At 37.5% G+C, this 131,768-nt stretch overlaps 1 long non-coding RNA gene and 2 pseudogenes across 2 annotated transcripts; 1 reads left to right on the plus strand and 2 right to left on the minus strand.

Annotated features, from left to right (window-relative positions):
- Positions 1-429: 429 nt before the first annotated feature.
- LOC149749792 (uncharacterized) lies at positions 430-72,650 on the minus strand. 2 transcript variants are annotated; one of them, XR_016392513.1, is made up of 5 exons: positions 71,735-72,650; positions 67,609-70,278; positions 65,848-65,923; positions 65,333-65,454; positions 430-11,726 (listed from the first exon to the last, which is right to left on the minus strand). It is a non-coding gene; the product is annotated as an uncharacterized LOC149749792 (long non-coding RNA). The 2 variants fall into 2 exon arrangements; XR_016392514.1 differs by having other exon boundaries at positions 65,848-66,258; positions 70,091-70,278; positions 71,735-72,641.
- LOC149749793 (calmodulin pseudogene) lies at positions 33,105-49,891 on the minus strand (annotated as a pseudogene).
- Positions 72,651-87,813: 15,163 nt separating the features above from the next.
- Positions 87,814-96,181, plus strand: LOC149749794 (calmodulin pseudogene; annotated as a pseudogene).
- The last annotated feature ends 35,587 nt before the right edge of the window (positions 96,182-131,768 follow it).

The raw sequence follows: 131,768 nt of genomic DNA on the forward strand, positions 1-131,768 counted from the left end.
TTACATTTCCTTTACAGTGAAAAACCTTCCCGTGCCTGGGGCTGGTGGTGGGAATGGCGATAAACTGGAAATGGGCATGAGAGATCTTATTAGGGTAATAAAAATATTCTAAAACTGATTCATGTTGATGGTTGTATAATTTGGTAGTTACTAAAAATGACTAAATTGTATCCTTGAAATTAGTGGATTTTATAAGTAAAATTCATCTCAGCAAAGCTGTTTGAATAAGATAAACAAAGTAACTATAAAAAATCATTCCCACAAAGAAAATTCTAGGTCCAGATGGCATTCCTTGGTGAATGTGATCAACAATCTAAGGAAAAATGTCAATCTTACAGAGACTCGTTCAGAAAATAGGGGAGAAGGAAGCAGAAATGGTGAAAATTTCACAAAACATATATTTTACAAAGAACTTGTACATAAGGAAGGTTATATACTACACACACACACAGAAAAAATATATGTTCACTAAAGAAGATACACAAAAGGCAGTAGGCACATGAAGAGATGTTCAGCACCATTAGTTTTCAGGGATAAGCAAATTAAAACCAAAATGAGATCCCACTACCTATTACAAAGGTTAAAATGAAAAAGACTGACCATTGTGAGTGTTAGAAAGGATACAGCAGAACTAGTACTTTTATACACTGCTGGTCAGAATGCAAAATGGTGCAACCACTTTAGAAAAGTCTTTCTCAGTCTCTCATAAAGGTAAACATACACTTACCATTCAACCCAACATTTCCACTTCTACCCAAGGAAAGAACAATCCACAGGTATTTCTGTATAAATGTTTATAGTGGTGTTATTCAAAATAACTATAAAATGGAAACAACACAAATGCCCATCAAAAGGATAAATACAAGTGGTATATCCATACAATGGAATACTACTCAGCTATAAAAGGGAACAACTACTATACACTAAACAGATATATCTCAAAAATGTTATAGGAAGTAAAGGAAGAAAGACAAAAGACAGTGTATGCAATATGACATCTTTTATATGAAATTCTAGAAAAGTCAAAGTTAATATGTAGTGAGAGCAGATCAGCCTGGGTCTGAGAATAGGGGATGGATTGAGTAAACAGGGGTATAAGGTACCTTTCCAGGGTGATGAAAATGTTATATATCTAATTTGTGGTGGTTTTTAGTATATAAAGTTTTATGCTTAGTTTATATTTTATAAGCTCATCAATCATATATTTAATATGCATATACTTTTGTTTATGTAAACTATACCACAATAAAGTTTATATATAAGGTTAAGATCCAATTATCTGGGCAAATTTTTCAACTCATCCATTTTTATTATCTATAAACTGAAGAGTTTTTTTTTTTTTGTGGCTCTCTGAGATTTAACATTTCTTTCAGCTCTAATTATATGCCATGATTTTTATATAAGTTTTGATAAAATAACTTGCATGATGCCGCCTCATGAACTTTTACACTTATATTTATGTTGCTTCTTGTAAAACATTATTTCCCTATAAATCCAACAGTGATTAATATTATAATTAATACTTTAAAAAAGGAATTGATAAAAGTGCTTTAGAAACCTCTTTCGAATACTGATAATGTCTTACTTAGGATGTTAAGACCATACCTGTCTTGCTCCTACTTCAGGTCCACTCTTAGAAATCTCTGAATATAAAATGCGGTGGTATCCCATGATATTATCCACAATAGTCTTCTCTAAGCCAGATTTGTCACAGCCATGTCAGCCTTCTTCACATCCTGTCACACTTTAGCAGTTATAAAGATTGGTTCCTTGTGATTTTTCGTTAAGTCTCCCTTTCTGAGGCTTGTTCATCCTGGTGTTCTTACCTATAGGACAAGGTTTCAAGTCCATGGGATGGTAAGTCTGCATTACCTAGTTATTCCAGTCAGGAAAGATATATGGAGAGATGGCCAGTCTATAAAAGGTAACCTGATAGAGTCAAACATAGTTAAGAATCTGGTTATTTATTTCGAGAGCAGCTCAAAATTGTGATATGTCTGCTAAGAGTTGGGGCACTTCTGACTCAATCATAACTGAAAGGATTCTTTAGGGACTCTATGAAATCAAAAGATTAAATTAAGACAAGTTAAAACAACTTTAGAAGGCTGACAGAAATGTTCTACATCTTGAAAGGGATAGTGGTTACATGGGTAAATATATCTGTCAAAAGTCATGGATTCACACACTTAAAATGTGTGCATGTTCTCTGTATGAACATAACTTGAAAAGGTTAACAGCCATTTTACAAGAGTAACTTTACAATGGAGAAACACGTCAAACACTACCTCAGCCAGGTGATCAAGGTTAATATCAACAATGATAAGCCACATTGATAGTATACACCCTTGATGTTATGTGATAAAATTGGCACTTTACCTCTGTGATCTCCTCCCCCAAACCCATAACCCCATTATAATTGTGAGGAAAACATCAGAGAAATCCCAGTTGGGAGACATTCTACAAAACACCTGGCCAGTACTTCGCAAAAGGGCCAATGTCATCAAGAACAAGGAAAGCCTGAGAAACTGTCACAGTTAAGAGGAGCCTAAGGAGACATGATGACTAAACATAATGTGATATCCTGGATGGGATCCTGTAACAGAAAAAATACACTAAGTGAAAACTAAGGAAATATGAATAAAGTATGAACTTTAGTTAATAATAATGTATCAATATTGTCATTAATTGTGACAAATTAATATAAGGTGCTAATAATAAGGGAAAGTGGGTGTGGGGATATCAGAACTCTCTGTACTATCTTTGCACCTTCTTTGTAAATATGAAGCTCTTCTCCTAAAACAAAAGATTATTAAAATCATTCTCAATGAAAGACAAGAATATAAAATACAAGGGAGCTCAAACATATCCATGAAGGAGGCAGTGTTCATGTTATATAATTTATTGTCAAAATCTGAACATGTTTTGAAGTAGAAGGGGATGCAATTAATAATTGTATCAGGACAAGAGGCATAAACTGAGATGTATGGTCCCCCTAAGTACAAAGTCATATTAAATATCCAAGCTCTTGTTTCACACTTCCTGTGTCTCAATCCAAACTCTACCACTTGCTAATTAAGTAAATTATTTCACCTCACTGAGCATTATTTGCAATTTGAGAAAGAGAGTAATACTTACCTTGTAAAATTTGGGAGAATTAAATGAGATGATCAAATTAAAGAGCTTACTTAGCAAATGCCTGGCACATAATCAGTACTCAATAAATGGTAGATGACAATTTGTGTATATTTGGACATTAGCGAATTTTGCTAAAGCATGCCTGCATAATTACACTGAATCCTCTACACTAATGTATCCTCTTGTTTTTCACCCTAACCAACAGTAGTCATACAAATACTTACTCTTTAATAGTTAGCTCAGATGTGACATGACAACTTCTAGGTCCCACCCAGGATGTGTTAGGAGACTGAATGTCATCTAGAATAATGATGATGAAGGTTATCATCATAACCATCATCATCATAAATGATACTGACTACATAGCTTCTTTTCCTTTCAGTAGCTCTCACTTCACCTTATCTTGGTGGGTCTGTCAGTATCATGGTCCCAGCACCCAGCTGCAGAAGTGGTACATGGACAAGGCTGAGGCACATCCTCTTAGATACAGAGATTGCTCCAGAAATGGGCCTAAGACTAAAGCAGAGTCAATAAATGTCATGTGAGGAAAAGAGGTAACTTTACCTTTGGAGTCATGACCTCTAATGACATTAACCCAGATCTGCTAATTGTCTTCTTTGCAACAATGTGGAAAGACAACTCAGAAGCAAACAAAATTAAGAGGTAGAGAAGGAGATAGAATTCAGGTGCCATGGTTTGAACTCCTGAGTCCAGCTGTGCATGCACTCAGGAGTTCAAACCAGGAGACCAGCTGTGCATGGACTCAGGAGTTCAAACCTGAATGCAACCTCATGCAAATTTTTTTCCTACTTAAGCTAGTTTGAATTCCTTTTTCTGTCACTTACAATTGAAGAAGCCATAAGTAATAGAGTGAATTGTCTGTCTCACTCTGCACTTGCCTACAATAGCTTTTATACTATTCATGGTTTCTTGAATTTTTTTTCCCCTCCCTGGACTTACATCTTGGATAAAGACTGAAGTTCAGAGACTTGGTGTTTAACAACTTGGAAGCCTTCCCTCTTGGTTGATAATTTGTAAATGTTGGCTGAATAAATGAATTATACAGTTCTTACACAGGTGAACTCAATTACTGGTCCTCCATCATTAGAATTTGCAAACAGTATGTGAATAGAAGGACACACTCTCTGGTTTGATTCTGGACATTTTCCTCCTCCATTATCGTCTCTATTTCAATCTGTTATGAGGTCATTTTTCTCTGATGCCTTGCTTCTCCTTGAAGAACAGGTTTTTGTGAGATAGCTCACACATACTCTTTATTTGTTCATTATTCCTGCATTAAAGTTCAAGGGGCTTTTCTTGTTGTTTCGTGTTAGTCTTTCATCTGTATAGCTGTCATTTTATTTCTATGCATTTGCAATTCCTTGCTCACATTTGCTCAATGGGAATATTCTCCATACTCAGCAGACCTCTTTCAATTGTAAGTGATGCAAACCTAACACAAACTAGATGAAGCAAAAAAAAAAAAAAAAAAAGGTTACTTTGTTGACTCATGTAGCTGGATGTCCAAGGGGCAACCTGAGCTTCAGATACAGCTGGATCCAGGTGATTAAAGAGTCTTGAGGTGCTTTATCGTTCAGGGTCTGTTTGCCTTTGTATCTTTTTGCTTGGTGGCTTAGTTCTCTCCTGTTGTGGCTAGGCTCTTTGCATTGACAGGTAAGATAATCACTGTCCCAGCTACTTTATAAAATCATTACAGGTCAAAATGCTAAAGTAATAGTTACCTCTATGCCAATGACCATAGAACAAGTACAGAAAATAGCATGAAAGTAATCTAGTTGGGCAAAGCTGAGTCATGCTTTACACCAGGAAGTGATCAGACACTGTGGCTGAGAGACTCAAGAGAACTATGTGGGTGATAGAGGAACAATTCCACACTGGGATTAATAGCTGTTCACTAATACAAAGTAAAAAAAAACAACAAAAAAACAAAAAATAATTCCCTTTTATTGTAACTAGGGAAAGCTAGTCCTCAAGATAGCCCTTTCTTCATGACTTTTTCCGTCTTTCATTCTAAGACACATCTGGACATCAAAGTGGCAAGCTTAAAATCCCCATCACCATCACCATACTCTACTCTAGAGTCTGACTGCCTTGTCCAGCCATCAAAGACAAATATTTAACTCTTTTGGCCTATTACATGTAGGGTCACATAATACAAAAAGTTAACAAGAACTGAGTTCAATTAAATTAGAATATTAAATATTTTTGTGGACTCTCCACACGCACCAAGCACATAGTCAACACTCATGCAGCCCACTTCACCTGCTTGCATTAAGGCTTGACTCCCACACCTGCCTCACTTCTTACAGCCACGACTGTTTTCCTTAGAATTTCTAAAATATCACAATGGACTGCTTAAAATCTTGGAACAAGTGTCTACTCACAATAGCTAACATATGGTAAGATTATCTTCAGTTTGGTGTCTCAGTTTGGATCTAGACTGTACATTATTTAGATCAATCGTTCTCAACCGGGGGTAGTATTGTCTCTGGTGGATATCTGGCATTCTCTGAGACATTTCTGATTATCATGACTGAGTAAAAGACTGTCATATCTCCATGTATCTGGTGGGTTGAGGCCAAGGATGCTGCTAAACATTATACAATGCATAGGACAGCAAACAACAAAAAAATGTGTCACTCCAAAGTTTTAGTGCTGAGGTTGAGAAACCCTGATCGAGATGAATACATTTTGGGGAAATTTTTATTTTATTATTTAAATTCTTTATCACATACAGTATGAAGAATATAAACAGGTGAAGAAATAATTATTTGAAGGAAAAATGCAGTAGGCAAGAATAATTATTGATGATTTTAATTCACTTTATAACTCTTTTCTTTCATTCTTTCTATTTTTTTTTTAAGCCATCATGTCCTATTATGGAATTCCAATTGGGTTCTTAGATCTTTAATAGAACAAAAACATGAAATAAAAATCAAAAAGCACTAAAACACAAGAAACCATGTTCCTAGTTCCCATTGTATCTTTTAGTAGAGTTATGACTTGGGAAAATCATTTAATCCCTTAAAAACTAATTTTCCAACTTTTCAATATGAAATATTTATGTTAAATTATTGTTTTAAAATAAAATGTTAATCTACTAAAGAAAAACACAATGTAAAAAGAAACCCAAAGAAATGCTATGAGGGGAGAAAACCAAGGAACCAAAAACCCTAATTTAGCTTACCTTCTTTCTCCACAATGGTACTGAAACAGAAATTCTTCTAGAGTCATCTCACTAATCACTGAAATCAGTGAACTCTATTTTCCTTTCCAGCTCTAATGTTTAATTACTAAATCAAACTTTATCTGTCCTAGGCTCTGTTTTTAAAATATTTTGCTCTCTATCAAGGATTAAAGTTTGACCTAATAAAATAACCAAATCTATCCTCTTAGAAACCATCAGGGAGTAATATTTCTGAGATAAACAGAGAGGAATCTTAGAGCATTATTCGAATACTTATAATCTCAAGAATAATGCCAGTCTAGAGCAGGTGACATTTTACATGAGGATGCCATTTTGCTTCTGCCAAATTATGTGAGAAGATGGTTTATTCAAGACTTGTCTAAAAGGGACAGCTCCAAAATGCCAAGCCACAGAGCAAGCCGTGTTCCAGAAACAGGAACAAGTGATGGAAGATCACTCCCGACAGCATTCACTTGGTATAAGAAAACAATATGTCTCACATACAGAAAACCAGTTATGAATTGAAAAGAAAATTTTAAGTATGAAACAAAATGTTCTTTGTTAACCAGTGGATTCTTCTAAGAATGTTTATGTCCAAAATTTCAAATAAGATTTTGGAATGCCAGAAAATGAGCAGGAATGTAAGACCAGTAGAAGTACTTACTAAGAATGTGTTCATCTCTTCTAGTTTGTCCATTTGTTGGTGCATAATTGTTCATAGTAGTTTCCCATATTCCTTTCCATTTGTGTGGTATCTAGGTGTAATGTACCCTCTTTCATTTATAATTTTGTTTATTTGAATCCTCTTTTATTTTCTTGATAAGTCTAGCTAAAGGTCTGTGTGTTTTGTTTACCTTTTCAAAAAAACTCAAGTTTCAGGGATCTTTTCTATTTTCTTTTTAGTCTCTCATTCATTCATTTCTGCACTGATCTTTATTTCTTTCCTCCCACTAACTTTGGTCATAGTTTGTTCTTCTTTTTCTAGTTCTTTGAGTTGTAAAATTAGGTTGTTTATTTGAGATCTTTCTTTTTTCTTCATGTAGGTATTTATCACTAAAAACTTCCCTCTTAGAACTGCTTTAGATGCATTCCATAAGTTTTGGTATATTGTATTTTCATTTTTATTTGTCTCAAGAAATGGTTTTGATTTCTCTTTTGATTTCTTCCTTGACCCACTGGTTGTTCAGTAGCATGCTGTTTAATCTCCACATATTGGTTAATTTTTCAGTTTTCTCCTGGTAAACTAGGAGAAACTAGGAAACTAGGAAAACTTTTAGTTTTATGCAACTGTGGTACGAAAAGGCTTTTGATATGATTTCAATCTTCTTTATTTTTTTCAAAGAAGACAGTCAAACAGGTACATGAAAAAGTCCTCAACATCAGTAATCACCGGAAAAATGCAAAACCACAATGAGATACCATCTCATACCTGTCAAAATGACTATTATCAGAAAGACGAGAAACAACAAGTGTTGGCGAAGATGTAGAGAAAAGGAACTCTCCTGCACCATTGGTGAGGGTGTAACTTGGTGCAGCCACTATGGAAAACTAAGAGGGTTCCTCAAAACATTAAAAATAAAACTACTACATGATCCAGCAATCCCATTTCTGGGTATATATACAAAGGAAATGAGAACAGGATCTTGGGAGAGATATCTGCACTCTCAGGTTCATTGCAGCATTATTCACAATAACCAAGATATGGAAACAACCTAAGTGTTCCTCAGCAGATGAATGAATAAAGATGAGGTGGGGGGTGTATATACATATGTACATATTATTCAGCCATGAGAAAGACACCTTGCCATTTGTGACAACATGGATAGAGCTTGAGGGCTCTATGCTAAATGAAATAAGCCTGACACTGAAAGACAAATATTGTATGATCTCATTTACATATGGAATCTAAAAAAACCAAACAAACAAAACCCAAAATTCATAAAACTTGTAGAAACAGAGAAAAAAAGGGTGGTTACCAGGAGCTGGGAGGTGGCAGAGAAGTGATATGTTGGTCAAAGGTTATAAACTTCTAGTTATAAGATAAATAAGTTCTGGGGAATCTAATGTACAGTATAGTAATTTACGTTAATAATACTGTATTATACACTTGAAAGTTGCTAAGAGAGTATATCTTAAATATTCTCACCACAAAATATAAATGGAAATTATGATTCAGGTATTAGCTAATGTTATGGTAGTAATTACTTTGCAATATATACGTGTATCAAGTCAACATGTTGTACACCTTAAGTATACCCAATGTTATATATCATTTATATTGAAATAAAGCTGGAAAAAAGTACTTACTAAGTTTCTTTGCTTCATGCTTTCTCCTCTCTTAATCAACCTTACCAATTATTTTGGTTTAAGATTTTCTGCTAGGTTTCCCCTTTGATGCATCTTTCCTGGATGTCTTTGTGAAGAAAACACAAATGAATAGAAATTCTGTTGCATGGCTCTGTCACTATCTGAGTGTACACTTGACTTCAGAAGGTCTTTATTTGCACTGAACCTTTAAACATATTGAAATTCCAATATTTGGGCTTTCAAATCTAATCAAACTTATCCTGGAGTAGAAGGGATTCACACCTCAACACAAACAAGGTTTCTTTCAACCTATCACATGGGTGGACTTTGAGGGCGCGATGCTAACTGAAGTAAGTTGGAGAAAGACAAATACTGTAGGATATCACTTATATGTGGAATTTTTAAGAAGTCAAATTCATAGAAACAGAGACTAGAATGGTGGTTACTAGAGGCAGGGGGTTGGGGGTAATCAGGAGATGTCAGCCAAAGAGTACAAACTTCCAGTTTTAAGATGAATAAGTTCTCTGGGTCTAATTACATTACGGTGATTTTAGCTAATAAAACTGTTTAATATACTTGAAAGTTGCTAAGAGTAGACCTTAAATGTTCTCACCACAAAAAAGAAATGGTAGTTACGTGACATGATGGAGGTGTCAGCTAGTACTATGGTAGTGATCATTTTGCAATATATAAATGTATCATATCAACACATTGTATACCTTAAACTTACACAATGTTATATGTCAATTATATCTTAATAAAGCTGGAGAATTTTTTTTGAATTCCTGTTGTTTCTTTCTCTTCTTTCTTTTTCTATTAGTGTTAAATATCTTGGCTTTTTCTTTTTATTCCAAAGCAAAATTTCCCAAGTGACTAATATAGAATAGTAATCCCAAAAACTGTTTTTGTTTTTTTTTAAAGAAGATAGATGACCAAATATACCCTCTTTTGGATATTCTCCATTCCCATTTGCCAAATAAATTTTCTGAAGTCCTGCAGCAAAATTAACTTTTTAAATTGTTTCCTCAAGATATCTCACAAGTGAACTCTCTACCCCAACGCTCTCCTTTATATTTTTCAAGTAATAGCTACTAAAACCTGTGAAGATAGCAGAACTCATTCTGGAAAATGCTGGTCTTTTATTTGTATTATTTCTTTCCTCCTCTTTCCTTCTTTCCAAGAATTTGCAATCTTCATTGTGGCTCATATGTTACTCCCTTTGTAGCAAAGCACTTTTGCAAGAATCCCCAGTGATGCTGAATGTCTGATTTTAATAGTGTCTTTTAAGTCTTCATCATAATTGAGTTTTCTGCAAGGTACAAGAAACCTCCCATCATTTACTACCTGGTTCTCTTTGTCCCTTGATTTTCAAGGAACTATTTATCATCTGATTCTCACTCCTTTTATATGTCTCTTTTCCCCCTTGATTCTCTTTGTATCATCTTATAAATACGTCTTCACCAGGAATCCACTAGTTCTACTCTTTCTTTCGTTTTATTTCCTCTTCTTGTGTGATCTCATTCACTGCATCCGTTCAATTACAAGTGTATACTAATGACTCTCAAATCAGTATCGCCCGCCCAGACTCCAGTCCTGAGCCTAAGAATCAAATTTCAGTGGTTCCCAAATACTAGTCCGTAGTTTACAAACTTTGGGTAGGAATTTCGTGTTTCTTTTTTTTTTTAAGCTTGGCGCTCATTAGAGTGCCTTCATCATTACACATACTTAATACATGTTGGTTAAATCAAAACTTTGAACCAAATTAACTACATGGCTTAATAATACATCTGAAAGTTTGAAGTCTATTTAACTTGCCATTGGTTAAATCACTTAATTTCTTTGTCAGCTCCATCTGAAAATTGGAGAAGATAGACGAGATAATTGCTATGATTCCTATTAACATTACCTTTCAGTTTCTAAAGTCTCTATTATCTCTTTTAAAATGAAAAGAATCTTGTAAAAAAACACCTAAAACAAGAGAAGCCTTAACTAAGCAGTTACGTTATTTCAGTTTGAATGCATTCATTTAATACACTTTTCTGAGTGCCAAATATGTGTCAGGCACTGGGCTCACAATTTTATTCCGATAACTAAGAAATACTGGGTATAAACAGAAAGATAATTCTAAAGAATGTGACTTACATTTCCTTTTTAGGTCTTATATTTTCTTATATGAGTTTAAAAAATATTCCACCAAATCTTAATTGAAACTAAAATGAGTTTGAAAAGTGGCCTAAAAAACTCATAAATTCACCGTTAAGGGTACCACTAAATAAATATTTATGCTAAAATATTTTCATAATTTTTTAAACTTGTAATAAAGTCGATCCTAGTTGCAAGGGCTTAGAGGGCAGTCAAAAAAAAACTGTACTGTGTTAAACATTAAATAATTACTTCATTTTGTGTTTGCTATAAATTTTGAAAATATAAAGGAAAATCAGAGAGAAAATAATATTAGCCTGATATTGATCAGAAGTGCTGGAAGGCAAAATAATGACATCTACTCATTATCAGAGTTAAGAGATGTTATGAATGGGGCATCTGGCACATAGCAGTTCACGAGCAGCAAAAAAAAAAAAAAAAAACAAACTCCATAAAAGCATTGAATGGCACCCTGCTCACAGTATTTCAGAGCTACATATATGAATCAGAAATCTCAGGAGACTGAGAAATATTTAAATGTAACCCTCCTCACACTGGAATGAAGTACTTTAAAATAAATAGTAGCTGATGTAGACTGACAATTAGTGATAAGGGCACATACTTTTATCCAGATATTTTTACATCTTTAAAACTTGATCTAAATTATCAAGTAAAATTTTACATAAAATACTGAAGAAAAACTGGCATAAGAATAAGTGACATAGGGGCCTATTTTTAATATGTGAAACGATGTACTTTTAGATTTTGTGCTTGGTGGGATTTACTACATAAAGCATGGATGAGTGTTTGTTATCTCCCTTTTAGACCCTCACTGCATTCAGAGTCCAGTCCTTATTCGCCTTGGTCTTCCCAACACATAGTTGAGTAGGTGTCCAGGAGAAGGGGCTCCAGAAGGCTACTGAATTCAACCAAGCTAAAAGACAAAAGAAAAGAAATACAAAATACATGCATGATTGATATGATTATATAAAATGTGTGTAAACATGGGAGAAGCCCTTTTAACTGGTCTCAATTTAACTAACCTATTGGGTTAACTAAGAATACCAATTTTCTTTGCAAGACTTAAAACTTATGTTCATCAACCAAGGACTGCACCAGGATACTAAATTATGGTCTAATACTCTCCCATTTCTGCCACCACCACATAAGCTGCATGTTTATCAAGAATAATTTGTGCTTTTTCTCAATTTGTTTCCCCCAGGTGTCCTTTTTATTACTTCTTTGTTATTTATATAACCTAATGGAATATGAGCATGGAAAGAGCAGTTCTTTTGAAGTCTGTGCTTAATGGTTTCAAAATACTTAAGCAGGTTACAAACAAAGTCTTGAATTATGTATAGAAAAACATAAATTTAAAAAATTAGGCAGAGGAATATAAAATCTATGAGGATTATAGTCTTGGATCATTTTACAAATACATTTACGTTCTCATTTCACTTAAAAAAGACAAACAACATGGAAATAAAAGACAATGCATTATAAATACAGTTTATACAAGATAAGTAAATTCATGTTAAGATACAAAATAAAACAAAAACAAAAACCAAATAACAGTAAATGTAGCCCTGCTTCAAATTATTATAAAGTGAATGACAGTTAAAATAGTACATCTATATCAAACATTTTTAAATGACTCCCCTCTTTAAATTATTTCTGTCATTAATTGACCGGTGAGGCCAGTCATAGTGAATAAGAAAAGACTACTCTGTCCAAACTAAACATAATATATGATACCAGATGTCAAAATTTAAAACACTTTCCTAGTACCTCTTCTTACTGGTAAGCCAATTTCTTTCTTTGTGCCCATTCTACCATGAAGGCTTGGCCATGAAGTTTGTTACCTCAGGTAAAAATAGAGCAAGTTCAGCACAGAATAACACAGTCACGATTCAGCTTCAAGTCTCAATGCTGACTTATTTTTTTTCCTATTAGAAAAAACTTATCTAATACCCTATGTCAACAACAATATCAGAATCTCAAAATTCCAAGGGATCTTGTAGCTAACAAGGTAGAAGGCAGTGTTGGATTAAAAAATATATATTAATTAGATGTGTATTTTAGTTAGTGATCTCACAGTCATTTATATATAACTTTTAAAAAAACCTCTTCTTGCAAGAGAGGTACCTAGAAAATTATTTTGCTTTGAAGGTCTGCTTTTTAAATTGCATGGTGATGCCTCTTCACTTGCTAAGTACCCTGAAAGTTCTTCCCTCTGAAAAGGATTTGCTAGCTGTTGTTTATAGCTAAGGAAAGAGAGTGGCTTGATATGTTTAAGAAGAGAGTAGACATGAGATACTGTCAGGTCTGCACAGGATTGGAGAGGGATCTAGAAGGCCTGGTACACCCCCAGTGGAATTGCTGAGGATTGAGAGCTAAACTTCCTGGGGAGGCTGAGACCACCATGGTAAGGGAATAGGTAGCCATGGGATGGATGCCTTGACATGAAGAGTCTATGCCAGGACCTGGAAAGCAGGCATTTCAGATGCTCTCAGAGCATCTGAAGCAAAGAAAATCAAGATGGAGCCAAGTTACTGCAGAAAGGGAACCACTGTACTCTGAAAAGACCATGAGTTATACCAGCTTTAAGCTACTTCAGCAGCAGGTAGAGCAAGATGTGAAACCATGACTCAGAGTCTAGTAAAGATCACTTATGGTAATCTAGAATTTATTATAAGTCAGGAAGAGAAGAACATGCAGACCATAGGCCCCTTTGTCAAATCTCTGGGAACAGGTAGGTATCCCCGTGCACCTAGAGCGGGCCTGCATTGGGAAGGAAACGATGGAACACCCTTTGAGATGGGATGAATAACCTTGATAGTAAGTGTGAACTATGACTTCACTGAGTATTCACCTCATAATGAATTACATTCCCTTAGGAAGTTTAAGTTTTTCTGAAGTACACTTATGGAGGAATAAAGCATCATATTTTATTCTTTCCACATTTGAGTGGGAGCAAATACAGTTTTTACATATATATATATGTATATATATATACACACACACATACACACTCAAAGATATATACATACAAATCTAAGAATAGAAAACTAAAGTATCCGGGAGGAAAACCATCTTGATCTCTCTGCAGAGAAAAAAATATTTGTTCGATTGATTCTATGGAAATTGGAATGAATGAAAATGTGTAGCTCTAAGAGTCTTCGTTTTACTTATGAAAATGATTTATGAACAGTTTTGAAAAACAGAAACTCTTTGGTATACACCCTCAGAATGTTTTCAGACAGTCATAGGAATTCATGTCCCAGAGTTAAATTATTCTGATAGATGTAAATATCAATATCAAAGAAGTGCAGAATAAAAAATTCTTACTTCTTAAGTGAAAATGGGATATTGAGGCAGTTAACAGCTGAGGGTAAGACGGGGGAACCCATCTTAGATGAGGTGCACAGGAAAAGTATCTCCCAGTAAGAAACATGTCAGGCAGGACAGAAACATGAGAAGGGACTAATTACAAAAGGAGCTGAGAGATAGAATAAAGAAAAAGAAAAGAGAAAGGAAGACAGAAAGGCTGATAGGAAGGCATTCAGGTTAAAGAAAGGAAAGGAAGGAAAGAAAGGGAAAGAAAGAAAGAGAAAGATTCTTCCTCTGGGGGAAAGTGTGAGGCTAGGTGTTGGAAAAGAGATCGGAGCACAGAACTAAAATAAGAACAGAGTAGCTGCAGTGAGACGAGCAAGGTGGAAAGTGACACCAGATGACACTGGAGCAAAGGTCAGCAGCCAGGACATGGCAGTCATGAGAAGGCCTTGCTGTAACTGCAAAAATGTAAGAGCTGTTCATTTTTGAAATACCAAATGTCTGACAGGGCAAAAAGAAATGAGTTCTTTGCCATGATTTAAGAATTCTGTGATCACACTTGCCTTCTAAAGTACGAAAATCCTTTCTATCACAAACACTTCTCACAAACACTTCTCCACTCTGTCGAGCTATGATGCTCTTCCTACCATCAATTCCTAATAATGCAAAGATGCCCAGTGTACGAGCACTGTAGAGTGTGTGTGTGTGTGTGGTTTCAGAAAATAATAGTGTTTTTTTTTTTCCAATAGGAACGAGAATGTTTTGAGGCTCAAGAGTCTAGGCACACACAGTTCAACGGATTTACTTTGGGTCATACGCCTGGTCTACCACCTAGATCTACTTTACCATTTTCCTAACTGTGATCCAGAATAGCCACAGGCCATGAGTTCTAACAGATGTGATTTCCTCCTGTATTTATAATGACTGCTTCCATATTTCTTCCTCTTCTCTTATAAACTCTGCATCCACAGTCTAATCCCCACCCTCCTTGGAGTCAACTAACAAACCTATTTCATACTCTATTAATGATTCTTTCTTTTTTCATTTTTCCAAGTATCTTTTCCAAAGCAGAGATTATTAAATAAATTATTTCCCAGAACACTCAGAAATGATTGAATTAATCAGAAAGTTTTAAGTAGAATTGATTTCTGAGGAATACACGAATTTCTGGAAGGGGGCAAATCATGATGAGTTCCTAGACTCTTTTGCAAAATTTGGCAGTTCATAAAATAAATTAGAGGTTTCAACCTGTTTTCTGAGGAAAATAAAACAAAACAAAACACAGTAACTGCAAGCACTATAAACTCTTACAATTAATAAAGTTTCCAAGGTTTTTATTATCTTTATTTTATTTCTATTATAAATAATTGTAAAATATAATGTACTATGAAAGTCCTTTTGTATTCATTAATTGTATTTATACTTAATAACCACTGGAGTTCCCTGATATTTAATTAGATTATTTATTTTTCATTTTGTTAGGTCAGATTTCAGTATCTAAAAGATGAGTGGGGTAGCTGTAACTTCTACTAATGAAGACATTGAGTTTTTGGAGACATTTTCTCTAACCCGTTTTCCCTCAAGTGCTTTGCTTAAACTATTTTTCCAAAGTAAGATAAACTTTCTCAAAGGCTGAATTAGGGTAAGTTGAGACAAACGTATTTTATTTCAGATATCCAATGAAGAATATATTCTTAAAATTGCCAGCAGCAGTAAATGACATACAAACAGAGCAAACAGCACGCTGAGCCCCAGCAAGTCCACCTGTCCTTTGTGTGCATTCTTTTCATCTTTCCCACAGTCTTTAGGTGTCGCTAAAGAGGCTCCTAATAAATTGTTATATAGTCTTAGTATTCCAAAAATTGCAAGGAGGAATCATCGATGTCAAGAATTCTTTGAAAAAGCTACGTAAGAACCGAAGGTTGACACACTCTCTCTCTGAGTGTGGTTCCCAACAGGAAGCCAATGTGTACTGCATGCCTAGGCTTCAGTCCAAGCAATTATCTCTTGGCTAGAGTCAGGATGAGCAGAGATCCAAGTGTCATCGCTAGATGACACTGAGAAGAAAGTGGCATTTGGTGGCTGAATCAAGCAAAACTCTGATCTTTGATTCATGGTGCTGTCTTGTATCCTGGGATGAGCTAAGAAATTAGTGTGTTCCCTTTCATTTGTTGAAAGGAGCAGCCAAGTCTCTGTGGGTGATATTCTGTTAGGAACTGGAAAATTCACTACACCAGAAATGGGCAGCCATCCTAAATTTTCTATAAGATAAATTAACTTGGACAATATCATTGGAACTTCTACCTGGGGTGATCCAAAAGTAATGATAATTTCGATCAAAAAGTATAAATTCAAGTGTATTTGAGTTAAGAGGGCTCATAATCACTAAGAGAAAAACAACAAAAATCTTTTCCTTCAGACTATACTACAAAGCTACAGTAATCAAGACAGTATGGTACTGGCACAAAAACAGGAATATAGATCAATGGAACAGGACAGAAAGCCCAGAGATAAACCCACCCACATATGGTCACCTTATCTTTGATAAAGGAGGTGAGAATATACAATGGAGAAAAGACAGCCTCTTCAATAAGTGCTGCTGGGAAAACTGAACAGCTACACGTAAAAGAATGAAATTAGAGCACTCCTTAACACCATACACAAAAATAAACTCAAAATGGATTAAAGACCTAAATGTAAGACCAGACACTATAAAACTCTTAGAGGAAAATATAGGCAGAACACTCCATGACATAAATCACAGCAAGATCCTTTTTGACCCACCTCCTAGAGAAATGGAAATAAAAACAACCAAATGGGACCTAATGAAACTTAAAAGCTTTTGCACAGCAAAGGAAACCATAAACAAGACCAAAAGACAACCCTCAGAATGGGAGAAAACATTTGCAAATGAAGCAACTGACAAAGAATTCATCTCCAAAATTTATAAGCAGCTCATGCAGCTCAATAACAAAAAAACAAACAACCCAATCCAAAAATGGGCAGAAGACCTAAATAGACATTTCTCCAAAGAAGATATACAGACTGCCAACAAACACATGAAAGAATGCTCAACATCACTAATCATTAGAGAAATGCAAATCAAAACTACAATGAGATATCATCTCACACCGGTCAGAATGGCCATCATCAAAAAATCTAGAAACAATAAATGCTGGAGAGGGTGTGGAGAAAAGGGAACCCTCTTGCACTGTTAGTGGGAATGTAAATTGATACAGCCACTGTGGAGAACAGTATGGAGGTTCCTTAAAAAACTACAAATAGAACTACCATATGACCCAGCAATCCCACTACTGGGCATATACCCTGAGAAAACCATAATTCAAAAAGAGTCACATACCAAAATGTTCATTGCAGCTCTATTTACAATAGCCCGGAGATGGAAACAACCTAAGTGTCCATCATCGGCTGAATGGATAAAGAAGATGTGGCACATATATACAATGGAATATTACTCAGCCATAAACAGAAACAAAATTGAGCTATTTGTAATGAGGTGGATAGACCTAGGGTCTGTCATACAGAGTGAAGTCAGTCAGAAAGAGAGAGACAAATACTGTATGCTAACACATATATATGGAATTTAAGAAAAAAAAAATGTCATGAAGAACCTAGGGGTAAGACAGGAATAAAGACACAGACCTACTAGAGAATGGACTTGAGGATATGGGGAGGGGGAAGGGTAAGCTGTGACAAACTGAGAGAGGGGCATGGACATATATACACTACCAAACGTAAGGTAGATAGCTAGTGGGAAGCAGCCGCATAGCACAGGGAGATCAGCTCGGTGCTTTGTGACCGCCTGGAGTGGTGGGACAGGGAGGGTGGGAGGGAGGGAGACGCAAGAGGGAAGAGATATGGGAACATATGTATATATATAACTGATTCATTTTGTTGTAAAGCGGAAACTAACACACCATTGTAAAGCAATTATGCTCCAATAAAGATGTTAAAAAAAAAAAAAAAGAAAACAGATCCTGAATTAAATGCATATGACTCTGTTGCCTGAGAGAAGGCAGTGCTGATGATTTCACATATATATGAATGTAAACTGAGGCTCTAAAGTCTATGCCTGGGACCAATCCTGGTGCTGCTCTGATTAAGGTTAAATGAGAAATCTCTTTCCCAAAATGGCATCTTTTAACATTTAATAAAAATTAACTGAAGTGCCTACTATATGTGATGTCCTATACTAAGTATCAGGAATTCAGAGGGAAACACAAATTACCCATAGTCTTTCCATCAAGGGTATCCCCTGTCTGAGGGAGGCGGACGTTAAGCATGTTAAGGCACAAATAAAAATCTAATTATAGGTGGCGATTAGGACTCTACTGAAAGGTGCTGGTGGGAAGTGAGGAGCTAGTGAGAACAAAGAAGTGGAAGTACTGTAGCTTGGGGCGGCAGTGTCTCACTCTGTAGCCAAAGCCCCACCTGAATTTTTTCGCCCTCTTATATGATCACCTTAACAAACTATGCAGTGACGTTTGGTGTGTTTTGAAGACATAGCTGGTGTCTTTGTATGCAATGTTTTAATCTGCCGTAGGGGTTTGCCATATCTGTAAACTCCACTACTAGGTCAAAGGTTCCTGACCAGCCTGCTTCAGATACCTTAATCCGAGTGTCTAAAGAGCCGATGAAAATATTTACTTCTTAATTTTGATATATTTATATACAGCAAAACCAAATTAATGTTCTGCTTAGCAAGAAACATCAACTGAAGCATAATTTAAAGTTTATGAGAACTTTTAAATAATGTCCTTGACTACTCAGCTTTAGAATTCGGCACAAATTATATTTTCAAACTCTCATAGCAAATCTAAACTTAATTAAAAGAATATTCTAAGTGTTTTTGAAAGCCAGTGATGACATTATGATGTCCAAATCCTATACCATTAATATGTAAATAACTGTAAACGTAGTCACATAGTTGAAGTATGTTTTCTGTCAAACCCGTTCAGCTGCAACATGCATTTATTGTAGTACAGTGAAATAAGAAAAAAAACGTAATTATTGGTCATTCCCACCACGACAGTAGGAATCAGAGATATGGGAATAATACTGCTCTCTTGTTAATTCATAACACTCAGAAGCCTTATAGCTAAATCCCTGTGTGCCTCTTTTCCTATAACAAAATTTTAGAAAAGGATGATAAAAAGCAAATAAAAAGGGAATACAGTTTTCCCTTAACTTCAATCAAAGTTGGGTAAATGTCAACATTCTGGAAGAATCCAAGAAACACTTGACAATGGCAAAATGATCAAGAGTGACATAATCAACAAAATTCTACTTTTTTTTCTGTTCTGAAGTTTGAGGAGTTGCACTTACTAACAAGATTACACACTCTTTCGTTTTCATTAAAAAAATAAAAATAATCATGGATGATACAGAGGAGAAATTTACAATCTGTACCTTTTATCCTAAGTTACGCAGCTCAAGTTGCAACTGTCAGCTCCAAATATACTTTATAATAAGGGCACAGAGTTAAAATCTTGATGGACAATAATATATCAGGTTGCTATGGACAAAGAATAAGACATTTCCACTATGGCTTCTGGAAACAACCATTATATTGGTGGTCTTCCCTATTCGCCAAGATTAATCAAAAATGACTGTCTTATGTTTGCTTTACACAGGCAGACAAAATCTTTTAAATTCATGATTCAATGTTCAACATTCTAGTTGATTATTTTAATCACATCACACACAGAAGTACTTCAGTCATCCAATATTTCCCAGGAGGCACAGCCTCAAGTGCCATCTCTAATCTTTTTAGAGCACCTCCTTCTGCTGCCGTTCATTAATTAAACAGAGTTTTGCTGATGATTCTTTTGGCTGCTGTTCCCCTAGAAGCTGCCCGATCTCTTGTCATCATATTGTTTCCTTCATCGCAACCACGCTGGTTCATCATCAATTATTTTCCTCCTTCAGAACTATTTTCCTCTCTTTGACGACTTGATAAATCTTTACAACCAAATTCTACCTCACTTATTCAAATTACTTTTCTTCAAAGGCACTACCGCTCTGTCTTTGTAATCATTTCCTTATTCCCCAAAGGAGTTTAAGACTCCAACATCAACTACAGACATACATAAGTAAGTGCCCAGATTAAAGAGCAAAATTTCAAGCCAGGAGCCAAGTTTGATACTAATATCCGTGTCATTCAGAAAGGGTCAGGAACTGGGGTAGCAATAGTAGTCTATTCATTTATTTTCATTCACTCAATGTATTCAGTGCTATAATTCATTCAGAGCTATATTGATTAAGTACCCGTGTTGTGTCACCACTGTTCTGGACGCTCTGGTGGGCAAAACCGAAGTGGCATTTTTGGCAGATTGTGTTTCTCAACAGAGTCATACCCACATGTCCCTCTCATCATGTAACTTTGACATTTCCACCATAGAGGGATGAGGGCCTATGTTCTTTCCCCCTGAATGTGGATGCACTTGCAACTATGGCAGAAGTAACGTTATTTGACTCCTGAAGCTAGATTTACAAAGCCACACAGTCTCTGCCTGGTACTTCTGTGACACTCACGAGTGGCAATAAGTTACTATGTAAGTAGTCTGACTGCTCTGAGGTGGTAGCCATGCTGTAAGGAAACCCAAATAAGCAGCCAGCAAGAAATGAGTACTCCAGTTTTGATTGAGTTCACTACCAAAAGCCATCACCACCTTGCCAGCCACATGAGTGAGCCATCCAGAAAGTGGATCTCAGCCTCAAGTCAAGCATGGAGCAGAACAAGTCATCCCCACAGAGCCCTGCCCGAAATGCAAATTCCATAACTACTGTTGTTTCAGTCACTAAAAACAGTCACTAAGTTTTGGAGTGGTTTGTTACTCAGCAATAGATAACTGCTACATCCCAGACCTCAGAATACTTACAGCCTACAGTGGAAGATACAAAATGTTACCAACTTACATCTCTATGACATACTGTGATATACACCCTGTTGTCATATAGTTCACTCTGTTTGGGTCAGTGGGGTAAGAACAAACACCCTAGGAAGCCACACTTCCAACTGAAACTTCACCTTTGTATGAAAGAGAAAGAGCTGTTTCTTCCTCATAAACTTCACTGCCATTTTCTGGAACACATGGCATATAAATCCAGGATCATCACGAGCATGAGAGTTATGTTTGCAATTCAGTTACAGCTCTAGCCAAAACCTTGACATTCAGAAGGCTCCACAAAGTCAAAGTCCAGGAAACCAGAAAATAATTTAACCCCTTTTGCCAGAACACTCTTCCTAAACCTTAATATAATCATGGACTATTAATCCCACTGCTGGGAAGCTTTCTTTTTAAACTACCACACCTGGAATCTAATGATAATGATGATGTTCCTACTCTATTGCACCTACTACTGATAATAATACATTTATTGATCGATTACTACTACTAAATATTTTACTAAGCATTGAGTATACATTTTCTCACTTAATCAGCAAGTAACCCTATAAGATAAATGCTAATGTTATCAACATTTCATGGAAAAGGAAATTGAAGCATAGTAAAGTGAACTCAGTTGCCCAAGGCCACCCAACGTGTGAGCAGTGGTATTGTGTTTGAACTCAGATAGCTTCAACCCACAGCCTGTACTCTTAACCACTGTGTACACTGTCCTCTTTTGTACTACGGCAATGCCTTTCTCGGTTTACTCATCTTAACTGCCCAATTGATAGCAAGTTCCTGAGGGCAAGAATCAAGTCTTAGTCATATTTTATCTGTATAACCAATAATGAAGTGCCTGGTAAAAGTATGTTTGGTGCTATGTAAATAGACATTACATAAACCCATGATGGGATGAACTGTATAAGTCACTTCTCCTTCCTGGTAATATCCTTAACAGGAAGGTGAGGTGATTACAGTAGGTAGTCAGAAATATCCGTTTCAGCTCTGAAATTCAATTATTCTCTGACCTCTACTACCTTTTTTTTTAAAAAAAAAAACAAAACCCTTCACCCTTAACATTTTTTGAAATTTATTTTATTTATTTTTGGCTGTGTTGGGTCTTCGTTGCTGCGGGCGGGCTTTCCCTAGTTGGGGCGAGTGGGAGTTACTCTGCCTTGCAGTGCATGGGCTCCTCATTGCAGTGGCTTCTCTTGTTGAGAAGCATGGGCTGTAGGTATGTGGGCTTCAGCAGTTGTGGCACGTGGGCTCAGTAGTTGTGGCTCACGGGCTCTAGAGCACAGGCTCCATAGTTGTGGTGCACGGGCTTAGTTGCTCTGCGACACGTGGGATCTTCCCGGACCAGGGATCGAATCCATGTCCCCTGCATGGGTAGGCGGATTCTTAACCACTGCACCACCAGGGAAGTTCTGACCTGTACTACCTCTAAGTGAGGCAGGAACTGAGAATTTTCATTGCCTTACCCCTAGACTAGAAAATAAGATGTTTCATAGGGTTGTACTGAGACTGGCTTCTCCTCTTAGCATTGGGATTTCCTGTGCTACTTTAATGAAAGAGTTCATTCTCTACAGATCCTTGAGAGTCACTCAGTTGAAAGAGTCAGTCACACCTTTGTTCCTAGAGATTGGGGGAGAAACAGAAAATTCCTCAAGGCCCACAGGGCTTGGCAGTTCTTAGGGGAGACAGAGATCAAGGTTGGGATGCCATTATCACTCTTTGGGTCTCTTTGGTCCTCAGGAACGACCCATTCAAGGCCTCCTCATCACAAGGTAAGAGAAATGAGAAGCTGAAGCTCCTTTTGCAAGGTGGCAAAATGAACTCCACATTTTATAGCCTAGTTCTTGGAATTTGATGTATAAATGCTGTGGAATGCTGAGTCGGCTTTAGGAGGGAGATGATCTACCTCTGCTACCTAGTTTAATTTTGCTTTTTGTGGGGGGAGGGGAAGAGGAGGGAGGTATTAAGTTCATTGCCAAGCAAAATTACTCAGCACAACCCTCCCTATTTGAGCTCTCACAAATGAGAGGCATGGATCTCTGCCTCAGATTCTCTGCTCCACTTAGGTGTCAGAGACATCACATCAAAGCCTTTTACTTTTCCTCTCAGAAATGCTTGTATTTTTCCCCTGTGACATCTACTGACTACTCTCTCATATAATTTACCTGGACTTCCTGGGTTGTAATGTTTTACTATTTCCCCAGCAATGACTTTAGAAAAGCATTTTGTTACCTACAGGACACAGTTCATGCCCTCCTTTTCTTACTTATAGTCTTGCCAAGTTGTCTGTAAAATGAGTCATTTCCCTTACTCACTAACATGGTAAAATGAAAGTTGCCATCTTTGGCAGGGAAGGAAAATAGCCTAAATGGGTAGAAACCGTGTTTGACTAAAGGGTTAATATATGGCAGTTTGACACTACAGATATTTAAACATTTTCCCTGTCTGTAACCACAAGTATTATATTACATTCCTATTGGATCTGCCTACAGTAGTACTTGGCTCTCTTTTCTTCATGTGTTAAATATACATTTCCTTTATAGCTAACAGTTTGGTCAACTCCTGGAATTTATATCTCTTCTATGAGCCTCACTGCTCTGTGATTTCCTGGGGACCACTCCTAGACTCATCTTACTACTCATCCTAGTGGACCCTTGTAAATATTGACCCTTGGTATCTGTCATTACAGTGATGATCGACACAAGCAGGCACTTCTGCGAGCCTGCCAAGACGACTCATTCTCCCAGGGTTACCCAACTGCCTTGCTCACATTGGATGTTGGCCAATTTCCTCCAAATCAATGTGGGAGAGCACCAAACTTCTATTTTTTGTCCCTCCTTTGTTCTTTGACAACAGCGTCTAATGACCACACTCTCCCTCCTCTGTTTCCATGGCTAGTAACCCTGAGGTCACTTTGACTCAGATTCTTTCTTTGAGATGAACATTAGTCAGACTGTTAGGAATTCATGTATGTATAGCTTGGCAAAGAGGTATATAGAACATTGGAATGACAGTCACACACCGTCCTGGGCTTTTGGTTTCCCTTATTACTTTCAGTCTGCCTCACTGTGTGGAAACACTGAGCTCCCTGCTTCTTTCTAACCTTCAATGGTTTGGTATCTTTGATTGCTTAGTCTCCTTATAAGATCTGAATCCACAAATCTCCTCTTTTACACCTGTCATGAAGAATTACAGCATTTTTGAAACATGCAAATAGTCTCTTTACTGCTTGGCCTCCTTCCAAACCTCTACCTTCCTTTCTTCCATTTATTCATTAGACATTTATTGAGCACCTATTATGAACTGGTATTGTTCCACATACTGTAGCTAACTTGTTCTACAAAAGAAATGAGATTCCTGGTGCTTATATTTCTGGAAGGCAGGGAAAGGAGGGACCAGAAAAAAGAATAAACTATAAACAAGATAACCATTGAAGAGATGAATTAACTAACAGCAATTATAAGGGGTAAATGTAATAGAGAGTGACTGGGGGCGGTAGGACTATCAAAGAAGATTTCCGAGTTCAGATGAAATGATCCTGAGAAGGAAGGGAGGAGTTCCATATTTGAAAGAATCTAAGATAGTAAATCTTAGAAGTTCTTATCACAAGAAAAAAAAATTGTTTGTAACTGTGTAAGGTGACAGAGGGTAACTAGACTTATTATAGTGATCACTTAGCGGTGTATACAAATACTGAACTATTAGGTCATACACTTGCAACTAACACTGTACGTCAGCTTTACCTCAATAACAAAAGGAGTTAGTCATGCGACCAATGTTTTACAATAAGAACATATTTCGGGCAAAGGGAACAGCATACTCTGTGATGGGAAAAACTTAGCCAGACAAAAGAACAGAAATAATGCAATAAAAATGGTTGAACCAAGCATAAGAGCAGGAAGGCATTGCATCTCACCCATATTACCAAAGGTTAAACAAAGAATTAGTAACGATAAAGATGACACTGATCATTTACTTCTTCTATTCATTTGTTTCAGTGACACGTGAAGGAACTCAGCTTAACCCATTAGATACTGAACCAAAAATCTGTGAGACTGCAATCAGGCAACCAATTCAGTACATCTGGTTCTGTTGTGTTACCTCAGCCTGTCCTTCCTTTCCAACTTTCTTTCATAAGAATATATCTTTGAATTCTACAGAAACATGAGTGTGGGATATAGCATAACACCAAATTTTGAGAATTAGGAGATAGAAATATATGCACATGTGTTCCAAGAAACAAGCACAAGACTATTTAGAGTTATGCTATTCATATCAGTCAGACGAACAAATGCCATTTATTCTAAAATGGATTAATTTTAGAATACTTACAGTAGAATAAATTGTGATACATTCATACAATAGAATGAAAATGACCAAGGTAATGCTACAAAAAAGAACATGAATTACTATCACAAATGTTGAGTTGTGTGAAAGAAGATAGACATAAAGGCATATACACTACTACAAATCAGTTTATCTGAAGTTAAAAGTACATTTTAAAACATCATTTTTGTTTGTTTTTGCGGTACGCGGGCCTCTCACCGCCGCGGCCTCTCCCGCCACGGAGCACAGGCTCTGGACGCGCAGGCTCAGCGGCCATGGCTCACGGGCCCAGCCGCTCTGCGGCACGCGGGATCCCGCCGGACCGGGGCACGAACCTGCGCCCCCCGCATCAGCAGACGGACCCCCAACCACTGCGCCACCAGGGAAGCCCTAAAATACATCATTTTTGAATGCATGTGAATGTGTAAAACTATAAAGAAAAGCTAAATTATAATCATGACCCTCAGAAGAAGGGCAGTAGGGAGGGGGGAAGGAATGGAGTCAGAAGTAGGCTGGGCTGCTCAGCAAATCTGGGAAGCAAGCAATTATCCATTTCTTGACCTGAGTGGCATTACATACGTGTCTTTTTTCTTTTTTCTTTTTTCTTTTTTTTTTGATAAATCAGTGACCTACATATCTTTTATTATAGACTCATCCTTAAGGATACTAAATTTCACAATAAAAATTGGTTAAAAGTAGAGAATAACATAGTTCCTAGTATACACTAAATATTCCATTCATTTAAAAAGATGGTATTATTAGTTTGGATAAGACATTTCTCCTTACCTGGAGAAGGATTAGGTGAAATGTTTTCTAAATACCCTGATAGCTCAAAGGAAAAAAAAAAACACACACCTATTTTAAGAAACAGTTTAGGGACTTCCCTGGTGGCATAGCAGTTAAGAATCTGCCTGCTAATGCAGGGGACATGGGTTCCATCCCTGGTCCAGGAAGATCCCACATGCCGCGGAGCAACTAAGCCCATGCACCACAACTACCGAGCCTGCGCCCTAGAGCCCGTGAGCCACAACTACTGAAGCCCGTGCACCTAGAGCCCGTGCTGCACAACAAGAGAAGCCACCGCAATGAGAAGCACGCACACCGCAATGAAGAGTAGCCCCTGCTCGCTGCAACTAGAGAAAGCCTGCGCGTAGCAAGGAAGACCCAACGCAGCCACACATACATACATAAATACATAAATATACATATATATATTTATATATATATAAAAGAAAGAAACAGTTTAACCTACTGAGTCTACTAGCCTACTCTGTACACAGTTCCCTCGGTGTAACATGAAATCCAGATTTATGTTTGTACAAACTAACATTTGGAAATAAGCATTAATAAATAAAAAAATATAATTCATCATTGCTAGAGTAATTTAGATCTTACTGTGTGTTCCATAGCCATTGAATTTCTATTTTGCCTTTCTTTACATGTGCATAACTAATAGACTCATTGCAATAGTTTTTGTCTGTTTTCCCTGCTACTTTAACAACTGAATGGAGGTAGGGCCCTTTCTTGTTTTAATGACTGTAGAATCCTTGGAATCTGCAGTACTATGTGGCACACAGCGGGCAGTGAAGAGTGTTCTGTGGTTCTACTGATTCAAGTTATCCTATCACAGGGCTCACGGTACTTTTAGAAGTGAAAAGTAATACTAGCTGTTAGAACAGATGCACGCAAAAAAAAAAAAAAAAGAACAGATGCACGCAAATTCTCAGTGACGGATAGTAGCTTTACTGGCAGGGTCTGAAACAGTGGTGCTCCTGTGTCACTAGTGATGGGGGCACAATGAGAAATCCTGGCAGAGCCTCCATCACCAGCGACACACAGGAGCACCACCGTTCCAGACCCTGCCAGTAAAACTATTATTAACTATTACAGTTTGGTTGAGCCTGCAAAAACTACTCAATTGACTTTTTTCACCCAGCCTTATACACCCTTCCCCACCAGAAAGCAGGTGAAGGAAAGATATTGAATCGGCATTTGAAAGGACTTCACTTCTCTCCTTTCCAAGCCACCCTTCAGTGTGACCAATATCAGTGATTACTTTATGTTATGAAACTAGAGAGTAAACATTTAATTTATGTTTTTGTTTGGTTGTGAAGACGTAGATGTACACACACACACATACACACACACAAAGAGAAAGAGAAAGAGAGAGCGAGAGAGTACTTGCAAGAGTGTTTTAGAGAATGTCTCAAAACATTCAACATTCAAAACAGAGAACAGTTCTGCTGGAAGATTAATATTCATTCTCACATAGTGCTGGGTAAGTTTGAAATTAAAACCTCAATTCCTTGATTCATATCAATAAAGGGATATTTCCAAGAAGCTCTTTTTCACATCAAAACCTTAATTTGTCAAAGCAAACAATGTCCTTCTTTTTGCAAATGCTTATTACCTTTTCAGACTATTCCTAAACTGCACATTCTTTCTTATTAAAAGTCAGCTACAGATATGTTGGCCATTCAAGACAGATGCTGACATTTTAAATTTTCTAATAGGTTACCTTCAAGCGCTGAGTGATCACCAAGAACTGGAAATGGTGGATAATCTGCCTCTGTGATTCCAGACTAGAGCTCACAGAACCTTTGGGTAATCAACATATAGAACAGCATCACAGCACTGGGGTGGTTTAAACATGGACAAACTGGCATAGGTAATGTGGTTGAGAATCAAATCACTGAAGTACTGGAGATTAAACAGAATTAATGAATATTATGCTGCAGTCTCCATAAATGAGCCAACAAATATGCAGCAAAATCCTGAACTGCAGCCTTGAAATAAGGAGCTTAATGTAATTCCATGTTTATTGGTTTGCCTAGAAACTAACTTAGAAGGGGGTTGGGCAGGCAGGACTACAAAACGTGAAGGGTTCATAGGTTTAATAAGGAAATTATTAACTCTGAACTGCGTGGCGATGTGAGATATAAGTTCTCCAGTGTTCTCCTCTTCCACAAGCCCCTTAATATATTAGAAGGCAAGGTTAGAGGGCATGCAGAGAGGTTGCTGTACAATGACAGAGCAGTGCTTAGGGCTCCAGACAATCATGGACAGCAAATGTCATCATATTCAAACCTGCCGTCATTGCAGCCAGAGATTATCTCCCCTTCTTGACAAACTGCATCTGTGGGTAAAGCTTGCTTATTGATTTTTCCTAAAATATCTTTCTCGAAACATACTGCTTAGGACTTGGTTATTACATGAGAAATTTCACCAGTTAATTAGATTACTAAGGATGCTAAACATTTAAAAAAGGACAGGTAGGGGATGGGAGAGAGGGTTAGAAGACAGTTGAATAGCTCTTATGATAAGAAAATTAACAGGCTGTGAAATGGGGCATGTGACTTCATTCAAAAGCCTTTTGGAAGAGGAGGGATTAGTTTTTAAGTTTTAATTGCAAACCACAATGTCTTAAGGAGTCACTGATATCACTCATGTCAGAATCCCTGTCGTTAGTTCAGCTTCTTGTTTTTATTCAGATATAGAAACTGAAGAGCTGATGCCCAGGTGGCAATTGAAGAGGTATCATTTTAGCATTTCCTCTAAAACCATTAAGATTTACTCTCACTTTTAGCCCTCTCACTTTTAGCACAGTGCACACGCAGTGCACATGCAGTGCACACACAGGAGACATCGTGCTTTAGCATCTTAGCTTGAAAGAGCTGCTCAGGGAGGACATATTTTCTCCTAATTATTCTTGACAGGTATTAGGTCAGATTAATTATTTTAAAATTCACCTGAACAACAGCGTCTTTGCTAATTACTTCAGGGCATATACGTAATTCATTTACAACAGGGAAAAAAGGAAAAGACTAGGGGAGAATTCAAACCCTGACCCCTTTGGTGGACAATGCATAAAAAGAGGTCCCTTTGTGACCTAAAAGGGGGCATAGGGAGCAGAGAGTATCTGGAGCCTTTACTTCAGAACGAGGATAAATGTTTCTTTATATAAATATCCCTATTTATATATTTATGTGTTTTAAAGTATCCATATTTAAATTATTTTTTAAAGATACATTTGAAACTAGTTTAGAACATATATGTCAGAGTAAGACAGTGAGTGGTTAAGAACATGAATTTTAGAGAAAAGATTTTCCCAGCTCAACCTCTTGCAAGCTTTGCGACCTTGGGCAATGTACATACCTCTTGAAGGTTCAGGTTGTCCTTGTTAAACTAATAATAGCATTTAGCACCTACCTTACGGCTTGTTGTAAGAATTAAAATATGAGATATGTAAACCACAGCATGTGACAAAGAGTAAGTAATATTTGTTAGGTATTATCATTTCTACAGAAACATAGGAAATTAAATAAATGTTTGCCTAGACACTTTGAAGCTAGTCCTAAAAATTACCTTTAAAATGAATTATACCTGTTGGCTTGAACTGCATTAGAAAAGCCCCTTTAAATTTAGGTTCAAATTTCTACAGGGAAAGATGGATTAAAATATTTCAGTAGACTAAATATCCATTGATATTAAGCAAAAGTCAAAACTGTCCAGGGGCTCTCAGGCTGATAGGAGAGTGTTAGTGCGTATGACTTGTCCAGGCCCTACTCAGGTCTCTGAAAGCATTTCGAAACCATTGATTTGTCAGAGAAGCCCAAAGGAAGATTTTTTATATGAAATCTCCTAATATTTAAATGCTTGCTCAGAGGTTTTTTAATAATCATATGAGACAAACTTATTCTCACATCGGTTTTTATTAACTGAAGAATTCTAGGGTAAATTACGGATTTGGGAACTCATAATCCAGCATTTAGATACATATAAACTGAAGACTAATTTTGCTGAGAAAACAAACTAGGTTCAGCCTCTGTTACAAAGGATCGTTTTGATTTCCTTTTCAAATACTAGAATATATTTACAGCTTAAAAATTAGATGGAATAGAAGCCATTAAAATTGATGACATTGAAGGAAGGAAATAGTAGAAATATTTTCCAAATGCAGACCCAAGTTGAAAATACAACTTGTAACACCATCTGCATCAGCGCCATCTATTTTGTTGCCTAACACATATGTTAACATCGTTGTCACTACTTTAATTTACACATCTCTCTTGAAAAACAACTGGATACTGAAGAGAATGCACGCCTCACCAGGCATGTGAGGCAGAAGTCTGGATGGTGCTAATCACATGTGGCCAAGAAGACGCTTTCTTACTTTCCATGAAGGAACTGTGTGTCTTAACACTATCATTAATCTACAAGGACAAAATGTGAATAGAATCCTTTGACTATTTTAGGGTGAAACTCAGCTATTACAGTGAAAAAAAAAGGAAATAAATGTGCTTAGGGTGGGGTGGGAAAAAGAATGCAACTATCTTAAATTGCCAAATGGCTGATTGGAATAATCATCAGGTACTGGCCATTCCTGGTGTTGTGTCGTCTCTTCTCCAGAGTAACAAACGCTCGTGAGATACTGAGTCTGAGGAGGTCACAGATGCCCACATTTCTCCTCATTGAGGAGGTAGCTGAGTTGGTTGGATGTGAATAAAATGCTCAGAAACAGAATAATTAAAACAATAACAAGACTTCCCTGGTGGTGCAGTGGTTAAGAATCCACCTGCCAATGCAGGGGACAGGGGTTCGAGCCCTGGTCCGGGAAGATCCCACATGTCGCAGAGCAACTAAGCCCGTACACCACAACTACTGAGCCTGCGCTCTAGAGCCCGCGAGCCACAACTACTGAAGCCCACAAGCCTGAAGCCCGTGCTCCACAACAAGAGAAGCCACCGCAATGAGAAGCCCACGCACCACAACGAAGAGTAACCCTGGCTCGCCACAACTAGAGAAAGCCTGCGTGCAGCAACTCAGACCCAACGCAGCCAAAGATAAATAGCTAAATTAATTAATTTTAAAAAATAAAATAAAATAACAACAGGCGCCCTATTATCTTTGCGGAAATGAAAGAGGCAAACAGATTTTCGCTCATTCTGTTTTTGTTTCTCAGGGGTAAATAAGCGGTAGCTGGCTTTGGGTAAGAGCTAGCTTTCCAGAGTGAGGAGGCTCACCCGAGAAAAGGCTAAGCTTTTCAGTAAAAAGGAGATTTAAGCTTCTTTTACTTCACAGCCTAATGTTTTTGTTAAACTCTATTACAGTACCTAGGTCCCCAAATAATTTTGGGTTGAGTTATAGGAGCAGAAGGGGTAATAGGTCAAGAGTTATGAGGGTGTTTTCTCATGTAAATGGTGGTTTGATATTGTTGGTATGATACATATATTTACCTCGTTGTGTTATGATTAATACAGAGAGAGTGTATAGGGCGGTAATACTGTCTTAGCCCCTGTGAGGATAATAGTGATATTGGACTAGAAGAAAGATATTACTACAAATAGTTCTCTGATTAAGTTGATTGTTGGGGGCAGGGCTAGGTCTGTAAGATTTACTAGTAGTCATCATGTTGCCATTAGTGGAAGAAATGTTTGTAGACCACGGACTAAAATTATGTTTCAGCTATGAACACGCTGATAATTTGAATTTGCCAGGCAAAATAATATAGACGATGTGAGGCTGTGGGTGATTATTAGGGCCCTAGTTCCTATGGAACTTGAAGGTGTTTGGGTAAGAAGAGCTACTATGACAAGTGACACGTGCTTAACGGAGGCGCATGTGATGAGCTAGTTTAAGTCTGTTTCGTGCAAGCAGATTGAGCTCATTATAATTACTCCTTAGAAGGACAATATAAGGAATGGGTACCCTACATACTTTGCTAGGGGTTTCAGGATTATTGTGATTCGTAGCCACCATGTTTGCGTTGTAGGGCTGCAAGAATCATAGATCAGGCGATAAGGGCTTCTACGTGCATTTTTGGCATCATAGGTGTAACCCATAAAGGGGTATTTTTACTATAAAAGCCACTTTACACACTAATCGTGTGAAAATATGGGATCAAAAGTTAGATATTGTTTGGGCTCAGTACTGCATTGTTAAAAAGTTTAGCGAGCCTGTAGTATTTTGGATAGACATTAGTGCAACTAGAAGTGGAAGGGATGCCACTAGTGAGTAAAATAAAAAAGTAGAGTCCTGCATTAAGCCGTTCTGTTTGGTTTCCTCATCAAGTAATAATAACTAATGTTGGGACTTGTGTTGCTTCAAATCAGCTGTAGAATGGAATCATTTCCATGGCCTTGAATGTTAAGATTAAGAATATATGTACTATGATTAATATAGTAATAGACAGTTTGTTTGCTTTTTTCCCAAGCCAGTGATTCTTTAGGTAGCTGGAATTGCCTAGCTCTGAGTGTTAGTGGTAAGAGTCATGCCGTTCGAGTTGGTAAAGGTGCTGACAGAGGGTCAGAGAAGATTAAAGTTAAGGCTGCTGTTAGAAAGGTAAAGACTAACAAAACTAATTAGTATGCTGTAGGTTGTGGTGTGAATTCAAATTATATTGCTTTTCGATAAACGTGTTAGTGGCATGAATATAATAGTTAGAACAGTAATTTTAACACTGGAGAAGGTTTGTATTTCGATGCAATCAGTGCCATAGGTGTTTGATAATATTCCTAGCAGGGGTAACCTAGCGCAGCTTTTCAGGTTATGAATATTAGTCAGATGACAAGTATTATGCTAGCTAGAGTGAAATGGACATTTAGAATTATTAGGGTTGCTATAATGAATAATGATAATATTATTTCTTCCTGACATAGCAGAGAAGATATTAAGTGAGATCAATAAATTAATAGCCCTATAAGGGAAACTGTGAATGCTGGAATAATATTTATATAGGCAAAAGATACTCAGTAATTATGAGTTTAATCATAGTTTAACGAGACAAAATCATTTGTTTTCATTTAAACTAATTATCATATTTGTGTCATTCTGATCCCTTTTGAGTTCACTCACAGGCTATACTTACTGCTAGTAGTGAGATCAGGATTAGTGCTATGATGAGTATTGTTTTTAGGTTGCTAGTTTGGACTGCTCAGGGCAGGGGCCGAAGGGGGGCAATTTCTCTCGATCAAGGGGAGAAATGTAACGGCTACCAGGAAAATCTTTATGGAAAATCCTATGGGGTCAAATCCGCGTTTGTAAGGACTTGATTCTTCTGTATCTGTCTTTAGTAGGGGAAGTCAGAATTCGCTAAGTACAAGTAGTGAAGCTAGTACTATGTTTGTGGTTAATGCTATAAGCTTTATTATTCTTTTCAGATTGTACTAATTGACTGGAAGACAACTAATTGATACTAAAAGAACACACCCTCAACTCCATTTCACTGTACGGTAGAAACTAACACAACATTGTAAAACAACTCTACCCCAATAAAAGAAAAAACAGAATAGACCCTCATCAATAAATGGGGATGTATAGAAACAGCCATACTATGTCTACAAAGTGTATCAGGCAGTGGCTTCAAATCTGAAATGATTTGAAACTGTAGTTGGCACAGGCAGCAGACAATGAGGAAAAGTAGAGCCAATGATCACGTGTAGGCCATGGAAACCTTTGGTTATGAAGACTGTTGACCTGTGTACTCCATCTGAGATTGTAAAAGCTGTTTCATAATATTCTGAGGCTTGCAGTAGTGTAAAGTAAACTAGGGAGATTGTAATCAAAAGAGCTTGAGGAATATGCTTACAATTTCCTTCTGTCAAGCTGTCGTGAGCTTGGGTAATAGGTACTCCAGAGGCCAGTAAGACAGGTGTTGAAAAGTGGTACTTCTAATGGATTTAGGGGGTGAATGCCTTTTGGTGGTTAGCAACCACCTAGTTCAAGTGTAAGGGCAAGACTTGAGTGATGAAAACCTCAGAAGAAGCCTATAAAAAAGAGAACCTCTGAAATAATAAACAGAATTATGCCATACCAACATCCTTTTTGAATGAAACTGGTGTGTGATGGCCTTGAAAAGTGCTTTCCCTGGTGATGTCTCATCATCATTGACATATTGTTAACATACTAGTTAATCAGCCCGAGGATAATAAAAAAGTTGAGTTAAAATGGAATCATATGACTAGATGGGATGCTAAGAGAAGGGCTAAGAGGGCTCCTGTAAGAGGTCAGGGACGAGGATTTACTACATGATACGCATGGGTTTGGTGAGTCATTAGGTGTCATTGTGTAGGTAGAGGCTCATTCACAGGGTGAGCACGTAAGCTTGAATAAGGGCTACTGCATATTCGAGAAAAGTGAGAAGAACAAGACTAATAAATATAATGAGGGCTGTGGGAGGATTCATGCTTAATAGGGAAAGGGATGCTCCTCTGATTAGGTGAATTAACAGGTGACCGTCTGTGATACTGTCTGTTAGTCATAGGGCTAGGGCTATTGGTTGGATAAATAAGCTAATAGTTTCAATAATTACTAGCATAGGGATAAGAGGGATTGGTGCCCCGGGTGATAGAAAGCGGCCTACAGATGCTTTTGCTTTATGGCAGAAGCCAGTGATCACAGTGCCTTCTCATAAAGGGACCACTGTGCCTAAGGTTATTGAAAGTTGCGTAGGGGCGCAAATGAGTTCAGTAAGAGGCCTAGTAAGTTTGTTGGCCAATGAATAAGGGACATAAGGATTAATGTTCTGGTTTGTCCTTTATAGTTCTGGATGTTCATTATTTGTTCTGACATAAGCTGAAGAAGTCATTGTTAAAGAGAAATTATGTGGTTATTAATCAGTCGGTTGAGTGCGGGGGAAAAATACCTGGAAACATAATAATTAAAAATAACAACAGTCAGCCCTAGTATCGTTGGGGTAATAAAAGAAGCAAATAGATTTTTATTCATTCTGTTTTTGTTTCTCAAGGGTTAAATAAGAGGTAGCTTTTTTTCTCGGTGAGAGCTAGCTTTCTAGAATGGAAAAGCTCAAAGAGAAGAAAGCTAGCTTTATCAATATCAGTATCAATATCAATACTTTGTACATACTCTTTGTATTTCTTGTATCAACCATCTGTAACTGATATTATCATTGCCACTGGCAGGGCCAGCACATCAAGGAGTCAAGATGTGGGGTCTGGGTGAAAAAGATACAGATGAAAATCTTTAACATAGACCATCTGAGATCTTTGCCTACCTCATAAAACTGTTTCAGCATTAAATTTTACATAAGAAATATTTTAGCAATGTCTTGATATATAGTTACTCTAAAATAATAGAGGATGTTATTGTTGGTATGGTTGTGGCTTTTATCTTTATCAAATAAAACCCGGTCCTAAATTTAAAGAGGTTCCAATTGAAATAGAGAACATTAACATGGAATGCAAGCAAATGAGAACCAGAAAAAAAAATATCATTAATAAAATTTCATTGTAGGATTTGACTACATTATTGATTGTTTTTATCATTATGAAATATGAACACCTGCTCTTTCGTGAATGTCAACTCTGGGCTGAACTGTGTTAGGCGCTTTACATACACAATCTCATTTAACCTCACTTAATCACTCTAAGGTAGGTATTACTATAATCGTCGTTGTAAATATGAGGAAATTGAGCTTAAATGAAGTTCAGTATTTTTCTCAAAGTCCCCCGGATGGTGGTGATGCTGAAGCTAGGACAGCAGGTATTGATCTCAAGCAGGTAGCAGGGTGTAAGGACTTCCCTCCTTCTGCCCCACTGGACCCCGCAGTACACCATCTAAATTTGTTTGGGCATATTTACACCATCTCTCTACTGTTATGTGTTTGCAAGAAACGATGGAGGTGGAGTGGCAGCTCATGTGATGGAAAGCGTAGAAAAAACTCAGTTCCACGTTTAGCCCCATGGATGTGGACCACCACTAGGGGTCAGGCTAATATTCAGGCATATTTCAGTATTTTTGGGCATAACCATAATGCACAAAACACAAAGCAGCACCTTAATTTGCTCCCCAATATCCAAATGTAAAACAGAACAGCTCTGTGGAAAAGTATTTGGTAGTTTCTTAGAAATTTCGACATAAACTTAACACACAACCCATTCTTTTTATTGCTGAATTGTATAATATATCCATTCATAAGTTGATAAGACGAAAAGCTCCAAAAAAATTAGAGATAAGAGCAGGCCAAGGGTGAGATAAGACTTTGACTCACGCTGTTTCCTTCCTAAAACATTCACCCCTACCCATATCCTGCTGTAGCAACCTCCTCCATCCCTTCTAACTACTTGTAAAAGATTTTGTCTCTGCTTCATGTCTCTTCATCCTCATATCATATTCAACCCTCAACCCACTGCAATCTGGCTTCAGCCCACATTATTCTACTGAAACTATTCTTGCCAACTTTGTTATGACCTCCTTTTTGTTACATGTAGTAGGTGTATTCCAGCCTTTATCTTTACTTCCTGTCTCAACACTTCTGGCCCTGTCGATGATTCCTTCTCTTATACTGATTCTCTTTCCATGTAATTAGTGATATTTTATACTTTTAATTTTCCTTCCACACCTATGGTTACTTCTTCACCAGCCTTCTTTCCGGGTTCCTCCTCCTCTGTCCATCTTTTATGTGCTGATACTACTTAGGCTCCTATGCAAGATCCACTTTTCCTTTTACTTGAAAGTGGGGTCAGAGGATCATCTGCATCAAAATCATGGAACTCTATTTGTCAAGCGTGTAGATTTGTGAGCTACATCCTATAACTACTCAGTAAGACTCTGGAGTTGGTGCCCAGGATTCTGAATTTTATCACACCTCCTGGGTAATTCATCTGACCCCAAAGTTTGAGAATCTCTTCAACATCTTCCTTGGGTAATATCATCCATTCCTAAATGCTCAATTACCATCCACCTGATAAAAGTTCTAAACTTTATATCTCTAGGTCACATCTCATTCCTGAGCTTCAAAATCCACAGGCCCAAATTTCTGCTAGCCATTTCATTTAGAGTCCTACAGAAACATAAAACTTTCTATGCCCCCAAATGATCTCACTACCTTCACTTGCAAACTTCTGTGTTTTCTATCTTTGGAAGTGGAACCAGCCACCACTGCTGCAGATTCCAGAAATCTAATTAGCTTCCCTGACCTCATATTCTCACCCTCCTCTACTTCCAAACAGCTGTGAAGCTCTCTCAATTTAATCTTCTAAAAAATGATGATTCCAGCTACTTCTCTCCATCAACACTTAGTGCTATTCTAGTTGAGGCCAGCATCATGTATCATCTGGAACCACTGTAGCAGATTCCAAAAGAGTCCCTCAGCCTCTAGACTTAGGCTCTCACCTAACCGTGATCTTTTCTTTACACTGAAATGACTTTTCTAAAATGTGAACCTGACCAGGCAGCTTCCTTATTTAAAACCTTACTACAGAATCCCAATGCTCTTAGAAGGATGTTCATGCTTCCATGGTACAACCTCAGCTTACTGCCTCAGTCTTATTTATTATCCCCAGTCCCTGTTTTATCTTTTAAGAATTCTAACTTTTAGTTAAATTTAACTTCTCTTCGAAGAACACCACATCCTCTTTTGTCTCCATACTTTCACATATTATGCTCACTGTGACTGAAAGATTCTTCTCCATCTCTTTGCTTGGCTGAATTCTACTAATACTTCAGGTATCACCTTCCATATCACTTTCCCTGGGAACTCTCTCTGACCAGCCCCCCCACCAAATTCAAATAAGAGGATCCTGCAGTGTGTGATTATAATACGCTGTACCAACCCCATCATAGCACTTATTATCGTGCATTTTAAGCTTCAGTTTACTTAACCTTTCCTGCACTAGACTATAAGTCTAATGGAGGCTGGAACCACGTGACCACAGCTTGGAATGTGCCACTATATATCTACTGAATGATTCAACAGGTGAATGACTTTTTAAAAAATAACCACAATCTAAGAAAAAGTGTTACAATCTTATATTTTCAGCTTTCATATAATCGAATTAAAATCAAGACTGGGAAATTACATTCTAGATCTTTAAATGATAATATGAACATTATTTTAATATAATATTTGAAGTTTTAAGAATACATAAGTATAAATTTATTAATATTTTAGGGAAAAGTATTAGACAGTGTTCACAATTCATAATTTCAGAGCCACCTCAGAATGAGCCATAATAAATTATATAAAATTCTTTTCACATATTTGGATATAAGAAATACCACTATAAGTTTTAAGCTATTTAATATTGTATTCCTATTTAATAGTACCACAAATTGAATAAAGTTCTTATTTAAATAGACATGAAAAAGAGTCTTGTTCAAGGTCTTTTATCCCTGTTTATTCACTTTCTCTGAATGAATGGAATTTGAAAAGCTATAATATACATTCCCTTATTTGAAAACATATTTTCCTCCTCTAAAACTCATTTTTTTACTCTGTAGATTTCAGGATGACCTCTTCACTGGCAATTTCAAGGTACTTCACTTACTTTTGCATGTGGGCTTTTTAAATAGAACCTGACCGCTTTGAACTTTTGTATTTGAAATCCAGAAAGCAAATTCTCCTAGGGTTCCACATTAGGATTCTTCAGCTAGAAGCTAAGACTGGATGTGCATAAAATCAAATATTCAAGCCCTAGAAGTCTGTTCTCATGCCTCCTCACTCAGTGGCCATTCCATAGCAAACTCAGCTCTGGACAGCTCCCTCAGAAATTCACCAAGGTGGGGGAATTCATCATAGATCCAATTCAAGGTGTTGTCACATTGCCACCTCATGACAAATCAGAGCTATGCAACTTCAGAGGACATTGGTATATCCACTGGGATACAGAAATTGATAACAGAGCTGGAAGGTTAATTTTTGCCTTCATATAAATGCTAAACAATTTTTAAAAATGCAAATAATGGAGTTTGGAAGACTGGTTCCTTCACTTACTAGTTGTGTGACCCTAAAGCAAGTAAGATAATGTTTTTTAATGAGCATATATCAAATTAAAAATAAAGTGTGGCTTAAGTATACCACAAATGACATCACACAGGTCCGAAATTGAGTTCTTTTCAAGGGCTGGTTTGTGAATTACATAAGAATATGGGATATAACTCAATATACTAGCATACTCCCTGGTACTGTACACCATTCTGGTTAGCACCAATGGCTCCCAATGACAGGACACCGCACTGCCTGGAAGAAAGTGTCATGATATCAAACAATAGGGCAGAACTCCACCAAGTAATACTGAATACTTTTATTAAGGAAACAGAAAAAGAAAAGAAAATATGAAATAGTGGCAGTTTCTTTGCACAAAAGCTGAGTAAAACTTGTTACCCTCAGGGTAGAAAAGTTTCTTGAATTGGGAAATCATACTCTGAGCTGAGAGTTTGGAACATTTGTTCACAAACCTATTAACTTTTCTATAGCTTCACATTAAACATCGCAACTAGTTTATTCCCATCTGGGCCAGTAGGCCAAATTCTACCCTGAATTTTTCATTCCTATATTCCCTGTGGCTGTTTTTACTGATCTGCACGCTCTTTCTCAACAAAAAGTGGCTTTACTCCTCCCTTTCTAATTTTCAGAAACATCTTTGTCATCCTTATGACCTTTCAGTGAGGGACATTCAGCATAAAGGGGAAAAAAATATGTAAAAGCATCTTTGTGATGGTTGGCAGAAGATGTAAGAGCTGATATCTATGCCCTTGGGTGATTATGTACCCACTGGGGCTCCAGGTTTCTCATCTGCTCATCTGTGAAATCAGGAGAGTGATCATAAATACTATTATAAGTTTTTGTTTCTCTAACAAAGTAACTTTCATATACATTATCTCATTTAATCCTTATAACATCCTTATATCACTATGAGGCAGATAATACACCCAGCAACATTTCATAATGGTATTATACAAATCCGCAGAGGTGAATATGAATCACTGCGCCAGTCAAAAACTCTCATTTAAGGCTGGAGGGAAGATTACTTGTTAACATGCAACAAATATTTCCTGAGCACCTACTGTGTGTTTACCACTGTATCTACACAATAAGGATGGAGTAATGAACAAGTTAGAACACACCCCTGTCCTTAGCAAGCTTACATACGAGAGTGGAGAAAGACTATAAAGTAGGAAACCAGATAATAAACTAGATGATTTACAGAGGGACATAGCACCATGAAGATAATAAAGCAATATACAACTTGGAATGGATTTGAGGCAAATTGTGCCAAAAGCAGATTTTCTTTAAGTGGCTAAAACAAAGTTTAAAAAGCAAGTAACAATAAAAGAAAATGTTTCCGGTACAGGACCAGCAGTACAAAAAAATAGTGTACGAGTACCTGGATAAAACACCCGTTTTGCAATAGTGCAACTTTTAAGTACATATTGTTGACTGTCCACAGTCCATGCAGAGTTACAACTCCACGCTTCAACAACAACATGCTGACAGTTCCTAAAGAAAACTACTTAAAAAAAAAGGCATAACCCAGATGTTCCCTCATTTGACCAACTCCATCTAAGTTTAGATGTGCAGAAGGGCTTATTAGATATATCCAGAGTAAGCCACATGCAGCATGTTACTTGATCAATTTTTCTAAAATAAGGTTTCAGGACAATGACAGTAAGATAAGGGAAGAAAACATGGAGGAATGAAGTCCTAATTACTATACACGCATATTTTTTGACAATATGGGGAAGCCTTTTACAGATAAGTTACAAACAAAGAAAAGTCAAATAAACAATTTTGTACAAGAAATTTAACACGTTCTGTACAATGTGTTCACTTTGCTGTCATCTGTACAAACTCTTCTTAGTTTACTTGGCCATCACCGTCAATATCTGCTTCCCTGACATTTCATCAACCTCTTCATCTGTTAACTTCTCTCCAAGGTTTGTCATCACATGGCGGAGCTCTGCTGCACTAATATAGCCATTACCATCCTCATCAAACACAAGGAATGCTTCTCTAAGTTCTTCTTCACTGTCTGTGTCCTTCATTTTTCTTGCCATCATTGTCAGAAATTCCGGGAAGTCAATTGTGCCGTTACCATCAGCATCCACCTCATTAATCATGTCCTGTAACTGCTTCTGTGGGATTCTGCCCAACAGACCTCATTACAGTTCCCAACTCCTTTGTTGTTATAGTTCCATCACCATCCTTGTCAAATAGTGAGAAAGCTTCTTTGAATTCTGCAATCTGCTCTTCAGTCAGCTGGTCAGCCATGCTGCAAGCGTTACCGGTCTCCGGGACTCGACTACTCAAGCACTCAGCTCGCTTGTTCCACTCGGACTAATTCTGTTCTGCTACTTTAATAGACTTATTTTATGCCTAACAGAAACTCAATACATGGTTGATGAGTAAATCTCCAATCAGAATTCATCCCTCCATTACCTCTATGCCTAAGGAACAGAGTCTGAATCTGTTGTAACAATACTCCCTGTGTGGAAGTCTGGAAAGAAAGTAGAAAGATTTTTGACAAGGACAAAGAAACAGATTTGAGAGGTTCCAGAGAAAGAAGCAAGGACCACGATGATGAGGGGGAGGTGAAATTTTGGGGGGATTCTGGGTGGGTGCAATGAGGAAGGAGGAAAGTTCCAGAATGATGGCCAGGTTTGGTGTGAATAAATGGCTAAACTATCAGTTCTCCCAAAAGAGGGTTACCTGGTTTATAATGTTTGACACATCCCTTATCACACAAAAGTGCTCGATTGCTTGAATTGTTTTGAATAGTATGTTTTCATTAGTGCTAATAATGAAAACATAATTAAAAGCATGTTTGTAGTGAGAGGCAATAAGTTCATTCTTGCACATGACAAATTTAAAGTTCTTATGGGACCACTAAGCAAAGAGGTCCCATTGCTTGCTGGATATATACGAATGGAGCAGATGGGAAATAGGGTCTAGATTTGTAGATGTGATGCTGATGAGGTTATTGAAAGCAACACAGTATAAAGAGAATATGTAACCTGAGAAGAGAAGAAGTCAGACATTGGAATATCAACATTTAGTGAAGCGATAGGTAACTATGATGAGAGAGGGGTGGAATAGCCAAAGGTGTAGGAGAAAGACCAGGGCAAACTGGTTTCACAGAATTCAAGGTAGAAAAAAAATCATGTAGAAGAGAGTACTCAACTGTGCATTTCACTGGATATAAATTTTATATCAATTAAAAAAAACCACTTACCCTCAGACATCCTTTACTAATTTGTTTTGGCCTAGATTGTTTTGCTTCTAGAGATTCTCTGCCTCTGTTGGTATGCTGAAACAGCAGCCTCCAGTGGTTATGGTCATGGAGAACTACGATTTATGGACTAGGAATGGTTTTTTCACATAGTACATGCTCAACGAAGTGAGTTGAACTAAATTAATTGTTCTTCACTCACAAAGAAACAAATGCTTTGCGTGACGCTCTCTTAGGGCAAAGAACATTGGCTTAAAGTGAAGATCCTGGGATTATGCTGGTAAAACAGTCAAGACTGTTTGCTTGAAATACTGATCTACGGTCCAATCGTTGTTTGCTGGCTGCTGTGGCAATCTGAAGCTCACAAGATCAGCATCTTTGCTCTCCCTTCCCCTCAATTTTTGGTTGTTATGGGAGGGACAGCAAGCCAATAGTTATGCTTAGCTCTGAGTATATGATCAATTATTTCTTTCTTCATAGTATGCTTTCTTAAAAAGCCAAAAAGTGCATTTTTACCCTAACAAGGCTTTTAAAAGTTGCTCATAGTGTGCCACTGACAACAATAGTCCTAAATTTCAATTTCTACTCCACCTCTCAGACTTGCTTTATCTTTTTTAGATCTTTTCTTCTCATCTGACGAGAACATGTTTTTCCAGACCTCAAGAATCTTGAGAACTCCACTGAGTCCACAACACCAGGCACTGGGGTCTTGCAGAGGCGCACAGTTACTAAACAGTTGCTGACCCTTCCTTATAGCTCTCTATCACTTTCTTGTTTCCACTCGTCCGACTTCGGAGCTCTCTTGAAAGCCCATCTCCCTTAAGCTACTTTAAGCCCCTCTCAATTCCACCCAACATTTTTCAATGGCTCCCTGCTTCCTTAATCTCTACTTCCCATCTATTCCCCTGGTAAAATTTAGCTTCTCTAAATTCTTCACTTATGTTTTGCATTGACATGCCTTATGTCCAGTCATTTCAGTGAAAGGAAATATCCTAAAAGGGAAGGATTCACCAAGAAGAATGAGGACCATTGATGGATTATACTTTTGCGTGTGTCTTTGAAATTCCAAATTCATCTTCATTTTCAGCACGTGGTTATATCATATGATGAAGTGAAATATCAATATGTTAAAAAATATAATTTTGTATTTGTGACGAAATCTAATTTATTGAAGCTATATTTCTATACACACACACACACACACACACAAATGGCTATGTTCACAGTTCCCTAAATCTACCATATTTTAGAAATGTAAACATTTTTATATTGGTAGCTACATTACCCCACTGTTTTACTTATTTTACTTAAAAAAAAAAAGAAAATATTTGCCTTCTTGTTAAAGGAAAGCTATGTAAGGAAAAAAACGTTACTTTAAAACTATAAAAAGATATATCAGAAGAAAAAGAAGTATGAGAGGCATCTAGGAATTTCAGAGTTCTCTCATGGGCATGGTGAAGTGAACACTACAATCAAGTTAGAGTTCTACCACATACTATTCCTATGTTTCTGGAAAAGTCATGGAGTCTATATTCATGATCCATAGGGACGCTGTCAGAACCGACAAGATAACCTACCTAAAATTGCTGTGTGCTCTTATGTTCTCCCAGAATTGTAGTGAATGGGAATTATTTGGATTGTGTGGAAACAAGTATATAAAGCAAGCTCCAGAAGAATTCTGTTTTCTTTGTTTTTCTGATCAGGTTCGATACTATGATCAGATGCATTATATAACCTCTAAATGCTCTTGTCCACTGTAGAATATAACTAAGTACTTCTATTCAAAACCAAGTCATGTTACCCATCTGACTATAATAACTCACACACTGGGTTGGCCAAAAGTTCCTTCGGGTTTTTCCGTGGATGTTACAAAAAACCCGAAGGAACTTTCGGGCCAACCCAATAGTTTGAATTGAAAAATCTTTGGATTAGAATGCCTACGTGCCAATAACTCTAGCCATTGGTGTTGACATATAAAATGAAGGTAAATGCAGCATCTTTCTTACACATTTCACTACTGCTTAGCAAATGGCCCACAAAAGGAGTATAATACATATACTAAATTTGATGGCATAAATCAACGGATAAATGAATGACCGAATGAATGACATACAGAAGCTATGGCACGTTGAGGCAATGAATGCACTGAGTGACTGACGGGAGTCATGGGGTTGTGAAGTTGCTGGGAAGTCCACCTCACACTTCACATCTGGCAAACCATCACTCATTTTTGAAGCCCCAACAATGAAAAAAATCTTCCAGCTACACAGCTTCTGAACCTCAGGCAGGACTGCTCACTCAGAACTATGTGTATCCCTCCTTAAGATCACCTGCCATGCTGCACGACAACTGGCACTGGCATTTGGCCTGTTAGACCACAGACCCCCTGGAGGAGGAGCTGTGCATTTCTGAACACACAGAGCCTGGGACCGTGCCTGACACACACAGGAGGTCTTAACAAGAAAGTAAAGAGTTAGTTGAATAAAAGAGGACTTTACATTTCACTTGAACTCCTTACTGAATAAAGACAATGATTTACTCTTCAGGGAAAAAAAAAGAAAACGAAAAACCCATCAATTAAGTAATAAGCTCAGTAGAGTTGGGAAGGAAAAAGAGTAAAACAGGCAGTCATAGCACAGCTGAAAAGCAGACTCGACCATTTATTCTTCTTCTGCACTTAAAACATTTGAGAATGCCATTCTCAGAAAATTACTATAAACGTTCTCATTTATATAATAGGAGAAGCCAGTGCGTGTTTTCCTTCTGTAATTACGGTTATCCAAGAAATCCCATTCACTGCACTTCCCCCACCCCTTTCCTTCCCAAAACCACAAAGATTCTCAATTACCATTTAGTAGGTTTCCTTGTATATGGGCACTAGACGATGAGAAAGTAAGTTCTACCCCTTCCTCCTTCGAGCATAAATAAAATGAGGGCAGGGGTTTCTCACTTACTTTGTTCTCTGCTCCTTCCTCAGCACTTCGAACTGTACCTGGCACAGAGCAGATACTCAATAACTAACTGTTGCTTGAATGACTGACTACATATTTGATAATAAAGTCATAAATCCTCTCAGCTGAAAAATCTTTGTTTTCCATTCTTAGTACTTGCTTTTTTTTTGGCATGATATCTAAATGTAACCAAAGAAAACTAATAGAAAAAATTTTAAAGATACCTATAAATTTTTATACATATTCTTCATTCATTCTCTTTACTCCAATTTAAATCTGAAAATTCATATTAAGCAGCCAGAAGTGTCCTAACTAAACTCAAGAAAATGGAGGCAATGTCTTCAGATTTAATGATTTTAAAATCAGTGTGTGAGTTGACTAAATTTGTTTATAGCATTTTTTGTTGAGCAGGAAGTTTTAAGCATATTTCTTAATGCTTTCATTGTGCAACTTAACTTTTTTCCACTGTAAACATATAAAAATGTAAATATGCAGTGAATCCATAGATGATCTGAGTCCTCTTAGTTCACTCTGCCTTCCCACAGGTGTGTATTCCTCTAGCACTAATCTTTGAATTATATTCAAAGCAATCCTGATCAATATAGAAGTCCTGAACTTAACTACTTCGTTACTGCAGAGTTTACAGAGGTGAATTCTGGGTGAAATTTCTAAATCATGCCTTGTTACCACTGGAGATATTAAGTATAGGGCAATTTACCCTGTGTCGCCATACATTTCACAAAGCTGCTAAGTTAAACACATTGCAAAAATAACTGCAAGGGCAATTTTAAAATTTCTAAACATTTAGAATATTTCAAATAGACTAAAACTTACCTAGGGGAAAAAGTAATGTATATTCATATATTCACCACACCACAGATTCAGTTTGCCAAATTTGTCTCAAAACTTTTTGTTTTTAATGGACTAGGTCTTCACAGATATAGAGATATAGCTAAAGCTTTCTGTGAACTGCTGCTCAATCTCCCACATCCTCCCCCACCAGCCCTTTCCCAGGCACTCCCTCTAATGACTTTGGTGATTATCATTACTGTCCATATTATTCTTTTACAAAATATTTCTCCCTAAACAATATTTGCAATATTTTCCGTTACTTTAAACTTTATATAAACTGTATTTACAATATGCTCAACATAGAATAACACCCGATAAATGCTGTTAGTCTTTTTGTCTTTTTGCCATGGCATATGCTTTTTTTTTTGTCTCTTGACACTGCATTTGAGATTTACTATGTTGAGACATGTAATTATGATTAATTCCCTTTAGCTGTGTCACTGGGCTCTAATCAAACCACTCCTGTCTGAAAGCATCTTTTTCTTTCTTTCACCCAGCAGCTCCTGGGATCCAGCCACCAGCTCAGGAATGCCTCTCCCCCAAGACTACTTCCTTTGACCTTGGTTTTTTAAAACACTTTGTTGGTATAGAGTGATTTTTTCTTGTAATTTAAACAGGCCTAGCATTACTGTTTCCATTTAATGGACATGAGATAATTTAGAGGTTTTAAAGTGATTTTATGTATAGACCATGTAAACTGAATAAATAAATACATGAGAAAACAAGTAAAAGAAAGACCTTGTAATAAACATTATGTACTGTATTTAATGTTTTAATGCAAATGACTCCATAATTAAGCCTGTATATGTTTCCCTGCTCACATACTAGGGAGTTTTTCTAAAATCACAGCTAGTAACAGAACTGCTAGGTTAAAAATGGGTACAATTTTACTTACTAGCTACTACACAATTGTTCTGCAAATTAGGCTTATCAAGCTATGCAAAAGACAACAGGGTCTAAAAATGTCGCTTTCTAAACACCCTTACCAACATTTGGTATTGTAAGAATTTAAAATATTTTACCGATTTCCTGGATCTCCTTGTTTCTCATATATTTCACCAATTTCTAGTGAAGTTGAACATCTTATCAATTCTTTATCCATCAGTCCAGTATGGTCCCTTCTAGAAATTGCCTGCTTCGATCCTCATTTGTCCATTTTCCTATTAGTTACTGTCCTGCTAATTTATAGAAATTCTTTATAAATATGAAATATTGATCCTACATTGTTTACATGTGTTGCAAACATCTACTCCCAGTTTGTGACTTGGCTGTTTATAGTGATTTTTATTGAACAGGATATTTTTATGTGGATCAATGTGTCAACTCTTTTATTCAAGGTTTGAATTTTATATTTCATTAAACAACCTCATTCTTATTTTAAGTTTATAAGAAATCATCTTACATTTTATTTTTAAAATTTTAATATTTTATTTACATAATTAGGTATTTAACCTAAATGCAACAGATTTTTTTTATATTTGAATGGTATAGATTTTTCTTTTCTATATGGATAACATAGTACTTCCAGGTTAGTTATTTACCAGTCCATTTTTTTCTTCAGTGATCTGTAATGTCATCTCTATTATGTATCACGTTTACATTCACATGCAGGCAACAGCATTCTTTCCCTGGCTTAAAAAATCTAGATCAAGAGGACAGTAAGTTGTTTTAGTCAGCTCAGCCTGCCATAACAAAATGCCACAGGCCAGGTGTCTTAAACAACAGACATTTATTTCTCACAGTTCTGAAGGCTGGGAAGTCCAAGATCAAAGTGCCAGCAGATTCAGTGTCTGGTGAGAGCTGATTCCTGGCTACAGAGGGCCTCCTTCCAGCTTGTGCGTACATAGCCTTTCCTCCATGTGTGCTTGTGGGGAGGGAATTGACTCTCCTGTCTCTTCTTCTTATGAGGACACGAATCTCATCATGAGGGCATCACCCTAAACCTAACTACATCCCAAAGGCCCTCCAACAATCACACTGGGGGTTAGGGTTTCAATATATGCATTTCGAGGGAGCACACAAAACACTGAGTCCGTAACATAGGTGCTCAATAAGTGCTCTTTGATGCATCAAAAAGTAATTTAGGGCTTCCCTGGTGGCTCAGTGGTTGAGAGTCCGCCTGCTGATGCAGGGGACACGGGTTCGTGCCCTGGTCAGGGAAGATCCCACATGCCGCGGAGCGGCTGGGCCCGTGAGCCGTGGCCGCTGAGCTTGCGCATCCGGAGCCTCTGCTCCACAACGGGACAGGCCACAACAGTGAGAGGCCCTAGTACCGCAAAAAAAAAAAAAAGTAATTTAAACTGATTCTCTGCAGCAGCCTATTACTGAAACATCTTTTAAATCATCTTTCCCCTCTATGAATACAGAGCTAACCCTAGCTATAGAGGAGCCTCATCATTTGGGTATTTAGCTTATAATATTCTAATTGTACACATCTAGGGAGATAAAGAGAGAAGGAGAGAAACAAGAATTTAAGTAGCCTGAGTGAGTCTGCCTGCCCTTCCATGCACTAAATATAACCAGGAGGGTAGTGAACAGGGAGACACAAATTAACTGTGCCTACAAGGTATGTCGGTCCCTGGAACCTCTCTCAGAGTAATCAGCTTGCAGTGTGTGCAGTGTGGTTCTAGTTTGAAGATATGCATTTTTCATATACGTATTTTACTTCATAGAATTGTACACAAATCTACTTACGCTGCACTTTATGTCAAACTTAACGGATTTCTAAAGGCATTTTTTTACTATACATGGTTTCTGCCCTAAGTGCTGACTAAACCCTAATTGCTGAGGCAGACACTACTCCACCGTAATCAGTGTGTCAACAGAACATCAAAATACTCTTCTTCTTTAAACAAGAGGTCAGATAAAAAGAGAAGTTTCTAGTCTTCACTCACAGGTGAACCAAGAGGTGCAGGGATAAGAGTGATTTCTGAGATAAAGCCAGCATGAAATAGAAAACTAGTGAGGATGTGCTGTATAGCAAGGGGAACTCTACTTGGTGCTCTGTGGTGACCTGGATGGGAGGGAAATCCAAAAGGGAGGGGAATATGTGTATACATATGGCGGGTTCACTTCACTGTGCCGCAGGAGCTAGCACAACATTGTAAAGCAACTATACCCCTGATTAAAAACAAAAATAAAAACAGAAAACCCCAGCATGTCTTAGTTTCCAAGGTAAACACAGGTATACCAGGACCCTGAAAACCTGGAAACAGAGCCTCTGTCCACCAGCAACAACTGGGCAACAACAACTTGGCCCTTTCCTCCTGGATGAAGAAATGAGTTTGCTGACACTGTGTTTGTTTCAAGACCCAGAAAGTGCCAATACTATGAAGTCACAGAAATGAACATGACACGTTATGGTGGAAGCTCTTCTCAAAAGATGGCAGACACATTGAATAGAAAAGGGTTTGGCTGTACCAAGAAGTGAGTTTCTCAAAGCTACAGAGAGAATGACTTTGCAGGGACAGTGGCATTGCTGAGAAGGTGATTCCCTTAGGAACACTGTTGACAAACAAAGCTTTGCTGATAGTGGCTACACCTGCCAATTCTCTGTGTGGCTAACTCACTTCTGATAACCTTTTATATCAGCTTGTTATGTCAGGAACTTAATCCAGCCCAGCAGTGGTTTTGTGGTGCTGTCCAGACAAGCTATTCTCACCTGAAATGCTTCAATGGCTGTATCTATCCAATGGCAAGGAAAATTAGAATAATTTTCCCAACAATTTATTATACCATAGTAATAGTTTACCTGAGGAACTGGGAGCAGAATTCATTCCCCATTCTTTAAAGCATGATTCCTTTCTGAATCAATCACAGGATATTAGCTCTTCTAGGTATCTCAGAGATTACCAAGTCCCATAACTTGGATAAGAATCTGCAAAGGAGAGGCACTGAGTAGTCCACAGTCGCAACGCTAAGAGGCAGAGCTGGTCTTAAACACCGCTTTCCTAAATCTTTGCATCCTAAATCTTCGCTCAGCATTTGCATCCACAAAGCCAAATGCCAATAAGCTAATCAGGATCCTATCAATGCAGTATTTTCTTGCTTAAACAATTTACTACTTTAAGAGACTAGAGACCTAAAACTTTGTGCTCCTAAGAGCTTAAATGGAATGACACAAGAAAAAATCTGTATAACTGGGGTTATCTGTAATGCTCTTTTTTTAAAGTTAAAAAAAAAAGGAAAGAAAATGGCCGTAATTCTTCTCCACTGACTAGGTTTACTTGGGGTTGGTTATTATTTCAGAGTAGCAGGTCTTAAAGGGACAGCCAGGTCTCAACGGCATGAAGAAAGGTGCACAAATTTTTCTGAAGCTCATCAAATTAATAATGACAATAATAATAAGACTAATAATATGATAGCTAGCTTTTATTGAGTTTGCGGGGTTTTTTTGTTTTTTTTTTTTTTTTTTGGCCACACCACACAGCATGCGGGATCTTAGTTCCCAGACCAGGGATTGAACCTGTGGCCCTTGCAGTAGAAGCACAGAGTCCTAACCACTGGACTGCCAGGGAATTCCCTATTGAGTTCTTATTAGTATCTAAGTTCTATTTATCATTTAATCCTCATAATAAACTATATGGTAGATATTATTTACCTATGAGAAAACTGAGGCATAGAGGAATTTTAAGCCTTATGGAGGAAGGAATTGAATCTAGGAATGCCTCCTTAAAAATCACAACCTTAATCATTCCTTACTGAGATGATCCTCTTACAAAGATAGGGAGATGGACTTCAGAACTCTCATCGTCTTTTCTGGATTTAGAATTTTAGTTCACAAAAGGTGAATCTGCTACCTGGTTTGCTGGTACCCTCAAAGAGTTAATGATCCTTCCAAGGCAGAAATTCCCTGGAAGGGAGTAATTCACAGCCTGGGGAAATGCAGACCAGTACGTATAACATGGTAAGCAAATGAGTTCTTTCTATTGCAGTGTCGAGGCTGACACATTACATAGGATCCTCTCTGCATCCTGTGGATAGCAGCATCTATATAATGTACTCAAAATAAATAAGGCTTTGAGTGTATGGGAAAGATAATCACAATTCAATTTACACAGAGACATGAATCGTCTACTGTACGTTACAGTGACTGCTCAACTTCTCAAAGAAAACATTCGTTCTTCTTCTTTCCCAAAGAGCATCTTGCTCATCTACTAACTTCATATTTTCAAATACAGCTGTTTCCCTCTCAGAGGTCAGAAATGCCACCACACATACTGGATCCCCTTGAAGGGATCAAGAGAGAGTCAAGTTCTCAAAAGTGCCTCATGAGCACAAGAAGAAGGTCCAAGTAGTGTATGAAGGGGGATGAGACAGTTTCCATTCTCTTGAAAGATGGCTACTCTCAACTGTAATGGATGGTCAGAGAGTTGCTGGTGAAGAGGGACCGACACACTGCTGCGGCAAGGCACACAGGTGCAGAGTTTTGGAGTATCTACAGGAGAGCCTTCCATCCCTCAGAGCCAACAGTATGGCAGTGATTCCAAACATACAGGCAAAGCTCCACCCCCAAGGCCGTATTACACGTACGTGGCTAAAAATGGAAACTTTCCTACTGTCCCAAAATGGGGACGCTGTTAAACACATATGGTGCATTCTCGTTAAGGAATACTATGTGGTCACCAAAGACCACACTTAAAAAGCACAAACAGTAAAAGATAACAATAAATATTAGATTCTACTACTTTTATAAGTTTTGAGTATTAAAAAAATAAATAGGGGACCTGGTCCGAGGAGCAGGGGCGGGAGCTGTGAGACCAGGGTGGTGCAAAAGGAAGTGGAGTTTCTAAGTTATCATTAAAGTGAAGAAACGTTATTATTTATTTGAACCTTCTTCTTGTCATAATCTTTGGAAAGATAGGTGTTTCAAGTAAGGGATCAGGACTCCCTCTTGCCAGAACACCAGAATCACAACTAATTGCTGAACAATCGTCAACAGGAAGATACTGGAACTGACCAAAAAGGATACGCCACTACCACAGATAAAGGAGAAACCACAATGAGATGGTAGGAGGGGTGCAATCACAATAAAATCAAATCCCATAACTGATGGGTGGATGACTCACAAACTGGGGAACTATACCACAAAAGTCCACCCAATGGAGTGAAGGTTCTGAGCCCCATGTCAGGCTTCCCAACCTGGGGGTCCAGCAATGGGAGGAGAAATTCCTAGAGAATCAGATTTTGAAGGCTAGCGGGATTTGATTAGAGGACTTCGACAGGACTGGGGGAAACAGAGGCTCCACTCCTGGAGGGCACACACAAAGTAGTGTGTACATCGGGACCCAGGGGAAGGAGCAGTGACCCCAGAGGAGACTGAACCAGACCTACCTGCTAGTGTTGGGGGCTCTCCTGCAGAGGCATGGGGTGGCTGCGGCTCACCGTGAGGAGAAGGACACTGGCAGCAGAAGTACTCCTTGGCGTGAGCCCTCCCAGAGTCCGCCATTAGCCCCACCAAAGAGTCCAGGTGGGCTCCAGTGTTGGGTTGCCTCAGGCCAAACAACCAACAGGGAGGGAACCCAGCCACACCCATCAGCAGAAAAGCAGATTAAAGTTTTACTGAGCTCTGCCCACCAGAGCAACAGCCAGCTCTACCCACCACCAGTCCCTCCCATCAGGAAACTAGCACAAGCCACTCAGATAGCCTCACCCACCAGAGGGCACACAGCAGAAGCAAGAACTACAATCCTGCAGCCTATGGGAAAAAAACCACATTCACAGAAAGAGAGACAAGATGAAAAGGCAGAGGGCTATGTAACAGATGAAGGAACAAGTTAAAACCCCAGAAAAAAAAACTAAATGAAGTAGAGATAGGCAACCTTCCACAAAAAGAATTCAGAATAATGATAGTGAAGATGATCCAGGACCTTGGAAAGAAAATGGAGGCAAAGATTGAGAAGATGCAAGAAATGTTTAACAAAAACCTAAAAGAATTAAAGAACAAACAAACAGAGATGAACAATACAATAACTGAAATGCAAACTACACTAGAAGGAATCAATAGCAGAATAACCGAGGCAGAAGAATGGATAAGTGACCTGGAAGACCGAATGGTGGAATTCACTGCTGCGGAACAGAATAAAGAAAAAAGAATGAAAAGAAATGAAGACAGCCTAAGATACCTCTGGGACAACATTAAACGCAACAACACTCGCATTATAGGGGTCCCAGAAGGAGAAGAGAGACAGAAAGGACCCGAGAAAATATTTGAAGAGATTATAGTCGAACACTTCCCTAACATAGGAAAGGAAATAGCCACCCAAGTCCAGGAAGAGCAGAGAGTCCCATACAGGATAAACCCAAGGAGAAACACGCTGAGACACACAGTAATCAAATTGGCAAAAATTAAAGACATAGAAAACTTACTGAAAGCAACAAGGGAAAAACAACAAATAACATACAAGGGAACTCCCATAAGGTGAACATCTGATTTCTCATCAGAAACTCTACAAGCCACAAGGGAATGACATGATATACTTAAAGTGATGAAAGGGAAGAACCTACAACCAAGATTACTCTACCCAGCAAGGATCTAATTCAGATTCAATGGAGAAGTCAAAAGCTTTACAGACAAGCAAAAGCCAAGAGAATTCAGCACCACAAAACCAGCTCTCCAACAAATGCTACAGGAACTTCTCTAAGTGGGAAACACAAGAGAAGAAAAGGACCTACAAAAACAAACCTAAAACAATTAAGAAAATGGTCATAGGAACATACATATTGATAATTACCTTAAACGTGAATGGATTAAATGCTCCAACTGAAACACACAGGCTTGCTGAATGGATACAAAAACAAGACCCATACATATGTTGTCTACAAGAGACCCACTCAATCATAGGGACACATACAGACTGAAAGTGAGGGGATGGAAAAGATATTCCATGCAAATGGAAATCAAAAGAAAGCTGGAGTAGCAATACTCATATCAGATAAAATAGACTTTAAAATAGAGAATGTTACAAGAGACAAGGAAGGACACTACCTAATGATCAAGGGATCAATCTAAGAGGAAGATACAACAATTATAAATATATATGCACCCAACAAAGGAGCACCGCAATACATAAGGCAACTGCTAACAGCCATAAAAGAGGAAATCAACAGTAACACACTAGTGGGGGGCTTTAACACCTCACTTACACCAATGGACAGATCATCCAAAATGAAAATAAATAAGGAAACAGAAGCTTTAAATGACACAATAGACAAGATAGATTTAATTGATATTTATAGGATGTTCCATCCAAAAACAGCAGATTACACTTTCTTCTCAAGTGCACATGGAACCTTCTCCAGGATAGATCACATCTTGGGTCACATATCAAGTCTCAGTAAAGTGAAGAAAATTGAAATCATATCAAGCATCTTTTCTAACCACAATGCTATGAGATTAGAAATGAATTCCAGGGAAAAACAGACACATGGAGGTTAAACAATACGTTACTAAATAAGAGATCACTGAAGAAATCAAAGAGGAAATCAAAAAATACCTAGACACAAATGACAACGAAAACGAGATGATCCAAAACCTATCGGATGCAGCAAAAGCAGTTCTAAAAGTGAAGTTTATATCTATACAAGCCTACCTCAAGTAACAAGAAAAATCTCAAATAAACAATCTAACCTTACACCTAAAGGAACTACAGAAAGAAGAACAAACAAAACCCAAAGTTAGCAGAAGGAAAGAAATCATAAAGATCAGAGCAGAAGCAAATGAAATAGAGACAAAACAATAGCAAAGATCAATAAAACTAAAAGCTGGTTCTTTGAGAAGATAAACAAAATTGATAAACCATTAGCCAGACTCATCAAGAAAAAGAGGGAGAGGACTCAGATCAATAAAATTAGAAATGAAAAAGGAGAAGTTACAACAGACACTGCAGAAATACAAAGCATCCTAAGAGACTACTACAAGCAACTCTATGCCAATAAAATGGGCAACCTGGAAGAAATGGACAAATTCTTAGAAAGGTATAAGCTTCCAAGACTGAACCATATAGAAAATATGAACAGACCAATCACAAGTAATGAAATTGAAACTGTGATTAAAAATCTTCCAAAAAACAAAAGTCCAGGACCAGATGGCTTCACAGGTGAATTCTATCAAACATTTAGAGAAGAGCTAACACCCGTCCTTCTCAAACTCTTGCAAAAAATTGTGGAGGAAGGAATACTCCCAAACTCATTCTATGAGGCCACCATCACCCTGATACCAAAACCGGACAAAGATACTACAAACAAAGAAAATTACAGACCAATATCACTGATGAATATAGATGCAAAAATCCTCAACAAAATACTAGCAAACAGAATCCAACAACACATTAAAAGGGTCATACACCATGACCAAGTGGGATTTATCTCAGGGATGCAAGGATACTTCAATATACGCAAATAAATCAATGTGATACACCATATTAACACACTGAGAAGAAAAACCATATGATCATCTCAATAGATGCAGAAAAATCTTTTGACAAAATTCAACACCCATTTATGATAAAAACTCTCCAGAAAGTGGGCACAGAGGGAACCTACCTCAACATAATAAAGGCCGTATATGACAAACCCACAGCAAACATCATTCTCAATGGTGAAAACCTGAGAGCATTTCCAGTAAGATCAGGAACAAGCCAACGGTGTCCACTCTCACCACTATTATTCAACATAGTTTTGGAAGTTTTAGCCACAGCAATCAGAGAAGAAAAAGAAATAAAAGGAATACAAATTGGAAAAGAAGAAGTAACACTGTCACTGTTTACAGACGACATGATACTATACATAGAGAATCCTAAAGATGCCACCAGAAAACTACTAGAGGTAATCAATGAATTTGGTAAAGTCGCAGGATACAAAATTAATGCACAGAAATCTCTTGCATTCCTATATACTAATGATGAAAAATCTGAAAGAGAAATTAAGGAAACACTCCCATTTACCATTGCAACAAAAAGAATAAAATATCTAGGAATAAACCTACTTAGGGAGAGGAAAGACCTGTATGCAGAAAACTATAAGACATTGATGAAAGAAATTAAAGATGATAACAACAGATGGAGAGATATACCCTGTACTTGGATTGGAAGAATCAATATTGTGAAAATGACTATCTACCCAAAGCAATCTACAGATTCAATGCAATCCCTATCAAATTACCAATGGCATTTTTTACAGAACTAGAACAAAAAATCTTAAAATTTGTATGGAGACACAAAGAACCCCGAATAGCCAAAGCAGTCTTGAGGGAAAAAAACGGAGCTGGAAGAAACAGACTCCCTGACTTCAGACAATACTACAAACCTACAGTAATCAAGACAATATGGTACTGGCACAAAAACAGAAATATAGATCAACGGAACAGGATAGAAAGCCCAGAGATAAACCCACGTTCCTAGATTGGTAAACTAATCTATGACAAAGGAGACAAGGATATACAATGGAGAAAAGACAGTCTCTTCAATAAGCGGTGCTGGGGAAACTGGACCGCTACATGTAAAAGAATGAAATTAGAACACTCCCTAACACCATACACACAAAAAAACTCAAAATGGATTAGAGACCTAAATGGAAGACTACACACTATAAAACTCTTAGAGGAAAACATAGGAAGAACACTCTTTGACAGCAAGATCTTTTTTGATCCACCTCCTAGAGTAATGGAAATTAAAAAAATAAATAAACAAATGGGACCTAATGAAACTTAAATGCTTTTGCCCAGCAAAGGAAACCATAAACAAGACGAAAAGACAACTGTCAGAACGGGAGAAAATATTTGCAAACAAATCAACGGACAAAGGATTAATCTCCAAAATATATAAACAGCTCATGCAGCTCAATATTAAAAAAACAAACAACCCAATCCAAAAATGGGCAGAAGACCTAAATAGACATTTCTCTAAAGAAGACATACACATGGCTAAGAAGCACATGAAAAGCTTCTCAACATCACTAATTATTAGAGAAATGCAAATTAAAACTACAATGAGGTATCACCTCACACCAGTTAGAATGGGCAGCATCAGAAAATCTACAAACGACAAATGCTGGAGAGGGTGTGGAGAAAAGGGAACCCTCTTGCACTTTTGGTGGGAATGTAAATTGATACAGCCACTATGGAGGACAGTATGGAGGTTCCTTAAAAAACTAAAAATAGAATTACCATATGATGCAGCAATCCCACTACCGGGCATATACCCAGAGAAAACCATTATTCAAAAAGACACATGTACCCCAATGTTCATTGCAGCTCTATTTACAATAGGCAGGTCATGGAAGCAACCTAAATGCCCATCGACAGACGAATGGATAAAGAAGATGTGGCACATATATATTACTCAGCCATAAAATGGAACGTAATTGGGTCATTTCTTGAGACATGGATGATCTAGAGAGTGTCATACAGAGTGACGTAAGTCAGAAAGAGAAAAACAAATATCGTATATTAATGCATATATGTGGAACCTAGAAAAATGGTAGACTTGAACTGGTTTGCAGGGCAGAAGCTGAGACAAAGATGTAGAGAACAAACGTATGGACATCAAGGGGGGAAAGCAGCGGGGGTGTGGGGGTGGTGGTGTGATGAATTGGGCGACTGGGATTGACATGTATACGCTGGCGAAAAATAAATAAATAAATCTAACCACTTATGCTTTAAATAATGCCAAGGGAAAAAAGTTGCTTAAAAATATTCATTTAGAGCAGCAGTAATTGACCTATCGCCATTTGCTGGGTACCAGGGAAGCTGATATTTAGCCTTTCCAAGAATGTAATAGATAACTAATATCACAAACCAGACATCTATTCTATTCTGGCAGTAGCACCAAGGGTTTTATCCTGCAGAAATCTTGGACCAGCTTCCCTCCAAGTTTTCAGTCTCAAAATTTTAGGCTGGATAAGCTACCTCTCTCCCAGAGAAGTCATTGGCTCTGAGACTGCCACAGAAACAAAGCATACTTTTCTCTATTTGCCTATTTGCCATCCAGACTGTCCTGAAACTTGAGATCACTGCTGGGAACAAGTGAGAAAAAGGGTGTAAAAACTTCTTATTCCTCCCTCTTCCCAAGTCCATCAAACATAAAATCTTTGTTATACTGCTTTAGTCAACTTATGTTACCCCTATTTGTGCAATGGGTTAAAAATAAATATGGTAGAGATTATTGAAATAAAATCATAAACTAAACATTAATCTTCAATTATGAGAAAATTTCCATAAAATACTCATTATGAGCTTGAGACTCTCTGGACACTCTAAGAAATGAGTTAATTTTTCCTTATGGGAAGTAAAGAGGATTGACCAAACATGAATTTTTCCTTTTAAGGAAGAAGCACATGATTTGATATGTGTGTACCTTTCCAGAAGGTAGATCTTATGTACTATCCCAAAGAAAAAGAACACGTACATTTTGAAGAACTCCTTTGAAAAACATCTCTTTGATTAGAAATGATGTTTGCTTCTTTTCAAAATATTTCTTGGGCTTCCCTGGTGCTGCAGTGGATGAGAGTCCGCCTGCCGATGCAGGAGACACGGGTTCGTGCTCCGGTCCAGGAGGATCCCATACGCCGCGGAGCAGCTGGGCCCGTGAGCCATGGCCACTGGGCCTGCGCGTCCAGAGCCTGTGCTCCGCAACGGGAGAGGCCACAACAGTGAGAGGCCGTGTACCGCAAAAAAATAAATAAAATAAAATAAAGTAATAAATAAAATATTTCTTATACAGAATAAACAGAAATCTACCTCTTAGGGTACCAAATGTGGGAAGAGAGTTGTGATTCTCTATCATCACGGGTCCTTGAGAAATGTTAGGGATAGAGTCAATCACTTTCCTTTTGACCTTAGAATTGTACCCTATAAGCCATACAAAGACTCCCCAGTAAGGCAAAGACACCTCTATGAGATCTACCCTCAACCATCAACAATGTAGGTTCTGGAGCTAAAATGGTGAATACTACAAGGGATCTCTCCTTCAAGAAGAGAGCTTATAGAAGTATGAAAATATCCATTTATTGCTTGTTGCTTTATTTGAAGGAACTCTAAGGCCAATTCAAAATGTAGTCTAACATAAAGAGGGGGGAGGCAACCCCAAGTTTCCAGAAACTAAATACTTTCTCTTTCACAAATGAGGAAATGTAAATGAGAGGCCTCATCAGGATAGCCCCCACGTTTCCCCAAGTCTAGTGTATAATCTCTCAATGACAAGTGAAATATTTTGTCTTAGAACTGTTAAAAATATACCAAAAATGTCAACCCAGTATGGATAAAAGTAAGTTCAACTAAGGTTTTTAAAGTAAGCATTTTACAGATGGTAATCTAAGGAAGATGCATAGTTTTCCATGCAATACATCTTTCTTTTCCACACATGACTGCTAAACAAACAACTGAACCTGAGACTGATATAACAGAAATAAAGGCTCAAGTCCCAGGAAGACTACAGTCACCCTCTACTGCATGCAAGTAAAAACACATCTACAATAAAATGTGAATTCTAGAAGTAAGTTTGTTACAAACAGAACTATCCATTCTTACCCCAGCCCCAAGACCTTCCCCCTCACCATAAGTCTTTCCTATTTCAGGTCAGGACAACAGTGTCCACCCAGCTACTGAAATCCCCAAAATAGAAAGCATCTAATTATTCTTTTTCAATAACCATCCACCCCAACTCAAAGAATAAGTTTTGTGCAACATTTGAGTTTTTATTTTCATAACATCAGAACAAAATTGGTAATCATCAACCCATCTCACAATCTACCTGTATACGTGGCTCTCACAGATGCCATAAACATATTAGCTATATCAATCAATAAATCTATGCTTCTTTCTTTGTGAAGTTTTCAATTTGTCAACCAAAACTCTGTTTTCATCTATAATTCCTCTAAAATAGTCACATTCAAAAAATGATTTATAAGAAATTAAAATATTTGTTAAAGTTTGCCAGGCCTGGCATAATATTTTTTAAAAAGTCTTACAAAATAAACGTTAGATGAACTTATTTTTTGTAAATTAATTGTGTCATTTAATCTTCATGATTTATATTTTCAATGTTAATAACTTATACAAATGATACCTTAAAATCAATTAATGTTATATGAGTACAAAAAGTGCTTGCACAGATACAGCTCTGGAAATGATATTATATCGTTACCTTTTTTGACTTATGAATCACAATTTTCTAAATATTTAAACTGCACCTTTGCCAAAGATGCAATGTTTCTTTTTCCTTGTCAGTGAAGTACGTTTTCTTCTTCCTTGACAAGACAAAAAATGAACCACTCCAATTTATGAGTCATGAGCTAATCTTTTTTAAAAGACAGTTTTAGAATATAACTTCAAGTAAGTTTCCTCTAAGAATTAATGAATTACAATCTCTCAGAACCTTAGTCACTGAAGTATACACTTCTGAGAATAGAGGCAATGTATGAATTTGCTTAGAAACACTCAATGATATCTTTCATTATTGACAAACTAATTCTGTTGTACACAAAGTGTCTAAAATTTTACTAAATGGCTTGTGGAAGCTCAAAGACTGATCATTAGAAATTCTCCCTTCCACTAGGAGGATGCAATGTTCTTGGGGCTGAGGTATAAAATGAATCATTTGACATTTGAATTCATAATTGTACTGGCAAAATTGATTCTGGGTATTTCACATGAGAGTCCAGAATTTTTCTGGGAAATTGGCATCATATGAAATGAAATGTGTTAATGTCACATTATTAAATACAGAATTCGGGAGCACAACTTTACAGTAGTTTGTGTGAAAACGTATGGGTGTTCATCTGCCCAGGAGAGCAATATGAGCCATTGGTGAGAACTGTGCTAAAAGATCATTTTTAGGAAAAAGTAAAGCTATGATTCTCATACAGATATAAAAAGGAATGCACATTAAAGATTTTACTTTACTTAGATGAGGAAATCAAGCAGATGTTGTAACTGAATGAAGGGAAAAGGAAGAAAAATTCATATGGAGTAAAGGAATGTTGAAATTAATTGCAAATGTGGACAAAACCAGTTTTCCACAGAAAAAAGGTACTCAATTAAAATCACTACTGCACAGAGAAGAGTTTATATATCTATTAGTTACCTGCAACTTACAAAGAGTTGCAAAATAGCTCAGAGACAAGAAACAGAGCTAGAATCTGATAACCAAGAAGGGAAATCTAAGAAGGCTGCATTAAAAAAAAATACGTGTGTGTGTGTGTGTGTGTGTGTGTGTGTATATATATATATATATATAGAGAGAGAGAGAGAGAGAGAAAGGATGCATAGTTTTTCACTGAATACATTTTTTTCTACACATGACTGCTTAATAAACAACTACAACCTGAGGCTGATATAATAGAAATAACGGCTCAAATTCAAGGGAAACTACTGTTACCCTGTACTGCATATAAGTGAGAACACATCTAAAACAAAATATAAATTCCAGACATAATTTTTTTAAAACCAGAACTACCCATTTGTCCCCAGCCCCAAGACCTTTTCTCTCACCCTAAGTCTTTCCTACTTCAAGTGAGGACAGCGTTGTCCACCCAGCTACTCAAATCCCCAGCTAGGAAGTGTCCAATTCTTCCCTTTCAATCACCATCCGCCCCAACTCTAAGGCAAGACAATGCATCATCAAGTCCTTGTTTGAACATGATAATCTCTTTTGGTTTACTGGAAGCCTCTCACTAGTCCCCAGACTCTACTCTTGCCTCCCCACAATTCATTTTTCTTAAAACAGCCAGCGTATTCTTTTAAAAATGAGATCAGATCAAGTCTCTCCACACTCAAAACCAATAGATAGCACTAGGATTTAGAATAAAATCCAAATCCCTTTTATGGGGCATCCTAAGGCCCCAGAATATCTGTCCCTGCCTATGTCCCTAACTTCAATTCTTCTCATTTGCCCGCTTATTCAACTTAGTCCTTATTTATTGGAATCCTCTTGATCCTTTGATCACACCAGCCTGGCTCCCATCTTTGCACTAACATTTTCCTTTATTTGGCTCTCTCTTGTCCCAGATTTTTGAATGCCTGGCTCCTTTTTTGTCTTTCAAAGGCAATTTCCTCAGGGATAACTTCTTGCTCCATTCAATATAATATAATGCTCAAGAACACTGTTTTTTATTTTATTTTTTTCATGGCAACTTACTGCTGAATAAAATTTTAAATTATTTCATGAATATCACCTATGTCCCTGCCCTAATAAGCAAATTACCTAATTTCAAGGACTGTATCTTTTTTGTTCATGACTGTACATAAACACACAATAAGATTCTAATACTGTTGGCCATCAGTCAATATTAGCTGAGTGAATTATACTTGTTTTCTTTCTTCAGGGAAGTGGATAAAGTACATTTTTCTGACGTATGATGAAAGTCCTAGAATTTGTGATAGATAAGTTCAGACTACTGAGGGAAGTCTGATTTAGAGAAAAGAGTAACTTAGAAGATCTGCAGGTATGTTAGCTTTAGGGCTAATGGGGAAGAGGAATTAGACTCATTTTCTTAGGTCTATCAGCATCTAATTCAAGAAAGACTAGCAGGAGTTTATTTATTTATTTATTTTTTGTGATACGCGGGCCTCTCACTGTTGTGGCCTCTCCTGTTGCAGAGCACAGGCTCCGGACGCGCAGGCTCAGCGGCCGTGGCTCACGGACCCAGCTGCTCCGCGGCATGTGGGATCTTCCCGGACCTGGGCACGAACCCATGTTCCCCGCATCAGCAGGCAGACTCTCAACCACTGAGCCACCAGGGAAGCCCAGGAGTTTATTTTTAAAGAAATCAGAATAAAGTCAATGCTGGGGAAATGCTGTAGGCTTTACAATGATAGCAAGAGAAGCTCCCCTACGTAACAGTGAGAGCTGGAATCAATGTCTCCAGTTTAGCCTGAGTATACATCTGATAGAGAAACATCAGCTTTCTGATTTGTTATACGGAGATAACAGTCTTATATTCTTGTTTCTATTCTATTTAGTTGTATAGATCCAAGGAGATTATTTATGAGGATATACTTTGAAAAATGAAATACAGTACTAACATGAAGCACCACTGTCATTAAACCCATCACTTAACCTCTAAATCTCCATTTCCCTATTTAAACTATCTCAAAATGCCTCTCCCTCTGCTTTTTGAGTCAGAGGTAAATGGAAAAGATTTTATTTTGCTGCTGATGGTAGCAATATAGGTTGCATTAGAAATGAATGGGATGGAAGGACTCTGTTGATTTTGTTTAACCCTGCAATCGGATCCACAAATGCACAGGGCATTCACAGAGTGGAAATTTATGCCTCCAACTAACAGTAATAAGGTAAGTTTACTTTAAAAATGATATTTGGGGAGTGTTCAATTACTGTGAAGTTATGCCCCCAACCAAAACGTCATCCAGTTCCCTAGAATCATCCACATGTCTTCTGAAAAGGTTTCCTCATTTGCCTCATCCTTCTGGCTTGACTGATGGCTCCCACCCAGCCTAATCACTATCACAAAGCATATGTTGGTTTAGGCAATAACAGACCTTCATAGATCATTTACTGGATTCTCCCTTGACGTAAATTGTTATTTTTCTTTGTTTCTAGCAATAATAATACCGGGCACTGTGTAAAAACTAGCTACCATTGACTGAATGATTGCCAGGTTTTCAAGCACTGAGCTAAAAGCTCAACGTGCATTAACAATGATAATAACATTTGAGACAGACACTGTCACAAGTGCTTTGCAGTCATTATTAGTAACTCATTTCTTTCTCAAAAAACCCTGTGAAGCAGATACAATCTTCCCAAATTTACAAAACAGAAAAGTGAGGCACGATAATATTCCAGAACATGACAGCATTCACAGAACTGGTTACGTGGTTAAGTTGCGCTGGAGCTGTGATGGAAGCTCTTAAATGTCTTGCCACAATGCTGGAAAGCAGTTATTGTCTTCAGTAGAAAGATACTGAGATCAATTCTCAAAATTCTGAAGTGACTGGCCCTATTTGCATAGTAAAGACTATGTGATAGGCCAAGGACTCTGTCAAAGTAACCAGATTAGGTCCAAGATGGAATCACTCATGCTAAGCCCCACATCAGCAAACCAAAATTTATCTAAGTTTCCCTACCTGGGCTCTCCAAGCAAAGGAAGGCCCAGGTCAACCAACCAATCATGCTTGCCTGCTTACCAAACCCTTATCCAGCTCCTTGTTCCATATAAGGAAAGGAACTCTCATTAACCCATTAGCAAATGACCAGTACATCGTCCTTGACCCTGCTCACTTTGGTCTATAAAAAGCTCTCACCTTGTACTGCTCTTCAGAGCTCCTTTCTACCTGTTAGATTAAACAGTACCCAAGTCATGAATCACTGAATAGAAGTCAACTAGATCAGTAAGTTATCTGTAGAAAATTTTATTTTAACAACTCTACGGCGATCCTTTCCAAATCCATGATCTCAGCTCTTCCACGTGCCTCACGAGCTTTATATCGTGAGAGAACACTGTGACCTCAGTTTCCTCAGGAAAGTGACTCCTCTATGCCTAATCATATCATAAGGGAAACCAGGGCTAGAATCAGTAAATGTTTCCCAACAAATAGAACTAAACAGTAAAGTGTTTTAATCCCAGCACATCATTCATTCTAATCACTATATTCTCAGGGGCAAGTACTCAGCAAGCTGTGTGGGAATGACATGCACTGTTTCCATTAAAGTCATAACAGAATCTGTGCACAACACTCCTTCGAAAACAGCTCCCTTGCTCCTCTTCTAGTGAATATTAGCATCTACAATGTGTTCTGCTTTGCCTCTGCATTCCTGGTCTGAAACTCTTTTCTGGAAAAAAGGCTTACAAAGAGTTCCTGGAAGTAAGAATTATAGACCCCCAGGGTACCTAAGGATAGGAAACTCACAAATTAATCCAATATGTAATTAGTTTTTTCCTTTTTCTCAGAGATAATAAAAATTAAGTGTTCTCACAAATATAGTAACTGAATATCCAAAACAATATTACTGAATCATATTGGCTTAAAATGTACATGATAGAAGACTCACTTGATTTTTGTCATCAATTAAAAGTTATTAAGTATTAAGGAAATTATATTTTATTTTTTTGGTCTGAACATGTTTTATGATTCCTACCTAATCACATCTCCTTCTAAAAAAATTATCTACCTTTTTTAGAGACAAGAGCTAACATGTCCATGTTTTATTTTATAATCATAGCTGATACCTTGTGAGTCATAGTTGTTCGGGTTGGACTAAGGAACTTGAACCCTTGGACTGGCAGAAGGCTGTGCTTTGTGGAGCCTAGTTCAAAAATAGACTTCACCATTCATATCTTTCCCTGGGAATCTGGAAGGGTGTAATTGAGAGATTAGATAGTTAGAAACGGTAATAAAATAGTTTTTGAATAAAAAGGCAATAATTAATCTCAAACCCTTTACTTCTCGTATGGCAGAATTTTTCAACTTTGGCACTACTGATATTTGGGGCTAGAAAAAATTTTTTTAATTTTTACTTTATATAGGAGTATAGTTGATTAACAATGCTGTGTTAGCTTCAGGTGTACAGCAAAGTGACTCAGTTGTACGTATACATGTATCTACTCTTTATCGAATTTTTTTTCCCATATAAGTTATTACAGAGTATTGAGCAGAGTTCCTGGTGCTATACAGTAGCTCCTTGTTGGTTATCTATTTTAAATATAGCAGTATTATTATTGTTATTTTTAACGCGGGTTGTTACCTGGTGCATTGAATGATGTTTGGCAGCATCCTTGAACTCTAATGACCAGAAGCCAGTAGAATCTCCTTCTTCAGTCCTGACAATCACAAATGTTTTCTGACATTGTCAAATGTCCCCTATCAAAATCACTTCCAGTTGAGAATCACTGCCTTATGGATCTTGAACCAGTAGATCAATATACATAGAAATCAAAAGGGAAAATTTAACAGCTGTCATTCTGGTAAAGCCAGAATACAGCTTGGAATTTAAAATCAAGACTTCTTTCAGGACTTTCCTGGTGGTCCAGCAGTTAAGACTATGCACTTCCACTGCGGGTTCAATCCCTGGTTGGGGAATTAAGATTCCCCATGCTGCGTGGTGCGGCCAAAAAAGAAAAAAAAAAGGATTTCTTTCTTTCCCTCTGAAGTGAAACTAGTGAGAAACAGAAAGAACAAGAGAATGAGAATAAGAACGAGTGGTAAATTCTTGGCAGCCCAGGTCCCAATTCCCTCAATCATATTAGTTACATATTCCCAAATGAAGGAGTTGCTCTGAGGAGAAAAGAGGAAAATGCTTTCCTTACCCCAACAGAGGCAAGGCTTCCTATGTTATACATGAGATTAAAATACAAGTTAGAGAAAAAAATGTGTGCTGTAGAAAGGGGACAAAGATAATCTAGGAGACGTAACCTACGCAAATAGGCAAGCTGGACAATGAAGATGTAGAAAACCAGCGTCAGCAGATAAGTTCCAGAGGTTGGAATGGGGAATACAGCAGATGGACACAGAGCACCAAAGACTCAGAGAGGGAGCAAAATATTTCTCTCTACGCCTAAGCTTCCAGGTCCAGTCAGAGTCCATATGTAATTATAACAACCATTTGTCCACTGCAATAATCTGACTGAATTCTTCCTCGTAACCAAATGAGCCAGATTCAAACACTGATACTGCTATCATTTGTATGAAAAGAAGAGTAACTAGTCAATAATGTCAATCCAAATCTGAACCCATGTCATTTTTTTAAAAATTCAATTTTAATAGCTAAAAGGCAGGCTTGATTTTTTCGTGGATTTTTTTTTTTTTTTTTGGTAGTACGCGGGCCTCTCACTGCTGTGGCCTCTCCCGTTGCAGAGCACAGGCTCCGGACGCGCAGGCTCAGCGGCCACAGCTCACGGGCCCAGCCGCTCCGCGGCATGTGGGATCCTCCCGGACCGGGGCACGAACCCGTGTCCCCTGCATCGGGAGGCAGACTCCCAACCACTGCGCCACCAGGGAAGCCCTTTTTCGTGGATTTTTAAAGCAGTTTTGAGAGAGAAAGAAAAAGAATAAATGGCATTTTGCATCTTTCCTGGCATCCCAAGACCTTAAACAGCTTAAGACTAGGAGATAACTTCCTTTCCTCTACTGATTTTTCCCTTTTAGTTAGGTGCCTTTATAATAAGTTCAGTTATCTTTCTCTATTATATTTTTGTGAAAACTGCTTTTCTCTGCCAGAGATTTTATCTACTTCCTACACCCTTAAGAGATTCTATTTTCTTCTACAATTTTCAGTTCCTCAGAGTGCCTTGTATAAATTTTCTAAATGTAGCACTGTAATCAAGGTTTCTAACTGTAAAAAAACAAAAACACAACAACAACAAACAGGCCTCAAGTTTCATATTTTTAGAACAATGACCAGGTGTTACTATGAAAAACCAGTTTCAGTTTGTCACTGATAAGACAAACTAAACTAAGAGGACTTTTTTCTTTACCCTCCCAAATGCGTTGAATGTACTATCCTCACCTCTATTTTTTTTCTTCCTTGCATTGCTTAATTCACCTTTTATGATGGCAAGCATCAGGCAAGTCTTAAAAAAAAAACAAAACAACTTCATCGTTTGCTATCATACGCCTTAAACAATGAGTCATCTAAAGAAGTGAACATTCTTGTTATTTCAAATCATTACTGAAAATTAGAAGCAAATGAAGCTAGAATATAAGTCTCAGAATTTTAAAAACTTGAGAAACATTAAAGAAAACGCAGTTCATCTCCCACTGTAGCTGGAACAAATAAACCCCAGAAAACTTTGCTCAAGGCCAAACAATAAGTAGGTCTGAGAGTTGAACCTAGATCATTTTACTCTAAATATTGTTCACCACTCTCTGGCCCTACCATTATAACACACTGTCTCTATGTCTTTCTCTACTGTGTCATATGTAGTCACCATGTAACTAAAAAGTATACTGAGGATTTAATTTTTCTATCAGGTAGGTTCACATTGAACCACCCTAGGCATTATGAGGGGAAAATAGAAGCTAATATTTATTATCCACTCTGTGCCAGGCATTTGGCTAAGGAAACTGTATGCAAGTATCCCATTTAATCACCAAAATGTTTGCAATCTATGAAGTAGGCACCAAGGCAGTCTTACTCAGGGTTCAGCTGTAGAGCATAGAATCTTTCCTAGATACCTGAAGTAGAAAAGCTTATAATTAGAGAGAAGGGAAGCAACAGACCCTAGACTGAGGTTCTGGCCACACCAGGCTGCCACAACAGCTACTGCCTCTGCAATGGTGAGGAAGCAGATTCTCAAATGAGGAAACACCGCTGAAGCTGGTGACTCCAGCAACTGAGAACCTCTGCCACCATCTGCACCAGAAAATTCCAAATCCATGTCCCCGTGAGAATGTGTGACTTGCAGAACTAAAATCACATCCAGAACCATAGCTGTAAAGGAGCTGGGGAACATCCTGAAGAGACTGGAAAGGGAAGAAGTATAGGAAGGCACACAAGAAAGCAGTGGGAGTGGATACTGCAAAAGTCAATATAAACAAATTTATAGAAAACTCCAAATGCCTTCTGAACAATTTCTGATCCTCAGGATCAAAATCCCAAAAAGTATAATAACATCACTTTTATAATAAAATAATGAAAATTAATTTGAAGACAATATTAGATTGAAAGTCACTGTAGGAGAGAAAGGGTTTCCTAAAAGAAAATTGTAATCTGGAAAAAAAAAAGAAGAAAGTGTTTCTTTTCTGAGTTAATGTCATGTTAATATAAGTCTAACTTCTAGAAGTAACTTGTAATTACAATCATTTATTTTATTTATTATTTTCTGCTTTTACTAAAATGAATTTAGTACATAGTTAGGTTTTGGATAGCTGCCATTCACACTAAAATGAACAGTAATGAAACTTGCTATTAGTGCTTTTAAGAGCATGCTAATGTTACTCATTAAACACTGGATGGATTGTTTCTCAGCCCATGTTCCATGGTGGCTGCATTTGATTATGTATATGTTGGCCGAAATGCTGGCAAATGACATGGACTGTCCTCCCAGAACACGCATGGAAATGAAATGTGTGCATCCCGAGGCGAGGTGGGTGAGAAAAGTTCGGCACTTAATGAAATCAACAAAGAGCCTGTTTGTCAAGGGTGACTTGAAGTGTGTGTAAATGATCCTTGCCTCCATAAGCACGATGAGGTGATTTTACCATCAGTGATTTTAGGTGATTAAACACCTCTGGTCTGCTGCTCCCATTAAGCAGCACCATTACTTTCATCCTTGCAACAAAGCTAAGGTTTATGCTTTATTAGGGAGTCTGTGGTGACTAGATGTGTCATTATCTGTCCTACCATCCACCACTGGGTTTAGAATTTTTACTTCAAAATGACCACCATTCACTCTTTCAGATTCCTTCTAGTTTACTATTTAATGTGTGCTTGTTCTGCACTATTCTCGATGGAGCTCATGCTGTTTATGTTTCCAGAGCTTCTTAAGACTCATCCTTGAATAAAGATTAGGAAAAAGTCATTTGCGTTTCCTCCAAAGAACAGCTATTAGATGGGTAATGGATCCTGGAGCTCAGATTATTAAATATTCAACTGTCCTTCTGGATCATCAGGAGGTGCATATCCCAGTTTGACAGAGACAAAGTTAGCCTATAAAAGGACCCAATTTCTCTGGTTAAGGGCTGTGAATCTCATTTTATAGGGTATGCAAGAATGATCAATGATTTTATTTTCATTTAATCAAATTATATTCAGCCTCAAAAGCCTAATGGGCTGCTAGGAAATTCTGATCTCTGCCATTGCTGGGTGTATCACCTTCAGGGTTCACCCATAATTTAGGACATTCTAGAGAAAGAGCTTCATCTTGCAGTCTTCTGTGGCCACAGCAGAAATCCTCATTATGCAAGTCTATAATCTAAAAGCTATTTGATTTTACGCCATGTATGTACCTGGGGATGTACGCTGAGACTAGGAGCCTCTAGAATCTCACCTTCAAACTGCTTCCCATTCCTTCCAAAATCCTGTCACCATCAATGTGCATCCTCCAAAATTCCAATCCTAAACATAGGCACTTAGTATCATCTTTCCAGGATGCTCAGCCTTTAAAGATCAAAACCCAGGAGAGGAATATATCTTCCAGGAAATTTCTGCAAGTTAGCACTGAAATACAAGCCTGCCCTGAGACAAAAGAGCATAAAAGGTGCTAAGATACTTTTGTGAAATGTGGCTGGGGAGGATTCAGACGAGGAGAAAAAAATTAAGAAGAATTATTTCCATAAATTATTCTGAATACTTACTGTGTGCCAGGCACTGTTTTAAGTGCTATATTTGAATGGTGTTTTACTAAGCTCTCAAGATAAGTCCCAAGTGAGGATTAAATGAAACATCACTAATACATGCCAAACAACTATTTTAAGCACATTCGAAATATCATTACCTCATATAATCACATAACAACTCTATCAGGTAGGAACTACTGTTATCACCAAATGAAGAACTAAGGCATAGAAAGATAAGTAAGGTGCTGGAAAGGGGTCACTGGACCTGTATGGAAGAATGTTTTTTAAACGGGACATTGGCCTTAAGCACTTAGAAATCTAAGATAAGCATTTTAAAGTTATTCCAAACAGGGCTACATGAATGGCCAGAGTGGACAGCTTCTCTGTGCCAAAAGATACATAATCATAGATCAAAAAACAATTACCACTTTCAGTGTGTAAGATATTTTAACAGCTATTTTGTTCTAACAGTTATTAAAGTGAATATAGAACTGACTTATATCAGTGGTTTCACTTTTCATACTTAATTACCCAGTTACCCTTATAAAGCACTAAAGAAAATATGGGGGAGTCAAGATGGCAGACTAGGAGGGCATGAAATTCGCATCTTGGCACAACTAGGGCACCTACCAGGCACCGGTAGGAGACCACGGACGCCTAAGGGGACGGGAGGAACCCCCAGCAACCAAGTACGACACGGGGCATGGGGAGAGTGAGTGGGGAGGAGAAGTGGAGGTGGGACTGGACTGGCACCCCTGAGGGGCAGCTGGGGGAGAGGAAGAGATTCCACACCTGGAGGGGGAAATTGGGGGACCACTGGGAGGGCAGAGGATCAAAACGGAGGGTGGCTAGGTTTCCCCTACCCTCTTGGGCCCCAGAAGCCTGATGAAATCCCGGACCTGATCCTCTGCCCACCTAAACCCCTCCAGCTGCGTGGGTCCTGAGGGAGTGGGAGGGAGGAAAGGGGGAGCAAAAGTAAAGGCCAGACCTCTGGGACCTGCACCCCTGAGGGGCAAATGGGCGGGGGTAGGAGATCCTACACTCAGTGGGACCAGCCCACAGTTAGGGGTCCAGCGGCGACTGTGGAGACCCTGGGGGAGACCATGGGGGAGGGCGTGGAGGAACAGAAAGGAACATGGCCAGTGCTTTCCCTGCTCACTTAGGCACCGGGGAGCCTGTTGGGCTCCCAGGCCTAATCCTCTGCCCTGGGAGCCTCCTCCTACCAGGTAGAACCCAAGCCCTGCCCCTACACCCCCACCCAGGGCCCCACCTCTACACTCGGAGACCCCTTCTGAGACCCCCTCCAAACACCCTGGGCCTAAACCCCGCACACACACCCTCACCCATGGCCCTACCTCCAAACTCCCGAAATCCACACTCCAGAGAACCCCTTTGGATGTGCTGCCTCTCCCATTCCGTGTAGGTCCTAGGCAGAGGCCCCACCACACACTTGAATGTTGCCCAGCCTAGTCCCCACACCCAAGGCCTTTTCTGGCTGTGTGGGTCCTGAGTCTAGGCCCCGCCCCACACTCAAACGTCACCACCCTGGCTAGGCCCTGCCCAACCCTAAACCCTGCCCCTGCCTAAGTTCCACCCCCCCACCTAAACTCCACCCCCAAGAGCCAAGGCCTTTTTTTTTTTTTTTCCTTTTCTCTTCTTTTAGGTCAGGGTGCTGTTTTACCTTCTTCTTGATAATTCATTAATATAATTATTTTTTTCTAATAAACATTTTATTTTTCTAATTTTATTTTATTCTCTATACTTTGTTATTGTTCTGCTCCTTTTGGGTTGTTCCCCCCCACCACTTTTTTTTCTTGTTTCTGGTGTGGTTTTGTTTTCCCTTGTTGCAGTTGCAGTTGTTTCAATTATATTTTTATTTTTCCTAATACATTTTTTATTGTTCTAATTTTATATTTATTCTTTGTTATTGTACTGCTCCTTTTATTCTTTTTTATTCTTTTTTTTTAATGATGCTATGCAGCTTGCAGGTTCTTGGTTCCCAGGCCAGAGGTCAGGCCCGAGCTCCTGTGGTGGGAGCACCAAGTCCAAGCTGCTGGACTAACAAAGAACCTCAGATGCCAGGAAATATTAATTGAGGTGAGGCCTCCTGGAGGTCCTCATCTCGGCACCAAGGTCCGGCTCTACCTAACTTCCTGCAAACTCCATTGAAGGAAGCCTCAGGCCAAACAACCAGTAAGACAGGAATACAGCCCCTCCCATCAAAAAAAAAATGAAACAACAAAAAAATATGTTACAGATGAAGGAGCAAGGTGAAAACCTACAAGACCAAATAAATGAAGACAAAATATGCAACCTACCTGAAAAGGAATTCAGAGTAAGGACAGTAAAGATGATCCAAAATCTCAGAAACAGAATGGAGAAAAACACAAACATTTAACAAGGATCTAAAGGAACTGAAGAGCAAACAAACAGTGATGAACAATGTAATAACTGATATTAAAAATACTATAGAAGGAATCAATAGCAGAATAACTGAGGCAGAAGAATGGATGAATGAGCTGGAAGATAAAATGGTGAAAACAACTGCCAGGGAGCAGAATAAAGAAAAAAAAATGAAAAGAACTGAGAACAGTCTCAGAGACTTCTGGGACAACATTAAACACACCAACATTCGAATTATAGTGGTCCCAGAAGAAAAAGAGAAAAAGAAAGGGTCTGAGAAAATATTTGAAGAGATTAGAGTCAAAAACTTCCCTAACAAGGGAAAGGAAATAGTCAATCAAGTCCAGGAAGTGCAGAGAGTTCCATACAGGAAAAACCCAAAGAGAAACACACCAAGACACATATTAATCAAACTATCAAAAATTAAATACAAAGAAAAATATTAAAAGCAGTAATGGAAAAGCAACAAATATCACACAAGGGAATCCCCATAAGGTTAACAGCTGATCTTTCAACAGAAACTCTGCAAGCCAGAAGCGAATGGCAGGACATATTTAAAGTGATGAAAGGGAAAAACCTACAACCAACATGACTCTACTCAGCAAGGATCTCATTCAGATTTGACAGAGAAATTAAAACCTTTACAGACATGCAAAAGCTAAGAGAATTTAGCACCATCAAACCAGCTTTACAACAAATGATAAAGGAACTTCTCTAGGCAGGAAACACAAGAGAAGGAAAAGACCTACAATAATAAACCCAAAACAATTAAGAAAATGGTAATAGGAACATACATATCAATAATTACCATAAATGTAAATGGATTAAATGCTCCAACAAAAAGACACAGACTGGCTGAATGGATACCAAAACAAGACCCATATTTATGCTGTCTACAAGAGACCCACTTCAGACCTAGGGACACATACTGACTGAAAGTGAGGGAATGGAAAAAGATATTCCATGCAAATGGAAATCAAAAGAAAGCTGGAGTAGCAATTCTCATATCAGACAAAAGAGACTTTAAAACAAAGACAAGAGACAAAGAAGGACACTACATGATGATCAAGGGATCAACCCAAGTAAAATATATAACAATTGTAAATATTTATGCACCCAACAAAGGAGCACCTCAATACATAAAGCAAATACTAACAGCCATAAAAGGGGAAATCGACAGTAACACAATCATAGGAGGGGACTTTAACACTCCACTTTCACCAATGGACAGGTCATCCAAAATGAAAATAAATAATGAAACACAAGCTTTAAATGATACATTAAACAAGATGGACTTAATTGATATTTATAGGACATTCCATTCAAAAACAAGAGAATAAACATTCTTCTCAAGTGCTCATGGAACATTCTCTAGGATAGATCATATCTTGGGTCACAAATCGAGCCTTGGTAAATTTAAGAACATTCAAATTGTATCAAGTATCTTTTCCAACTACAACGCTATGAGACTAAATATCAATTGCAGGAAAAATGTGCAAAAAATACAGACACATGGACGCTAAACAATACACTACTAAATAACCAAGATATCACTGAAGAAATCAAAGAGGAAATAAAAAAATACCTTGAAACAAATGACAATGAAAACATGATGACACAAAAACCTATGGGATGCAGCAAAATCAGTTCTAAGAGCGAAGTTTCTATCAATACAATCCTACCTTAAAAAACAAGAAACATCTCAAATAAACAACCTACATGTAAATGAATGAAATTAGAACACTCCCTAAAACCACACACAAAAATAAACTCAAAATGGATTAAAGACCTAAGTGTAAGGCCAGACACCATCAAACTCTTAGAGGAAAACATAGGCAGAACACTCTATGACATAAATCACAGCAAGATCCCTTTTGACCCACCTCCTAGAGAAATGGAAATAAAAACAAAAATAAACCAATGGAACCTAATGAAACTTCAAAGCTTTTGCACAGCAAAGGAAAACATAAACAAGACGAAAAGACAACCCTCAGAATGGGAGAAAATATTTGCAAATGAAGCAACTGACAAAGGATTAATCTCCAAATCATACAAACAACTCATGCGGCTCAATATCAAAAAAACAAGCAACCCAATCAAAAATAGGCAGAAGACCTAAATAGACATTTCTCCTAAGAAGATATACAGATTGACAACAAACACATGAAAGGATGCTCAACATCACTAATCATTAGAGAAATGCAAATCAAAACCACAAGGAGGTATCACATCACACTGGTCAGAATGGCCATCATCAAAAAATCTACAAACAATAAATGCTGGAGAGGGTGTGCAGAAAAGGGAATCCTCTTGTACTGTTGGTGGGAATGTAAATTGATACAGCCACTGTGGAGAACAGTATGGAGGTTCCTTAAAAAACTAAAAATAGAACTACCATACAACCCAGCAATCCCACTACTGGGTATATACCCTGAGAAAACCATAATTCAAAAAGAGTCATGTACCAAAATGTTCATTGCAGCTCTATTTACAATAGTGAGGATATGGAAGCAACCTAAGTGTCCATCAACAGAAGAATGGATAAAGAAGATGTGGCGCATATATATATACATGGACTATTACTCCACCATAAAAAGGAATGAAATTGAGTTATTTGTAGTGAGGTGGATGGACCTAGAATCCATCATGCAGAGTGAAGCAGGTCAGAAAGAGAAAAACAAATACCGTACGCTAACACATGTATATGGAATTTTAAAAAGCCGTACTGATGAACCTAGTGGCAGGGCAGGAATAAAGATGTAGACGTAGAGAATGGATTTGAGGGCACAGGGGAGGGGGCAGGCGATGCTGGGATGAAGTGAAAGAGTAGCACTGACATATATACACTACCAAACGTAAAACGGATGGCTAGTAGGAAGCTGCTGCATAGCACAAGGAGGTCAGCTTGGTGCTTTGTGACGACCTAGATGGGTGGGATAGGGAGGGTGGGAGGGAGGCTCAAGACGGAGGGGATATGGGGATATATGTATACATATAGCTGATTCACTTTGTTGTACAGCAGAAACTAACACAACGTTTTAAAGCATTTATACTCCAATAAACATGTGAAAAAAAAGAAAATATGGGGCAATCTAAATAAATTATGTAAATTACAGTTTGCACAGGGATTTGGAGAAAACAATGGCAGTGGTACACAATCCCTGTCGTTCAGACAATTCTGCTCTTGGTATCGGTAGGCAGGAGTGTTAGGTATGTGAAAACATGATGGAAGAACACATGCTAGCATGTAAAGGAGGCCAGGATTCCTCCCTGTGAATGGAGGTGTTCAGAGACATTACTATACACTCACATGAGGCATATTCAAGAAAAGGGAGATTGCTTTGGCCAAAACAGAGTTAGTAAACCAGAAGCAAACTGCAACTGATCCTAACAAAGTGAACAGTAATGGTGGAAATATCAGCAGAGGCTAAATTATGAGGAGCTTTGAATATTAACTTTAGACTTGCTTATATAGTTACAAACGCTCATGGTATATGTCATTTTTTTCTTTCAATGCTGCATATAAAAGTGATACAAGCTCCTAATGAAAATTCAATCAGTAATTAAATGTATAAATTTTAAAAAATCTATTTACATTTATTTCTAAGAGGTAACTGTTTTAATAAAATAGGGTATATCCTTCCAAACTTTGTCTGTACATACACATGTACATATGTAAACACATACTTATTTTCTCAACTAAATTGTGTATCTACTCTAAAATCCCTCATAGCTTGCTTTCTTATTTGACAATCCATCTTGGGGATTTTTCTATGTTAAGACAGGTAGATTTATCTCTTTTAATAGTTACATAGTATTCTACTTTGCAGATACAGCATTATTGATTCAACCAAGCCCCTGTTGATTGGCATTTGAGTTCACTGATGATTTTGAATAGACAACAAAAACTTTAAAGAAAAGAAACTGTTTAAATATAACCATTAAAATATCTCACATACTAAGAGTGGTAATTGTTCTTTGATCTAGAATAAAACATCCTATTGCACAGATGAGCTGTCCACTCTGAACATCCATACAGACTTGTATAGAATAATGTTAAAAATTTAAAGCAATGTGCCAGAAGATGATTTACAGAAGGAATCTTTAACTTTTTTCTAATCATAGATTTCCTCTAAAAATCAGATCAAAATCTGATTGTAGTATTTTGCATTCAACGTCAGGGGCTGAACCTTTGAAATTTATAAGTGGAGAACATCATGTATTATAGAGAGCCAGGACTCCAGATAGTGAAAATACAATGAAAGAATACCAATTAAAATCAGACAAAGGAAAAAATGCAATTGGTAGACTTTAGAAGGTCTCCAAACACGGATCATCCAGCTGTCCTTTCCTAGTGAAGTCATGGACAGTGTTAACTCCTCTCATCAATGACGTGTGCTAATAGACATGAAGAATTTGCATTCAGGAAAGCTCACCTAAGCTTTGGTTTCTAGAGTTTTAACTGGAGCTTAGTCACAGACCCAGTTGACTGCCTCCTGGAGGAGTTGGTCGGGGTTATTCTATAAAGACATTATTAAGAAACTGACAAAATTGAAAGATGCACTGTAGATTAAAGGATTATATTCATGTAAATTTTTAAAGTTGATAACTGTACTATGATGTGAAAATGTAAGAGGATAACCCTATTCTTAGGAAACACACACTGACATATTTAGCGATAAAGGGTCAAAGTATTATACATGTGTAACTCACCCTAAAATAGCTGAAAATATTATGTGCATATGTATATATACAATTACTTACATATATACTCTGTGTGTTTATATAGAGACACATATATACATATATGTGTGTATATATGTGAGTGATCAGTCTGTTCAAATAATCTATTTCTTCCTGATTCAGTTTTGGTGGACTGTAAATGTTTAGAATTTTGTCCATTTCTTCAAGGCTCTCCAATTGTTGGCATACAATTGTTCATAGTATTCTCTTATGGTTTATGTAGTTCTGTGGTATTGGTTATTGTTTCTCCTTTTTCATTTTTCATTTTGTTTATTTGGATTATTTATCTTTTCTTCTTGGTGAGCCTGCCCAGAAGTTGGTCAATTTTGTTTACCCTTTCAAAGAAACAGCTATTGATTTTATTGATTTCTTTTTCTATTGTTTTTAAAATATCTTTTATTTCCTCTGATTTTTATTATTTCCTTCTTTCTGCTAAATTTAAGTTTTGTTTGTTCTTCTTTTTCTAATTATTTTAGGAGGTAGGTTAGGTTGTTTATTTGAGATTTTGCTTGTTTTCTGAGGAAGACCTGTATCACTATGAACATCCATCTAAGAACTGCGTTTGCTGCATTCCGTAAATTTTTGTATGGTTGTGTATTCACTGTCATTTATCTCAAGGTATTGTTAAATTTATTCTTTGGTTTCATCGTTGGCCCTTTGGTCTTTTAGTAGCATGTTGTTTAGTTTCCATGTAATCATTTTGTTTTGTTTTCTCATTTACTTTTCTGTGGTTGATTTCTAGCTTCATGTCACTGTGGTAAAAAAAATGCTTGAAATAATTTCTATACTCTTAAGTTGGCTGAGGTTTTTTCTGTGCCCTAGTATGTGGTCAGTCCTAGAAAATGTTCCATGTGCACTTGAAAACAATGTGTATTCTGCTTTTTTTTGGATGTAATGTTCCAAAAATATCAGTTAAGTCTAATTGTTCTATTGCATCATTTAGGATCTCTGTTGCCATATTGATTTTCTGTCTAGAAGTTCTGCCACTGATGTGAGTGGGGTGTTAAAGTCTCCTACTATTATTGTATTTCCATCAATTTCTCCCTTTATATCAGTTAGTATTTGTTTTATGTATTTGGGTGCTCCTATATTGGGTGCATATATATATATGTTGACAAGTGTAATATCCTCTTCTTGTACTGATCCTTTTATCACTATATAGTGTCCTTCTTTTTCTTTCTTAATGGCCTTTGTTTCGAAGTTTATTTTGTATCATATGAGTATTTCAACCCCCAATTTATCGTTTCCATTTGCATGAAGTATCTTTTTCCATCCCCTCACTTTCAATCTATGTGTGATCTTTGACCTAAAGTGGATCTCTTGTAGGGAGACTATTGTAGGCTCTTATTTTTTTTAATGCAATCTGTTACTCTATGTCTTTTGATTGGAGTGCTTAGTCCATTGACATCTAAGGTGATTATTGATAGATATGTATTTATTGCCATTTTAAACCTTGCTTTCCAGTTGATTCTGTATTTCTTTGTTTCTTTTTGTTTTTTCTTTTGTACTTTGATGCCTTCCTTTTGTATTATGTTTGTGTTCTTTTTTGGTTTCTGTGAACCTATTGCATGTTTTTGATTTGTGGCTACCCTGTTTTTCAAAAATGTTAACCCCTTGCTATATCTACTTGCTTTAGACTGATAGTCATATAGGCTCCAACACATTCTGAAAAAAACCCCTACATTTTCTTACTCTCCTCCCCAACATTTTATGAGTTTGATGTCCTCTTTTAAATCTTCATGTTTATCATCTTGCTGTTCATTGTGGTTACCATTGCTTTCACAAATTTTTTTTTGATTTTTTTCTTTTTTTAATCTGTATACTAGCTTAATTTAAGTGATATACTTTCCAATTGTGATTTTCTCATTCCTATAGGTTCTTGCTTCTTTTCTATTTAGAAAAGACATTTCAATATTTCTTTTAAGGACAGGTTTAGTATTGCTGTATTCCTTTAGCTTTTGTTTGAGAAATTCTTTATCTCTCCTTCTATTCTGAATGTTAATCTTCCTGGGTAGAGTATTTTAGATTGCAGAATTTTCCCTTTCAAGACTTTGGATATATTTTCCCCCTCCCTTCTGGCATGCAACATTTCTGTAGAGAAATCGGCTGATAGCCTTGTGGGGGTTTCCTTGTAATAAACTCTTTGTTTTTCTCTTGCTGTTTTTTGAATCCTCTCTTTAACTTTTGCCATTTTAATTATAATATGTCTTGGTGTAGGTCTGTTTGGGTTTATCTTGTATGGGTCCCTCTGTGCTTCCTGTACCTGGATATCTGTTTCCTTCTTTAGGTTTGGGAAGTTTTCAGCCATAATTTCTTCAACTACATTTTTGATCCCCTTTCACCTTTCTTCTCCTTCTGGAATCCCTATTATGCATAGACTGGCATGCTTTATATTATCCCATAGGTCTCTTATATTGCTTTCATTTTTTTTAAATTTGGCTTTCTGTCTGCTGTTCTGATTGGCTGATTTCCATTATTCTATCTTCCAGATCACTTATTCCTTCTTCTGTATTATTCATTCTGCTATTCATTGCCTTTAGTTCAGATTTCATCTCTGCAAATGAATTTTCTAATTTTTCTTGGCTCCTCCTTATAGTTTCTAGTTCCTTTTTATCGTAATCCACATTTCTGTTGATAGCTTCTCTTAATTCCTTCAATATTTTCATTATCTCCTTTTTGCACTCAGTTTCTATTAGACTGAAGAAGTCAGTTTGTTTGTTCTTTCAGGGGAATTCTCTTGATCTTTTCATTGGAAGTGGTTCCTCATCTTCTTCACTTTACTTTTATTTCTCTTACTCTATGAGTTTAGGAGAAACAGTTATCTATTGTGGTCTTGGAGGGCTATTTTTGCATGGGAACATACCTGTGTAGCCTGCATGGGTTTAATGTTTTTTGGTGTGAGGGCTGTTTTTAGTATGGATGCCTGTGACCTCTTTTCTCAGTGTGTGCTGGCTGTTATCCCCTCATTCGGGGATGTGACTGTTGTGGTGTCTAGCTAGAGCTTGCACTGAATGTTGAATGGGGCCTCCTCTTTGCTCTATGGTTGTCACAGCCCTGTTGGGGGCAGGATCTGCTCCGTAGTTGTTGGACTAGAAGCCCCCATATCTGTTTGTGAGCTGTGGTTTGAGGTAGGCAGGATTAGAGCACTCCCACTGAGAGAGAAGCCACTAAGTATTCCTCTGCTGGAGCTGTCCACTGGGGAGTGTGCTCTGTGGTGTCACCTATCACCCATCTCACAAAGTACACTGTTGTTGGCACTTCCCTCAGACCTGCCTCAACTGTGAGCCCACCTCTGCCTGAGGGCAACATGCTGGCACTTGCACCTTTGTGCTCCCAGAGCTTGTAGAGGTGGGACCAAGCTGGCTGAGAGCTCACTGAGAAAGAGGCTGTTATGGCAGGCCCTGCCCCTCCCTTCACAGGCCGCTTAAAAATGGTATTTCACTTCTATGGCAGGCCCAGGCTTCTTCTGCATTCACCCGTGATTGCAGCCTGTACCAAACTCCAGCCCCTTCAGGCTGTCTCTGTGCAGCCAATCCCAGTCCTGTCCCCAGGTCTGTCCTCTAATACCCGAGTTTCAGCACCCAGCCCCCACCCACACCAGTGGAGGCACTTATCAGCCTAGGGAGTGCAGGGTGGTGGCACGGACCATCTGTGCAGGTCTCTCTCTGTTCTGCCTGCCGAAACTGGTTGCTGTACTTTCCTCTGAGCTTCTGAAGTTCTCTTTCTGTCCCAGCTGATCTTGCTGCCAGTGAGGGGGCTTCCCAGGTTGCAGGAATCTTTCCTGTTTCACAGCTCCATTCCAGGGGTTCAGGTCCTGTCCTGCTTCCTTTTATTTTCTTTCATCCTACCTGGATACATGGAGATCTTTCTTTCACTTTTGTGTGTCTGAGAGCTGCGAGGATTCAGTAGGTATTCTGTGAGAATTGTTCTGCATGTAGATGTATTTTTGAAGTATTTGTGGGAAGAGGTGAGCTCCACATCCTTCTATTCTTCCGTCTTGATCGGAGCCCTCTGGTTGTTTTTTTGATAATGAGTTGTATGAGATGTTTATATATTTTAGATATTAATCCCTTATTGGTCATATCATATGCAGATATTTTCTTCCATTCAGATATTTTGTCAATGTCTTCCTTTGTTGTGCAAAAACTTTTAAGTTTAATTAGTCCCCATTTGTTTATTTTTGCTCTTGTTTCTTTTGCATTAGGAGATAAATCGTTGCAATATATATTTTTTGGATCTATGTGAAAGAGTGTTCTGCCTTTGTTCTCTCCTAGGAGTTTTATAGTTTCTGGTCTTATATTTAGGTAGGTCTTTAATCCGTTTTATTTTTGTATGCGGTGTGAGAAAATGTTCTGATTTCATTCTTTTTCATGTAACTGACCAGTTTTCCCAGCACTATTTATTGAAGAGACTTTCTTTTCCTGCCGTATATTCTTGGCTCCTTTTGTAGATTAATTGACCATAGATGTGTGGGTTTATTTCTGGGTCTCAGTTCTCTTCCATTGATCTGTGTGTCTGTTTTTGTGCCAGTGCCATGCTGTTTTGATTACTGTAGACTTGTAGTATAGTCTGAAATCAGGGAGCATGATAATTTGAGCGATCTACTTTTTTTCTCAAGATTGCTGTGGCAACTTGAGGTCTTTTGTGGTTAGTTCCATATAAATTTTAGGATTATTTGGTCTAATTTGGTGAAAAGTGTCATGGTTATTTTGTCAGGGATTCCATCAAATGTGTAGATTGCTTTGTGTAGTATGGACACATTTAACTATTAATTCTTCCAATCTAAGAACACAGGATATCTTTCCATTTCTTTGTATCATCTTCAATTTCCTTCATCAGTGTTTCATAATTTTCAGAGTTTAGGTTTTTCTCCTCCTTGGTTAAGTTTATTCCTAGGTATTTTATTCTTTCTGATCCAATTTTAAACATGATTTTGTTCTGCTTTCTCTTTTTGATAGTTCATTATTAGTGTATAAAAAAGCAATAGATTTCTGTATATTAATTTTGTATTCTGCAACTTTACTGAATTCCTTTATTAGTTCTAATAGTTTTTGGATAGAGACTTTAGGGTTTTCCACATTGGTATAATGCTACCTGCAAATAGGATTTTACTTCTTTCTTTCCAGTTTGGATGCCTTTTATTTCTTTTTATTGTCTGATTGCTATGGCTAGGACTACCAGTACTATGTATGTTAAATAGAAGTGGCAAGAGTGGGCATCCTTGTCTTGTTCCTGATTTTAGGGGAAAAGTTTTCAGCTTTTCACCATTAAATATGTTAGTCGTGAGTTTGTTGTAAATAGTCTCTATTATGTTCAGACATGTTTCCTCTATACCAATTATGATGAGGGTTTTTATCATGAATGGATGTTGAATTTTCTCACATGCTTTTCCTTTGTCTATTGAGATGATCATGTGAATATTCTCCTTCCTTTTGTTAATGTGGTATATCACATTAATTGATTTGCAAGTGTTGAACCATCTTTGTGACCCTAGAATAAACTCCACTTCATCATGGCATATATATCCTTTTTATATATTATTGAATTTGTTTTTCTAATATTGTGTTGAGAATTTCTGCATTTATATTCATCAGATATATTTGCCTATAATTTTCTTTTTTGTAGTGTCTTTCTTTGGTTTTGATATCAGAGTGATGGTGACCTTGTAGAATGAATTTGGGAGTATTCCATCCTTTTAAAATTTTTTAGAATAGTTTGAGACAGATAGGTATTAGCTTTTCTTTATATATTTGGTAGAAGTCCCCTGTGAAGATGTCCAGTCCTGGACTTCTGTTTACTGGGAAGTTTTGTTTTTGTTTTTGTTTTTTTATTACAAATTCAATTTCACTACTAGTGATTGGTCTGTTTACATTGTCTATTTCTTCCTGATACAGTCTTGGAAGATTGTATCTTTCTAGAAATTTGTCCATTTCTTCTAGTTTGTCCAATTTGTTGGCATATAGCTGTTCATAGTATTCTCTCATGATTTTATTTTGTATCTCTGTGATGTTGGTTGTTATTTCTCCTCTTTCATTTCTTATTTTGTTTATGTGAATCCTCTTTTTTCCTGATAAGTCTGGCTAAATTTTTCTCAATTTTGTTTATCTTAAAACAAAAATCAGCTCTTTGTTTTACTGATCATTTCTTTTTTTTGTCTCTATTTTATTCATTTCCCTTCTGATCTTTATTATTTCCTTTTCTCTACTGACTTTGGACTTTGTTCTTCTTTTTCTGATTCATTTAGATGGTACTTCATCTTGTTTTTATGACGTGTTTTCTTGTTTCTTGAGGTAGGCCTGTGTCACTATAAACTTCCATCTTAGAACTGCTTTTGCTGCATCACATGAATTTTGGAAAGTTGTATTTCCATTCTCATTTGTCTCAAGGTATTTTCTGATTTCCTCAATGAATTCTTCATTGACCCACTGGTTTTTTAGTAGCATACTGTTTAGTCTATGGATTCACTGCATATTTACATTTTTATATGTTTACAGTGGAAAAAAGTTAAGTTGCACAATGAAAGCATTAAGAAATATGCTTAAAACTTCCTGCTCAACAAAAAATGCTATAAACAAATTTAGTCAACTCACACACTGATTTTAAAATCATTAAATCTGAAGACATTGCCTCCATTTTCTTGAGTTTAGTTAGGACGCTTCTGGCTGCTTAATATGAATTTTCAGATTTAAATTGGAGTAAAGAGAATGAATGAAGAATATGTATAAAAAATTTATAGGTATCTTTAAAATTTTTTTCTATTAGTTTTCTTTGGTTACATTTAGATATCATGCCAAAAAAAAAGCAAGTACTAAGAATGGAAAACAAAGATTTTTCAGCTGAGAGGATTTATGACTTTATTATCAAATATGTAGTCAGTCATTCAAGCAACAGTTAGTTATTGAGTATCTGCTCTGTGCCAGGTACAGTTCGAAGTGCTGAGGAAGGAGCAGAGAACAAAGTAAATGAGAAACCCCTGCCCTCATTTTATTTATGCTCGAAGGAGGAAGGGGTAGAACTTACTTTCTCATCGTCTAGTGCCCATATACAAGGAAACCTACTAAATGGTAATTGAGAATCTTTGTGGTTTTGGGAAGGAAAGGGGTGGGGGGAGTGCACTGAATGGGATTTCTTGGATAACCGTAATTACAGAAGGAAAACACGCACTGGCTTCTCCTATTATATAAATGAGAACGTTTATAGTAATTTTCTGAGAATGGCATTCTCAAATGTTTTAAGTGCAGAAGGAGAATAGATGGTCGAGTCTGCTTTTCAGCTCTGCTATGACTGCCTGTTTTACTCTTTTTCCTTCCCAACTCTACTGAGCTTATTACTTAATTGATGGGTTTTTCGTTTTCTTTTTTTTCCCCTGAAGAGTAAATCATTGTCTTTATTCAGTAAGGAGTTCAAGTGAAATGTAAAGTCCTCTTTTATTCAACTAACTCTTTACTTTCTTGTTAAGACCTCCTGTGTGTGTCAGGCACGGTCCCAGGCTCTGTGTGTTCAGAAATGCACAGCTCCTCCTCCAGGGGGTCTGTGGTCTAACAGGCCAAATGCCAGTGCCAGTTGTCGTGCAGCATGGCAGGTGATCTTAAGGAGGGATACACATAGTTCTGAGTGAGCAGTCCTGCCTGAGGTTCAGAAGCTGTGTAGCTGGAAGATTTTTTTCATTGTTGGGGCTTCAAAAATGAGTGATGGTTTGCCAGATGTGAAGTGTGAGGTGGACTTCCCAGCAACCTCACAACCCCATGACTCCCGTCAGTCACTCAGTGCATTCATTGCCTCAACGTGCCGTAGCTTCTGTATGTCATTCATTCGGTCATTCATTTATCCGTTGATTTATGCCATCAAATTTAGTATATGTATTATACTCCTTTTGTGGGCCATTTGCTAAGCAGTAGTGAAATGTGTAAGAAAGATGCTGCATTTACCTTCATTTTATAGGTCAACACCAATGGCTAGAGTTATTGGCACGTAGGCATTCTAATCCAAAGATTTTTCAATTCAAAATATTGGGTTGGCCAGAAAGTTCCTTTGGGTTTTTTGTAACATCCACGGAAAAACCCGAAGGAACTTTTGGCCAACCCAGTGTGTGAGTTATTATAGTCAGATGGGTAACATGACTTGGTTTTGAATAGAAGTACTTAGTTATATTCTACAGTGGACAAGAGCATTTAGAGGTTATATAATGCATCTGATCATAGTATCGAACCTGATCAGAAAAACAAAGAAAACAGAATTCTTCTGGAGCTTGCTTTATATACTTGTTTCCACACAATCCAAATAATTCCCATTCACTACAATTCTGGGAGAACATAAGAGCACACAGCAATTTTAGGTAGGTTATCTTGTTGGTTCTGACAGCGTCCCTATGGATCATGAATATAGACTCCATGACTTTTCCAGAAACATAGGAATAGTATGTGGTAGAACTCTAACTTGATTGTAGTGTTCACTTCACCATGCCCATGAGAGAACTCTGAAATTCCTAGATGCCTCTCATACTTCTTTTTCTTCTGATATATCTTTTTATAGTTTTAAAGTAACGTTTTTTTCCTTACATAGCTTTCCTTTAACAAGAAGGCAAATATTTTCTTTTTTTTTTTAAGTAAAATAAGTAAAACAGTGGGGTAATGTAGCTACCAATATAAAAATGTTTACATTTCTAAAATATGGTAGATTTAGGGAACTGTGAACATAGCCATTTGTGTGTGTGTGTGTGTGTGTGTGTGTGTGTGTGTATAGAAATATAGCTTTAATAAATTAGATTTCGTCACAAATGCAAAATTATATTTTTTAACATATTGATATTTCACTTCATCATATGATATAACCACGTGCTGAAAATGAAGATGAATTTGGAATTTCAAAGACACACGCAAAAGTATAATCCATCAATGGTCCTCATTCTTCTTGGTGAATCCTTCCCTTTTAGGATATTTCCTTTCACTGAAATGACTGGACATAAGGCATGTCAATGCAAAACATAAGTGAAGAATTTAGAGAAGCTAAATTTTACCAGGGGAATAGATGGGAAGTAGAGATTAAGGAAGCAGGGAGCCATTGAAAAATGTTGGGTGGAATGTAGCTTAAGGGAGATGGGCTTTCAAGAGAGCTCCGAAGTCGGACGAGTGGAAACAAGAAAGTGATAGAGAGCTATAAGGAAGGGTCAGCAACTGTTTAGTAACTGTGCGCCTCTGCAAGACCCCAGTGCCTGGTGTTGTGGACTCAGTGGAGTTCTCAAGATTCTTGAGGTCTGGAAAAACATGTTCTCGTCAGATGAGAAGAAAAGATCTAAAAAAGATAAAAGCAAGTCTGAGAGGTGGAGTAGAAATTGAAATTTAGGACTATTGTTGTCAGTGGCACACTATGAGCAACTTTTAAAAGGCTTGTTAGGGTAAAAATGCACTTTTTGGCTTTTTAAGAAAGCATACTATGAAGAAAGAAATAATTGATCATATACTCAGAGCTAAGCATAACTATTGGCTTGCTTTCCCTCCCATAACAACCAAAAATTGAGGGGAAGGGAGAGCAAAGATGCTGATCTTGTGAGCTTCAGATTGCCACAGCAGCCAGCAAACAACGATTGGACCATGGATCAGTATTTCAAGCAAACAGTCTTGACTGTTTTACCAGCATAATCCCAGGATCTTCACTTTAAGCCAATGTTCTTTGCCCTAAGAGAGCGTCACGCAAAGCATTTGTTTCGTTGTGACTGAAGAACAATTAATTTAGTTCAACTCACTTTGTTGAGCATGTACTATGTGAAAAAACCATACCTAGTCCATAAATCGTAGTTCTCCATGACCATAACCACTGGAGGCTGCTGTTTCAACATACCAACAGAGGCAGTGAATCTTTAGAAGCAAAACAATCTAGGCCAAAACAAATTAGTAAAGGATGTCTGAGGGTAAGTGGTTTTTTTAATTGATATAAAATTTATATCCAGTGAAATGCACAGTTGAGTACTCTCTTCTACATGATTTTTTTTCCACCTTGAATTCTGTGAAACTAGTTTGCCCTGGTCTTTCTCCTACACCTTTGGCTATTCCACCCCTCTCTCATCATAGTTACCTATCGCTTCACTAAATGTTGATATTCCAATGTCTGACTCCTTCTCTTCTCAGGTTACATATTCTCTTTATACTGTGTTGCTTTCAATAACCTCATCAGTATCACATCTACAAATCTAGACCCTATTTCCCATCTGCTCCATTCGTATGTATCCAGCAAGCAATGGGACCTCTTTGCCTAGTGGTCCCATAAGCACTTTAAATTTGTCATGTGCAAAAATGAACTTATTGCCTCTCACTACAAACATGCTTTTAATTATGTTTTCATTATTAGCACTAATGAAAACATACTATTCAAAACAATTCAAGCAATCGAGCACTTTTGTGTGATAAGGGATGTGTCAAACATTATAAATCAGGTAACCCTCTTTTGGGAGAACTGATAGTTTAGCCATTTATTCACGCCAAACCTGGCCATCATTCTGGAACTTTCCTCCTTCCTCATTGCACCCACCCAGAATCCCCCCAAAATTTCACCTCCCCCTCATCATCGTGGTCCTTGCTTCTTTCTCTGGAATCTCTCAAATCTGTTTCTTTGTCCTTGTCAAAAATCTTTCTACTTTCTTTCCAGACTTCCACACAGGGAGTATTGTTACAACAGATTCAGACTCTGTTCCTTAGGCATAGAGGTAACGGAGGGATGAATTCTGATTGGAGATTTACTCATCAACCATGTATTGAGTTTCTGTTAGGCATAAAATAAGTCTATTAAAGTAGCAGAACAGAATTAGTCCGAGTGGAGCAAGCGAGCTGAGTGCTTGAGTAGTCGAGTCCCGGAGACCGGTAGCGCTTGCAGCATGGCTGACCAGCTGACTGAAGAGCAGATTGCAGAATTCAAAGAAGCTTTCTCACTATTTGACAAGGATGGTGATGGAACTATAACAACAAAGGAGTTGGGAACTGTAATGAGGTCTGTTGGGCAGAATCCCACAGAAGCAGTTACAGGACATGATTAGTGAGGCGGATGCTGATGGTAACGGCACAATTGACTTCCCGGAATTTCTAACAATGATGGCAAGAAAAATGAAGGACACAGACAGTGAAGAAGAACTTAGAGAAGCATTCCTTGTGTTTGATGAGGATGGTAATGGCTATATTAGTGCAGCAGAGCTCCGCCATGTGATGACAAACCTTGGAGAGAAGTTAGCAGATGAAGAGGTTGATGAAATGTCAGGGAAGCAGATATTGACGGTGATGGCCAAGTAAACTAAGAAGAGTTTGTACAGATGACAGCAAAGTGAACACATTGTACAGAACGTGTTAAATTTCTTGTACAAAATCGTTTATTTGACTTTTCTTTGTTTGTAACTTATCTGTAAAAGGTTTCCCCCTATTGTCAAAAAATATGCGTGTATAGTAATTAGGACTTCATTCCTCCATGTTTTCTTCCCTTATCTTACTGTCATTGTCCTGAAACCTTATTTTAGAAAAATTGATCAAGTAACATGCTGCATGTGGCTTACTCTGGATATATCTAATAAGCCCTTCTGCACATCTAAACTTAGATGGAGTTGGTCAAATGAGGGAACATCTGGGTTATGCCTTTTTTTTTAAGTAGTTTTCTTTAGGAACTGTCAGCATGTTGTTGTTGAAGTGTGGAGTTGTAACTCTGCATGGACTGTGGACAGTCAACAATATGTACTTAAAAGTTGCACTATTGCAAAACGGGTGTTTTATCCAGGTACTCGTACACTATTTTTTTGTACTGCTGGTCCTGTACCGGAAACATTTTCTTTTATTGTTACTTGCTTTTTAAACTTTGTTTTAGCCACTTAAAGAAAATCTGCTTCTGGCACAATTTGCCTCAAATCCATTCCAAGTTGTATATTGCTTTATTATCTTCACGGTGCTATGTCCCTCTCTAAATCATCTAGTTTATTATCTGGTTTCCTACTTTATAGTCTTTCTCCACTCTCGTATGTAAGCTTGCTAAGGACAGGGGTGTGTTCTAACTTGTTCATTACTCCATCCTTATTGTGTAGATACAGTGGTAAACACACAGTAGGTGCTCAGGAAATATTTGTTGCATGTTAACAAGTAATCTTCCCTCCAGCCTTAAATGAGAGTTTTTGACTGGCGCAGTGATTCATATTCACCTCTGCGGATTTGTATAATACCATTATGAAATGTTGCTGGGTGTGTTATCTGCCTCATAGGGATATAAGGATGTTATAAGGATCAAATGAGATAATGTATATGAAAGTTACTTTGTTAGAGAAACAAAAACTTATAATAGTATTTATGATCACTCTCCTGATTTCACAGATGAGCAGATGAGAAACCTGGAGCCCCAGTGGGTACATAATCACCCAAGGGCATAGATATCAGCTCTTACATCTTCTGCCAACCATCACAAAGATGCTTTTACATATTTTTTCCCCTTTATGCTGAATGTCCCTCACTGAAAGGTCATAAGGATGACAAAGATGTTTCTGAAAATTAGAAAGGGAGGAGTAAAGCCACTTTTTGTTGAGAAAGAGCGTGCAGATCAGTAAAAACAGCCACAGGGAACATAGGAATGAAAAATTCAGGGTAGAATTTGGCCTACTGGCCCAGATGGGAATAAACTAGTTGCGATGTTTAATGTGAAGCTAAAGAAAAGTTAATAGGTTTGTGAACAAATGTTCCAAACTCTCAGCTCAGGGTATGATTTCCCAATTCAAGAAACTTTTCTACCCTGAGGGTAACAAGTTTTACTCAGCTTTTGTGCAAAGAAACTGCCACTATTTCATATTTTATTTTCTTTTTCTGTTTCCTTAATAAAAGTATTCAGTATTACTTGGTGGAGTTCTGCCCTATTGTTTGATATCATGACACTTTCTTCCAGGCAGTGTGGTGTCCTGTCATTGGGAGCCATTGGTGCTAACCAGAATGGTGTACAGTACCAGGGAGTATGCTAGTATATTGAGTTATATCTCATATTCTTATGTAATTCACAAACCAGCCCTTGAAAAGAACTCAATTTCGGACCCGTGTGATGTCATTTGTGGTATACTTAAGCCACACTTTATTTTTAATTTGATATATGCTCATTAAAAAACATTATCTTACTTGCTTTAGGGTCACACAACTAGTAAGTGAAGGAACCAGTCTTCCAAACTCCATTATTTGCATTTTTAAAAATTGTTTAGCATTTATATGAAGGCAAAAATTAACCTTCCAGCTCTGTTATCAATTTCTGTATCCCAGTGGATATACCAATGTCCTCTGAAGTTGCATAGCTCTGATTTGTCATGAGGTGGCAATGTGACAACACCTTGAATTGGATCTATGATGAATTCCCCCACCTTGGTGAATTTCTGAGGGAGCTGTCCAGAGCTGAGTTTGCTATGGAATGGCCACTGAGTGAGGAGGCATGAGAACAGACTTCTAGGGCTTGAATATTTGATTTTATGCACATCCAGTCTTAGCTTCTAGCTGAAGAATCCTAATGTGGAACCCTAGGAGAATTTGCTTTCTGGATTTCAAATACAAAAGTTCAAAGCGGTCAGGTTCTATTTAAAAAGCCCACATGCAAAAGTAAGTGAAGTACCTTGAAATTGCCAGTGAAGAGGTCATCCTGAAATCTACAGAGTAAAAAAATGAGTTTTAGAGGAGGAAAATATGTTTTCAAATAAGGGAATGTATATTATAGCTTTTCAAATTCCATTCATTCAGAGAAAGTGAATAAACAGGGATAAAAGACCTTGAACAAGACTCTTTTTCATGTCTATTTAAATAAGAACTTTATTCAATTTGTGGTACTATTAAATAGGAATACAATATTAAATAGCTTAAAACTTATAGTGGTATTTCTTATATCCAAATATGTGAAAAGAATTTTATATAATTTATTATGGCTCATTCTGAGGTGGCTCTGAAATTATGAATTGTGAACACTGTCTAATACTTTTCCCTAAAATATTAATAAATTTATACTTATATATTCTTAAAAATTCAAATATTATATTAAAATAATGTTCATATTATCATTTAAAGATCTAGAATGTAATTTCCCAGTCTTGATTTTAATTCGATTATATGAAAGCTGAAAATATAAGATTGTAACACTTTTTTTTAGATTGTGGTTATTTTTTAAAAAGTCATTCACCTGTTGAATCATTCAGTAGATATATAGTGGCACATTCCAAGCTGTGGTCACGTGGTTCCAGCCTCCATTAGACTTATAGTCTAGTGCAGGAAAGGTTAAGTAAACTGAAGCTTAAAATGCACGATAATAAGTGCTATGATGGGGTTGGTACAGCGTATTATAATCACACACTGCAGGATCCTCTTATTTGAATTTGGTGGGGGGGCTGGTCAGAGAGAGTTCCCAGAGAAAGTGATATGGAAGGTGATACCTGAAGTATTAGTAGAATTCAGCCAAGCAAAGAGATGGAGAAGAATCTTTCAGTCACAGTGAGCATAATATGTGAAAGTATGGAGACAAAAGAGGATGTGGTGTTCTTCGAAGAGAAGTTAAATTTAACTAAAAGTTAGAATTCTTAAAAGATAAAACAGGGACTGGGGATAATAAATAAGACTGAGGCAGTAAGCTGAGGTTGTACCATGGAAGCATGAACATCCTTCTAAGAGCATTGGGATTCTGTAGTAAGGTTTTAAATAAGGAAGCTGCCTGGTCAGGTTCACATTTTAGAAAAGTCATTTCAGTGTAAAGAAAAGATCACGGTTAGGTGAGAGCCTAAGTCTAGAGGCTGAGGGACTCTTTTGGAATCTGCTACAGTGGTTCCAGATGATACATGATGCTGGCCTCAACTAGAATAGCACTAAGTGTTGATGGAGAGAAGTAGCTGGAATCATCATTTTTTAGAAGATTAAATTGAGAGAGCTTCACAGCTGTTTGGAAGTAGAGGAGGGTGAGAATATGAGGTCAGGGAAGCTAATTAGATTTCTGGAATCTGCAGCAGTGGTGGCTGGTTCCACTTCCAAAGATAGAAAACACAGAAGTTTGCAAGTGAAGGTAGTGAGATCATTTGGGGGCATAGAAAGTTTTATGTTTCTGTAGGACTCTAAATGAAATGGCTAGCAGAAATTTGGGCCTGTGGATTTTGAAGCTCAGGAATGAGATGTGACCTAGAGATATAAAGTTTAGAACTTTTATCAGGTGGATGGTAATTGAGCATTTAGGAATGGATGATATTACCCAAGGAAGATGTTGAAGAGATTCTCAAACTTTGGGGTCAGATGAATTACCCAGGAGGTGTGATAAAATTCAGAATCCTGGGCACCAACTCCAGAGTCTTACTGAGTAGTTATAGGATGTAGCTCACAAATCTACACGCTTGACAAATAGAGCTCCATGATTTTGATGCAGATGATCCTCTGACCCCACTTTCAAGTAAAAGGAAAAGTGGATCTTGCATAGGAGCCTAAGTAGTATCAGCACATAAAAGATGGACAGAGGAGGAGGAACCCGGAAAGAAGGCTGGTGAAGAAGTAACCATAGGTGTGGAAGGAAAATTAAAAGTATAAAATATCACTAATTACATGGAAAGAGAATCAGTATAAGAGAAGGAATCATCGACAGGGCCAGAAGTGTTGAGACAGGAAGTAAAGATAAAGGCTGGAATACACCTACTACATGTAACAAAAAGGAGGTCATAACAAAGTTGGCAAGAATAGTTTCAGTAGAATAATGTGGGCTGAAGCCAGATTGCAGTGGGTTGAGGGTTGAATATGATATGAGGATGAAGAGACATGAAGCAGAGACAAAATCTTTTACAAGTAGTTAGAAGGGATGGAGGAGGTTGCTACAGCAGGATATGGGTAGGGGTGAATGTTTTAGGAAGGAAACAGCGTGAGTCAAAGTCTTATCTCACCCTTGGCCTGCTCTTATCTCTAATTTTTTTGGAGCTTTTCGTCTTATCAACTTATGAATGGATATATTATACAATTCAGCAATAAAAAGAATGTGTTATGTGTTAAGTTTATGTCGAAATTTCTAAGAAACTACCAAATACTTTTCCAAAGAGCTGTTCTGTTTTACATTTGGATATTGGGGAGCAAATTAAGGTGCTGCTTTGTGTTTTGTGCATTATGGTTATGCCAAACAATACTGAAATATGCCTGAATATTAGCCTGACCCCTAGTGGTGGTCCACATCCATGGGGCTAAACGTGGAACTGAGTTTTTTCTACGCTTTCCATCACATGAGCTGCCACTCCACCTCCATCATTTCTTGCAAACACATAACAGTAGAGAGATGGTGTAAATATGCCCAAACAAATTTAGATGGTGTACTGCAGGGTCCAGTGGGGCAGAAGGAGGGAAGTCCTTACACCCTGCTACCTGCTTGAGATCAATACCTGCTGTCCTAGCTTCAGCATCACCACCATCCGGGGGACTTTGAGAAAAATACTGAACTTCATTTAAGCTCAATTTCCTCATATTTACAACGACGATTATAGTAATACCTACCTTAGAGTGATTAAGTGAGGTTAAATGAGATTGTGTATGTAAAGCGCCTAACACAGTTCAGCCCAGAGTTGACATTCACGAAAGAGCAGGTGTTCATATTTCATAATGATAAAAACAATCAATAATGTAGTCAAATCCTACAATGAAATTTTATTCATGATATTTTTTTTTCTGGTTCTCATTTGCTTGCATTCCATGTTAATGTTCTCTATTTCAATTGGAACCTCTTTAAATTTAGGACTGGGTTTTATTTGATAAAGATAAAAGCCACAACCATACCAACAATAACATCCTCTATTATTTTAGAGTAACTATATATCAAGACATTGCTAAAATATTTCTTATGTAAAATTTAATGCTGAAACAGTTTTATGAGGTAGGCAAAGATCTCAGATGGTCTATGTTAAAGATTTTCATCTGTACCTTTTTCACCCAGACCCCACATCTTGACTCCTTGATGTGCTGGCCCTGCCAGTGGCAATGATAATATCAGTTACAGATGGTTGGTACAAGAAATACAAAGATTATGTACAAAGTATTGATATTGATACTGATATTGATAAAGCTAGCTTTCTTCTCTTTGAGCTTTTCCATTCTAGAAAGCTAGCTCTCACCGAGAAAAAAAGCTACCTCTTATTTAACCCTTGAGAAACAAAAACAGAATGAACAAAAATCTATTTGCTTCTTTTATTACCCCAACGATACTAGGGCTGACTGTTGTTATTTTTAATTATTATGTTTCCAGGTATTTTTCCCCCGCACTCAACCGACTGATTAATAACCACATAATTTCTCTTTAACAATGACTTCTTCAGCTTATGTCAGAACAAATAATGAACATCCAGAACTATAAAGGACAAACCAGAGCATTAATCCTTATGTCCCTTATTCATTGGCCAACAAACTTACTAGGCCTCTTACTGAACTCATTTGCGCCCCTACGCAACTTTCAATAACCTTAGGCACAGTGGTCCCTTTATGAGAAGGCACTGTGATCACTGGCTTCTGCCATAAAGCAAAAGCATCTGTAGGCCGCTTTCTATCACCCGGGGCACCAATCCCTCTTATCCCTATGCTAGTAATTATTGAAACTATTAGCTTATTTATCCAACCAATAGCCCTAGCCCTATGACTAACAGACAGTATCACAGACGGTCACCTGTTAATTCACCTAATCAGAGGAGCATCCCTTTCCCTATTAAGCATGAATCCTCCCACAGCCCTCATTATATTTATTAGTCTTGTTCTTCTCACTTTTCTCGAATATGCAGTAGCCCTTATTCAAGCTTACGTGCTCACCCTGTGAGTGAGCCTCTACCTACACAATGACACCTAATGACTCACCAAACCCATGCGTATCATGTAGTAAATCCTCGTCCCTGACCTCTTACAGGAGCCCTCTTAGCCCTTCTCTTAGCATCCCATCTAGTCATATGATTCCATTTTAACTCAACTTTTTTATTATCCTCGGGCTGATTAACTAGTATGTTAACAATATGTCAATGATGGTGAGACATCACCAGGGAAAGCACTTTTCAAGGCCATCACACACCAGTTTCATTCAAAAAGGATGTTGATATGGCATAATTCTGTTTATTATTTCAGAGGTTCTCTTTTTTATAGGCTTCTTCTGAGGTTTTCATCACTCAAGTCTTGCCCTTACACTTGAACTAGGTGGTTGCTAACCACCAACAGGCATTCACCCCCTAAATCCATTAGAAGTACCACTTTTCAACACCTGTCTTACTGGCCTCTGGAGTACCTATTACCCAAGCTCATGACAGCTTGATAGAAGGAAATTGTAAGCATATTCCTCAAGCTCTTTTGATTACAATCTCCCTAGTTTACTTTACACTACTGCAAGCCTCAGAATATTATGAAACAGCTTTTACAATCTCAGATGGAGTACACAGGTCAACAGTCTTCATAACCAAAGGTTTCCATGGCCTACACGTGATCATTGGCTCTACTTTTCCTCATTGTCTGCTGCCTGTGCCAACTACAGTTTCAAATCATTTCAGATTTGAAGCCACTGCCTGATACACTTTGTAGACATAGTATGGCTGTTTCTATACATCCCCATTTATTGATGAGGGTCTATTCTGTTTTTTCTTTTATTGGGGTAGAGTTGTTTTACAATGTTGTGTTAGTTTCTACTGTACAGTGAAATGGAGTTGAGGGTGTGTTCTTTTAGTATCAATTAGTTGTCTTCCAGTCAATTAGTACAATCTGAAAAGAATAATAAACCTTATAGCATTAACCACAAACATAGTACTAGCTTCACTACTTGTACTTAGCGAATTCTGACTTTCCCGACTAAAGACAGATACAGAAGAATCAAGTCCTTACAAATGCGGATTTGACCCCATAGGATTTTCCATAAAGATTTTCCTGGTAGCCGTTACATTTCTCCCCTTGATCGAGAGAAATTGCCCCCCTTCGGCCCCTGCCCTGAGCAGTCCAAACTAGCAACCTAAAAACAATACTCATCATAGCACTAATCCTGATCTCACTACTAGCAGTAAGTATAGCCTGTGAGTGAACTCAAAAGGGATCAGAATGACACAAATATGATAATTAGTTTAAATGAAAACAAATGATTTTGTCTCGTTAAACTATGATTAAACTCATAATTACTGAGTATCTTTTGCCTATATAAATATTATTCCAGCATTCACAGTTTCCCTTATAGGGCTATTAATTTATTGATCTCACTTAATATCTTCTCTGCTATGTCAGGAAGAAATAATATTATCATTATTCATTATAGCAACCCTAATAATTCTAAATGTCCATTTCACTCTAGCTAGCATAATACTTGTCATCTGACTAATATTCATAACCTGAAAAGCTGCGCTAGGTTACCCCTGCTAGGAATATTATCAAACACCTATGGCACTGATTGCATCGAAATACAAACCTTCTCCAGTGTTAAAATTACTGTTCTAACTATTATATTCATGCCACTAACACGTTTATCGAAAAGCAATATAATTTGAATTCACACCACAACCTACAGCATACTAATTAGTTTTGTTAGTCTTTACCTTTCTAACAGCAGCCTTAACTTTAATCTTCTCTGACCCTCTGTCAGCACCTTTACCAACTCGAACGGCATGACTCTTACCACTAACACTCAGAGCTAGGCAATTCCAGCTACCTAAAGAATCACTGGCTTGGGAAAAAAGCAAACAAACTGTCTATTACTATATTAATCATAGTACATATATTCTTAATCTTAACATTCAAGGCCATGGAAATGATTCCATTCTACAGCTGATTTGAAGCAACACAAGTCCCAACATTAGTTATTATTACTTGATGAGGAAACCAAACAGAACGGCTTAATGCAGGACTCTACTTTTTTATTTTACTCACTAGTGGCATCCCTTCCACTTCTAGTTGCACTAATGTCTATCCAAAATACTACAGGCTCGGTAAACTTTTTAACAATGCAGTACTGAGCCCAAACAATATCTAACTTTTGATCCCATATTTTCACACGATTAGTGTGTAAAGTGGCTTTTATAGTAAAAATACCCCTTTATGGGTTACACCTATGATGTCAAAAATGCACGTAGAAGCCCTTATCGCCTGATCTATGATTCTTGCAGCCCTACAACGCAAACATGGTGGCTACGAATCACAATAATCCTGAAACCCCTAGCAAAGTATGTAGGGTACCCATTCCTTATATTGTCCTTCTAAGGAGTAATTATAATGAGCTCAATCTGCTTGCACAAAACAGACTTAAACTAGCTCATCACATGCGCCTCCATTAAGCACGTGTCACTTGTCATAGTAGCTCTTCTTACCCAAACACCTTCAAGTTCCATAGGAACTAGGGCCCTAATAATCACCCACAGCCTCACATCGTCTATATTATTTTGCCTGGCAAATTCAAATTATCAGCGTGTTCATAGCTGAAACATAATTTTAGTCCGTGGTCTACAAACATTTCTTCCACTAATGGCAACATGATGACTACTAGTAAATCTTACAGACCTAGCCCTGCCCCCAACAATCAACTTAATCAGAGAACTATTTGTAGTAATATCTTTCTTCTAGTCCAATATCACTATTATCCTCACAGGGGCTAAGACAGTATTACCGCCCTATACACTCTCTCTGTATTAATCATAACACAACGAGGTAAATATATGTATCATACCAACAATATCAAACCACCATTTACATGAGAAAACACCCTCATAACTCTTGACCTATTACCCCTTCTGCTCCTATAACTCAACCCAAAATTATTTGGGGACCTAGGTACTGTAGTAGAGTTTAACAAAAACATTAGGCTGTGAAGTAAAAGAAGCTTAAATCTCCTTTTTACTGAAAAGCTTAGCCTTTTCTCGGGTGAGCCTCCTCACTCTGGAAAGCTAGCTCTTACCCAAAGCCAGCTACCGCTTATTTACCCCTGAGAAACAAAAACAGAATGAGCGAAAATCTGTTTGCCTCTTTCATTTCCGCAAAGATAATAGGGCGCCTGTTGTTATTTTATTTTATTTTTTAAAATTAATTAATTTAGCTATTTATCTTTGGCTGCGTTGGGTCTGAGTTGCTGCACGCAGGCTTTCTCTAGTTGTGGCGAGCCAGGGTTACTCTTCGTTGCGGTGCGTGGGCTTCTCATTGCAGTGGCTTCTCTTGTTGTGGAGCACGGGCTTCAGGCTTGTGGGCTTCAGTAGTTGTGGCTCGCGGGCTCTAGAGCGCAGGCTCAGTAGTTGTGGTGTACGGGCTTAGTTGCTCTGCGACATGTGGGATCTTCCCGGACCAGAGCTCGAACCCCTGTCCCCTGCATTGGCAGGTGGATTCTTAACCACTGCACCACCAGGGAAGTCTTGTTATTGTTTTAATTATTCTGTTTCTGAGCATTTTATTCACATCCAACCAACTCAGCTACCTCCTCAATGAGGAGAAATGTGGGCATCTGTGACCTCCTCAGACTCAGTATCTCACGAGCGTTTGTTACTCTGGAGAAGAGAAGACACAACACCAGGAATGGCCAGTACCTGATGATTATTCCAATCAGCCATTTGGCAATTTAAGATAGTTGCATTCTTTTTCCCACCCCACCCTGAGCACATTTATTTCCTTTTTTTTTCACTGTAATAGCTGAGTTTCACCCTAAAATAGTCAAAGGATTCTATTCACATTTTGTCCTTGTAGATTAATGATAGTGTTAAGACACACAGTTCCTTCATGGAAAGTAAGAAAGCGTCTTCTTGGCCACATGTGATTAGCACCATCCAGACTTCTGCCTCACATGCCTGGTGAGGCGTGCATTCTCTTCAGTATCCAGTTGTTTTTCAAGAGAGATGTGTAAATTAAAGTAGTGACAACGATGTTAACATATGTGTTAGGCAACAAAATAGATGGCGCTGATGCAGATGGTGTTACAAGTTGTATTTTCAACTTGGGTCTGCATTTGGAAAATATTTCTACTATTTCCTTCCTTCAATGTCATCAATTTTAATGGCTTCTATTCCATCTAATTTTTAAGCTGTAAATATATTCTAGTATTTGAAAAGGAAATCAAAACGATCCTTTGTAACAGAGGCTGAACCTAGTTTGTTTTCTCAGCAAAATTAGTCTTCAGTTTATATGTATCTAAATGCTGGATTATGAGTTCCCAAATCCGTAATTTACCCTAGAATTCTTCAGTTAATAAAAACCGATGTGAGAATAAGTTTGTCTCATATGATTATTAAAAAACCTCTGAGCAAGCATTTAAATATTAGGAGATTTCATATAAAAAATCTTCCTTTGGGCTTCTCTGACAAATCAATGGTTTCGAAATGCTTTCAGAGACCTGAGTAGGGCCTGGACAAGTCATACGCACTAACACTCTCCTATCAGCCTGAGAGCCCCTGGACAGTTTTGACTTTTGCTTAATATCAGTGGATATTTAGTCTACTGAAATATTTTAATCCATCTTTCCCTGTAGAAATTTGAACCTAAATTTAAAGGGGCTTTTCTAATGCAGTTCAAGCCAACAGGTATAATTCATTTTAAAGGTAATTTTTAGGACTAGCTTCAAAGTGTCTAGGCAAACATTTATTTAATTTCCTATGTTTCTGTAGAAATGATAATACCTAACAAATATTACTTACTCTTTGTCACATGCTGTGGTTTACATATCTCATATTTTAATTCTTACAACAAGCCGTAAGGTAGGTGCTAAATGCTATTATTAGTTTAACAAGGACAACCTGAACCTTCAAGAGGTATGTACATTGCCCAAGGTCGCAAAGCTTGCAAGAGGTTGAGCTGGGAAAATCTTTTCTCTAAAATTCATGTTCTTAACCACTCACTGTCTTACTCTGACATATATGTTCTAAACTAGTTTCAAATGTATCTTTAAAAAATAATTTAAATATGGATACTTTAAAACACATAAATATATAAATAGGGATATTTATATAAAGAAACATTTATCCTCGTTCTGAAGTAAAGGCTCCAGATACTCTCTGCTCCCTATGCCCCCTTTTAGGTCACAAAGGGACCTCTTTTTATGCATTGTCCACCAAAGGGGTCAGGGTTTGAATTCTCCCCTAGTCTTTTCCTTTTTTCCCTGTTGTAAATGAATTACGTATATGCCCTGAAGTAATTAGCAAAGACGCTGTTGTTCAGGTGAATTTTAAAATAATTAATCTGACCTAATACCTGTCAAGAATAATTAGGAGAAAATATGTCCTCCCTGAGCAGCTCTTTCAAGCTAAGATGCTAAAGCACGATGTCTCCTGTGTGTGCACTGCATGTGCACTGCGTGTGCACTGTGCTAAAAGTGAGAGGGCTAAAAGTGAGAGTAAATCTTAATGGTTTTAGAGGAAATGCTAAAATGATACCTCTTCAATTGCCACCTGGGCATCAGCTCTTCAGTTTCTATATCTGAATAAAAACAAGAAGCTGAACTAACGACAGGGATTCTGACATGAGTGATATCAGTGACTCCTTAAGACATTGTGGTTTGCAATTAAAACTTAAAAACTAATCCCTCCTCTTCCAAAAGGCTTTTGAATGAAGTCGCATGCCCCATTTCACAGCCTGTTAATTTTCTTATCATAAGAGCTATTCAACTGTCTTCTAACCCTCTCTCCCATCCCCTACCTGTCCTTTTTTAAATGTTTAGCATCCTTAGTAATCTAATTAACTGGTGAAATTTCTCATGTAATAACCAAGTCCTAAGCAGTATGTTTCGAGAAAGATATTTTAGGAAAAATCAATAAGCAAGCTTTACCCACAGATGCAGTTTGTCAAGAAGGGGAGATAATCTCTGGCTGCAATGACGGCAGGTTTGAATATGATGACATTTGCTGTCCATGATTGTCTGGAGCCCTAAGCACTGCTCTGTCATTGTATAGCAACCTCTCTGCATGCCCTCTAACCTTGCCTTCTAATATATTAAGGGGCTTGTGGAAGAGGAGAACACTGGAGAACTTATATCTCACATCGCCACGCAGTTCAGAGTTAATAATTTCCTTATTAAACCTATGAACCCTTCACGTTTTGTAGTCCTGCCTGCCCAACCCCCTTCTAAGTTAGTTTCTAGGCAAACCTATAAACATGGAATTACATTAAGCTCCTTATTTCAAGGCTGCAGTTCAGGATTTTGCTGCATATTTGTTGGCTCATTTATGGAGACTGCAGCATAATATTCATTAATTCTGTTTAATCTCCAGTACTTCAGTGATTTGATTCTCAACCACATTACCTATGCCAGTTTGTCCATGTTTAAACCACCCCAGTGCTGTGATGCTGTTCTATATGTTGATTACCCAAAGGTTCTGTGAGCTCTAGTCTGGAATCACAGAGGCAGATTATCCACCATTTCCAGTTCTTGGTGATCACTCAGCGCTTGAAGGTAACCTATTAGAAAATTTAAAATGTCAGCATCTGTCTTGAATGGCCAACATATCTGTAGCTGACTTTTAATAAGAAAGAATGTGCAGTTTAGGAATAGTCTGAAAAGGTAATAAGCATTTGCAAAAAGAAGGACATTGTTTGCTTTGACAAATTAAGGTTTTGATGTGAAAAAGAGCTTCTTGGAAATATCCCTTTATTGATATGAATCAAGGAATTGAGGTTTTAATTTCAAACTTACCCAGCACTATGTGAGAATGAATATTAATCTTCCAGCAGAACTGTTCTCTGTTTTGAATGTTGAATGTTTTGAGACATTCTCTAAAACACTCTTGCAAGTACTCTCTCGCTCTCTCTTTCTCTTTCTCTTTGTGTGTGTGTATGTGTGTGTGTGTACATCTACGTCTTCACAACCAAACAAAAACATAAATTAAATGTTTACTCTCTAGTTTCATAACATAAAGTAATCACTGATATTGGTCACACTGAAGGGTGGCTTGGAAAGGAGAGAAGTGAAGTCCTTTCAAATGCCGATTCAATATCTTTCCTTCACCTGCTTTCTGGTGGGGAAGGGTGTATAAGGCTGGGTGAAAAAAGTCAATTGAGTAGTTTTTGCAGGCTCAACCAAACTGTAATAGTTAATAATAGTTTTACTGGCAGGGTCTGGAACGGTGGTGCTCCTGTGTGTCGCTGGTGATGGAGGCTCTGCCAGGATTTCTCATTGTGCCCCCATCACTAGTGACACAGGAGCACCACTGTTTCAGACCCTGCCAGTAAAGCTACTATCCGTCACTGAGAATTTGCGTGCATCTGTTCTTTTTTTTTTTTTTTTTTTGCGTGCATCTGTTCTAACAGCTAGTATTACTTTTCACTTCTAAAAGTACCGTGAGCCCTGTGATAGGATAACTTGAATCAGTAGAACCACAGAACACTCTTCACTGCCCGCTGTGTGCCACATAGTACTGCAGATTCCAAGGATTCTACAGTCATTAAAACAAGAAAGGGCCCTACCTCCATTCAGTTGTTAAAGTAGCAGGGAAAACAGACAAAAACTATTGCAATGAGTCTATTAGTTATGCACATGTAAAGAAAGGCAAAATAGAAATTCAATGGCTATGGAACACACAGTAAGATCTAAATTACTCTAGCAATGATGAATTATATTTTTTTATTTATTAATGCTTATTTCCAAATGTTAGTTTGTACAAACATAAATCTGGATTTCATGTTACACCGAGGGAACTGTGTACAGAGTAGGCTAGTAGACTCAGTAGGTTAAACTGTTTCTTTCTTTTATATATATATAAATATATATATGTATATTTATGTATTTATGTATGTATGTGTGGCTGCGTTGGGTCTTCCTTGCTACGCGCAGGCTTTCTCTAGTTGCAGCGAGCAGGGGCTACTCTTCATTGCGGTGTGCGTGCTTCTCATTGCGGTGGCTTCTCTTGTTGTGCAGCACGGGCTCTAGGTGCACGGGCTTCAGTAGTTGTGGCTCACGGGCTCTAGGGCGCAGGCTCGGTAGTTGTGGTGCATGGGCTTAGTTGCTCCGCGGCATGTGGGATCTTCCTGGACCAGGGATGGAACCCATGTCCCCTGCATTAGCAGGCAGATTCTTAACTGCTATGCCACCAGGGAAGTCCCTAAACTGTTTCTTAAAATAGGTGTGTGTTTTTTTTTTTCCTTTGAGCTATCAGGGTATTTAGAAAACATTTCACCTAATCCTTCTCCAGGTAAGGAGAAATGTCTTATCCAAACTAATAATACCATCTTTTTAAATGAATGGAATATTTAGTGTATACTAGGAACTATGTTATTCTCTACTTTTAACCAATTTTTATTGTGAAATTTAGTATCCTTAAGGATGAGTCTATAATAAAAGATATGTAGGTCACTGATTTATCAAAAAAAAAAGAAAAAAGAAAAAAGAAAAAAGACACGTATGTAATGCCACTCAGGTCAAGAAATGGATAATTGCTTGCTTCCCAGATTTGCTGAGCAGCCCAGCCTACTTCTGACTCCATTCCTTCCCCCCTCCCTACTGCCCTTCTTCTGAGGGTCATGATTATAATTTAGCTTTTCTTTATAGTTTTACACATTCACATGCATTCAAAAATGATGTATTTTAGGGCTTCCCTGGTGGCGCAGTGGTTGGGGGTCCGTCTGCTGATGCGGGGGGCGCAGGTTCGTGCCCCGGTCCGGCGGGATCCCGCGTGCCGCAGAGCAGCTGGGCCCGTGAGCCATGGCCGCTGAGCCTGCGCGTCCAGAGCCTGTGCTCCGTGGCGGGAGAGGCCGCGGCGGTGAGAGGCCCGCGTACCGCAAAAACAAACAAAAATGATGTTTTAAAATGTACTTTTAACTTCAGATAAACTGATTTGTAGTAGTGTATATGCCTTTATGTCTATCTTCTTTCACACAACTCAACATTTGTGATAGTAATTCATGTTCTTTTTTGTAGCATTACCTTGGTCATTTTCATTCTATTGTATGAATGTATCACAATTTATTCTACTGTAAGTATTCTAAAATTAATCCATTTTAGAATAAATGGCATTTGTTCGTCTGACTGATATGAATAGCATAACTCTAAATAGTCTTGTGCTTGTTTCTTGGAACACATGTGCATATATTTCTATCTCCTAATTCTCAAAATTTGGTGTTATGCTATATCCCACACTCATGTTTCTGTAGAATTCAAAGATATATTCTTATGAAAGAAAGTTGGAAAGGAAGGACAGGCTGAGGTAACACAACAGAACCAGATGTACTGAATTGGTTGCCTGATTGCAGTCTCACAGATTTTTGGTTCAGTATCTAATGGGTTAAGCTGAGTTCCTTCACGTGTCACTGAAACAAATGAATAGAAGAAGTAAATGATCAGTGTCATCTTTATCGTTACTAATTCTTTGTTTAACCTTTGGTAATATGGGTGAGATGCAATGCCTTCCTGCTCTTATGCTTGGTTCAACCATTTTTATTGCATTATTTCTGTTCTTTTGTCTGGCTAAGTTTTTCCCATCACAGAGTATGCTGTTCCCTTTGCCCGAAATATGTTCTTATTGTAAAACATTGGTCGCATGACTAACTCCTTTTGTTATTGAGGTAAAGCTGACGTACAGTGTTAGTTGCAAGTGTATGACCTAATAGTTCAGTATTTGTATACACCACTAAGTGATCACTATAATAAGTCTAGTTACCCTCTGTCACCTTACACAGTTACAAACAATTTTTTTTTCTTGTGATAAGAACTTCTAAGATTTACTATCTTAGATTCTTTCAAATATGGAACTCCTCCCTTCCTTCTCAGGATCATTTCATCTGAACTCGGAAATCTCCTTTGATAGTCCTACCGCCCCCAGTCACTCTCTATTACATTTACCCCTTATAATTGCTGTTAGTTAATTCATCTCTTCAATGGTTATCTTGTTTATAGTTTATTCTTTTTTCTGGTCCCTCCTTTCCCTGCCTTCCAGAAATATAAGCACCAGGAATCTCATTTCTTTTGTAGAACAAGTTAGCTACAGTATGTGGAACAATACCAGTTCATAATAGGTGCTCAATAAATGTCTAATGAATAAATGGAAGAAAGGAAGGTAGAGGTTTGGAAGGAGGCCAAGCAGTAAAGAGACTATTTGCATGTTTCAAAAATGCTGTAATTCTTCATGACAGGTGTAAAAGAGGAGATTTGTGGATTCAGATCTTATAAGGAGACTAAGCAATCAAAGATACCAAACCATTGAAGGTTAGAAAGAAGCAGGGAGCTCAGTGTTTCCACACAGTGAGGCAGACTGAAAGTAATAAGGGAAACCAAAAGCCCAGGACGGTGTGTGACTGTCATTCCAATGTTCTATATACCTCTTTGCCAAGCTATACATACATGAATTCCTAACAGTCTGACTAATGTTCATCTCAAAGAAAGAATCTGAGTCAAAGTGACCTCAGGGTTACTAGCCATGGAAACAGAGGAGGGAGAGTGTGGTCATTAGACGCTGTTGTCAAAGAACAAAGGAGGGACAAAAAATAGAAGTTTGGTGCTCTCCCACATTGATTTGGAGGAAATTGGCCAACATCCAATGTGAGCAAGGCAGTTGGGTAACCCTGGGAGAATGAGTCGTCTTGGCAGGCTCGCAGAAGTGCCTGCTTGTGTCGATCATCACTGTAATGACAGATACCAAGGGTCAATATTTACAAGGGTCCACTAGGATGAGTAGTAAGATGAGTCTAGGAGTGGTCCCCAGGAAATCACAGAGCAGTGAGGCTCATAGAAGAGATATAAATTCCAGGAGTTGACCAAACTGTTAGCTATAAAGGAAATGTATATTTAACACATGAAGAAAAGAGAGCCAAGTACTACTGTAGGCAGATCCAATAGGAATGTAATATAATACTTGTGGTTACAGACAGGGAAAATGTTTAAATATCTGTAGTGTCAAACTGCCATATATTAACCCTTTAGTCAAACACGGTTTCTACCCATTTAGGCTATTTTCCTTCCCTGCCAAAGATGGCAACTTTCATTTTACCATGTTAGTGAGTAAGGGAAATGACTCATTTTACAGACAACTTGGCAAGACTATAAGTAAGAAAAGGAGGGCATGAACTGTGTCCTGTAGGTAACAAAATGCTTTTCTAAAGTCATTGCTGGGGAAATAGTAAAACATTACAACCCAGGAAGTCCAGGTAAATTATATGAGAGAGTAGTCAGTAGATGTCACAGGGGAAAAATACAAGCATTTCTGAGAGGAAAAGTAAAAGGCTTTGATGTGATGTCTCTGACACCTAAGTGGAGCAGAGAATCTGAGGCAGAGATCCATGCCTCTCATTTGTGAGAGCTCAAATAGGGAGGGTTGTGCTGAGTAATTTTGCTTGGCAATGAACTTAATACCTCCCTCCTCTTCCCCTCCCCCCACAAAAAGCAAAATTAAACTAGGTAGCAGAGGTAGATCATCTCCCTCCTAAAGCCGACTCAGCATTCCACAGCATTTATACATCAAATTCCAAGAACTAGGCTATAAAATGTGGAGTTCATTTTGCCACCTTGCAAAAGGAGCTTCAGCTTCTCATTTCTCTTACCTTGTGATGAGGAGGCCTTGAATGGGTCGTTCCTGAGGACCAAAGAGACCCAAAGAGTGATAATGGCATCCCAACCTTGATCTCTGTCTCCCCTAAGAACTGCCAAGCCCTGTGGGCCTTGAGGAATTTTCTGTTTCTCCCCCAATCTCTAGGAACAAAGGTGTGACTGACTCTTTCAACTGAGTGACTCTCAAGGATCTGTAGAGAATGAACTCTTTCATTAAAGTAGCACAGGAAATCCCAATGCTAAGAGGAGAAGCCAGTCTCAGTACAACCCTATGAAACATCTTATTTTCTAGTCTAGGGGTAAGGCAATGAAAATTCTCAGTTCCTGCCTCACTTAGAGGTAGTACAGGTCAGAACTTCCCTGGTGGTGCAGTGGTTAAGAATCCGCCTACCCATGCAGGGGACATGGATTCGATCCCTGGTCCGGGAAGATCCCACGTGTCGCAGAGCAACTAAGCCCGTGCACCACAACTATGGAGCCTGTGCTCTAGAGCCCGTGAGCCACAACTACTGAGCCCACGTGCCACAACTGCTGAAGCCCACATACCTACAGCCCATGCTTCTCAACAAGAGAAGCCACTGCAATGAGGAGCCCATGCACTGCAAGGCAGAGTAACTCCCACTCGCCCCAACTAGGGAAAGCCCGCCCGCAGCAACGAAGACCCAACACAGCCAAAAATAAATAAAATAAATTTCAAAAAATGTTAAGAGTGAAGGGTTTTTTTTTTTTTTTTTAAAAAAAAGGTAGTAGAGGTCAGAGAATAATTGAATTTCAGAGCTGAAACGGATATTTCTGACTACCTACTGTAATCACCTCACCTTCCTGTTAAGGATATTACCAGGAAGGAGAAGTGACTTATACAGTTCATCCCATCATGGGTTTATGTAATGTCTATTTACATAGCACCAAACATATTTTACCAGGCACTTCGTTATTGGTTATACAGATAAATATGACTAAGACTTGATTCTTGCCCTCAGGAACTTGCTATCAATTGGGCAGTTAAGATGAGTAAACCGAGAAAGGCATTGCCGTAGTACAAAAGAGGACAGTGTACACAGTGGTTAAGAGTACAGGCTGTGGGTTGAAGCTATCTGAGTTCAAACACAATACCACTGCTCACACGTTGGGTGGCCTTGGGCAACTGAGTTCACTTTACTATGCTTCAATTTCCTTTTCCATGAAACGTTGATAACATTAGCATTTATCTTATAGGGTTACTTGCTGATTAAGTGAGAAAATGTATACTCAATGCTTAGTAAAATATTTAGTAGTAGTAATCGATCAATAAATGTATTATTATCAGTAGTAGGTGCAATAGAGTAGGAACATCATCACTATCATTAGATTCCAGGTGTGGTAGTTTAAAAAGAAAGCTTCCCAGCAGTGGGATTAATAGTCCATGATTATATTAAGGTTTAGGAAGAGTGTTCTGGCAAAAGGGGTTAAATTATTTTCTGGTTTCCTGGACTTTGACTTTGTGGAGCCTTCTGAATGTCAAGGTTTTGGCTAGAGCTGTAACTGAATTGCAAACATAACTCTCATGCTCGTGATGATCCTGGATTTATATGCCATGTGTTCCAGAAAATGGCAGTGAAGTTTATGAGGAAGAAACAGCTCTTTCTCTTTCATACAAAGGTGAAGTTTCAGTTGGAAGTGTGGCTTCCTAGGGTGTTTGTTCTTACCCCACTGACCCAAACAGAGTGAACTATATGACAACAGGGTGTATATCACAGTATGTCATAGAGATGTAAGTTGGTAACATTTTGTATCTTCCACTGTAGGCTGTAAGTATTCTGAGGTCTGGGATGTAGCAGTTATCTATTGCTGAGTAACAAACCACTCCAAAACTTAGTGACTGTTTTTAGTGACTGAAACAACAGTAGTTATGGAATTTGCATTTCGGGCAGGGCTCTGTGGGGATGACTTGTTCTGCTCCATGCTTGACTTGAGGCTGAGATCCACTTTCTGGATGGCTCACTCATGTGGCTGGCAAGGTGGTGATGGCTTTTGGTAGTGAACTCAATCAAAACTGGAGTACTCATTTCTTGCTGGCTGCTTATTTGGGTTTCCTTACAGCATGGCTACCACCTCAGAGCAGTCAGACTACTTACATAGTAACTTATTGCCACTCGTGAGTGTCACAGAAGTACCAGGCAGAGACTGTGTGGCTTTGTAAATCTAGCTTCAGGAGTCAAATAACGTTACTTCTGCCATAGTTGCAAGTGCATCCACATTCAGGGGGAAAGAACATAGGCCCTCATCCCTCTATGGTGGAAATGTCAAAGTTACATGATGAGAGGGACATGTGGGTATGACTCTGTTGAGAAACACAATCTGCCAAAAATGCCACTTCGGTTTTGCCCACCAGAGCGTCCAGAACAGTGGTGACACAACACGGGTACTTAATCAATATAGCTCTGAATGAATTATAGCACTGAATACATTGAGTGAATGAAAATAAATGAATAGACTACTATTGCTACCCCAGTTCCTGACCCTTTCTGAATGACACGGATATTAGTATCAAACTTGGCTCCTGGCTTGAAATTTTGCTCTTTAATCTGGGCACTTACTTATGTATGTCTGTAGTTGATGTTGGAGTCTTAAACTCCTTTGGGGAATAAGGAAATGATTACAAAGACAGAGCGGTAGTGCCTTTGAAGAAAAGTAATTTGAATAAGTGAGGTAGAATTTGGTTGTAAAGATTTATCAAGTCGTCAAAGAGAGGAAAATAGTTCTGAAGGAGGAAAATAATTGATGATGAACCAGCGTGGTTGCGATGAAGGAAACAATATGATGACAAGAGATCGGGCAGCTTCTAGGGGAAGAGCAGCCAAAAGAATCATCAGCAAAACTCTGTTTAATTAATGAACGGCAGCAGAAGAAGGTGCTCTAAAAAGATTAGAGATGGCACTTGAGGCTGTGCCTCCTGGGAAATATTGGATGACTGAAGTACTTCTGTGTGTGATGTGATTAAAATAATCAACTAGAATGTTGAACATTGAATCATGAATTTAAAAGATTTTGTCTGCCTGTGTAAAGCAAACATAAGACAGTCATTTTTGATTAATCTTGGCGAATAGGGAAGACCACCAATATAATGGTTGTTTCCAGAAGCCATAGTGGAAATGTCTTATTCTTTGTCCATAGCAACCTGATATATTATTGTCCATCAAGATTTTAACTCTGTGCCCTTATTATAAAGTATATTTGGAGCTGACAGTTGCAACTTGAGCTGCGTAACTTAGGATAAAAGGTACAGATTGTAAATTTCTCCTCTGTATCATCCATGATTATTTTTATTTTTTTAATGAAAACGAAAGAGTGTGTAATCTTGTTAGTAAGTGCAACTCCTCAAACTTCAGAACAGAAAAAAAAGTAGAATTTTGTTGATTATGTCACTCTTGATCATTTTGCCATTGTCAAGTGTTTCTTGAATTCTTCCAGAATGTTGACATTTACCCAACTTTGACTGAAGTTAAGGGAAAACTGTATTCCCTTTTTATTTGCTTTTTATCATCCTTTTCTAAAATTTTGTTATAGGAAAAGAGGCACACAGGGATTTAGCTATAAGGCTTCTGAGTGTTATGAATTAACAAGAGAGCAGTATTATTCCCATATCTCTGATTCCTACTGTCGTGGTGGGAATGACCAATAATTACGTTTTTTTTCTTATTTCACTGTACTACAATAAATGCATGTTGCAGCTGAACGGGTTTGACAGAAAACATACTTCAACTATGTGACTACATTTACAGTTATTTACATATTAATGGTATAGGATTTGGACATCATAATGTCATCACTGGCTTTCAAAAACACTTAGAATATTCTTTTAATTAAGTTTAGATTTGCTATGAGAGTTTGAAAATATAATTTGTGCCGAATTCTAAAGCTGAGTAGTCAAGGACATTATTTAAAAGTTCTCATAAACTTTAAATTATGCTTCAGTTGATGTTTCTTGCTAAGCAGAACATTAATTTGGTTTTGCTGTATATAAATATATCAAAATTAAGAAGTAAATATTTTCATCGGCTCTTTAGACACTCGGATTAAGGTATCTGAAGCAGGCTGGTCAGGAACCTTTGACCTAGTAGTGGAGTTTACAGATATGGCAAACCCCTACGGCAGATTAAAACATTGCATACAAAGACACCAGCTATGTCTTCAAAACACACCAAACGTCACTGCATAGTTTGTTAAGGTGATCATATAAGAGGGCGAAAAAATTCAGGTGGGGCTTTGGCTACAGAGTGAGACACTGCCGCCCCAAGCTACAGTACTTCCACTTCTTTGTTCTCACTAGCTCCTCACTTCCCACCAGCACCTTTCAGTAGAGTCCTAATCGCCACCTATAATTAGATTTTTATTTGTGCCTTAACATGCTTAACGTCCGCCTCCCTCAGACAGGGGATACCCTTGATGGAAAGACTATGGGTAATTTGTGTTTCCCTCTGAATTCCTGATACTTAGTATAGGACATCACATATAGTAGGCACTTCAGTTAATTTTTATTAAATGTTAAAAGATGCCATTTTGGGAAAGAGATTTCTCATTTAACCTTAATCAGAGCAGCACCAGGATTGGTCCCAGGCATAGACTTTAGAGCCTCAGTTTACATTCATATATATGTGAAATCATCAGCACTGCCTTCTCTCAGGCAACAGAGTCACATGCGTTTAATTCAGGATCTGTTTTCTTTTTTTTTTTTTTTTAACATCTTTATTGGAGCATAATTGCTTTACAATGGTGTGTTAGTTTCCGCTTTACAACAAAATGAATCAGTTATATATATACATATGTTCCCATATCTCTTCCCTCTTGCGTCTCCCTCCCTCCCACCCTCCCTGTCCCACCACTCCAGGCGGTCACAAAGCACCGAGCTGATCTCCCTGTGCTATGCGGCTGCTTCCCACTAGCTATCTACCTTACGTTTGGTAGTGTATATATGTCCATGCCCCTCTCTCAGTTTGTCACAGCTTACCCTTCCCCCTCCCCATATCCTCAAGTCCATTCTCTAGTAGGTCTGTGTCTTTATTCCTGTCTTACCCCTAGGTTCTTCATGACATTTTTTTTTTCTTAAATTCCATATATATGTGTTAGCATACAGTATTTGTCTCTCTCTTTCTGACTGACTTCACTCTGTATGACAGACCCTAGGTCTATCCACCTCATTACAAATAGCTCAATTTTGTTTCTTTTTATGGCTGAGTAATATTCCATTGTATATATGTGCCACATCTTCTTTATCCATTCATCCGATGATGGACACTTAGGTTGTTTCCATCTCCGGGCTATTGTAAATAGAGCTGCAATGAACATTTTGGTATGTGACTCTTTTTGAATTATGGTTTTCTCAGGGTATATGCCCAGTAGTGGGATTGCTGGGTCATATGGTAGTTCTATTTGTAGTTTTTTAAGGAACCTCCATACTGTTCTCCACAGTGGCTGTATCAATTTACATTCCCACTAACAGTGCAAGAGGGTTCCCTTTTCTCCACACCCTCTCCAGCATTTATCGTTTCTAGATTTTTTGATGATGGCCATTCTGACCGGTGTGAGATGATATCTCATTGTAGTTTTGATTTGCATTTCTCTAATGATTAGTGATGTTGAGCATTCTTTCATGTGTTTGTTGGCAGTCTGTATATCTTCTTTGGAGAAATGTCTATTTAGGTCTTCTGCCCATTTTTGGATTGGGTTGTTTGTTTTTTTGTTATTGAGCTGCATGAGCTGCTTATAAATTTTGGAGATGAATTCTTTGTCAGTTGCTTCATTTGCAAATGTTTTCTCCCATTCTGAGGGTTGTCTTTTGGTCTTGTTTATGGTTTCCTTTGCTGTGCAAAAGCTTTTAAGTTTCATTAGGTCCCATTTGGTTGTTTTTATTTCCATTTCTCTAGGAGGTGGGTCAAAAAGGATCTTGCTGTGATTTATGTCATGGAGTGTTCTGCCTATATTTTCCTCTAAGAGTTTTATAGTGTCTGGCCTTACATTTAGGTCTTTAATCCATTTTGAGTTTATTTTTGTGTATGGTGTTAAGGAGTGCTCTAATTTCATTCTTTTACGTGTAGCTGTTCAGTTTTCCCAGCAGCACTTATTGAAGAGGCTGTCTTTTCTCCATTGTATATTCTCACCTCCTTTATCAAAGATAAGGTGACCATATGTGGGTGGGTTTATCTCTGGGCTTTCTGTCCTGTTCCATTGATCTATATTCCTGTTTTTGTGCCAGTACCATACTGTCTTGATTACTGTAGCTTTGTAGTATAGTCTGAAGGAAAAGATTTTTGTTGTTTTTCTCTTAGTGATTATGAGCCCTCTTAACTCAAATACACTTGAATTTATACTTTTTGATCGAAATTATCATTACTTTTGGATCACCCCAGGTAGAAGTTCCAATGATATTGTCCAAGTTAATTTATCTTATAGAAAATTTAGGATGGCTGCCCATTTCTGGTGTAGTGAATTTTCCAGTTCCTAACAGAATATCACCCACAGAGACTTGGCTGCTCCTTTCAACAAATGAAAGGGAACACACTAATTTCTTAGCTCATCCCAGGATACAAGACAGCACCATGAATCAAAGATCAGAGTTTTGCTTGATTCAGCCACCAAATGCCACTTTCTTCTCAGTGTCATCTAGTGATGACACTTGGATCTCTGCTCATCCTGACTCTAGCCAAGAGATAATTGCTTGGACTGAAGCCTAGGCATGCAGTACACATTGGCTTCCTGTTGGGAACCACACTCAGAGAGAGAGTGTGTCAACCTTCGGTTCTTACGTAGCTTTTTCAAAGAATTCTTGACATCGATGATTCCTCCTTGCAATTTTTGGAATACTAAGACTATATAACAATTTATTAGGAGCCTCTTTAGCGACACCTAAAGACTGTGGGAAAGATGAAAAGAATGCACACAAAGGACAGGTGGACTTGCTGGGGCTCAGCGTGCTGTTTGCTCTGTTTGTATGTCATTTACTGCTGCTGGCAATTTTAAGAATATATTCTTCATTGGATATCTGAAATAAAATACGTTTGTCTCAACTTACCCTAATTCAGGCTTTGAAAAAGTTTATCTTACTTTGGAAAAATAGTTTAAGCAAAGCACTTGAGGGAAAACGGGTTAGAGAAAATGTCTCCAAAAACTCAATGTCTTCATTAGTAGAAGTTACAGCTACCCCACTCATCTTTTAGATACTGAAATCTGACCTAACAAAATGAAAAATAAATAATCTAATTAAATATCAGGGAACTCCAGTGGTTATTAAGTATAAATACAATTAATGAATACAAAAGGACTTTCATAGTACATTATATTTTACAATTATTTATAATAGAAATAAAATAAAGATAATAAAAACCTTGGAAACTTTATTAATTGTAAGAGTTTATAGTGCTTGCAGTTACTGTGTTTTGTTTTGTTTTATTTTCCTCAGAAAACAGGTTGAAACCTCTAATTTATTTTATGAACTGCCAAATTTTGCAAAAGAGTCTAGGAACTCATCATGATTTGCCCCCTTCCAGAAATTCGTGTATTCCTCAGAAATCAATTCTACTTAAAACTTTCTGATTAATTCAATCATTTCTGAGTGTTCTGGGAAATAATTTATTTAATAATCTCTGCTTTGGAAAAGATACTTGGAAAAATGAAAAAAGAAAGAATCATTAATAGAGTATGAAATAGGTTTGTTAGTTGACTCCAAGGAGGGTGGGGATTAGACTGTGGATGCAGAGTTTATAAGAGAAGAGGAAGAAATATGGAAGCAGTCATTATAAATACAGGAGGAAATCACATCTGTTAGAACTCATGGCCTGTGGCTATTCTGGACCACAGTTAGGAAAATGGTAAAGTAGATCTAGGTGGTAGACCAGGCGTATGACCCAAAGTAAATCCGTTGAACTGTGTGTGCCTAGACTCTTGAGCCTCAAAACATTCTCGTTCCTATTGGAAAAAAAAAAACACTATTATTTTCTGAAACCACACACACACACACACTCTACAGTGCTCGTACACTGGGCATCTTTGCATTATTAGGAATTGATGGTAGGAAGAGCATCATAGCTCGACAGAGTGGAGAAGTGTTTGTGAGAAGTGTTTGTGATAGAAAGGATTTTCGTACTTTAGAAGGCAAGTGTGATCACAGAATTCTTAAATCATGGCAAAGAACTCATTTCTTTTTGCCCTGTCAGACATTTGGTATTTCAAAAATGAACAGCTCTTACATTTTTGCAGTTACAGCAAGGCCTTCTCATGACTGCCATGTCCTGGCTGCTGACCTTTGCTCCAGTGTCATCTGGTGTCACTTTCCACCTTGCTCGTCTCACTGCAGCTACTCTGTTCTTATTTTAGTTCTGTGCTCCGATCTCTTTTCCAACACCTAGCCTCACACTTTCCCCCAGAGGAAGAATCTTTCTCTTTCTTTCTTTCCCTTTCTTTCCTTCCTTTCCTTTCTTTAACCTGAATGCCTTCCTATCAGCCTTTCTGTCTTCCTTTCTCTTTTCTTTTTCTTTATTCTATCTCTCAGCTCCTTTTGTAATTAGTCCCTTCTCATGTTTCTGTCCTGCCTGACATGTTTCTTACTGGGAGATACTTTTCCTGTGCACCTCATCTAAGATGGGTTCCCCCGTCTTACCCTCAGCTGTTAACTGCCTCAATATCCCATTTTCACTTAAGAAGTAAGAATTTTTTATTCTGCACTTCTTTGATATTGATATTTACATCTATCAGAATAATTTAACTCTGGGACATGAATTCCTATGACTGTCTGAAAACATTCTGAGGGTGTATACCAAAGAGTTTCTGTTTTTCAAAACTGTTCATAAATCATTTTCATAAGTAAAACGAAGACTCTTAGAGCTACACATTTTCATTCATTCCAATTTCCATAGAATCAATCGAACAAATATTTTTTTCTCTGCAGAGAGATCAAGATGGTTTTCCTCCCGGATACTTTAGTTTTCTATTCTTAGATTTGTATGTATATATCTTTGAGTGTGTATGTGTGTGTGTATATATATATACATATATATATATGTAAAAACTGTATTTGCTCCCACTCAAATGTGGAAAGAATAAAATATGATGCTTTATTCCTCCATAAGTGTACTTCAGAAAAACTTAAACTTCCTAAGGGAATGTAATTCATTATGAGGTGAATACTCAGTGAAGTCATAGTTCACACTTACTATCAAGGTTATTCATCCCATCTCAAAGGGTGTTCCATCGTTTCCTTCCCAATGCAGGCCCGCTCTAGGTGCACGGGGATACCTACCTGTGCCCAGAGATTTGACAAAGGGGCCTATGGTCTGCATGTTCTTCTCTTCCTGACTTATAATAAATTCTAGATTACCGTAAGTGATCTTTACTAGACTCTGAGTCATGGTTTCACATCTTGCTCTACCTGCTGCTGAAGTAGCTTAAAGCTGGTATAACTCATGGTCTTTTCAGAGTACAGTGGTTCCCTTTCTGCAGTAACTTGGCTCCATCTTGATTTTCTTTGCTTCAGATGCTCTGAGAGCATCTGAAATGCCTGCTTTCCAGGTCCTGGCATAGACTCTTCATGTCAAGGCATCCATCCCATGGCTACCTATTCCCTTACCATGGTGGTCTCAGCCTCCCCAGGAAGTTTAGCTCTCAATCCTCAGCAATTCCACTGGGGGTGTACCAGGCCTTCTAGATCCCTCTCCAATCCTGTGCAGACCTGACAGTATCTCATGTCTACTCTCTTCTTAAACATATCAAGCCACTCTCTTTCCTTAGCTATAAACAACAGCTAGCAAATCCTTTTCAGAGGGAAGAACTTTCAGGGTACTTAGCAAGTGAAGAGGCATCACCATGCAATTTAAAAAGCAGACCTTCAAAGCAAAATAATTTTCTAGGTACCTCTCTTGCAAGAAGAGGTTTTTTTAAAAGTTATATATAAATGACTGTGAGACCACTAACTAAAATACACATCTAATTAATATATATTTTTTAATCCAACACTGCCTTCTACCTTGTTAGCTACAAGATCCCTTGGAATTTTGAGATTCTGATATTGTTGTTGACATAGGGTATTAGATAAGTTTTTTCTAATAGGAAAAAAAATAAGTCAGCATTGAGACTTGAAGCTGAATCGTGACTGTGTTATTCTGTGCTGAACTTGCTCTATTTTTACCTGAGGTAACAAACTTCATGGCCAAGCCTTCATGGTAGAATGGGCACAAAGAAAGAAATTGGCTTACCAGTAAGAAGAGGTACTAGGAAAGTGTTTTAAATTTTGACATCTGGTATCATATATTATGTTTAGTTTGGACAGAGTAGTCTTTTTTTATTCACTATGACTGGCCTCACCGGTCAATTAATGACAGAAATAATTTAAAGAGAGGAGTCATTTAAAAATGTTTGATATAGATGTACTATTTTAACTGTCATTCACTTTATAATAATTTGAAGCAGGGCTACATTTACTGTTATTTGGTTTTTGTTTTTGTTTTATTTTGTATCTTAACATGAATTTACTTATCTTGTATAAACTGTATTTATAATGCATTGTCTTTTATTTCCATGTTGTTTGTCTTTTTTAAGTGAAATGAGAACGTAAATGTATTTGTAAAATGATCCAAGACTATAATCCTCATAGATTTTATATTCCTCTGCCTAATTTTTTAAATTTATGTTTTTCTATACATAATTCAAGACTTTGTTTGTAACCTGCTTAAGTATTTTGAAACCATTAAGCACAGACTTCAAAGGAACTGCTCTTTCCATGCTCATATTCCATTAGGTTATATAAATAACAAAGAAGTAATAAAAAGGACACCTGGGGGAAACAAATTGAGAAAAAGCACAAATTATTCTTGATAAACATGCAGCTTATGTGGTGGTGGCAGAAATGGGAGAGTATTAGACCATAATTTAGTATCCTGGTGCAGTCCTTGGTTGATGAACATAAGTTTTAAGTCTTGCAAAGAAAATTGGTATTCTTAGTTAACCCAATAGGTTAGTTAAATTGAGACCAGTTAAAAGGGCTTCTCCCATGTTTACACACATTTTATATAATCATATCAATCATGCATGTATTTTGTATTTCTTTTCTTTTGTCTTTTAGCTTGGTTGAATTCAGTAGCCTTCTGGAGCCCCTTCTCCTGGACACCTACTCAACTATGTGTTGGGAAGACCAAGGCGAATAAGGACTGGACTCTGAATGCAGTGAGGGTCTAAAAGGGAGATAACAAACACTCATCCATGCTTTATGTAGTAAATCCCGCCAAGCACAAAATCTAAAAGTACATCGTTTCACATATTAAAAATAGGCCCCTATGTCACTTATTCTTATGCCAGTTTTTCTTCAGTATTTTATGTAAAATTTTACTTGATAATTTAGATCAAGTTTTAAAGATGTAAAAATATCTGGATAAAAGTATGTGCCCTTATCACTAATTGTCAGTCTACATCAGCTACTATTTATTTTAAAGTACTTCATTCCAGTGTGAGGAGGGTTACATTTAAATATTTCTCAGTCTCCTGAGATTTCTGATTCATATATGTAGCTCTGAAATACTGTGAGCAGGGTGCCATTCAATGCTTTTATGGAGTTTGTTTTTTTTTTTTTTTTTTTGCTGCTCGTGAACTGCTATGTGCCAGATGCCCCATTCATAACATCTCTTAACTCTGATAATGAGTAGATGTCATTATTTTGCCTTCCAGCACTTCTGATCAATATCAGGCTAATATTATTTTCTCTCTGATTTTCCTTTATATTTTCAAAATTTATAGCAAACACAAAATGAAGTAATTATTTAATGTTTAACACAGTACAGTTTTTTTTTGACTGCCCTCTAAGCCCTTGCAACTAGGATCGACTTTATTACAAGTTTAAAAAATTATGAAAATATTTTAGCATAAATATTTATTTAGTGGTACCCTTAACGGTGAATTTATGAGTTTTTTAGGCCACTTTTCAAACTCATTTTAGTTTCAATTAAGATTTGGTGGAATATTTTTTAAACTCATATAAGAAAATATAAGACCTAAAAAGGAAATGTAAGTCACATTCTTTAGAATTATCTTTCTGTTTATACCCAGTATTTCTTAGTTATCGGAATAAAATTGTGAGCCCAGTGCCTGACACATATTTGGCACTCAGAAAAGTGTATTAAATGAATGCATTCAAACTGAAATAACGTAACTGCTTAGTTAAGGCTTCTCTTGTTTTAGGTGTTTTTTTACAAGATTCTTTTCATTTTAAAAGAGATAATAGAGACTTTAGAAACTGAAAGGTAATGTTAATAGGAATCATAGCAATTATCTCGTCTATCTTCTCCAATTTTCAGATGGAGCTGACAAAGAAATTAAGTGATTTAACCAATGGCAAGTTAAATAGACTTCAAACTTTCAGATGTATTATTAAGCCATGTAGTTAATTTGGTTCAAAGTTTTGATTTAACCAACATGTATTAAGTATGTGTAATGATGAAGGCACTCTAATGAGCGCCAAGCTTAAAAAAAAAAAGAAACACGAAATTCCTACCCAAAGTTTGTAAACTACGGACTAGTATTTGGGAACCACTGAAATTTGATTCTTAGGCTCAGGACTGGAGTCTGGGCGGGCGATACTGATTTGAGAGTCATTAGTATACACTTGTAATTGAACGGATGCAGTGAATGAGATCACACAAGAAGAGGAAATAAAACGAAAGAAAGAGTAGAACTAGTGGATTCCTGGTGAAGACGTATTTATAAGATGATACAAAGAGAATCAAGGGGGAAAAGAGACATATAAAAGGAGTGAGAATCAGATGATAAATAGTTCCTTGAAAATCAAGGGACAAAGAGAACCAGGTAGTAAATGATGGGAGGTTTCTTGTACCTTGCAGAAAACTCAATTATGATGAAGACTTAAAAGACACTATTAAAATCAGACATTCAGCATCACTGGGGATTCTTGCAAAAGTGCTTTGCTACAAAGGGAGTAACATATGAGCCACAATGAAGATTGCAAATTCTTGGAAAGAAGGAAAGAGGAGGAAAGAAATAATACAAATAAAAGACCAGCATTTTCCAGAATGAGTTCTGCTATCTTCACAGGTTTTAGTAGCTATTACTTGAAAAATATAAAGGAGAGCGTTGGGGTAGAGAGTTCACTTGTGAGATATCTTGAGGAAACAATTTAAAAAGTTAATTTTGCTGCAGAACTTCAGAAAATTTATTTGGCAAATGGGAATGGAGAATATCCAAAAGAGGGTATATTTGGTCATCTATTTTCTTTAAAAAAAAACAAAAACAGTTTTTGGGATTACTATTCTATATTAGTCACTTGGGAAATTTTGCTTTGGAATAAAAAGAAAAAGCCAAGATATTTAACACTAATAGAAAAAGAAAGAAGAGAAAGAAACAACAGGAATTCAAAAAAAATTCTCCAGCTTTATTAAGATATAATTGACATATAACATTGTGTAAGTTTAAGGTATACAATGTGTTGATATGATACATTTATATATTGCAAAATGATCACTACCATAGTACTAGCTGACACCTCCATCATGTCACGTAACTACCATTTCTTTTTTGTGGTGAGAACATTTAAGGTCTACTCTTAGCAACTTTCAAGTATATTAAACAGTTTTATTAGCTAAAATCACCGTAATGTAATTAGACCCAGAGAACTTATTCATCTTAAAACTGGAAGTTTGTACTCTTTGGCTGACATCTCCTGATTACCCCCAACCCCCTGCCTCTAGTAACCACCATTCTAGTCTCTGTTTCTATGAATTTGACTTCTTAAAAATTCCACATATAAGTGATATCCTACAGTATTTGTCTTTCTCCAACTTACTTCAGTTAGCATCGCGCCCTCAAAGTCCACCCATGTGATAGGTTGAAAGAAACCTTGTTTGTGTTGAGGTGTGAATCCCTTCTACTCCAGGATAAGTTTGATTAGATTTGAAAGCCCAAATATTGGAATTTCAATATGTTTAAAGGTTCAGTGCAAATAAAGACCTTCTGAAGTCAAGTGTACACTCAGATAGTGACAGAGCCATGCAACAGAATTTCTATTCATTTGTGTTTTCTTCACAAAGACATCCAGGAAAGATGCATCAAAGGGGAAACCTAGCAGAAAATCTTAAACCAAAATAATTGGTAAGGTTGATTAAGAGAGGAGAAAGCATGAAGCAAAGAAACTTAGTAAGTACTTTTTTCCAGCTTTATTTCAATATAAATGATATATAACATTGGGTATATTTAAGGTGTACAACATGTTGACTTGATACACGTATATATTGCAAAGTAATTACTACCATAACATTAGCTAATACCTGAATCATAATTTCCATTTATATTTTGTGGTGAGAATATTTAAGATATACTCTCTTAGCAACTTTCAAGTGTATAATACAGTATTATTAACGTAAATTACTATACTGTACATTAGATTCCCCAGAACTTATTTATCTTATAACTAGAAGTTTATAACCTTTGACCAACATATCACTTCTCTGCCACCTCCCAGCTCCTGGTAACCACCCTTTTTTTCTCTGTTTCTACAAGTTTTATGAATTTTGGGTTTTGTTTGTTTGGTTTTTTTAGATTCCATATGTAAATGAGATCATACAATATTTGTCTTTCAGTGTCAGGCTTATTTCATTTAGCATAGAGCCCTCAAGCTCTATCCATGTTGTCACAAATGGCAAGGTGTCTTTCTCATGGCTGAATAATATGTACATATGTATATACACCCCCCACCTCATCTTTATTCATTCATCTGCTGAGGAACACTTAGGTTGTTTCCATATCTTGGTTATTGTGAATAATGCTGCAATGAACATGAGAGTGCAGATATCTCTCCCAAGATCCTGTTCTCATTTCCTTTGTATATATACCCAGAAATGGGATTGCTGGATCATGTAGTAGTTTTATTTTTAATGTTTTGAGGAACCCTCTTAGTTTTCCATAGTGGCTGCACCAAGTTACACCCTCACCAATGGTGCAGGAGAGTTCCTTTTCTCTACATCTTCGCCAACACTTGTTGTTTCTCGTCTTTCTGATAATAGTCATTTTGACAGGTATGAGATGGTATCTCATTGTGGTTTTGCATTTTTCCGGTGATTACTGATGTTGAGGACTTTTTCATGTACCTGTTTGACTGTCTTCTTTGAAAAAAATAAAGAAGATTGAAATCATATCAAAAGCCTTTTCGTACCACAGTTGCATAAAACTAAAAGTTTTCCTAGTTTCCTAGTTTCTCCTAGTTTACCAGGAGAAAACTGAAAAATTAACCAATATGTGGAGATTAAACAGCATGCTACTGAACAACCAGTGGGTCAAGGAAGAAATCAAAAGAGAAATCAAAACCATTTCTTGAGACAAATAAAAATGAAAATACAATATACCAAAACTTATGGAATGCATCTAAAGCAGTTCTAAGAGGGAAGTTTTTAGTGATAAATACCTACATGAAGAAAAAAGAAAGATCTCAAATAAACAACCTAATTTTACAACTCAAAGAACTAGAAAAAGAAGAACAAGCTATGACCAAAGTTAGTGGGAGGAAAGAAATAAAGATCAGTGCAGAAATGAATGAATGAGAGACTAAAAAGAAAATAGAAAAGATCCCTGAAACTTGAGTTTTTTTGAAAAGGTAAACAAAACACACAGACCTTTAGCTAGACTTATCAAGGAAATAAAAGAGGATTCAAATAAACAAAATTATAAATGAAGAGGGTACATTACACCTAGATACCACACAAATGGAAAGGAATATGGGAAACTACTATGAACAATTACGCACCAACAAATGGACAAACTAGAAGAGATGAACACATTCTTAGTAAGTACTTCTACTGGTCTTACATTCCTGCTCATTTTCTGGCATTCCAAAATCTTATTTGAAATTTTGGACATAAACATTCTTAGAAGAATCCACTGGTTAACAAAGAACATTTTGTTTCATACTTAAAATTTTCTTTTCAATTCATAACTGGTTTTCTGTATGTGAGACATATTGTTTTCTTATACCAAGTGAATGCTGTCGGGAGTGATCTTCCATCACTTGTTCCTGTTTCTGGAACACGGCTTGCTCTGTGGCTTGGCATTTTGGAGCTGTCCCTTTTAGACAAGTCTTGAATAAACCATCTTCTCACATAATTTGGCAGAAGCAAAATGGCATCCTCATGTAAAATGTCACCTGCTCTAGACTGGCATTATTCTTGAGATTATAAGTATTCGAATAATGCTCTAAGATTCCTCTCTGTTTATCTCAGAAATATTACTCCCTGATGGTTTCTAAGAGGATAGATTTGGTTATTTTATTAGGTCAAACTTTAATCCTTGATAGAGAGCAAAATATTTTAAAAATGGAGCCTAGGACAGATAAAGTTTGATTTAGTAATTAAACATTAGAGCTGGAAAGGAAAATAGAGTTCATTGAATTCAGTGATTAGTGAGATGACTCTAGAAGAATTTCTGTTTCAGTACCATTGTGGAGAAAGAAGGTAAGCTAAATTAGGGTTTTTGGTTCCTTGGTTTTCTCCCCTCATAGCATTTCTTTGGGTTTCTTTTTACATTGTGTTTTTCTTTAGTAGATTAACATTTTATTTTAAAACAATAATTTAATATAAATATTTCATATTGAAAAGTTGGAAAATTAGTTTTTAAGGGATTAAATGATTTTCCCAAGTCATAACTCTACTAAAAGATACAATGGGAACTAGGAACATGGTTTCTTGTGTTTTAGTGCTTTTTGATTTTTATTTCATGTTTTTGTTCTATTAAAGATCTAAGAACCCAATTGGAATTCCATAATAGGACATGATGGCTTAAAAAAAAAATAGAAAGAATGAAAGAAAAGAGTTATAAAGTGAATTAAAATCATCAATAATTATTCTTGCCTACTACATTTTTCCTTCAAATAATTATTTCTTCACCTGTTTATATTCTTCATACTGTATGTGATAAAGAATTTAAATAATAAAATAAAAATTTCCCCAAAATGTATTCATCTCGATCAGGGTTTCTCAACCTCAGCACTAAAACTTTGGAGTGACACATTTTTTTGTTGTTTGCTGTCCTATGCATTGTATAATGTTTAGCAGCATCCTTGGCCTCAACCCACCAGATACATGGAGATATGACAGTCTTTTACTCAGTCATGATAATCAGAAATGTCTCAGAGAATGCCAGATATCCACCAGAGACAATACTACCCCCGGTTGAGAACGATTGATCTAAATAATGTACAGTCTAGATCCAAACTGAGACACCAAACTGAAGATAATCTTACCATATGTTAGCTATTGTGAGTAGACACTTGTTCCAAGATTTTAAGCAGTCCATTGTGATATTTTAGAAATTCTAAGGAAAACAGTCGTGGCTGTAAGAAGTGAGGCAGGTGTGGGAGTCAAGCCTTAATGCAAGCAGGTGAAGTGGGCTGCATGAGTGTTGACTATGTGCTTGGTGCGTGTGGAGAGTCCACAAAAATATTTAATATTCTAATTTAATTGAACTCAGTTCTTGTTAACTTTTTGTATTATGTGACCCTACATGTAATAGGCCAAAAGAGTTAAATATTTGTCTTTGATGGCTGGACAAGGCAGTCAGACTCTAGAGTAGAGTATGGTGATGGTGATGGGGATTTTAAGCTTGCCACTTTGATGTCCAGATGTGTCTTAGAATGAAAGACGGAAAAAGTCATGAAGAAAGGGCTATCTTGAGGACTAGCTTTCCCTAGTTACAATAAAAGGGAATTATTTTTTGTTTTTTTGTTGTTTTTTTTTACTTTGTATTAGTGAACAGCTATTAATCCCAGTGTGGAATTGTTCCTCTATCACCCACATAGTTCTCTTGAGTCTCTCAGCCACAGTGTCTGATCACTTCCTGGTGTAAAGCATGACTCAGCTTTGCCCAACTAGATTACTTTCATGCTATTTTCTGTACTTGTTCTATGGTCATTGGCATAGAGGTAACTATTACTTTAGCATTTTGACCTGTAATGATTTTATAAAGTAGCTGGGACAGTGATTATCTTACCTGTCAATGCAAAGAGCCTAGCCACAACAGGAGAGAACTAAGCCACCAAGCAAAAAGATACAAAGGCAAACAGACCCTGAATGATAAAGCACCTCAAGACTCTTTAATCACCTGGATCCAGCTGTATCTGAAGCTCAGGTTGCCCCTTGGACATCCAGCTACATGAGTCAACAAAGTAACCTTTTTTTTTTTTTTTTTTTTTTGCTTCATCTAGTTTGTGTTAGGTTTCCATCACTTACAATTGAAAGAGGTCTGCTGAGTATGGAGAATATTCCCATTGAGCAAATGTGAGCAAGGAATTGCAAATGCATAGAAATAAAATGACAGCTATACAGATGAAAGACTAACACGAAACAACAAGAAAAGCCCCTTGAACTTTAATGCAGGAATAATGAACAAATAAAGAGTATGTGTGAGCTATCTCACAAAAACCTGTTCTTCAAGGAGAAGCAAGGCATCAGAGAAAAATGACCTCATAACAGATTGAAATAGAGACGATAATGGAGGAGGAAAATGTCCAGAATCAAACCAGAGAGTGTGTCCTTCTATTCACATACTGTTTGCAAATTCTAATGATGGAGGACCAGTAATTGAGTTCACCTGTGTAAGAACTGTATAATTCATTTATTCAGCCAACATTTACAAATTATCAACCAAGAGGGAAGGCTTCCAAGTTGTTAAACACCAAGTCTCTGAACTTCAGTCTTTATCCAAGATGTAAGTCCAGGGAGGGGAAAAAAAATTCAAGAAACCATGAATAGTATAAAAGCTATTGTAGGCAAGTGCAGAGTGAGACAGACAATTCACTCTATTACTTATGGCTTCTTCAATTGTAAGTGACAGAAAAAGGAATTCAAACTAGCTTAAGTAGGAAAAAAATTTGCATGAGGTTGCATTCAGGTTTGAACTCCTGAGTCCATGCACAGCTGGTCTCCTGGTTTGAACTCCTGAGTGCATGCACAGCTGGACTCAGGAGTTCAAACCATGGCACCTGAATTCTATCTCCTTCTCTACCTCTTAATTTTGTTTGCTTCTGAGTTGTCTTTCCACATTGTTGCAAAGAAGACAATTAGCAGATCTGGGTTAATGTCATTAGAGGTCATGACTCCAAAGGTAAAGTTACCTCTTTTCCTCACATGACATTTATTGACTCTGCTTTAGTCTTAGGCCCATTTCTGGAGCAATCTCTGTATCTAAGAGGATGTGCCTCAGCCTTGTCCATGTACCACTTCTGCAGCTGGGTGCTGGGACCATGATACTGACAGACCCACCAAGATAAGGTGAAGTGAGAGCTACTGAAAGGAAAAGAAGCTATGTAGTCAGTATCATTTATGATGATGAAGGTTATGATGATAACCTTCATCATCATTATTCTAGATGACATTCAGTCTCCTAACACATCCTGGGTGGGACCTAGAAGTTGTCATGTCACATCTGAGCTAACTATTAAAGAGTAAGTATTTGTATGACTACTGTTGGTTAGGGTGAAAAACAAGAGGATACATTAGTGTAGAGGATTCAGTGTAATTATGCAGGCATGCTTTAGCAAAATTCGCTAATGTCCAAATATACACAAATTGTCATCTACCATTTATTGAGTACTGATTATGTGCCAGGCATTTGCTAAGTAAGCTCTTTAATTTGATCATCTCATTTAATTCTCCCAAATTTTACAAGGTAAGTATTACTCTCTTTCTCAAATTGCAAATAATGCTCAGTGAGGTGAAATAATTTACTTAATTAGCAAGTGGTAGAGTTTGGATTGAGACACAGGAAGTGTGAAACAAGAGCTTGGATATTTAATATGACTTTGTACTTAGGGGGACCATACATCTCAGTTTATGCCTCTTGTCCTGATACAATTATTAATTGCATCCCCTTCTACTTCAAAACATGTTCAGATTTTGACAATAAATTATATAACATGAACACTGCCTCCTTCATGGATATGTTTGAGCTCCCTTGTATTTTATATTCTTGTCTTTCATTGAGAATGATTTTAATAATCTTTTGTTTTAGGAGAAGAGCTTCATATTTACAAAGAAGGTGCAAAGATAGTACAGAGAGTTCTGATATCCCCACACCCACTTTCCCTTATTATTAGCACCTTATATTAATTTGTCACAATTAATGACAATATTGATACATTATTATTAACTAAAGTTCATACTTTATTCATATTTCCTTAGTTTTCACTTAGTGTATTTTTTCTGTTACAGGATCCCATCCAGGATATCACATTATGTTTAGTCATCATGTCTCCTTAGGCTCCTCTTAACTGTGACAGTTTCTCAGGCTTTCCTTGTTCTTGATGACATTGGCCCTTTTGCGAAGTACTGGCCAGGTGTTTTGTAGAATGTCTCCCAACTGGGATTTCTCTGATGTTTTCCTCACAATTATAATGGGGTTATGGGTTTGGGGGAGGAGATCACAGAGGTAAAGTGCCAATTTTATCACATAACATCAAGGGTGTATACTATCAATGTGGCTTATCATTGTTGATATTAACCTTGATCACCTGGCTGAGGTAGTGTTTGACGTGTTTCTCCATTGTAAAGTTACTCTTGTAAAATGGCTGTTAACCTTTTCAAGTTATGTTCATACAGAGAACATGCACACATTTTAAGTGTGTGAATCCATGACTTTTGACAGATATATTTACCCATGTAACCACTATCCCTTTCAAGATGTAGAACATTTCTGTCAGCCTTCTAAAGTTGTTTTAACTTGTCTTAATTTAATCTTTTGATTTCATAGAGTCCCTAAAGAATCCTTTCAGTTATGATTGAGTCAGAAGTGCCCCAACTCTTAGCAGACATATCACAATTTTGAGCTGCTCTCGAAATAAATAACCAGATTCTTAACTATGTTTGACTCTATCAGGTTACCTTTTATAGACTGGCCATCTCTCCATATATCTTTCCTGACTGGAATAACTAGGTAATGCAGACTTACCATCCCATGGACTTGAAACCTTGTCCTATAGGTAAGAACACCAGGATGAACAAGCCTCAGAAAGGGAGACTTAACGAAAAATCACAAGGAACCAATCTTTATAACTGCTAAAGTGTGACAGGATGTGAAGAAGGCTGACATGGCTGTGACAAATCTGGCTTAGAGAAGACTATTGTGGATAATATCATGGGATACCACCGCATTTTATATTCAGAGATTTCTAAGAGTGGACCTGAAGTAGGAGCAAGACAGGTATGGTCTTAACATCCTAAGTAAGACATTATCAGTATTCGAAAGAGGTTTCTAAAGCACTTTTATCAATTCCTTTTTTAAAGTATTAATTATAATATTAATCACTGTTGGATTTATAGGGAAATAATGTTTTACAAGAAGCAACATAAATATAAGTGTAAAAGTTCATGAGGCGGCATCATGCAAGTTATTTTATCAAAACTTATATAAAAATCATGGCATATAATTAGAGCTGAAAGAAATGTTAAATCTCAGAGAGCCACAAAAAAAAAAAAACTCTTCAGTTTATAGATAATAAAAATGGATGAGTTGAAAAATTTGCCCAGATAATTGGATCTTAACCTTATATATAAACTTTATTGTGGTATAGTTTACATAAACAAAAGTATATGCATATTAAATATATGATTGATGAGCTTATAAAATATAAACTAAGCATAAAACTTTATATACTAAAAACCACCACAAATTAGATATATAACATTTTCATCACCCTGGAAAGGTACCTTATACCCCTGTTTACTCAATCCATCCCCTATTCTCAGACCCAGGCTGATCTGCTCTCACTACATATTAACTTTGACTTTTCTAGAATTTCATATAAAAGATGTCATATTGCATACACTGTCTTTTGTCTTTCTTCCTTTACTTCCTATAACATTTTTGAGATATATCTGTTTAGTGTATAGTAGTTGTTCCCTTTTATAGCTGAGTAGTATTCCATTGTATGGATATACCACTTGTATTTATCCTTTTGATGGGCATTTGTGTTGTTTCCATTTTATAGTTATTTTGAATAACACCACTATAAACATTTATACAGAAATACCTGTGGATTGTTCTTTCCTTGGGTAGAAGTGGAAATGTTGGGTTGAATGGTAAGTGTATGTTTACCTTTATGAGAGACTGAGAAAGACTTTTCTAAAGTGGTTGCACCATTTTGCATTCTGACCAGCAGTGTATAAAAGTACTAGTTCTGCTGTATCCTTTCTAACACTCACAATGGTCAGTCTTTTTCATTTTAACCTTTGTAATAGGTAGTGGGATCTCATTTTGGTTTTAATTTGCTTATCCCTGAAAACTAACGGTGCTGAACATCTCTTCATGTGCCTACTGCCTTTTGTGTATCTTCTTTAGTGAACATATATTTTTTCTGTGTGTGTGTGTAGTATATAACCTTCCTTATGTACAAGTTCTTTGTAAAATATATGTTTTGTGAAATTTTCACCATTTCTGCTTCCTTCTCCCCTATTTTCTGAACGAGTCTCTGTAAGATTGACATTTTTCCTTAGATTGTTGATCACATTCACCAAGGAATGCCATCTGGACCTAGAATTTTCTTTGTGGGAATGATTTTTTATAGTTACTTTGTTTATCTTATTCAAACAGCTTTGTTGAGATGAATTTTACTTATAAAATCCACTAATTTCAAGGATACAATTTAGTCATTTTTAGTAACTACCAAATTATACAACCATCAACATGAATCAGTTTTAGAATATTTTTATTACCCTAATAAGATCTCTCATGCCCATTTCCAGTTTATCGCCATTCCCACCACCAGCCCCAGGCACGGGAAGGTTTTTCACTGTAAAGGAAATGTAACAAACATAAAGTTTTTAGATTTTTTTCTTTCTTTTTGAGTCAATTTTGGTAAGTTGTGCCTTTCAATGAATTTGTCCATTTCACTTAGTTATCAATTTTTTGATATAAAATTTTCATGACATTTCCTTATTTTCCTTTCCATGAGTCTAGGGTCTAGAGTGATGGTTTTTCTTTTTATATTGGTCATTTCTCTCTTCTTTCTTTTTTTCTTAATCTGTCCAGCTTAGACATTTTCAGTTTTACTGGTCTTTACAAGGAACAGCTTTTGGTATTATTGGGTTTTATCTCTTTTTGCTCTTTTCTATTTTATTGATTTATACTTTTTATTCTTTCTTTTTACTTTGAGTTTAATTTATTTTACTCTTTTAGTTTCGAATGCGAAGTTTAGATGATTGAATTAAATGTATATTTTCTTTTCTACTATATGGCTTTAAGCTATAAATCTCTCCCTAAGAACTGCTTTAGATAGAGTCAACAGATTTTGACAGGCTGTTATTGTTATCAGTCATTAAAGATATATTCTAATTTATCTGGATTTTTTTTTTTTTTTTTTTTGCGGTACACGGGCCTCTCACTGTTGTGGCCTCTCCCGTTGCGGAGCACAGGCTCCGGACGCGCAGGCTCAGGGGCCATGGCTCATGGGTCTAGCCACTCCGTGGCATGTGGGATCTTCCTGGACCGGGGCACGAACCCGTGTCCCCTGCATTGGCAGGTGGACTCTCAACCACCGCGCCGCCAGGGAAGCCCCTACCTGGATTTTTAAAAAAAATTGTGAGTTAAGTGTGTTTAAATATCAAATATTAGGGGATTTTCTAGATATTTTGTTATTGATTTTCAAGTTAATACCGTTGTTATCAGAATGAGTTCAATAATTTTAAGTGTACTGAAACTTGTTTATGGAACAATATATGGTCTATCTTGAACAATGTTCAAGTTTGTCTTCTGCAGTGTGCAACTGCTGTTACACAGATGCAGTGAATTTCAAACAATGTATTTTTCAGCCCTACACATTCCATTTATTTTTATATTTTTCACTTCTCTCCTCATTGGGTTCATGTTGCCCTCAAATTCTTGAACATATTTACACTAGCTGTTTATATTTATTTCCTATTGCTGTGACACAACTACCACACATTTAGTGACTTAAAACAATACTCATTTATCTCACAGATCTTTAGGTACTCTAGATACGGGCGGCTTGGCTGGGATCTCTCCTGAGGCTCTTTTACAGAACTGAAGTCAGAGTGTCAGCCAGGCTGAGCTGTTATCTGGAAGCTCTGGGAAAAATCCGTGTCCAAGGTTATTTAGCTTGTCAGTAGAATTCAGTTACTTACAACTGTAGGGACGACGTCCTTGTCTTCTCTTGCCGTTATCCAGGGGCCAGACAGCTGCTAGGGCCACTCTCAGACCCTTCCAGATGGCTCCTTCCCTCTCAGCAATAGAGAACCTCCTTCATGTTGAATCCTTCTCACACTTAGGATCTCTCTGACATACTCTTTTGTGACCAGCCAAAGAAAAGTCTTATTTTAAGGACTTACGTGATTAGGTTAGGCTCACCTGGAGAATCTCTCTCAAAGCCAACCGATTAATAACCTCAACTACACCTGCAAAATCCCATTCACTATATAATTATGGGGGCTATTTTAGAATTCTGTCACACTGTTTTTTTTTGTATTTGTGCTGATTCTAAAATCTGTCATTTCTAGATCTGTTTTTATTGACTAGTTTTTCCTCCTGCCTTTTCACATGCCTTATAATTTTTATTGGATTCTGTACAGTGTAAAAATAATGTGGTTGTGTCTTCATTTCACTGTCTTCCTTTAAAAAGCATTGAATCTTGTTTTAGCAGATGTTAGGTTACTTGCAGGTCAGCTAGAGCCTTTCCAGGTTGGTTTTTAAGACTTTTTCCAGTGGGTATTTAGCCCTGCTATTAAAGTCTTTCTGGGTCTCTACTAATTTGTCCGAGTCTTCAGAAAGATTTCTCCC

This window comes from Delphinapterus leucas, chromosome 3 (genome assembly GCF_059928025.1).
Source record: "Delphinapterus leucas isolate spDelLeu-1000000601 "Yukka" chromosome 3, BTC_Dleu_Yukka2, whole genome shotgun sequence".
NCBI lineage: Eukaryota > Metazoa > Chordata > Mammalia > Artiodactyla > Monodontidae > Delphinapterus > Delphinapterus leucas.